The sequence below is a fragment of the Astyanax mexicanus genome, chromosome 8, assembly GCF_023375975.1.
Source record: "Astyanax mexicanus isolate ESR-SI-001 chromosome 8, AstMex3_surface, whole genome shotgun sequence".
In the NCBI taxonomy this organism is placed as follows: Eukaryota; Metazoa; Chordata; class Actinopteri; order Characiformes; family Acestrorhamphidae; genus Astyanax; species Astyanax mexicanus.
Genome location: NC_064415.1, coordinates 43,900,567 through 44,044,745, shown reverse-complemented (window position 1 = coordinate 44,044,745; position 144,179 = coordinate 43,900,567). Strand labels below are relative to the sequence as shown.

General features: G+C 41.2%; 5 protein-coding genes across 6 annotated transcripts in view; 2 read left to right on the top strand and 3 right to left on the bottom strand.

Moving 5' to 3' along the window:
• Positions 1-58,716: 58,716 nt before the first annotated feature.
• Positions 58,717-63,895, bottom strand: slitrk3b (SLIT and NTRK-like family, member 3b). Its single transcript, XM_007234388.4, has 2 exons — positions 63,131-63,895; positions 58,717-62,107 (listed from the first exon to the last, which is right to left on the bottom strand). Exon 2 carries the CDS (start codon positions 62,078-62,080, stop codon positions 59,432-59,434), a length of 2,649 nt encoding a protein of 882 aa, XP_007234450.3. The 5' UTR covers positions 62,081-62,107; positions 63,131-63,895; the 3' UTR covers positions 58,717-59,431.
• An 8,630-nt stretch (positions 63,896-72,525) lies between these two features.
• On the top strand, positions 72,526-97,938 carry nrd1a (nardilysin a (N-arginine dibasic convertase)). 2 transcript variants are annotated; one of them, XM_022685661.2, is made up of 31 exons: positions 72,526-72,775; positions 74,689-74,987; positions 75,320-75,572; positions 75,800-75,881; positions 76,102-76,255; positions 76,465-76,538; positions 77,176-77,271; positions 77,369-77,491; positions 78,094-78,151; positions 78,237-78,310; positions 79,194-79,263; positions 79,389-79,466; positions 81,407-81,527; positions 81,629-81,687; positions 82,909-82,963; positions 83,359-83,463; positions 85,262-85,385; positions 86,518-86,604; positions 86,713-86,832; positions 87,321-87,372; positions 87,486-87,636; positions 87,719-87,846; positions 89,380-89,542; positions 90,134-90,165; positions 90,328-90,466; positions 90,554-90,601; positions 92,449-92,501; positions 92,592-92,675; positions 94,078-94,285; positions 95,662-95,751; positions 97,071-97,938. In XM_022685661.2, exons 2-31 carry the CDS (start codon positions 74,809-74,811, stop codon positions 97,275-97,277), a joined length of 3,267 nt encoding a protein of 1,088 aa, XP_022541382.2. In that variant the 5' UTR covers positions 72,526-72,775; positions 74,689-74,808; the 3' UTR covers positions 97,278-97,938. The 2 variants fall into 2 exon arrangements, with proteins under 2 accessions (XP_022541382.2, XP_022541381.2); XM_022685660.2 differs by having other exon boundaries at positions 74,684-74,987.
• Positions 97,939-101,280: 3,342 nt separating this feature from the next.
• Positions 101,281-124,076, top strand: fam163aa (family with sequence similarity 163 member Aa). Its single transcript, XM_007234389.4, has 3 exons — positions 101,281-101,490; positions 120,820-120,934; positions 121,814-124,076. The coding sequence occupies exons 2-3, from the start codon at positions 120,842-120,844 to the stop codon at positions 122,156-122,158; spliced, it is 438 nt and encodes a 145-aa protein (XP_007234451.3). The 5' UTR covers positions 101,281-101,490; positions 120,820-120,841; the 3' UTR covers positions 122,159-124,076.
• Positions 124,077-130,620: 6,544 nt separating this feature from the next.
• Positions 130,621-132,612, bottom strand: LOC111193369 (THAP domain-containing protein 2-like). The gene is made up of 3 exons (XM_022673915.2): positions 131,479-132,612; positions 130,846-130,975; positions 130,621-130,728 (listed from the first exon to the last, which is right to left on the bottom strand). The coding sequence occupies exons 1-3, from the start codon at positions 132,075-132,077 to the stop codon at positions 130,621-130,623; spliced, it is 837 nt and encodes a 278-aa protein (XP_022529636.2). The 5' UTR covers positions 132,078-132,612.
• Positions 132,613-141,820: 9,208 nt separating this feature from the next.
• Positions 141,821-144,179, bottom strand: part of LOC125804023 (uncharacterized) — a 3,651-nt gene continuing 1,292 nt past the window's right edge. Inside the window, exons 1-2 of the mRNA XM_049483128.1 lie at positions 144,101-144,179; positions 141,821-144,048 (exon numbers count right to left, since the gene is read on the bottom strand). The exon at positions 144,101-144,179 is cut by the window's right edge and continues 1,292 nt beyond it. Of these exons, the coding sequence (XP_049339085.1) occupies positions 142,090-144,048; positions 144,101-144,179 (2,038 nt within the window). The 3' untranslated portion in view covers positions 141,821-142,089. The remainder of the gene's footprint in view (positions 144,049-144,100) is intronic.

Genomic DNA, 144,179 nt, shown 5'->3' with positions numbered 1-144,179 from the left:
GAGAGGTGATGGAGGTGACGGGGTGATGGATGTGAAGAGGTGATAGATGTGAGGAGGTTATGGAGGTTATAGGCTGATGGATGTGGAGAGAGGATGGATGTGAAGAGGTGATGGATGTGAAGAGGTGATGGAGGTGACAGGGTGCTGGATGTGGAGAGATGATGGTGGTGACGGGGTGACGGAGGTGGAGAGATGATGGATGTGATAGGGTGATGGAGGTGACGGGGTGATGAATGTGGAGAGGTGATAGATGTGAGGAGGTTATGGAGGTTATAGGCTGATGGATGTGGAGAGGGGATGGATGTGAAGAGGTGATGGATGTGAAGAGGTAATGGAGGTGACAGGGTGCTGGATGTGGAGAGATGATGGCGGTGACGGGGTGATGGATGTGGAGAGGTGATGTATGTGAAGAGGTGATGGAGGTGATGTATGGAGAGGTGATGTATGTGAAGAGGTGATAGAGGTGATGGGGTGATGGATGTGGAAAGGTGATGGAGGTGACAGGGTGATGGATGTGGAAAGGTGATGGATATGAAGAGGTGATGGAGGTGACGGGGTGATGGATGTGGAGAGGTGGTGGATGTGAAGAGGTGATGGTGGTGACGGGGTGATGGAAGTGAAGAAGTGATGGATGTGAATAGGTGATGGAGGTGACAGGGTGATGGATGTGATAGGGTGATGGATGTGGAGAGGTGATGGATGTGAATAGGTGATGGATGTGATAGGTTGATGGATGTGGAGAGGTGATGGATGTGAGGAGGTGATAAAGTTGACAGGGTGATGGATGTGATAGGGTGATGGATGTGAAGAGGTGATGGATGTGAGGAGGTGATGGAGGTGACAGGGTGATGGATGTGAAGAGGTGATACATGTGAAGAGGTGATGGATGTGGAGAGGTGATGGAGGTGACAGGGTGATGGATGTGATAGGGTGATGGATGTGGAGAGGTGATGGATGTGAGGAGGTGATGGAGGTGACAGGGTGATGAATGTGAAGAGGTGATACATGTGAAGAGGTGATGGATGTGGAGAGGTGATGGAGGTGACAGGGTGATGGATGTGGAGAGGTGGTGGATGTGAAGAGGTGATGGTGGTGACAGGGTGATTGAAGTGGAGAGGTGATGGATGTGAATAGGTGATGGAGGTGACAGGGTGATGAATGTGATAGGGTGTTGTATGTGGAGAGGTGATGGATGTGAATGGGTGATGGAGGTGACAGGGTGATGAATGTGATAGGGTGATGGATGTGGAGAGGTGATGAATGTGAGGAGGTGATGGAGGTGACAGGGTGATGGATGTGAGGAGGTAATGGAGGTGATAGGGTGATGGATGTGAAGAGGTGATGGAGGTGACGGGGTGATGGGTGTGGAGAGGTGATGGATGTGAAGAGGTGATGAATGTGAAGAGGTGATGGAGGTGACAGGGTGATGGATGTGGAGAGATGATGGATGTGATAGGGTGATGGAGGTGACTGGGTGATGGATGTGGAGAGGTGATAGATGTGAAGAGGTTATGGAGGTTATAGGCTTATGGATGTGGAGAGGTGATGGATGTGAAGAGGTGATGGATGTGAAGAGATGATGGAGGTGACAGGGTGATGTATGTGAAGAGGTGATGGAGGTGATGGGTTGATGGATGTGGAGAGATGATGGAGGTGAGAGGGTGATGGAGGTGAGAGGGTGATGGATGTGGAAAGCTGATGGATATGAAGAGGTGATGGAGGTGACAGGGTGATGGATGTGATAGGGTGATGGATGTGAGGAGGTGATGGAGGTGACAGGGTGATGAATGTGAAGAGGTGATACATGTGAAGAGGTGATGGATGTGGAGAGGTGATGGAGGTGACAGGGTGATGGATGTGGAGAGGTGGTGGATGTGAAGAGGTGATGGTGGTGACAGGGTGATTGAAGTGGAGAGGTGATGGATGTGAATAGGTGATGGAGGTGACAGGGTGATGTATGTGAAGAGGTGATACATGTGAAGAGGTGATGGATGTGGAGAGGTGATGGAGGTGACAGGGTGATTAATGTGATAGGGTGATGGATGTGGAGAGGTGATGAATGTGAGGAGGTGATGGAGGTGACAGGGTGATCGATGTGAGGAGGTAATGGAGGTGATAGGGTGATGGATGTGGAGAGGTGATGGAGGTGACGGGGTGATCGATGTGAAGAGGTGATGGAGGTTATGCAGTGTTGCTGCAGCTGAAGGCTGATTATAGTCAACTACAGTGTGAGGAAGAGGCTGAATAAATGAATGAGAGAGCAGATAATTTTTGGTGGGGATTTAGTTCTGTAGTACAGCTCCCTCTCTCTCTCCTCTCTCTCTCTTTCCTCCTCTCTCTCTCTCCTTTCCTTTTCTCTCTCTCAGTAAATGAGATCCCAGTGGTACAGTGTATCACACCCTGCTGCACTCTCTTTCTCTCCTTCTCTGCCGGAGGATCAGAGCTGGTCACACTTCACACTGTTGTCTTTCCTCTTCATCTCACTAATCTTCACACTTCCTAAATATCTGTTATAAACTCCGGATCTCTGTGGACTGTTCCGGAATAATGTTTAACCCCCCCCCCCCCCCTCCTTCATGGCCTGTGCTACACCCTGTTCACTCTTCTCTGTGTATCTGAATCTAAGTCTGAATCACTTGCTATATTGACATGATTTTTCTTTCCCCAATCTGCTTGAATACATTCTGATTACAGATTATAGACTGAGGTGCAAACTGTAATAAGCATCTAATAGACTGAGGTGTTTATATGTACACTCCACTCAACACTCTAGTGAAAATAAGTTTGATTTAATCTGGTTTTAATAACACACATACAGTCATCCTGCATCAGTAAAATGTTTGTTTCCTTTATTCATGCCTGGAATTGACTGTATTTGTCTATATTGTTGGTAAATAAGCTCCGCGAAGGACTGCAAGCGCCCTATCGACACGGAAGGCATCTCGCGGCGAGGGAGCCGTCGCCACGGTCGGCTCTCCCCCACGCGCTGTGGAGACATCGCCACCACGGCAAAATCTCTGTAAAATTTCTGCACACTGTGCTATCTAACTGTGACACTAGTGCATTAATATCAGCAGGTTATAAATGTAGATAACTGATTATCATCACCGCACCTCTGAAACAGATCAAGAGAGAAAAGTGCTCCTTTCCCTCCAAGCTTCTTGTCTTATTGTGCATAAAAAACGTTTGGTCGAATTACAGAAGCGTGAACATGAATTACAGAAATCGTTCGCTTGATCTACAGAAATCGTGAGCACAAATTAAAGAAATCGTGAGCACGAATTGCAAACCGTTCACCTAAATTAAAGAAAACTTGAACACAAACTGCTATATCGTTAGCTGCGGTCCAATCTGAAGGGAGCTGCCCAACTAGGCAGCATTTGCAGGCAGCATAGGCGCGCTCCCGAGAAAAGGACTGTCCCATTCGGAAGGTAGCATGTGCTGCCTACCTGGGCAGCTGCCTTATTTTACCCCAATTCTGAAGGCAGCATGAGATGTATCCTTCACGGCGAAGGCAATCCCATGATGCATTTCACCAGCTCAGAGTTCCAGCGCTCAGATTTAAAAACATGGCGGACGGAGCCGGCCTGCCACGGAGTTTCTGTACAAATGTAAGTAATTCCCTCCTGTATTTCCACTCACCGCTGCGTGGGTTTATCAAACTAGCATATTTTAGACTGTTTTAAGTTGTTTTCCATCGTTGTTTTCGCCTGTACTTCATTTAATGTAAGACCTGACCGGCGGAAGCTACCGTTAGCTTATCGCGCTAATTTACCGGGTAAGCTAACACGCATCTAGCCGACTTACAGAGTACCAAACGCGGCTGCAGCGCTGAGGAAACCCCCGCTAGGAAACAAAGATACCCTGGCCGTCCAGTATAAAAAGTTTTAACTGTTTTAAGTCACTGTTACGTATAACTAAGTGATTTACTGTGTAAATAGTGTAAACGTGTAGAATAACCTGTAATTCAGTGATTTAATGTGTAAATAGTTTAATTGTTAGAGGGAATAACTAGATTTACCTGTAACTGAGTGATTAATTGTGTAAATAGTGTAATTATGAGCGTGTTCTCCATAAACCGCTGTTACTAATTCAGATTTATTTTTTCCACAGGGATGAACGTGGGCCGGGGAAGGTGAACGCTGGTCAGACCGGCTGGAGGCAGTGTTAGCTCCCTTTATGAATATATATTTTTTTCTTTGAATGTAATAAAGTTTTCTCTCTTAACATTATTATTTTTGCTTGCTGTGTTTTATAGTCACTATGCTTATTGTAGTATCACATCTCAACTAGTGGGTAATGGTAAATAAATAAATAAAAAGTTTATGAATCATGTGTTTTATGCAACTAAAAGGTAAAGATAAATTAGCTGACTGTGTATGAATGTACTATTGTGTGAAACGTAGCTTAGTTTGATAATTTAGCTCTGATGGCTCATACAAAATATTTATTATATTATGGTTTCATTACTCATGCATTTCTATGAAGCATCTAATCAAAAATAAATTAAATACATAAATAAAACTGACCATACTCTGAGAATTAAGTGAGGAAAAGTGTAGAATTAAAGTAAATCATGAATATTTAAATATATGTAATATTTGGATGAGTAAAAGAGAAATAGCTGCTGCTGCATTGAGATTTATCCCGAGGTAAGTGATCATTAACTTTAGTTATTTATAAACAGCTCACGGGCACAGCGCGCTAGACGTGATGACGTATGCTGACTCCAGAGCGTGTCCCGAACGCGCTGCCTTATAAGATCCCTTATGGGTGAAAATGCTGCCGAACGAGGGAGCTGCCTTTGAAGGCAATGACTACCTAGGCAGCTCCCTTCAGATTGGACCGCAGCTGTTCACTCTATTTCATTTTTTTTATCCACTGCCCCCACGGGCTCCGTAGTTTTATTCTCCCAAATTACAAATAAATTATTATAAATTATATAATTATTTAGAAACAACAATGCTAGTGTTTAATCTCAAAGATTTTAGATTTTAAATCAGTATTAAGTGGAATAAACATGATTTTTATCAAGCACCTCGGCATGCTCTACACCAGTCTTTCACACTGCTTTTGGGTGACCTAATTTCACTCCTGCCACAAAGATCTAAGCAAGTCAACTTTCTTTAATGGCTTGTGAGCATTCATCTTCCACTTGATTACATTTCATAGGTTTTTATATGGGGTTCAGGTCTGGAGATTTGGCTGGCCATGAGAGGGTATCACATAGGGTGGTCCTTTATCCGCACCTTGAGAGTTGTTGAACATTGCCAGAGCAAAAGAAAGCAACTTTTCTTCCAGGATAACCTTGTAAATGGCTTAATTCCTCTAAGAACTTGTTTCCAAATGTTCTTTCTATGCACTTCACTGCAGATGCCATTTGCCATTCTTTCTGTATTTCACTCGCTGTTATCTTATAATTGCTGACTGACATTTCAATAAGTTGGTCAATGACGGTAAATCTCCAGACCTGAACCCCATTGAAAAATCTCTAGAATATAATAAAAAAGAACATGAATGATCACAAACCATTAAACTAAGCTAACTGTTTAAATTTGTGAACCAGGAGTGGCATAAGGTCACCCCAAAGCAGTGTGTAGGACTGGTGGAGGAGAGCATGCAAAGACGCATGATATCTGTGATTGCAAATCAGGGTAATTCCACCAAATATTGATTTCTGAACTCTTAAAACATTAGTATTGTTTTATTTCTAAATCAAATCAAATTCTAACTTGTTTTATTTACATTCTTTGAGATCTGAAAACACTGTATCTTTTTCTTTTTTTCTTTATTTGGACCATTTCTGCATTTTCTGCAAATAAATGAGTTTAGCAGAAATGTTGTCATTCCGTAGTTTATAGAATGAAAAAAAAAATGTCTGTTTTAACCAAACATATAGCTATAAATATATATAAATCTATTTTTTTTCCAGAGCTGTGTGTGTAATCCCAATTTCCTCCACATAAATGTCCAGTCCATTCAACTAATTGTTTTTAAGCTTTTATAATTCACAGCATAATCTTTGTCCCTCCTGTAGATCATTTTTTTTTTGCTGCTGCCAGGGTTAATTTTGTAACCTTCTACCATGACGTAAATACACACGCACAAAACTGCACTAAACTACAGGTGCTTACATGGCTATTATTCTTCTACTCAATTGGAGTGAGCGAGCGAGGGAGTAAAGTGAGTGAGGAGTGAAGGAGTAAATGAGTGAGGCAGCGAGTGAGGATAGAGGGAATAATGCTCTCTTAGGGCGAGCCATTGGACGCTAACCAGTCCCCCTGCAGCCAAGGATTAGAGCCCCACAAGGAGCTGTACAGATTGCCAACACACACGCTAACACTCGCAGGCTGTGCGACACGGTTGCTTTAATTAGTGTCCCTCTGTTCTGGGACTCCTCGTTAGCACAGCGATTAGCCTAATCTGTGGTTCATGTGAGAAAGTGGTGGTTAATGAATGCAGTTGTTCTTTAAGATAAAGGCTGCTGACACCTATTTTTCCAGCAAATAATTACAAATCTGACTCATGTTAGCATGGAAACGTAAAGCGGAAAAACACGACACGCTGAATCAAATCAAATTCTGACATTTATAAATCATTTCCTCACTGAGTGAAACTATCATCATCAGAGGGGGAGAATCGATTAAATAAAAATCTTCCCCAGGACTCAGCTAAGCTGCAGCAGAGGAGGCTGTAGGAAGAAAATCTAACTGCCTACAGTGGATTTTTACACTCAGGATCTGAAATCTGCACTCCTCGTCTCTATAGCAGATTGATTAAGAAAGGTATAAAAGGTTGGTTTCCTTTGAGTAAAGTTTATTACAAGATTGACAGGGGTTGGACAATAAAAACTGATTTAATTTCCCAAATTTTATGGCTAAATTGGAGCAGCCTGGTGGCCAATCTTCATTAATTGCACATTGCACCAGTAAGAGCAGAGTGTGAAGGTTCAGTTAGCAGGGTAAGAGCACAGTTTTGCTCAAAATATTGCAATGCACACAACATTATGGGTGAAACACCATAATGAGAGAGTTCAAAAGAGGACAAATTGTTGGTGCACGTCTTGCTGGCGCATCTGTAACCAAGACAGCAAGTCTTTGTGATGTATCAAGAGCCACGGTATCCAGGGTAATGTCAGCATACCACCAAGTAGAACGAACCACATCCAACAGGATTAACTGTGGACGCAAGAGGAAGCTCTCTAAAAGGGATGTTTGGGTGCTAACCTGGATTGTGTCCAAAAAACATAAAACCACGGCTGCCCAAATCACTGCCAGCCCTAATTCTAGCTTACTGCCAGTTTCACCAACATTTTAATATAGACCCCACCTGTCACGGACGTTCAGGGAGTCTCCCACATTTTAATATAAGGTCCCTGATGCCCTCAAATTGTGGACAATATCCTGAAAATTGTAAGAGCAAGCGAGTGAAAGAGAGCACACTAGAGCAACAAAGGGAGACACACACACACACACACACACACATTGTGAGAGAGTGACAAATGTACCATCCAGATTGATTAGTTTACAAATCATGTTTCTGTGTGGGTGGGGCTTTCCAGTGTGGTTTGAAGAAGTGTGTGAAAGTGCAACACTGCTGAAGAGTGTCAATGAAACAGAAAATATGAAAAACATTAGTACCACTTTAAAATAAGACTACCTTTATAAATGGTTTATAAATAGTTTACAATTAGTTTATTAATGGTTACTAATTAGGTTGTAAATGCCTTAAAAATCATTAATAATCAGTTATAACACATACATAGAAAGAGCAACAATATAGATTGCTGTGGGTTCACGATTTGGCAAATAACAGGTTATTGTTGCCCTTTTTACATACCATTAATAAACTAGTTGTAAACCATTTATAAACCCTTTATAAAGGTAGTCTTATTTTAAAGTGGTACCAAAACATTTCCCCACAAGACTACATTACAGTCTGCTGGATAGGGGTGCAATAATATCAGGGCTGTTCTTTAGTTTAATACAATTGATAACATGACTTAAACTAGTTGGATAGGTGTTAAAGAACTACTGTAATCTATCCAGTCCATTAATACCATGTTCTATGTATATATAAATATAAACCTTTTTTGCTTTTTCACTGTTATAATAAAGAAAAAACTGTGTCCAGGACCATGCTGTAACAACAGCTATAGAAATTGCTTTTTGCAACCTGAGACAATATAATGCCTAAATGCCAAATCTGTACATTCTTTATGCAACATATATTAGTATCTCATTCTGGAAAACTGTAAAACTTACATAACTGTTCTCCAATTGTCTATCATTTTCAGACCCTCACATTAAAAAAGCTGAGGATGACACATTGTAATTTATGTTCCCTTAAATGAAAACAGTCTGAGGTTCAATTCAAATAAATTGAAACCTACTTCTTTTCTGCCTGGTTGGAGTTCACAGCTCAAATGGAAAGTGAGTGTACCTAAAGTCTTCTTACAAAATTGCTTGAAAAAAGGTTAAGGACATTCATGGAAGGCTTGACAATTCTGCTTCACATTCACACCAGAACTATATTTCCACTGTACTAGCTGAATAGTGCAGAGATACAGTGCTACATTTAGTATAACATTGAACCATTTAAATAAAAATGTATAAACAGAATTATTTTTTAAATATTTACCTTTAGGGTATTCATTTTTGCCAATTTTAATATTACATAATGGTAGTCAAAAGTAATAATCTTAAATAAACTTATCCTTAACCATTTCTCCAATTCATTACATTACAGTACAGCTTTGGAAAGAAATAAGAGACCACTTCAGTTTCTGAATCAGTTTCTCTGATTTATGAACTTATGAACTGAATTTATGAATTTGTTGTTTTATTCTATAAACTAAAGAAAAACTTTCTCCCAAATTTGAAATGAAAATACTGTCATTTAGAGCATGTATTTGAAGAAAATGAGAAATGGCTAAAATAACAAAAAGATGCAAATAACCTCAAATAATGCAAAGAAAACAAGTTCATACTAATAACGTTTGAAGTGTTCAGAAATCAGTATTTAGTGGAATCACCCTGGTTTTTAATCACAGTTTTTAATCCACCAGTCTTACACACTGCTTTTGGATAACTTTATTCCACTCCTGGTGCAAAAATTCAAGCAGTTCAGCTTGGTTTGATGGCTTGTGATCATCCATCTTCCTCTTGATTATATTCCAGAGGTTTTCAAATTGATAAAATCAAAGAAACTCATAATATTTGAGTGGTCTCTTATTTTTTTCCAGAGCTGTATATATTCACATTCATTGAGTAAACTTAATTATCATTAACCAGAACACGGATCTCAAGGGTTCTGATGTTATCTAGTGAGATGACCACATAGCTAAAATTAAACAAATGGCATAAAAATTAGTTACACAAAATATGAGACATAAAATAGTTTTTCCTGAAAAGTCATTTAATATGAGGAATGATGACATTCTATTATATGTCTAAGTACTGACAATGAGGTCTGAAAATGTCCTAAAAACAGTAGCATCTGACTGTTAGTTCACTACAATTTGTAGCTAACATTAGCTTACTTTATCACAATCATTTATTTTAGTATAACTGAATTTTGATTATGACCGTATAAAGTAGAGAAAATGAATGAACAGGTGTCCCAATACTTTTGTCCACATAGTGTATTTTTCCTGGTCTGGAGCTTCTGCTGGTTTTGAGGAGGACTAGCTGTTCTTCTCAGCAGATTAGAAGATGGCTCTTATCAATCACAGTGCTTTTGCCTTTTCTGTTGTATGATGAAAGGCAATTAGCTTATCAGCAAGAAGCACGCAAGACCGGCGGGCTGGATGGACGTCCCACTCACACTTACAGCCGCTCATCTCCGACGACAGCCACGGGTTTTTTATATCAGCGCTGCGGAAACGTTCATCAATCATCGCTTGCCACCTTTACACAATACAGCTAAATGTCAAATCAGTAATCGCAACTTCATACTGGAGTGGAGGACAAAAGAGGGGTGTGTTTCGGTTCCCACAGGCCCCTCACACACACACACACACAAAATACACACACACTGGTCTGCATATCTAATGGAGCATAATCACAATGATTAGCAGAGTGCAGAGGAAATGAATGATCCGGGTTGTCTGAGCGAGGCTAAAGATGCACTGTTAAATAAAAAAAAGAGACTGGACTTTAAAGGAGCACTAATCTTTTTCCACCAGTAGATGTCGCACTAGAGCATCAGAATCTCAGGCCGAGACAAACATTTAATTCATATTTAGCCACATCTTCCTCAACCCCCTTCATCTCATCCCACCTTGCTGGGCCAGGCTGCTGTGTCTGTTAACATCTTGGCTCTAACTGTGCTGAAGCTGGTTGTTACCATCAAATCTAACTGGCTCCCATCTTGCTGGACCTGACTGCTGTGTCTGTGAGCATCTCGGCTCTAACTGTTATAAAGCTGGCTGTTACCATCAAGGCAAACCCACTGCAACCTTGCTGAGCTCGGCTGCTGTGTCTCTTAGCAAATGTAAACTACGGCTATTTTTTAAAATATAATTTTACCATTTTCCACAACAAAAACAACAGTAATTTTATTTACATGGCCTAGTACTTTCCAAATGCATCAAAAAGAAAAATAAACTAAATAAAAATAAATGTTTAGTTTATTATCCGTTGACTATATAATTATGAATATTGTACTTACCTATTGTTGAATCAGAATCTTCACCAAAAAGGCAGATCAGCCGGTCAGCACTGAGTTATTCTGCTTCTTTTCTTAATGAAAATGTTTTAAAGTTCTCTTTATAGAAACTGCATCCTGCTATATTGCACAAATTTTATGTGTGAATTTGCAAGATCTTGCACGTCCCGCTGTCTGGCGGAGCTGCACCTCTGTACACCACAAATGCACACGCATCCAGTGGAATTTATCGGTGACCCTGCAGAGGTCGATTGTTGTCATGCTTCGAACCGTACATTATTTTAGCATATTTAAAGATGACTTGATGCTTAAAATTATGGTGTAATACCCTCGCTCATGCAGCTTTTCCATCAAGATGTTGGCGCTCAGAGGGAGCACAATTGGCCCTGCTCCCTCTGGGTGGGTAGATGGCGCTCTCTCCCCACATCACTCCTACGGTGATGTCTGCAGCATATAGCGTCTGTGAGCTGATGTATCTGAACCGAGTCGCTGTGCTTTCCTCCGAGCGTGCTGGCTGCTCAGCAATGCTGCATCAGTAGCAGCTCGAAAAGAAGCGGTGGCTGACTTCACATGTATCGGAGGAAGCATGTGTTAGTCTTCCCCCTCCTGGTGTGTTGGGGCATCACTAGTGATAGGGGGAGTCCTAATGAGTGGGTTGGATAATTGGCCGTGTAAATTGGGGAGAAAATGGGAAAAATTAGAAATAAAATTATAAAAAAAAAAAAATGATGGTGTTATTTTTTATAAATGAGAGTTTGGATGGTCACTTTTATCTGAACATTTCTGCAACATTCTGCACTCTGCCATCTTGCATGCACAGTGCTATTTGAACACATATGTACAACTTCATTCTCTGCTCAGAACGCCTGACAGCTTAACTCCATTACTACTATCTATCTTTCTACTGTTAACATTGAGTAATTAATCCAATCCATACTGTACTATTTAGTGTAAGCAGTGGTGCAGACATCAGATTTGTAGTTTTAACTACTGCTTCAATGAGGCAGGGGTGGCCTTGTTGCCCTCTTTTGAGGTGTGTGTGTGTGTATAGATCTATGATCAGTTCCAACTAATACACACACAACCTGAGTGCAGTGTTTAAGTGTCAGACTTCTAAAACATTAAAATATTACATTATAAAATGGGTCAAACACTGGACACAGAGCCATGCTAAGCAGTGAAGCGCTAAAGTGAAAGAGATTTGATTATAATAAAAATGTTAAAGGAGAAATCAAATGTGAAATGGACTGGGGATGTAGTAAAACATAACGAGTATAAACGTTTGTTGAACAGTTCACTTCTGTACGCCCCCAGCATTCTAAAATACAGCGCTTTTAGCTGATGCTCCCAACAGCCTTTCAATGATAGTGATGGGGCATAGCAATGCCAATGTAAAAAAAATCCTTATTTTTACACCATTAACAAACTCAAAGGTGCTTCACTCTTCATTGTTATAATTCTGAGGGCCCTGACATTTAAAACAATTTACTGAGAACTTTGAAACTTTTTTTTAAGAAAGACTGTGTTTATACACTCAGTAGCTTGAGATAGGGTGAACAGAGGTGGACTATGTAACAAAAGCTCATTATCCTGTTTCACTACACCCCAAGTCTATTTTTTCTTTAAAGTGAAGCAAGCTGAAAACATTTCATGGATACTTTTATGGCTGGGTGATTTCTTCAAGATACACAGTGTTTCTCATTATATTTTTTATTAGTAGCAGCAGTTTCCTAAAACGCTAATTAAATACTGCTTTAAGTGAAAACAGTTTTAAATACTGGACAGGGGTGTCGCTAGTCCTTTTGTCAGGGAGTGCAAGTACCCCTTAAATGAGTCCCAGCACCCCTAAAAGATATTGTGTGTATAAAAAGTCTTATTTTGTAAAATAACTATGCACTTTCAAAGTTCACATTGCCTCGTTTTAAATATCAGGGCCTCAGAATTCTACCAATAAAGTGTGGAGCTACTTTGAGCTTGTTAATTGTGTAAAAATAGGGCATGGGCAACACTATGCCTCTATTATTTACATTATGAGTATGGAGTCAAAAAAGGGTCATAAAGATTTTGAGTTTGTAAAACAGAAGTCACAAATGTACTGAAACTTGTAACTGCGTTTAAACAACTGCATGCACGACAATCCAAATCCACAAATTAACTGGAATGTGCAAACTTGAAACAGAAAGTAATATTAATAATAATTCAAATGTACAAATGCGAAAAAATATTTTAATTATATATAAATATATATTTTTTAATTTGTAAATCCAATCTCTTGAATGTGTGAATCAGTACTGCTCAAATGGCTTAAGCTGGGTCAGACCAGAAATCACATGGAATTTGTGAGGTTGTAAATGTGACAGTGGGTGTTTTTCACTGTGGAGCTAAAAATCCTCTCATTCATCTTCTCTGCTGCGTGTGCGAAGCTCTAGCTGCAGTTGCGAATTTTGACCCTGTTTTGACGCCTGATTGATGAACCAATAGGAAAGCTTTATCTGGACCAATCAGATTACGGGGTTTGTTTAACCAATCAGAACAATGGGTGGGTCTCTGCAGCTCAGAGTACTGGGCATGTCGAAAGGTGGTCGTCTATTGGTCTATTGGAGCTGACGTTCCACGTGGCCGCCATTTTGGAGTCGGCCACCATGCGCCCCCCAGTGGATCAATTTACACTGAGGAAGGAGTTTAATAAACCGATAATATTCACAACTCTACCAATTTACACACGGTTTGGTTTGTTACAAACAGCAGAGATGTAGTAATGATACAGGACGCTGTCACACATTACAAATATGTGCTTTCATGCTGAAATACTTTACATTATGCTCTTTATCAAAGACAGACATATGGTATAGCATATTAATTAGTACATAAATTAATTAATTTATTAATATATATATATATATATATATATATATATATATATATGTGTGTGTGTGTGTGTGTGTGTGTGTGTGCATCTATGTACATAAATATAAAATTAATTCATATAATTAGAACATAATATAAAGTATTTCAGCATGAAAGCACGTATTTGTAATGTGTAAATCAGGTAAAAAATTGGTAGAGTTATGAATATTATTGTTTTATTAAACTCCTTCCTCTGTGTAAATTAATCCACCAGGGGCGCATGGTGGCCGACTCCAAAATGGCGGCCACACTTTCGACACGCCCACACCTTTCGACACGCCCAGTACTCTGAGCTGCAGAGACCCACCCATTGTTCTGATTGGTTAAACAAACCCCGTAATCTGATTGGTCCGGATAAAGCTTTCCTATTGGTCCATCAATCAGGGTCAAAATTCGCAACTGCAGCTAGAGCTTCGCACCCGCAGCAGAGAAGGTGAATGAGAGGATTTTTAGCTCCACAGTGAAAAACACCCACTGTCACATTTACAACCTCACAAATTCAATGTGATTTTTGGTCTGACCCAGCTTAAGCCATTTGAGCAGTACTGATTCACACATTCAAGAGATTGGATTTACAAATTAAAAAAAATATATTTATATATAATTAAAATATTTTTTCGCATTTGTACATTTGAATTATTATTAATATTACTTTCTGTTTCAAGTTTGCACATTCCAGTTATTTTGTGGATTTGGATTTTTGTGCATGTAGTTGTTTAAACGCAGTTACAAGTTTCAGTACATTTGTGACTTCTGTTTTACAAACTCAAAATCTTTATGACCCTTTTTTGACTCCATATATGAGCCTGTTGGGAGCATCGGCTAAAAGCACTGCATTTTAGAATTTGGGGTTAATAGAGTTGGGCTATTCAAAAAAGTATGTACCCATTATCATGTTTTACTACACCCCAAGATTTCTCCTTTAACATCTTTAATATAATTAAATATCTCTACTACAGCACAGTGTGCAGTGATGGGTGTTACTAATGCCGTTACTTTTTTCAGTAAGGGGAAATCTAACTAATTACTCTGACTGTAACTATAACGCTGTTACCATTTCCGACACCCCGTTACTGCATGTTACTTTGGCCGCTCAATTAAGTATTTTTTATTTTTTTGAAAAGCATACCTGTCAAGTCTCCCGTTTTGGCCCGGAAACTACCGTATTTACCTGTCTTTCCCGCCGTCCTCCCGTATTAGTATTTATGACCGTATTAATGAGAGATTATTAAATCTCTTAACGCCAATCATGGTGCCAGTTCAAGGAGAAACAGCCAATCAGCTTGCTGGTTTTACGGAGCGCAGAGGAGGGTCAGTGTAGGGAAGCACAACACCCCCCCCTCGCTGTGAGTTCAGGCAGCTAGTCGGAGCAGCTGACGTTAAAACACATCTGGATATACGGAGATTATTCTAAAAGAAAGGTAACGGAGCTAACCATGTAAACTGTGATTACACTGTTTCTGGAGCTGTTTCTGCAGGTTAAAAAGACTCGTCTCCCAATCAAAATAGACAAATCAAACCCATATATATAATGTTCATCCTGCCCTGATGTACCTGATCAGCCAGTAACTGATCATTTGTTTTTACTTTACAAATTTAGGATTGCAGGACTTACTGTCAGCTATAATAAACGAAAATTCAGTTAGCTAATTAGTTTGATAGAAGCTGGATGTAGAGGATAGCCAGAATTTAGTACAGTACTTTATGTTGGTAGTTTAACACACATTTACTTACATTAACAGAGCAGGTTCTGAACCCTGATCACTGCCTCTAAATTATGTGTTTTAAACCGGAGCCAATTGATCAGCAAATAATCAATCCTTTACTGAGTTTACCTGTTAAAATCCCTTAGCCCACTGTGGACCATAACTCAATCATTATGTAAATCCAGCAGTGTATTCGACACATCATACCGTTACCGCCCGAGCTGTTTTGTTGCCTACAAGAGGAATATTAAACAAAGATTATTAATTGTGTAGGCCCCTTAGAACTGATATTTATGGATAATATTTTTTATAATTTGTTCCTTTGTATTATAAAAGGTAAAAGAACAAATCAGAAACAAGTGAATTGTTTACATTTTTACATTGCTACATGAAATCCATTGTTGATGTACTGTTTTGCGTATTTTTTTGAGGAATGGATTCACTGATGGGATATATCTGGTCCATGTCCTTTAGTAAAAGATCATTTTGCAGAATTTGTGCACCCTTCAATTTTCAATGTTCAGTTTTAAATCTATTGAATAAAAAAATGTAACATAAAAGAGTGCATCCCTGACAGAAAAGTGAAGACTTAATATCTAGAAAAGTGTTTTTATTTAGGCTGTATTATAAGAATTACATGAATTACAGAATGTAGCAATGTCCATAACATTTCAGTGTCAACAAAGGCAGGCCTATTAGATTCTGATCATCTAATTGTATTTTGTAAGTGGTTCACAGGTAGTTATTTTAGATTTCTTGTAAACCTGTCTTAAAATGTAAGGGATACTGAACCTCAGTTGGGCTGGTGGGACGGCTCAAAGCGGGCGGGCTGTATTTTTAAATTCAAAACTTGACAGGTATGCAAAAGTAATGCAATAGTTACTTTTACTGGTAACTAGTTACTTTTATAGTGGAGTAACTCAGTTAGTAACTCAGTTACTTTTTTGGAGAAGTAACTAGTAACTATAACTAATTACTTTTTCAGAGTAACGTGCCCAACACTGGCAGTGTGTGATCTTCAGTACGATGTTTTGGTAAAATCCAAACATAGATTTACTTATTGTTAATTTCATTATGAATTGAATTATTAATTATTAGTATTAGTATTAAAAGTATCAGTCCTTGGTTCAATGTCTCAGAAAAACATGCTGATTTCATTATCAGTGTCACACCTGCCCGCACTGCACCTTTAAGATCCACCTCTCCTGAGTATTGAGGCTGACTCCTCCCCTATCACAAACCTGTGGGAGATTACACATCTACAGGACTATATATACTAGACTCATGCACTGCCAAGTTGCGAGATATTGCCACATTGTGTCTTATCGAGCGTTATTGTTGTTACTGTTTTCCTGGTTTTTTGATCTATTGCTTATCCTTGACTACGATTTTTGCCTAGCGTGTATTTTCTGTTTTTTTGAACTTTGCCTGTTTTTTGACTTCGATTTTTGCCTTCTGATTTGGATTTAAAAACCTGTCTGCATTTGCATCCAAACTCCCTGGTTGGTTTCTTACAGAATATCTCACCACCCATGGATGCAGCAGGGAACCGGGACCTAAATGAGGTCGTGGCTGAACAATCACGAGCTGTAGAACTCGTATAACAACAACTCAATCAACTGGGTACAGCATTTAACTCACTGACTGAGCGTCTGGAGGCTCTGTTTAGCAACCAGCCTGCTAATCCCGTCCAGCAGGTGGTTATCCCACCAGCACAACCTCCTCCTGTACCAGAACCCCAGTCACCTGCCTTAGTTCCTCTCAAAGTCGCCCTGCCGGAGAAATACCACGGACACCCAGAGGTATGTGAGGGATTTTTATTGCAATGCGATATTTACTTCGCCCAACAACCCCCGCCTGGTCCCAACGATCACGCTAAAATAATGTTTGTGACTTCACTACTCTCTGGTAAAGCCCTTAAGTGGGCTACAGCGCTCTGGTCTCAAACCCCACGATGAATGAGAGTTATGAACTGTTTGCCAGTACTTTCCGGACTGTTTTTGGCAACCCAAAGGGTGGTAGAGAAGTTGGGGAACAACTACTGGAGCTTCAACAAGGCTGTAACACAGTAGCGGACTATGCTCTTACCTTCCGCACGTTAGCCGCGCAAAGCGGTTGGAATGAGGCTTCTCTCATCACGGCATTTAGAAGAGGGTTGTCCGAAGTAATCCAGACTGAGTTAGCTTGCCGGGATGATGCGTTGTCTTTGAATGACCTTATCAAGATGGCTACCCGACTGGATGTGTTGCTGCAAAGCCGGCGTCATACGTCACGCGCCCAGCGTGGTCACGTAATGCCACAGATAGTTTCAGCCGAAGAGGGTGAACCCATGCAACTGGGACACACGCGGCTCAGTCAAGCAGAGCGCCGGCGCCGCATAGAGGGCGGCTTGTGTCTATACTGCGGAAATGGGGGTCATATGAAAAGTGGCTGTCCTAATCGACCACTTTCAAGGCCAGGCAACACCACCCAGCGCACAAGTTCCGATTCGTGCGCTGACGCAGTGAGTATGCCTGACCCTCTTATCTCAATTAAAATGCTAACTGTACCTGTAACTGTGCACTACCTTAATCAGATCTTTTCCTTTGCAGCCCTCGTGGACTCCGGAGCGGCAGTCAACTTCATTGAGCAAGCCGTGGCCGAGAAACTGAAGATTCCAGCCATAAAATTAGATACTCCGTTAAAGATTCAAGCCATCAATTATCAACCCATTGGAGAGGGCACAGTAACGCACATCACTGAACCAGTAACTATAACCATTGGATCTGTTCACAGTGAACAGATTTCTTTCCATGTCCTCAGAGTGTCCTCTCACCCCATTGTTTTGGGCCTACCCTGGCTCCTTAAACATAACCCTAAAATCTCCTGGGAAGACATTGTTCAGTGGTCCAGTAATTGTTTTGAACACTGCATTAGACTGACCTTGGCATCTACCTCCATTGAAAGCCCCTCAGAACCCAGTCTCACTGACATCCCGGATGTCTATTCAGACCTATTAGATGTTTTTAGTAAAAAAAGAGCCTCTGAATTGCCACCTCATTGACCCTGGGATTGTTCCATTGAACTGGAAGAAGGTAAAATACCTCCCCGAGCTCGCATTTATCCTCTTTCAGTCAAAGAAACACAGGCTATGGAGGATTACATCCAGGAAGCCCTGAACCAGGGTTTCATTAGACCCTCTACCTCTCCTGCCTCCGCAGGTATGTTTTTTGTGGAAAAGAAAGATGGTGGTTTAAGGCCGTGTGTGGATTATCGTGGTTTGAATGAAATCACCAAAAAGTTTCGTTATCCACTGCCTTTGGTGCCTGCTGCTTTAGAACAGCTCAGGGGAGCCCATTATTTCACTAAATTGGACCTTCGCAGTGCATATAATCTGATCAGAATTAAAGAAGGAGATGAATGGAAGACTGCTTTTTCAACTAACTCTGGCCATTATGAATACCTTGTGATGAGCTTTGGATTGGTAAATGCTCCCTCCGTCTTCCAGTCATTCATCAATGAAGTTCTGAGGGACATGCTGGGTAAATATGTCACTGCATTTTTAGATGATATTCTTATCTATTCTGCGTCTCTTTCTGAACATGTTCAACAGGTGAGGCAAGTACTGCAAAGACTCCTACAGAACAGATTGTATGTCAAAGCAGAGAAATGCCAGTTCCACCAGACCCACATCTCATTCCTGGGCTATCTGATCAATCGTGAGGGGGTCCACATGGATGAAAAGAAAGTGGATGCTGTAACTGGATGGAAGAAACCAGTGAGTAGAAAAGATCTGCAACGTTTCCTTGGCTTTGCCAACTTCTACAGGAGGTTCCGAAACTTTAGTCTGGTGGCAGCTCCACTCACTACTTTGCTTAGAGGGGGACACAAAAAGTTAGTGTGGAATCTGGCAGCTGAGCAGGCATTCCAGAAGCTTAAGACACTTTTTACATCAGGGGACCTCAGTTCACTTCAGTTTGGAAGGCATTTATGGATAAGTTGGGGATAACTGTCAGTCTCACGTCAGGCCATCACCCTGAAGCTAATGGACAAGTGGAAAGGCTCAATCAGGAAATAGGTCGCCTGCTGCATCATTACTGTCATGACCAACAGGGGGAGTGGTCACGCTTTCTGCCGTGGGCTGAATACTCTCAGAACTCTCTACGTAGCTCATCTACAGGTTTAACTCCTTTCCAGTGTGTTCTAGGTTACCAACCACTATTGTTCCCTTGGAATGCAGAGAGGACAGACGCTCCTGCTGTGGATGACTGGTTCACACACAGTGAAAGGGCTTGGGAACAGACACACGCACGTCTGGGTTTGGCTGTCAGACGACAAAAAGCACAGGCGGATCGACGTAGAGGTGAAACCCCTTTATTTAACCCGGGTGACAGAGTTTGGCTTTCCACAAGAGACCTCAAGTTGGGCCTGCCCTGTCGTAAACTCAGTCCACGGTTTGTTGGACCCTTCAGAATACTGCAAAGAATTAACAATGTGACTTATAAATTGCTTTTGCCCCGTAACTACAGAGTCTCACCTAGTTGTCATGTGTCCCTCCTCAGGCCGGTTATTCCTGGTCCACTGGATGATGCCTCCCCTCTCTCATCACCGCCTCCTGCTCTGGACATCGATGGCAGTCCTGCCTACAAAGTCAGCACCATTGTGGATTCACGTCGGAGACGGGGGCACATCCAATATCTAGTGGACTATCTAGGGGTACGGTCCCGAGGAGAGGAGCTGGGTGTCTACATCGGACATACTGGATCCCTCTCTCATTACAGATTTCCACTCCCGCAGGCCGGAACGTCCTGCACCCAGACCTCGGGGCCGACCCCCCGGCCGGACTCTTGGCGCTCCTGGAGTAGCGCGTAGGGGAGGGGGTTATGTCACACCTGCCCGCACTGCACCTTTAAGATCCACCTCTCCTGAGTATTGAGGCTGACTCCTCCCCTCCCACACACCTGTGGGAGATTACACATCTACAGGACTATATATACTAGACTCATGCACTGCCAAGTTGCGAGATATTGCCACATTGTGTCTTATCGAGCGTTATTGTTGTTACTGTTTTCCTGTTTTTTTGATCTATTGCTTATCCTTGACTACGATTTTTGCCTAGCGTGTATTTTTTGTTTTTTTGAACTGTTTTGATTAATAATTCTGATTTGGATTAATAAACCTGTCTGCATTTGCATCCAAACTCCCTGGTTGGTTTCTTACAATCAGAAAAGTTTTATAAGATTTAGAAGAGTATTAGATTGAACTGTTCAAATATGATTAAAAGTATGATATTCAAGCTTTTCCCCTATTTTGCCAATTTACATTTTTGTATTGTAGCCTTCTCAGAATAATGTATACCTTTGTCATGCCTGACGCTGTCATTCTGCTTGCTCTAGTCCCTGCTACTCCTAAAGACTCTAACTCCCAGCATGCTCTGCCCCTGGACTACAATGACGCTTCTGAGCATGCGACGCTGTCTTGCTCTGCCTCTCCTGACTACTGATTGGTTAATTACTTGATTACTCTCGAGTATCTCTGTGTATTTAAGGCACATTTTTCCTTTCCTATGTTGCTGAGTATTACCTGGTTCTCCAGCTCTGTTACAAACGCGTCCTCCTTGCAACCTGTTTTCCTGTTTATGACCTGTTTCTGTTTTCTGACTACTCTCTGGCCTAGCCCTCGTACTTCTGCCTTTTTGTTATCGACCTCCTGCCTTCCTTAGACCTCTCTTTTAGCCTTGTCCTTGTGTTGTTGTTATTTTGTTTACACTGTTAGTGACACACTGCTTGGCCCTCACAACGATTCTGGTATGTTCTTTCTTTCTGCTGCCCTGTGTGTATCGTGTATTATACACTTTGTAAATAAACCACCTGATTTAATTCAGCACACGTCTCTGCCTTCAATGGTTATTCCCTGGTTTTTGAGTGTCTATTGGTTTTACATACATAAAATATGCTGGTGTGACACAGATCTAATAGATTTTGCATTTAAACATGAATGTGTACTGAATGATGCTAAACTAAATCATAAACTACATCATTTATACAAATTAGCCTGTGGTACAACACTGCAGCCTAATTTTAGAATGATATGTAAATCTTCCAAAAATAAAACCCCTTGTTTTGCCGTTTGTTATGTAAAGACCCAGACATTTACATGTTGCCTTGATTACGTGGCCTTAACTTTTTTTAGAGGGATTTTATTTGGATTTATGTTTAAAAAGGTCTCTATATTAGTAAAATGTTTCCCTTAATTTCAATATAATAATGTTCCCTGCCTATTCTGGCATTTAAATAATCCCTCACTCTTTCTCTCTCTCTCTCTCTCTCTCTCTCTCACTCTCTCTCTCACTCTCTCTCTCAGTTCAGATCAGTGGTGCTGTAATGGTATGAACGCAATTAGATACTGTTGCCAACGTGATTTCCAAATATTATTGAGGGAACAAAAATTAGAAAAGAAATGAAAACAGATTGGATTTTAACTCTAGTATTTAAGTTTTTTTATTATATGCTTATTAGTGATCATAAAATAAGGTACAATAAATAATAATATATATCAATAAATATCAATAACAACACTAAAATAACAGTAAAATGTTTTGTGGCAATACTTTTTTTGTGGTTGGTCTCACTGGATTTCAGGCTGCCACATATCAAACACTGTGTGTGATCAGCCTGCTCTTTATTCCCAGTATGTAGGGCAGTGTGTGTGTGTGTTACTGCAGTGGAGAAGATGCACTGATGAGATGCAGGAGCGTAGGAGACCTCAGGGGAGATGTTGCTGATCTTCCTGTAGTATAAACTCTGGCAACACTTTATAATACAGGCTGTGTTTTAGAATGCACTGTAAGATCCCTTAAGATACAGTGAAACTTCTCTGTATGAACCAGTACATACAAAATACTTACCTGATCTTACTGGTACTCACTGTAAATGCAGGTATAAATAAAGAAATGAGGACAAGAAAATAACAACTGGGTAACTTTCTGACATTTACAGTGTAATTTCCCAAAGCATATGGTGCACATCTCTTCACCTTCGTTCACTCCAGCTTTACAAAATACAGCGCTTTTAGCCGATGCTCCCAACAATGCTAGAGGTAGAGGCATAGCATTACCCATGCAAAAAAAATCACTATTTTACACCATTAACTAGCCCAAAGTTGCTCTGCAAATCATTGGTAGACTTCTGAGGCCCCTGACATTTAAAACAAGGCTCTGAGAACTTTAAAAGTGCACAGATAGATTATAAAAAAACACTGTTTATCCACACGGTACCTTGAGGTAGTTCTCAAAATGAATTCTGTGGAACTAATTCCTGTGATGCTGTTGCTGAAAATATCTTTGTAATATAATTATACATTTGCACAGAATTCTATTCCTCTATTCTATTTGTTGGTGCTGATAAATTCAAGAGGCGGTGCCCAAAAATTACCTTGAGGTGTGTATTTCTTTGCATTTTACACCGAAGTTTTCCTTTAATAGTTCATTTTTTTGTGAACTATTTTATATCTTAGGTTAAACAAATTAAAAAAAGTTTAGTTGAAGGTACTAAACATTGTATATTGGAACAAATGCCTTGAGAATTAAATGCAATGTTTTAAAAGTTAACTAGTTATGTAAAGAGTAAAAGAGTCTACATTTTTAAATCTAGTTTAATATTTTTTAATTAATCAATCAATATTAATTATCTGCCAAATATTGACAGGATAATATTGTGCAATCACAAAAGTGAACATAGAAAATAGAAATTGGTACAGACTACAACATTAAGTATCATATTAAATAGCATATATTATTTAGATTTAGACAGCTTTATATATACTTGTATTTTATAATGAACAATAATGTAAATAGTAATGTGTAACTGCCGAGTGTTTAAAAACAGAGAGAGTTTCTCCTAAATCAGAAGAAACATGTAAGCAGTCTCAGCTCAACTGATTACCTCAAAGTGGATGGCAAATAAAGAGAGTAAACAAGGAAAGAACAGTTCACGAGATGTTCATGAAGAAGAAGCCAAAATCACAACCCTCAACTCCAAACCCAACTTTCTTTCCATCCCCAACCTCAAACAGACTAATTTGTCTTTTATTTCTGCAGTGTTGTGTTTTTCTGATCGCTGTCATGGCAGGATTGATTGGACAGGCAGGAGGTCTCCTGAACCTTGGGCAGATTCATTATCACTCATCCATTCTTCTCCCCAGCCTTCACCATCCAGCAACTCATCATCTGGACAGCCCTCGATCACTCAGGTCTGAGAGGTCTGATAATATCGTTGAGGCATCAGCAGAGTGATCCGTGAGCTGCTGCTGTAAACCAATTTAACCCCTCTGATAAACTAGTGCTGGTCTTCCCCCTCGTCTCTTTCTTCACTGCAGAACCACATCAGCTGCTGATGATGAAGTTACTTCTTCTGGTTTCCTAAATACCCGTTTGGAGTAAAGTTCACACTTACGTTAATGGTAGTTACATGTGCATTGTGGTGGCAGAAAACAAAAACTCCTGGAGTGAAATGGATGAGATCCACACTGTGAAAGCCAAATTAGTTATATTTACAAACGTTACTCAACAGCCCTTAAACATTCAAATGGAATCATTGATTTGAATCAACTTATAATAATTGAGTTTAGTCTGTTGCCACTGGCAGCTTTTTTTCTATTAATTGAATTCTGGCACCGTCTATTTGCACACTAGGTGTTTCTAACAGTCACTGACACCAACCGTCAGTGTGTGGTCTATCTCCCCTGTATACTTTAGGTAAACCTGTATGTCATATATAATGCTTCTTGGCCTCCTTCTTGTAGGCTATACATAAAAGTAACACTTTTTAAATTGCTAAATAAACTTTTCCATGTTGGCTGTTCGCTATACCTGGTCTTTCTGTGTGGAGTTTGTAAGTTCTCCCGGTGTCTGCATGGGTTTCCTCCCACAGTCCAAAGACATGTTGAATTGGAACTTGATTGAAATTGCCCCTTAGGTGTGAGTGTGTGAGTGAATGTGTCTGTGTGTCTGTCTGCCCTGCGATGGATTGGCGGCCTGTCCAGGATGTATCCTGCCTTCTGCCCGATGCTGGCTGGGATAGGCTCCACAACCTTATGTATGAATTTTACCAGTCAGGTTGTAAGGAGCAGTAAAGCTACTTCACTGATATACAGGAGTTTCAGTTTAGTTTTCCAATACCGGGTATTAGCTGCTTACGGCTATTTCCCCATTCAAAGGTGAGTATTATCAGCCTGTAGCCTGCTCCTAACCCGTGCTAGCACTGCTGGAGCAGCATTAGCATTACCCGCTAACCATTCTTGCTATTTTCCCGTTCAGAGGTGAGTACTTTGAACTGTAGCCTGCGCAGTTACCCTGTTAAAACAAGCTACCTGGGATGAACCACTAGCTAATAAAGTCCTGGCTTACCACAGTTTTGTTTACTTAGCTTAGCTTTACTTAACTTAGGTACCCCCCCACCACCACCCAGTGACGAGACATGCTGAATTAAAAGTTCCTTATAGTGTCTTTTAAAATGTGCCTTATAATCCTGTGCGCCTTATGTATGAAAAGCATAAAGAAAAGAGCATAAAATAGATGTTCATTGATAGTGCACCTTATAATCCAATACGCCATATAGTGTGAAAAATATGGTAAATTGACCGCTTACAATGTAGGGGTGAGGTATTTATTCATGAAATAATGTATGAGCTAAGGGTTAGCTAAGGTAGCTTTGGGGGTGGTAGGAATGACTACACACTGACAATGAGTGTCAGTGACTGGAGGACACACCCAGTATGCAAATGGTAGATGGTGCCAAAGAAGCTGCCAATAGCAGTACACTATAATATCTCAATTATTATTAGTTGATTCTCCCAAAGATCCCATTTGAATGTATGCATTGCCAAAAATATTCTTGTAATGTTTGGAAATATTTATCTCTATCTTTTTTGTTTCTTTTGTATAGAAGCTGGGATTTTCTACAAGGTATGTACGAAGATGTCCAGCCACTGTAACTTTAGCCACTTAGTTCAGTGAGAATGGGTAAGGAAACATCACCCGATTGCTAAGAGATAGCCTATTAGTGCAGGACAACCTGTCTTTTGCTGATAAGCTACTAAAATAACTGGAGTAGGCGTGAAGATGATCCATATTCCAATTTTCCTACACTTGACACCGCTATTCTAACTGTGACTTTCTGCCACCAGTTAAGCTCTACTGGCAGCAAGTCATCTCTGTTTGCAAACACAGAAATAGTCTATTGACTGCAGTTTCTGCAAAAATTAGGGGGTTCTGGTGTAATGTGATGTCCTTGAGCGTGGGAAGCTGAACCAGCCAGGAGCCTGAAATTCTGCTCTTAACAGATAGAAACTCCAACATGGGCTTTAGTGTTGCATATTGTGCAAACCAACTTTTTGTGTGCTTTTGTATTTCCACTTGTGTCTTGACTGCCCCTATAAACACTCCAAGCACTCCACATAAAAATACATTTATCGTTTTCTGTGAATCAGTTATAAGAGTTGAGGAGAGATCATATGCCTCTCTGAGCCATTTGAATGCCAAATGTGCACCCTGGCACCACCCCTCACCTGTCAACCTCCACTAGAGCCCCACCCACTGGATCAGTTGAACATTCACCATTTCAGTAATTTTGGTTGAGTACACAGTGCACAGCAGGACTAGCCAGCAGACTTCTTCTGAAGGAGGGATCTGTACCTTCTGTCTGTGGGAAATCAGCAGAGCTCTAAGTACTTTCAAATAATGAGCTTTGTGCTTATATCACAGTTAAGCATGAACTAGCCTGTTCATGTTTTGACATTTAGCAAAAGCTAGCGCTAACATGTGGTGAATGCTCAGCATAAACATGACGTGGCCAGCAACAGCTTATTTACATAAACATGACAGAGCCCTTACAGGCTCATGTTGAAAGAGACTAAACTTGCCAAAAATTAAGCTGGAGAGATCTGTTTATGTGAGAGTGATTTTGTGCAAAGAACTTTGTGCTATGAACATGTTTTGTATAGCCCATAGACATATTCTAACTTTTGTAAAACAATGTATACTATGTCCTCTTTGAGGGGGGGGTTCATGCCTGGAAAGGTGGGAGTGTTTGTTACTTTTTATACATTTAGTCCTGTTAGTTTTGGTTCCACACTGCAGGTTAGTGAGTGCACTATAGAACTTTTCTACATTCTGTTTTCTTCACAGCAGAATGAAAATGATTATTTGCACTGTTAATCACAGTAGATACAGGAGTCACAAGTGGAGGCGTGGAGGCATTTTTGTTTTTCTTCTGATATTTAATAGTTGACGATAGTCTGCCTCAGGTTTCTGTAATTGATCTGAAAGTCTAAGAAAAGCAGAAAGTGCTTTTACACTGCAAAAGTTCCAAACCATGACTTTTTTAAACTTGATTTTATGGTGCTTTGGCTTGAACTATAGTTTGTGACACCTTTAAACATACTATTTTGGGTCATACTAAACTGAAAAAAGTCTTAAAGTCTGGACCCAATAAAGTGGGTGTGACAGCAGCCTAACAGTGAATTCACACTAGAGTGAGGTGACATTGAAGAGAATCATCTTCTCCACTGTCCGCTGGCTGCCTTGAGGCATCACTTATAAAAAAAAAAAACGTTTCCCTTTAAGCAAGTGTGTGTAGAGTTCTAGTCAAATTCTGCATCAGAATGAGACCGTTTGGTCCAATCAAAGTTTTTGGCATTTTTGTGAGTACTCTGTACTTGTTCTGAGAAACTGGATTTCTAATAAGTGTGCTTCACTGTGCTCAGCAATCCACTTTAGAAGATAGCTGTGATCACCCTGCTTTGTATGCAGTGGGGAGGGCCAAAATTTGATTATTTTGATTATTTTGGCAGGGGTGCTGGGTGATGTTTGGGTTTAGAAGCGGGACAGGAGTAAGAGCTGATTGGGCTGAGCAGTGTGCCTCTGACAGCGGTGAGATGGAGATGGTTGGACGTCACCAGCGGGTGGTATTATTGATTGATTGACATGCATATTGTGAGTGGACACATCATCCTCGCCTATACGTAGACCTATCGCAAAGCGCAGGAAAGCATAAACTAGCTTAGCTTCACCATTAGCCTGTGACTTTTGTGGTGATGAAGCCCTTCCCATTCCTCTCTTTTTGGTTGGCCTCCACCCAGCTAAACTCGCGTCTTATTTGTATAAAGTTGGATAAGCTAATACAGCATTATAGAGTGCCCCCTACACCTCCTATAGTGTATTACAGTCTGTCACAATAAGCGTGAGGATCAATTGAGCATTATAGAGTGCCCCCTACAAGTCATGTAGTGTATTACAGTCTGTCAGAATAAGCATAATGATGCATGGAGCTTTAAAGAGTGCCCCCTACACTTACTGTAGTGTATTACAGTCTGTCAGAATAAGCATAATGATACAATGAGCATTATAGAGCATTATAGAGTGCCCCCTACGCTTTCTGTTGTGCATTACAGTCGGTCTGAATAAGTGTGTGGATCATATATGCATTATTGAGTGCCCTCTACACTTCCTATAGTGTATTACAGTCTGTCACAATAAGTGCATGGATTAAATGAGAATTATAGATTATTATAGAGTGCCCCCTACACTTTCTGTAGTGTATTACAGTCTGCAAGATAAGCATATAGGTCAAATTAGCATTATAGATTATTTTAGAGCATGTCCTACACTTCCTGTGGTTTGTTACAGTCTGTCAGAATAAGTGTATTTGAAATATGAACGTTATTGAACATTATAGACCATCTTCTGTGCGTCCAATAGTGTCAGGCGTGCGGGTTATCTGAATATCATAGATCAGTGTCTGTGTCTGTTTGTGTGTATGCGTGTGGGGGGTATGTGAAAGTGTTTATCGAGCCTTTAAAACAGTAGCTATGCAGAGCCACAGTTTATTCCTTTGTCAAATTGAGCATCTCTCAGAACAAAGTCAACACACACACACACACACACTCACATACACACATACACACACTCTATCTCAGTGGTGCTGAATGAGTCTCAGCTCGGGTTAGGGAGTGTATTGAGTGCATTGAGTGGAGGGCTGTGATTAATCAGTACTTTAATCAGACTGAGCAGCAGTGCGTCAGCCCCATATTACAGCATACGTTCAAAGCAGTAATGGCTGAATATGTCAAGAACAAGTATGGAGACATCTCTGTAAAACACAATAGGCAGGCAGTGAGAGCACATAGTGTATTCACCACTTTACAGAAGTGGGAGGCAAGGAAAAACTTTAACATTTGACAAGGTACTGATCAATCACTGATCTGTCAAATTTGCTTATTAGCTTCCTCAGCATCACTTTCTGGAGCTCCAGTGCTAGATAACATGTTACCCACCCATTTACCCCACCAATTAGCATGGAGCTAACTGCATGCCTAAATCTGCACCCACTCCTCAACCCGTGTGGAGGTGTTAAGGAATGATCTCTAGCTGTCCATAAAAAAGAAAGCCTTTGTGGTGCTGTTGTTATTGCCATGGTTACCGTCCTAAAGCGCTCTGCATTTCAGCTGGTTGCGCTCCATCAGTGACCTGAAGATTTTCAGGATCAATAACAGCTCTTTTCCTTCCGCCTGCCAGCGCCAAACACTCCAGCCTGAGTAATCAAATCAAACACTCTGCTGAGCTCCTCAGAAACACACTCCCACTTCTGTGTGGGAAAAGGGAAGTGTGTGATTGTACTGCGAGGACCTGCTGTGAGGTTGAACCTCTAGGACCATTCAGAAACATTCAGAAGTTTCTGGAAACAGCAATTATTGTCGAACTTGTGTAAGGTCACAGAAAACCGTACTACAAGTTTTTCTTCAGCTTAGGGGTGTGCCATGTATCATGCACAATAACATTGCTACAATTTTTAAAGCGTTAAAAAAAATCCACATCATGATAAGAGTGGTATTCTGCCTTAAATACAGTTTATTTTGTTTTGCTGTTTACTATGAAGCTTTAAGAGTTGTTTGTATAATTGTTTATGTTTACCATTTGTATGCATGTACTAAATATTCTGTACATTAAACTATTTTCATGTTACATGATTTATTTTATTACTTTATAGATGTCACACCTTCAGCCTTTTGTGTCTTGTATTTTTCAGTTCCTGTCCTGCTTCTCTGTTTGTTGCTGTTTTCCTTGTTTTGTTTTCCTACCCCATGTGTTCTGTAAGCCCTTAGTGTTGTCACCTTATGTCTTGTTTGTAACCCCGCCCCCTCATTTACTGGTCCCAGGTGTTCCTCACCCTCCTCGTGTATTTAAGCCCCTCTGTTTCAGTGTTTTTTGTGAGTAGTCTTTTGTGTGTTACTTTGCTGTGTATGCCTCAGGTTTGATTTTGATTCAAGTGTTATTGTTTTCTTAGTTTTTTTTTGTGTATTTTGCTTTCTGTTTTGCTTTTGTTTTTCTTGTTTCTTTGTATTCAATTTATGTTTATGCATTTAAGTCCATCCTCTCCTCCTTCATGTGTTACAATACTTTTGAGCATGCCAATTGTAAAAAAACTAAACTGTTATAACTCTTACAACTTATAATATATTAATATGTTATAATATTATTAAATATTTTAAGCTAATTCAACTCAAAATCCAATTTGAATACACAAATAAATAACTTTCTAGGCTATACACTCTAAAAAACAGAGGTACGATATGAGTACTTTTTTGTACTCGAAGGTACATTCTTTATAATTGTACCCTCAAAGGTACAATATTGGTCTTTACAGGGTCAGATTTGTTCCCTCTGAAGTACAAAGTCATTTCTAACAGCAATAAGTACAGATTTGTACCATTTAACCAGCCAAAGGGTACATTCAGTATTCTGCATCACTGTACTAATGAACAATATCTATTTTAATTGCACATTTTTTATTTGAAAGCCAGACAATTTTGTATCATCAAGTTTTTGAGCCATTTGTAGTTGATGACAATGTTTATAATCTTTATAATCTATACTGGCACAAAAACCATGGGTACAAAAAAGGACTTTCACTGAAAGGTACTTTTTTGTACCTCAACATAAGGTACAGCCCCAGCGACAAGCTTTGTACTCTTTTAAGTACAAATCTGTACTTATATTTCTTAGAGTGTAGGTTACTCCACCTTTCAAAATCCTTCACTCTGCTTTGATATCAATTTTTATTCACATTCTTTTGGGTTGAAGCATATAGTTGAATGTAGTTAATATACTTATTATATTGCTATTATTATGGCTGTTAATAGCAAAACAATGTACATCTATATAATTATTTGATGTATATTATAATTTTCTTTCAGTTTCTTCTTGTTTTTCTGTTGGATCTTCCCATATAACTTATGCTGCAGTTTTCAAAATATCAATACTACACTGCCTGGGCAAAAAAAAAAGGTCACACTCTAATATTTGAATGGACCGCCATTAGCTTTGATTGCAGCATGGATTCGCTGTGTCATTGTTTCAATAAGCTTCTGCAGTGTCACAAGATTTATTTCAATCCACTGTTGCATTAATTTTTCATCAAGATCTTGCAGCATTGATGATGGTAGAGTCTGACCACTGCACAAAGTCTTCTCCAGCACATCCCAAAGATTCTCATTAGGGTTAAGGTCTGGACTCTGTGGTGAACAATCCATGTGTGAAAATGATGATCTCATGCTCCCTGTGTCAAGTCCTTGCCCTGTTTCTCTGTGTTTGTGTCTGTGTCTGTGTTTCTGTTTTTGTTTACCTGTTCCTCACACTCTCTTTGTGTTCATTTGTCGCTCAGCCCCAATGTTGGTCCGCATCTTTACCTTTACTGTTGTCACCTGTATTCATTTGTAGCTCCGCCCCCTAATCCCAGGTGTTTCCTGTCCTTGTCCTTGTGTATTTATAGTCTGTGTAATTCTGTCCTCGTTGTCGATTCTTGTACATTTTACGTCTGTTATGCTGTTTCCCTGTGTTTTGCTTTGTTCTCGGTGATCCTCGTTTTCAGTTTTGTTTCAGTGTTTCTTTGTTTATTTCATTGTTTGTTTTGGTTTATTTTTTGTTTATTTTAGTAATAAATTCTCGCACTTGGCGTCCTCTTCCTGCTCTCAGCATGACACCTTGAACCACCCTTTCACAATTCCAGCCCCATGAATCCTGCCATTGTCATCTTGGAATATGCCTGTGTCATCAAGGAGGAAAAAAATCCATTGATGGAATAACCTGGTTTATATTCAGTATATTCAGGTAGTCAGCTGACCTCATTCTTTCAGCACATACTGTTGCTGAATCTAAACCTGCAGACCAACTGCAGCATCAACCCCACATCATTTACTTACTTAAATCCAGGTGGAGACTTTCTTTGGCCAGGCTGTGTAGTTAAACTTCAGATTGTTGGTCTAATTCCGTGATGTGTGCTTGTATACATTTAATTTTGCCCCCTATCATATCCCAATCTGCCCTTTGGCTGATAGCAACCAATCTTTCTGTACTCCATCAGTAAAACTGTAAGACACAGCTATACTGTGACTCACACCCACCTGTTTGTCCTTTTTTATCCCTTATTGTATCCCTCTTCTATTCACTCTCATTTATTTTCAACAACCTCTAGCAAACACTTGTAATACACTTGTAAAACATCTTTTATCATTTAAACCACACCTTAGCTACCAACAGCTCTACCATATAGACACCTTGGCAAACACCTAAAGCAACTACTTACTGTACTTTTAAGTGCAGGTTATGTGGTTGTGTTCATGTGGTTTATAAATAAATAAATCTAGCTTGATTGTAGTTGTTTAAAAATGAGGTTACTTTTGGAATTAACATAAATATTTGCATTATTATTTGATATTTTGTCAAATAAATGCTCACCATATTGGAAAGTCACAACTCTGGCTTCAGGCGCCAATTTTTAAAGAGTGTTTATATGGTGCTTTCTGGTGGAAAGCTATTTTTTCTGATAAAACCAACACAACTTGAGTGCAGCATTACCATCTCCTTTGCAACTGTAACACCCTAGCCTGTGTCTGCCCCTGTTTTCTGTCACTCTGTATCATGTGCCCTGTGTTTGTTTATCTTCTGTCTGTTCTCTAGTTCCTGTCCCATGTGCTCTTGTTTGTGGTCATTTGTAGCCCGCCCCAGTGTTCGTCTGTGTCATTACGTTACCTGTTGTCACCTGTGTCAGTAGTTTCCTGTTTGTCCGTGTCTTTATATAGTCCTCTTGTTCCTGTAATGTTGATCCGGTGTTGTACGTTTTTCGTCAGTTAATGTGTGCCATGTTTCTTAGTTTATAAGTTATGCTTGTTTCCTTGTATTGTTCAGTCTTTGTTTATTTAATAAATATATTTGTAATTGAGTCCGCCTCACGTCCTCCCTGCTCCAGCACATGTGACAGCAACCAATAGTTATACCATAGCAACAGCTTAGCCACCACCTGGCAAACACTTAGCAACACCACAGCAACCTCCTATGTATTAAAAATTTATAAATAAAATATATAACATGTGTTTTCCTTATTTTTCCTACAATTGTTTAAAATACATTTTTTTTTATATTATTTATATTATATTACATTTTAATATAACAATTTAATTTACATAAATATGTCTATGCTAAATAAATTGTTAAATTAATGTATTTTCAAATATATTTCATATATAGACTGTATATTCTAACATACATTTTAATGTGTTTAATTTATTTTGGAATGAATTGCAAAATGTTTAAAATAAAGGTACATCTGTATATTTTTTGTGTCCTCTTCTGAAGAAAAACATGATAGAATCCTTTTCAGTGTTTTAATGATTAAATTCCTAATCCCTGAAAGCTTTCATTGCTCTTATAAAAAAGAGCATAATTACAACTAACAGAAGTGAGCTGTGAACCCCTGCCTGTGCACACGAGACACCCTATCTTTATACAGCCGCTTTCACACGTTTATCCCACCGAGACACTAAGTAACGCTAATCACGTTTATCAGGACTGGTATTGACTACAGTGTTTCATTCTTTTTTTTTATTTTTTTTTTTTATAGATGCACTGGGACTGCTATTTGTTTTTTATTAAAATCTTTGCCTCATATTAAAATATTCATACTTGATTTTTTCTAATAATTGCATATAAATCATTTCAGTTGTTAATTATATTCATATTAATGTAGCTTCTGCTGGTGTTGATAATATGAATAGCCTAAATAATACATTAATAACATGACCCTTGTGAAAAAAGTAGATTAAAGTATACTAAGAGTTAGTATGCTATAGTGCATTAAAGTGTGCTTGTAGACACATTATTAATCAGTATAATTAAAGAGTGCTACAATGGAACAAAGGAACGTTTTTTGTACTTATTATACTTTAATTGTATAAAAAAATAGTACAAAGGTCTTACTCAAATTGTGCTAAGTATACTTAACTGTACTAAAATGGAACTATTTTGAATATACTTAAGTTACATTTAAACATACTACTTTATGTATGTAACCACATATTTTAAATATGCTCACAGTAAAATTATAATATATTTGATAATTATTACAACTGTACCACTATTATACACCAAGTATATTAGAAATGTACTAAGGAACCAAATGTCTGGAAACATCTCTGATGATTCAAATCAACATAGTTCAGACCACTGTGGTTTCGAAAAGCAGTCGTACTTCAGATATTAGTGAGTTTAATAAAGAATCGTACCACATTAGTTCAATGCTAGGCTCCATCATTGTACAGGAAATGCACTCCTGATCAATTTGGCAACATCGCAAGTGGCTAATTTCTCATATTTGCCCATGTAGTTCATTAATGTGAATCTTATGTTGGTGAACAAAGCAACGTATGTTTCCTCCAAGAACAGTGCAGAACTATACTAACTTTCATTCAGTATTCAGTTCGTGTGCACAGAGATTTAAACACAGTTCAGTCATTCACGTGTGTGTGTATGTACCGACTGGTGTGGGTGCATGTTAATCATGAGGTAGGTAGAGTCCAAAGGTGTCAAAAGTACTGACATATTACTCAGGTAGAAGTGCTTTTTACTCAAGTAACACACACAAAAAAACGTATTTTTAAAGCCACAATGCTATAATTTTATATTAAAATGTTAATGTTTTTACATTTTGGATGCACTGATATCCCTCTTTCAGTTGCATATATGCTCATTGAAAAAGAATGTACTTTAGTACAATGCTAATATATTAAAGAAGCTTATTTGCGGTGTTTCTCTTGAGTTCGCTTGAGTCTCTCTTACAGATCATCTTCATATTAGGCTACATACATCTGCTATGTTCTTGCTGGAGTGTGGGGGGCGGGAAGTCTGCAGGTGAGATGGATTGCGTATAAACCAATGGGGTGTCGGAAGCTTACATGTTTAAACTTCTCATTCAACCACAATTAAATTCACTCATCTGGAAGGATAGATTTATCTTGATAGCTGAAATAAAGACAAGCTGAAATGAAACAGGAGTAACAAGGCAATTTTTAAAATGTAAGGAGCAGAAAGTACAGATAATTGTGTGAAAATGTGGATTACAGTATTAAAGGTAAAAAGTCATCTGAAAATAATTACTCCAGTAAAGTAAAGATAACCAACATTTCTACTTAAGTAAGATAGTATTTGTATTTTGTAATCTGACACCTCTAGTAAACTAAATAGTCTTTCCCTATATAGCACAATAGTAATGAGGGAGTAGGGAGCCATTCGGTCACAACCAGAGACAAATAAAAACAGAGAGAGAGCAATCTTTGTTTACTGCAAGTGCAGTGTTGCTTAGCAACCAAAACCATCTATAAACCCAGCTGCCATAACGGGAATCATCTTCATAATGTCTCTACAACAAGCTCCTCGAATGGAAACATCCTCATCATCACCTTCCTCATCCTCCTTTAATCCACAGTGTTATTACCACCAGGAGGCGAAGAGGAGCTCCTGAAAGTTTAAACTTTTAAAGGCTAAGCACCACCTAAAGGACTTCTCTGAAGATTTCACATTTTTAGGCTTCAAAAAAAAAAGTAAACGTGAATTAAAAATGACAATCACATTTTTAATTTACTGTAAAATCAATGAATTCAAGTAAATTGACGGAAAAAAACAGAGTTGACACGAAAATTCCAGAAAGAAGCCAGCATACGTTACCAGTGTAAAACAGTGAAGAGCGCCGCTGTCAAACACCGTTAACTGTGGCAGATCTGGACTATGAATTTTCTAGTGCTGATTCTTCAGATTCTGAAGATGTTTTTTACATCGACGAAGAAGTCGAATCTGCAGCGATTGCGGGGGAGACTGTACAGAATAATAATAATGCTATCTAGTGCTGAGCAGACTGTACTGGGATCTGACTCTCTGGAAAGAGCCTGCAAAGTAACAAAACAGACAACGATATTATTTGTTCCAAAGGTTTTATTCAAACCCCATACACTTAAGCAGAATGTAAACCTATCATAGGATGAGCTAGCCAGGCATCTACTTAGCTAACCTACAGTATGTTAGCTAACTAATGCTAACTAAGTAAATAACGAAGATTAGAAACTTTGCAGTGACAACTGCTAGCCAGTAAAGTTTAGACTGTGAACGTTTAATTTATAAACAATTCTATAAATCTCTATAATCCAACTACCTGAACTAATTTTAGCCTAGAAGCCACTGAGCTTTGCAAGTCCACTTTTCCGACTGCAGGGAAAGATGGCTCTGAGCACAGTGCGCAATTAGCTATATTAGCCAGGCTAATTAATGCCAGCAAAAAAGGGGGAAGTAACTGCACGTACCCTGTTCCATTCCATGACCACCGAGGCTCTTAAACACCTCTCATTAACTTTTTTATGTGCTCATATTGTTGGAAAAGCACCGGTTTTAAGATCCAGTCGTCGTCATTGAGTCCGGTTTTGTGCCGAATTCAGCACCCCCACCAGGAAAAGCATCCCTTTATGGAGTGCGCAATATCTCTCTTGAATTGTAAGCTGATATTAGTTTGTTTATTTTGACCAAATAAACTTGAATAGGTCTCATTTCACTAATTAATTACCCGAGAGGAGGTGCTTTACTTGGCCGGGGTGCTAAATTCGGCACAACACCGACTTTCAACATCTCACAGTTGTGTTAATCTGTGTTAATTGAGTGGAGTGAGCACTACAGATAACGAAGTGTGTTTATTTCAGTTTATTTTGGGTGTTTGGAGCCATTTGTGCATGGGTGCCCCACTGTATATTTAATTACTGAGACCAAAAACATCACACCTTTTTGTTATTTTGCATCGTATTCAGTTCATTTGGTTCAACTTCTTGTGTTGTTTTCCACCATCTACATCAACGTGTGACAGACTCCAAAGACAGAGGGCGTTGCCACATAAAAGTCTTTTAAAGAGGACACATTTCAGTTTGTACAAGTTTTCTAAGGGATTAAATATAATGGAGGGGGGGGGGTTTTTTATATAAAATGTTTACACACTAAATTATAATATATTTATGTTTGTTACGTTTGCGCTAGGGCGCCGCCATGAATGAAGACGAAGCTGAACTAGGCTAATGTGGACCATTTGCTCAGAGATCTTTCCTGTATAAACCTGAGCAGAACGTTTCAGATGCTTTTCTAAGAGCGAGACATTTTGGAGGTCTATTCCCTCTCTACGTGGAGCCATGCAGAAACCCTGCAGCGCGTCCACAGCAGGTACTGCCTCCAGTTAACTAGCTTGTTTATATACATTTAGCTATTTAACATGTAAAGTCCAGAGTCCATTAAGACTGAATGAAACGTACATGATTTAAGTGGATATTGAAACACCAAGGCGCTGTTTGGTTGATAAACCGTTCAGATTTGGATGTTAGAAGGCTTACTGGGTACTTAGCTTCATCTAGTTAGTGTTAGTTAGTTAGCTAGCATTGGCTAGCTATGGTAAGATAGCTAGATAAGTAGCTAACTATGTTATCTTTTAACTGTCAACTTATCTAGACTTTCAGTAAGTTACCTCTCTCTGCTCTGCTGGGTGAGCGTGTTGTTTGGCTCGTTCCGTGTGGCTCACAGCTGCTGCTGTTACAGTACCTCCAGTCGGACGGTCTGTACATCCCAGTTGTTCAGAGGAAGAATAAAAACGGATGAAAAAAGCCTCGGACTTCAGCTTATTTGTCCGGCACTAATGCTCCCGACTCAAAACCCTCTCCTCCACATAGTCCTGATATAGAAAGTGCTCGCCACTAACCCCTAGCATCGCAGCTAACCGGAGGATTCTGGCGCTTCAGCACCACTAGCCACCGCCGAAGAACAGCTGTCCGCTTAAGAGGCAAGGTGTGAAAGTGAACCTTTTTCTCACTCTTCACCCTATAAAAGTATACTATACCCAGTATTACAACACCCAGGGGCAATACAAAAGTGCCCCCCGCTTTGCATTGATTTTTGGTTTGGATTTTATTATCTATTGAGGAACTAATTTACTGTAGGCTAATAGTTTATGTTAGTGAAGCGTGCGAGGACCAACCTCATGACGTCACTTTCAGGACTGGGACAAGATGGCGCTGCGCTTACTTAAGAAAATGACATTTAGATTGCTTATTATTTTAATTCAGTTTCACTGACAACTGTTAAACTTATAAAATTTGTTAGAGTGAAAATACATCTTGTGAATTATACTAAACACTTGAGGTGTTTCATGTCCCCTTTAAGCTGTACTTTTTTTTTCAAACCATCGATATTCACAAGTTAGGAACTCAACTTAGGCTGTATTTATGTGTTTGACAATTTTATATTAGCTGGCACTTAGCCTTTAAGCTGACCAAAGCCTTATAATAAGAAGCTTAATTAGACCTCATTTGAAGTGAATGTGTGATGATGTAGCATGCGGTTAGCAGCACCATGCTAATAGGTGGGGTACAAGCCTTCATACTGTTACCTGTATTAGTCTTATAGCTGCAGTACTGAAGCTAAAGATCCAAACTCATCCTAGCTGACAAGACTTCATTTGGGGTTAAAGGAGGGGTAAACAGTGAAGCTGTTATGGTGGCTCCCCCTCCTGGATCTAAAGATCACTGCATAGGGCCCATCCTGCCAGTGATTCCCATCCCCTTCTGTGTTCCTCTATCTCCTGTGTAATGCCTCTTGTTGTCTTTCCGCTGCCCCTATGCTTTGTTTGCCGTGTGTACAGTATTATTGAGTGTTATACAGTATTTTGCACATCTAGACACCATGAACATACACTACCGTTCAAAAGTTTGGGGTCACATTGAAACGTCCTTATTTTTGAAGGAAAAGCACTGTACTTTTCAATGAAGATAACTTTAAACTAGTCCTAACTTTAGACAAATACACTCTGTACATTGCTAATGTGGTAAATGACTATTCTAGCTGCAAATGTCTGGTTTTGGTGCAATATCTACATAGGTGTATAGAGGCCCATTTCCAGCAACTATCACTCCAGTGTTCTAATGGTACAATGTGTTTGCTCATTGGCTCAGAAGGCTAATTGATGATTAGAAAACCCTTGTGCAATCATGTTCACACACCTGAAAACAGTCTAGCTCATTACAGAAGCTACAAAACTGACCTTCATTTGAGCAGATTGAGTTTCTGGAGCATCACATTTGTGGGGTCAATTAAACGCTCAAAATGGCCAGAAAAAGAGAACTTTCATCTGAAACTCGACAGTCTATTCTTGTTCTTAGAAATGAAGGCTATTCCATGCGAGAAATTGCTAAGAAATTGAAGATTTCCTACAACGGTGTGTACTACTCCCTTCAGAGGACAGCACAAACAGGCTCTAACCAGAGTAGAAAAAGAAGTGGGAGGCCGCGTTGCACAACTAAGCAAGAAGATAAGTACATTAGAGTCTCTAGTTTGGGAAACAGACGCCTCACAGGTCCCCAACTGGCATCTTCATTAAATAGTACCCGCAAAACACCAGTGTCAACATCTACAGTGAAGAGGCGGCTGCGGGATTTTGGGCTTCAGGGCAGAGTGGCAAAGAAAAAGCCATATCTGAGACTGGCTAATAAAAGAAAAAGATTAAGATGGGCAAAAGAACACAGACATTGGACAGAGGAAGACTGGAAAAAAGTGTTGTGGACGGATGAATCCAAGTTTGAGGTGTTTGGATCACAAAGAAGAACGTTTGTGAGACGCAGAACAAATGAAAAGATGCTGGAAGAATGCCTGACGCCATCTGTTAAGCATGGTGGAGGTAATGTGATGGTCTGGGGTTGCTTTGGTGCTGGTAAGGTGGGAGATTTGTACAGGGTAAAAGGGATTCTGAATAAGGAAGGCTATCACTCCATTTTGCAACGCCATGCCATACCCAGTGGACAGCGCCTGATCCGAGCCAATTTCGTCCTACAACAGGACAATGACCCTAAACACACCTCCAAATTGTGCAAGAACTATTTACAGCAGAAGCAGGCAGCTGGTATTCTATTGGTAATGGAGTGGCCAGCGCAGTCACCAGATCTGAACCCCATTGAGCTGTTGTGGGAGCAGCTTGACCGTATGGTACGCCAGAAGTGCCCATCCAACCAATCCAACTTGTGGGAGCTGCTTCTAGAAGCGTGGGGTGCAATTTCTCCAGCTTACCTCAACAAATTAACAGCTAGAATGCCAAAGGTGTGCAATGCTGTAATTGCTGCAAATGGAGGATTATTTGATGAAAGCAAAGTTTGATGTAAAAACAATGTTATTTCAAATACAAATCATTATTTCTAACCTTGTCAATGTCTTGACTCTATTTTCTATTCATATCACAACATATGGTGGTGAATAAGTGTGACTTTTCATGGAAAACACAAAATAGTTTGAGTGACCCCAAACTTTTGAACGGTATATTAAAGCATATTAAACTACACCTTAGCAAACTACACCTATACCATAGCAAACACTAATCCACAACCCAGTAACATGTTAGCAAACTACATATAACTCATAGTAACCCCTTATCAACAATCTAGCAACACCTAAGTAAACTACATCTATACCATAGATGTGCAACCCCTGCACAACTAGCTAGCAATCCCTTAGTAGACTACACCTGTACCAAAGCAACCCCTTAGTGACTACCTAAAACACCTAGCAACTATCCAGCAACACCTTATCAACGATCCAGCAACATCTTAGCAAACTACACCTATAGCATAGCAACCACTTATCCACAACCTAGCAACACCTTAGCACCATGTAACCCATAGCAACCCCTAATCAACAATCCAGCAACACCTTAGCAAACTACATCTATACCATAGCAACCCCTGCACAACTAGCTAGCAACCCCTTAGTAGAGTACACCTAACCCATAGCAACCCCTTAGCATCCACAACTGCTCCTTAACAACTTACACCTGTATCAAAGCAATCCCTTATTAACTCTGCACTACCTAGCAACACCTTAGCAGACTGCATTTAACCCATAGCAACCCCTTAGCACATCCAGCTGCACCTTAACAATCCACAGCTATACCATAGCAGCACATTAGCAACCAACTGGTAATTGCCCATTTATACTGCATCAAATCAATGCATTGTCTATGGAGTAGCCTTTGTGATTGCTGTACACAGTGGAGCATGCATACATCCATGTCTCTGCAGGTTATATTGTAAAGATGGGAAGGTTTGAGTGGAAACAACTGGGTGGACCAATCACAGCTGTTGCTGTCCGCATTGCGCAGCACGTAATTACATTTCTGGAGTTGTGCAGGTCAGGCTATGGTGTAGGCTACAGTATAGGGCTTGTGGCTATGGGTAGTGTAGGCTAGGCTACAGCATTGTTTTGACACAGAAGTATAAATTGGCCTTAAATTATACCAACACCTTAGCAACTACCTAGCAACTCCTTAGCAACCTACACTTATACTGTAGCAACATTTTAGCAACCACCTAAGCAACCACCACCAACACCTTATAAACTGACTCCTATATCATATAAAAAATAGCAACCACCGTGCAATGCCTTAGTAACTGTCACATTTTTTACATTTTTTACATGTTTACATTTGCGACATTTGGCTGAATCCTATCCAGGCTCATATCCAGGATGACTTACAAAGTTGTTCCTATTACAGAGTTGGGCGCATGTATTGTTTGGAGTCTTGCCCAAGGATTCTTATTGGTGTACCCAGTATAGTCACCCCCATTTCATTGGGGTTATTGAACCCCAGTCTCCCGCATGGTGTGGTAGGTTCATAAGCAGGCGGTGGTGTTATCCACTGCGCTAACACTGCTAAATTGCAGTTACACAGTTATGTGCAGAAACTGAGCTCTTCAGTTCCTGTTGTGTTTTCTATTAACATAAAAATACCAAAAAAAAAAAAAACCTCCTAGCTAAACTTAGCAACTTAGCAAAAATCTTGACAATAGCAAACACCTAGCAGCCAACCAACTACTAGAGTATGGTAATATCTTAGCAAACAACTAGCAGCCCTTTAGCAAACAGGCTGCTCTGGTGTTGGTTATGATGATTATCTTCCTGTGGTACAGCTGCCTGTATGAGCAGCTCATCTCTACCCAGTTACAGCATCAGCAGCTCTGTTTCCTGTGTGAAGTATCACTTTAAGGCAGTGCGGTGCTCTGCAGGTGGATATGAACACTGGGAGCTGTCTGAGTGAGTCTGAGGGAAACAGATGAGTGTGTCTGAGCAGGATATCTTATTTAATCAGCAGAATGAGTTTTCTGTAGAGAAGACCTAACGCACTCATCTGCAGCCTGGAGCGATCCTTCTCTTCCATCAGATAACAAACAATACAGCTTCTCCTCAGCGCCTCCTCCAGCCTGACATTTCTCTCCACTCTCCACTGCAGTACAGTGTGAAAACAGTCAGCAGAAAACACTACAGTGTATGTGTGTTTATATGTGTGTGTGTGTGTGTGTGTGTGTGTGTGTGTGTGTGTGTGTGTGTGTTAAAACTGCAACACGTTGTTCTTTTATTTACAGCGTCTGTGTAAATTTATAGAACAAGTACAGTCAGTATTAATATTTACACCAACCTCTCTATTCCTTAAGGATAAACTTACTGTTTCTGATTCTGGAACATTGGCATAATGTGATTATGCCTGATAATGAGTAATATAGCGATAAAGCGCTATAATGAATCATACACTGATAATGCGCTTTAATGAGCTTTACAGTGATGTGCTGTAATTCCATATAATGAGCTGTACAGTGGTAATGTGCCATAATGTCATGAGCACAGAATTGCAGACACGTGCAGATACTGATAAAAATATATGTTTATTATAAAAATAAACAGATGTAATACGTGGTTGATACAGAAAACAGTTAATCACCAGAAACCAGAGCAATGTAGACAAAACCATACCATAAACGAGAGACAGTCCAGAGTTCATACAAGAGAGATCCAATGTCAGAGGTAATCCAAGAGGCAGTAGTGAAAACACAGTCCAGGTAATACACAAGCAATCCAATATCAGAGGCAAAGGCAATAATCGGCGTCGAGAAAACAAAGGCAAGGTCATACACAAGATAAACTGAGACAAGAGATAAAGTAACGCTTTGTAATGAGGAGAATCTACAATACGCGGCGTGGGTGTTTGTGTGGAGTGCTCTTTTATAGTGCCAGTAATCAGTATTCAGGACTTCCTGGAGGAAGCAGGTGAGGTGTCACATGATCAGGTGAGTGCGTGATGTCAGCGGGTGGTGCATTCTGGGTAATGTAGTTGTTGACCTGAGAACCTCCGTTAGAGCTGGGTGTGGAAGGGACAGAGGAGCTAACAGCACCAGACGTGACAGTACCTCCCCCAAGGGTGTCGGAACGGAGCCGGAACGGGGACGACCACGACGACGTCCACCCGATGGGCAGGGAGTACCGGCGGGAGGACCAGGCGTAGCCACAGAGGTGCCGGACAGGCGGGGGTTGCGAGACTGGGGACCCTGACGCACCGGAGCCGAAGAAGAGAGTGAGCGCTTGGGACGCCCACGGGGTCTAGGAGCAGGTTTTCCAGGGTGACGGGCATGAAATTCGGCCAGTAGAGCAGGATCCAGCACGTCACCGGCGGCAACCCAGCAACGCTCCTCAGGGCCGTAACCCTCCCAGTCTATGAGGTACTGGAGCACACCGCCACGCCTGCGTGAATCCAGCACCTCTCGAACCGCATAGGTAGACGAATCCTCCCCCTCCACAGCCGCGGGCGGCACGTCATCAGGAACACCCTCGGCAAGCGGACCTGGGACAAGAGGCTTGAGCAGAGAGACATGAAACGAGTTATGCACTCTGTACTGAGCAGGTAACTCAATCTTATAAGTCACCTCGTTAACCTGAGACAAAACCTTAAATGGGCCAATATACTAAGGCAGCAGTTTCCTACAGGCCCCCTCAAACCTCAAGTCCCGGGTCGACAACCACACCCTGTCTCCGGGTTGGTATTGGGGGGTGGTACCACGGTGTCTGTCGGACTGCTCCTTATACTTGCGTAACACCTCCGAAATCTGCTGATGCGTCTCCTCCCACACCTGCTCACTCCGCTTCATCCAGTCGTCAACAGCAGGTATCTCAGTGGACGAGGCTGTCCACGGAGCCAACAGAGGCTGATAACCCAGAATGCACTGAAAGGGAGTGAGACCAGATGTGGAGTTAATGAGGGAATTTTGGGCTCAATCTCAGCCCAAATCAGATACTGTGACCATTCTGTAGCATGTTTAAAGCAGTACAGCCTTAAAAATTTACCTAACTCCTGATTTACCCTCTCACATTGACCGTTGCTAGTGGGGTGAAACCCAGAAGTGAGACTCACGTGTACACCTAAGTGTTCAAAGAACGATTTCCATACCCGGGAAGTAAATTGAGGACCTCTATCTGACAAAATGTCCTCCGGGACCCCAAAATGTCTGAAAATGTGTGTGTATATAGCTTGAGCTGTCTGAAGAGCATTAGGTAGTGCAGGAAAAGGGATAAATTTAACACTCCTAGAAAATCTGTCTACGACCGTGAGGATGGTAGTGTAACCTTCTGATTCGGGTAAATCCGTAACAAAATCTACAGCAATGTGCGACCAAGGTCGTTCAGGAACAGGCAGAGGACATAGTTTACCAGCTGGAAGGGCTTTGGGTGTTTTGCATTGTGCGCAGACTGAACATGAAACTACGAAAGCTTGTATATCAGCTCGCATGGTTTCCCACCAATAACGAGCTGAGATCAGTTGTAGTGTACGTGTAACGCCGGGATGACCAGAAGTAAGGGCAGCATGAGCCCAACCAATGAGTTGATCGCGAAATTGTTCGGGTACATAAATCTTGTGAGGAGGACAGCCCTCTGGAGGTGGTGTGTTAACTTGGCTCTGATGAATGAGATCATCGAGCTCCCATCTAATGGCAGCCACTTTTACAGTGGGTGGCAGAATGTATTCAGGTTCTGAAGCATGGCATGTGTCATCTGGGGAGCTAAAAACACGAGATAAAGCATCAGCCTTAGTATTACGGTTACCGGGTCGAAACGAGATAGAGAAATTGAAACGTGAGAAGAATAATGACCAACGAGCTTGACGGGGGTTTAGGCGTTTAGCTGTACGGAGATATTCCAAGTTTTTATGATCTGTTAGTACGGTGAATGGATGTGCAGCACCTTCCAGCCAGTGACGCCACTCCTCTAGAGCAAGTTTGACAGCCAGTAACTCTCTATCCCCTATCCCATAGTTACGCTCAGCTGGTGACATTTTTGTGAGAAGAAGGCTATGGGATGGAGTTTAAGTGGTGAACCGCTGCGTTGTGAGAGAACTGCTCCCACGCCAGTATCTGAAGCGTCGACCTCGACTACAAATGGTAGTTCAGGTTTGGGGTGCATGAGGATGGGGGCAGAAACGAAAGCAGTTTTGAGCTTGTGGAACGCTAAGTCAGCTTCAGGGGACCACTTTAGGACCTTGGTGGCGTTCTTAGTGAGCGCAGTGAGTGGGGCAGCTATACTGCTGAAATTACGTATAAAACGTCTATAGAAATTTGCAAATCCTAAGAAACGTTGTAGGTCTTTGATGGACTGAGGAACGGGCCAGCTAGTTACGGCATCTACTTTGGAGTCATCCATAAGGACTCCCTGGGAGCTAATAACATATCCAAGAAATGCGACTCTCTGAAGATGGAAGTCGCACTTCTCGGCTTTAGCATAAAGATCGTTCTCCAGAAGTCTTTGGAGAACCGAGCGAACATGTTGCACGTGGGATTCAAGGTCGGGAGAGTAAATTAAGATGTCGTCTATAAAAAGGGTGACGAATTTGCCAATCATGTCACGGAAAACGTCGTTCATAAACGACTGAAACACTGCGGGGGCATTAGCGAGACCATAACTCATAACTAAATATTCATAGTGGCCATTAGTGGTAGTAAATGCTGTCTTCCACTCATCCCCCTCCCTAATACGGATCAGATTGTACGCACTACGAAGATCGAGCTTGGTAAAATATGTGGCGTTACGCAGTTGTTCAAGAGCGCAAGGAATGAGGGGCAATGGGTATGCAAACTTCTTAGTAATGGCATTTAAGCCTCTGTAATCAATACAGGGTCTCAGTCCCCCGTCCTTTTTCTTAACAAAGAAAAAACCCGATCCGACTGGCGACTTGGACGGGCGAATGAAACCCTGAGCTAGAGCTTCAGAAACGTAATCCTCCATAGCCTTCTCCTCATCAAGAGTGAGGGGATAAATTCTAGCTTTGGGTAGAGAGGCACCCTCCACTAGGTCAATAGCACAGTCATAAGAGCGATGAGGTGGTAACTTAGTGGCATTAACCTTGCTAAACACTTCCAAAAAATCTGAATACTCAGGGGGAATAACAGGGGAATCAGAAACTTCAGGGCTCTCCACAGAAGTGGACTGAATGATAAGGCTGTCTAAAGCTAAACAGTTCTTGTGACAATGAGAAGACCAAACCGTGATATCCCCATCGCACCAGGAGACGGTGGGATCGTGGGTCTTGAGCCATGGCATGCCCAGGATCACAGGGTGCTCGGTGCTGGGAAGCACGAAAAGTGGCAGTTCCTCAAAATGAAGAGCGCTGGCTTGTAGGGTGATGGGTAGCGTCTGCAGCGTGACTGGTTTGGAGCACACAGTCTTCCCGTCCACAGCATGAATGGATAATGGATGCAGAAGTTCTCGGGTGGGTACGCCGTGCTCCTTAACCAGGTCCAGACTGATGAAGTTCCCTTCCGACCCGGAATCTGTAAGCGCTGGGACAGAGAGCATACCATCAGGCAACATAACATTTACGGGCAACGAGAAACATTTGGAACGAAAAATTGTGTTTTGCTTACGTACCACATTAGTCCCAGGGCTGGAGCTTTCACAGGTCGGGTCAGGAGACAACACTCAGCCTTGAAATGACCGCCCTCACCACAATAGAGGCACAAACGAAGCCGGATCCGGCACTGTCGCTCTTCTGGAGTTAGCCGGGTTTTCTGGATGTCCATGGGCTCAGGGGCAGACAGCGCAGCTTTCTCTGATGTGGGGGTGCGGGGTAGAGTCACAGGAGTGTGTAGAGTGCGAGAGCTGGTCTTGGGGCGGCGCGAGAGAAGTTGATCCAAACTAATCGACAGTGAGATGAGCTGATCCAAAGTTAGCGAATCATCTCTGCAGGCTAACTCCCTCTGTATGTCAGGGTTGAGTCCGCATCTGAATACGTTAAGCAAAGCTGCATTATTCCAACCACTACCAGCTGCAAGAGTGCGGAACTCCAAAGCGTAGGAAGCCACCGGCTTCTGACCTTGCTTGAGAGCCAGCAAAAGTTCTCCATTACACTGTCCATAGCGAGAATGATCAAAAACCGAGCGAAAAATAGTCAAAAAATCAGTGTAACTAGCCCCTGAAACTTCCTCCCAAATAGCTGTTGCCCACTCAAGTACCTTACCAGAAAGCCGGGAGATAATAAAACCGATTTTAGCATTATCGGTTGTGGGCGGTGAATTACTGAAAAACACGGAGCATTGTAAAAGAAAACCGCTGCATTTTTCCGGATCCCCATCAAAAATCTCCGGTTTAGAGACAGAAAAAACAGGCACAGATGAAATAGCGTTGGGCAAACGGGGGGCAGCTAACGGGCTAGGGCTAGGCTCAGTTAAGCCTCTGAGGTGAGCTAGCAGCTCCGAAAGTTGTTGCTGCTGTGTAGCTTGTTAGCTGGCTAGCTCAGAAACAGCTTGGGTCACACCAGCGAGCGTTTGCTGGTGCTGACCGAGTAGCCTCCCCTGGTTGGCTAAACCAGATCTAATAGCCTCAGTATCTGCTATCTGATCTTGTACGGCCGCGTATTCTGTCATGATGAGCACAGAATTGCAGACACGTGCAGATACTGATAAAAATATATGTTTATTATAAAAATAAACAGATGTAATACGTGGTTGATACAGAAAACAGTTAATCACCAGAAACCAGAGCAATGTAGACAAAACCATACCATAAACGAGAGACAGTCCAGAGTTCATACAAGAGAGATCCAATGTCAGAGGTAATCCAAGAGGCAGTAGTGAAAACACAGTCCAGGTAATACACAAGCAATCCAATATCAGAGGCAAAGGCAATAATCGGCGTCGAGAAAACAAAGGCAAGGTCATACACAAGATAAACTGAGACAAGAGATAAAATAACGCTTTGTAATGAGGAGAACCTACAATATGCGGCGTGGGTGTTTGTGTGGAGTGCTCTTTTATAGTGCCAGTAATCAGTATTCAGGACTTCCTGGAGGAAGCAGGTGAGGTGTCACATGATCAGGTGAGTGCGTGATGTCAGCGGGTGGTGCATTCTGGGTAATGTAGTTGTTGACCTGAGAACCTCCGTTAGAGCTGGGTGTGGAAGGGACAGAGGAGCTAACAGCACCAGACGTGACACATAATGAGCTTTACCATGATAATGTGCTATAATTCCATGTAATACGCTGTACAGAGGTAATGTGGTTGTACATTTAAAATGTGAGACAAAACTGTACAGTAAAAAGCACTACACTGATCTGTAAAGTAACTATGTGCAGTAATAATGTGCTTTAGTGAGCTGTACAGTGGTAATGCGCTATAGTGGATCATACAGTGACATTGCACTATAATAAGCTGTACAGTGAAAATGTGACAGAATGAGGTGGAGTATAAAAATGCAATTTAATGAGTTGTAAATGGCAATGCCCTAAAATGTGTCATATAGTAGTATCACTGTACAGTGATAATGCATCATAATGAGTTCTTATAGTGGTAATGCCCTATAATGAGCTGTACAGTGATGATGAATTATAAAATGTTTTTATAGTGGTAATGCCCAACAATGAGGTACTTACTAATAATGCCCTATAATGAGCTGTACAGTGATGATGCATCATAATGTGTTCTTATAGAGGTAATGCCCTATATTGAGCTGTATAGTGATAAGGTTTCATAATGTGTTCTTGTATTGGTAATGCCCAACAATGAGGTACTTACTGATAATGCACTAAAATGAGCTGTACAGTGATGATGCATCATAATGTGTTCTTATAGTGGTAATGTTCTATAATGAACTGTATAGTGATGAGGTATCATAATGTGTTATTTTATAGTGGTAATGCTAACAATGAGGTACTACAATGAGCTTATAGTGGTAATGCCCTATAATGAGCTACTTAGTGATAATGCTCTATAATGAGCTGTGTGTTAATAATGCAACATACTGAGTTATTTTAGTAGTAATGCCCTATAATTAGCTGAACAGTAATAATGCATCATAATGAGCTATACAGTGATAATGTCCTATAATGAGCTGCTTAGTGATGCCCTATAATGAGATGTACAGTGGTAATGTCCCTGTAGGCACATAACAGTTTTAGACATTATCTTCACATAAATGTTTTATCATCTTAAATCATTACCAACATTCAACATGAAATTAACGTCTATTTATGTTGGTGGCTAGCTGGGGTGTTACCATGGGTTGTACTCTTAAAATGTGAGACAAAACTGTACAGTGAAAAGCATTACATTGTCCTGTAAAGTAACAATGCACTATAATAAGCCATACAGTTATAATTCACTATGATGAGATGTACAGTAATAATGTGTTATAGTGAGCTGTACAGTGGTAAAGAACTATAGTGGGTCATACAGTGGCAATGCACTATTATAAGCCGTACAGTGAAAATGTGATAGAAAGAAATGGAGTATAAAAAATGCAGGTTAATGATTTGTAAGAAGAAGGAACCAGAAACATGTACACTTAATATCTCTCTGAATCTGTGTAAAGTTATAATGTAGTCTGTATAAAAAAAACACTTGTGGTCATATCAGAGTGTGTGTCATATCTTTTATACAGTGGCATAAAAAAAGTATTTATTTTGTTTGTGCATTTTGTCATACTACATTTTTCTGATTTTCAAACAAACTTTATTAGCAGACAAATATAAACTGAGTAAATATAAAAAGCACTTTTTAAAAGATGATTTTATTTATTAAGGGGAAAATATATCCAAACCATTCTAGCCCTTTGAGAAAAAGTGTTTGCCCCATAAATTAACTGTGATTAATCACACTTTTTGGAAAGCTGACTACTACTGACTACTGACTTCACTACTGAAGTATATTTTCAACATATGTATTTTGTTTGTATTCTCTTTATTTCTCTTCACTAATGTATAAACCATTCTCTAGGTAGACTCTGCCTATGGCTGTCTATGGCTATGTATGTCTTAAGTGTTTCCAGATGTATACCATGACACCATATATAAGGAGGTCCCCAAGAGTGGGGAGAGAGGGAGAGCAGCAACATCAGAATTGGAAAAAACATTGAAAGATAACCTTAAAAGATATTGACTTAGTCTTTTTGTAATAAATAATTGTATTACACCTTAGGCAATGTCTGCGGTGTCCTCTTCCTCATCTTCAAGCATCTTCACAGCAAAGAGACAGCGGTAAACGACACTACTAACCACATCCAGACCAGTAGGATTAAGAAATCGCCTAAATAAAACCTGTCTGACAACATGAAGCAGCTAAAAGAACTTATTATGAACAAATTCGAAAAAGATGAGAAAAAAAAGTCATTGATCAGAGATGTGAAAGACTCGTTGCCAGTTTTCAGTAAAGCTTGATTGCAGTTGTCTACAAGGGTGGCACAGCCAAGTTATCAGGTTTAGGGGGCAAACATTTTTTCACACAGGGCTAGATTGGTTTGGTTAGATAGTTTTTCCTTTTATATAAAAAAGTTAAAAAGTGCTTTTTATATTTACTTAGGTTATCTTTGTCTGATATTAAAGTTTTTTTTTGATAATCAGTATGACACAGCATTTCTGCTGATGATTTTTTTTTTGTACAGTAACATGTGTGATATCAGCTTGTTAATATTTGACATCGAGGTTTAAACCTGAAATTCAGAACATAACTGAAAAAGAGAGTTTGTGGAAAAGCAGCAAAAGCATCAGAAACTGAATTTCAAATGATGATGTAAACAACAAGTTATGACTCCCAGTGAAGTCTTCTCTGCATTCTGGCCTTTGATGTGGGTTGATTCTGTAAAACTACTGTGCAGCACTGGATCTCATCAAACCCCCCAAAGAAAAACCCGAATGTTGGTCGTCAACCTTCTGATGTTTTTCACGTTTATGAGTTACATAAAGATTACATAAAATACTGAATAATGGAGGAGGAAAAGCAGCCTGTCATTAAACACTTCATCTTTTATTAAGAACTCTCACAATTCCTGTTACCTCTCTAATTAGCTTTGCAGATGAGTTTGGGGACCAGGCCTAAATCAGAGAGTGAAGCGGCACACTCTTACACACAAACACACACACACACAAAAACACACACACGGTCATTATTTTTTATCTGTACTGGACACTATATATATAATACACTAATATATAATACAAGTGTAGTGTCCTGTAGTTAACTGTAATAATACACTGCCTGGCCCAAAAAAAAAATCAAACACCCTAATATTTAATTTGACCGCCTTTAGATTTGATTGCTGCACACATTCACTGTGGCATTGTTTCAACAAGCTTCTGCAATGATACAAGATGTAAATGCAGTGTTGCATTAATTTTTCCCCAAGATCTTGCAGATTCATGATGGTAGAGTCTCAGCGCTGCACAAAGCCTTCTTCAGCACATCCCAAAGATTCTCAATGAGAGGAGGAATTAAGATTTGGACTCTGTGGTGAACAATCCATGTGTGAAAATGATGATCTCATGCTCTCTGAAATCACTCTTTCATAATTACAGCCTCATGAATCCTGGCATTATCATCTTGGAATATGGCTGTGTCATCAGGGAAGAAAAAATCCATTGATGGAATAACCTGGTCTATATTCAGTATATTCAGGTAGTCAGCTGGCCTCATTCTTTCAGCACATACTGTTGCTGAACCTAGACCTGACCAACTGCAGCAACCCCACATCATTTAGTTAAATACAGGTGGCCACTTTTTTTTGGCCAGGCAGTGTAGTGTCCTGTAGTTAACTGTAGTTATATATAATACAAGTGTAGTGTCCTGTAGTTAGCTGTAGTAATATATAATAAAAGTGTAGTGTCCTGTAGTTAACGGTAATTATATATAATACAAGTGTAGTTTCCTGTAGTTAACTGTAGCAATATATAATACAAGTGTAGTGTCCTGTAGTTAACTATAGTAATATATAACACTGGTGTAGTTTCTTGTAGTTACCTATAGTAATATATAACACTGGTGTACTTTCCTGTAGTTAACTATAATAATATATAATACTGGTCTATTGTCCTGTAGTAAACTGTAGTAATCTATATTGATGTCCTGTAATAAACTATAGCATGTTCCCCATGCTTCTGTTTAAGTTAGTAGAAATGGTATCATTATCTAGCTTGGGGTCATTAAGTAGTAGCATTAGCTTGCTAAATTTTAGCATTAGCATGCTAGATTGTAGAATTAGCGTGTTAGGTAGTATAATTGCTGCTGAAATAATGGAAGATCAGTTAATTATTAATCAGCTGAGTTTAATCATTGGATCAGTCTGATGTTGTGTAATGAGGTCAGCTCTGTTTTATATGGGTGGAGATGGAGTGAGTGTGTGGAGATGGAGTGAGTGTGTGTGGTGTGTTTGTGGTGTGGGACAAGAACGCTCCAGATTCTTCAGAAGAAAAGGTTGAAGCACAATACGCTAATTATCCAGCACTGCTAATCGCGTCGCTGCCGAGCCGAATCACAGCAGTGTTTATTATTCTGTTTGTAAAATCGGCGCCTCGTGTCAGAGCGCCGCATCGCCTCCAGTTCCCCATCATCACACACTTTCAGCACAACACTGCTGCTTATCCTGTTACCACTGAGGAAAACAAGTGCCCGGTGTGTGTGTGTGTGTGTGTGTGTGTGTGTGATCTGCTGCTCTGTAAACCTCTTTAGCTCCTCTGTAATTTTGAGGATCACTGAAGGTCTTCAGTGTTCATTTGAGTCTTAGTCTGACCCATGGAGCCCTCGGCTGGACCAGAGCCAGGGGGCCGATCTGGGGGTTGTGGCTTAAACATAGGAAATGCTGTCTATTCTGAGGCAGAAGGGCACCCAGTCATGTCTGAATCAAAGTTTACAAATCTAGCCTTCTATTGCATTGGTTTGAAAATGCTAATGACATAACCACTAAAAAGCTACTGCTATATCTAGAAATAAGTTGTCCATAACTTGGCAATGTCAGGTTGTAAGGGTCCCCGTCTTTCAGCTACAGAGAGCCTAATCAGTACACTGCTTTCTCAGGGAGATGTAGGCAGCAAGGCATTTCAGCATTTCTTTGTTTCTGAGAGATTGGAGCTGTGACTCCTTCACTATTCACTATGTAGCATTTTCTATACAGTGAACTGATCAGAGAACAACCAGCTCTGAGACACAATACTGACACAATACCACCGCACTTGAATATGGTTTGCACTTGAAATTCTAGTGAACATCGACTGTAAACTACATTTAGTGATGCTTTGTGGTTGTTTGATGAAAATGTACTGTTGAGATTTCATAGTACACTATTTCTGTAATAGTGAGCGATTCCAAAAATAGCTCTAGTCTCTCTGGAGTTTGGAGTCTGTTTGTGGGTGTGTTCAGGTGTTCTGAAGGAGTGTTGTTGGAGGAATGCATGGGGTGGGGTCAAAGAAATGGAGAAGGGACCAAAGTGCTTAGGGGAGGGGCGTTGGAGGAGTGTGGGGGGTCAAAGTCTTTTGAGGGAGGGTGTTAGAGGATTGATTGAGGAGGAGATGTAGTGTTTAGTGGTGGGGCGTTGAGTGATGGGGAGGGTCAGAGTGTGTAGGGATATAGTTATGGTGTTATGGGGAAGACTTGGAGGAGTGTGTGTGGGAGGAGTCAGAGTGTTTTGAAAATGTGAGTTGGAGGTGTGTGTGGGGAGAGGGGTCAAAGTGTGTGGAGGAGGAGCCAAAGTGTTGGAGGAGTGTTTGAGAGGGAGTTTACAGTGTTTTGAGGAGGGGCGTTGAACAAGTGGGAGGGGCTGTAATGTTGAAGGGAGGAGTGTGTGTGGGGAGGGGTTTTTTGGAGGAGTGGGTGGGTTGGCAGTATGTGGGGGAGGGGTAAGATTGTTTTGGGAGTGTCTATTGGAGGAATGTGTATTGGATTGTTTAGGGAGAAGTGTGTGTGGGGAGGGGTCAGTGTATGGGGTAAGGGTGTTTTGGGAGGGGCTATTGGAGGAGTGTGTGGTGGAGGGGTTGTAGAGTTAGGGGAGGAGTCAGTGTTTGGGGTGAAGTGTTTTGAGAGGGGTTATTGGAAGAGTGTGTTGTGGAGGGGTTGTAGAGTTAAGGGAGGAGTGTGTGTGGGTAGGGGTCAGTGTATGGGGATGCAGTGTTTTGGGAGGGGCTATTGGAGGAGTGTATGATGGAGGGGTTGTAAAGTTAAGGGAGGAGTGTGTGTGGGGAGGGGTCAGTGTGTGGGGGTAAGGGTGTTTTGGGAGGGGCTATTGGAGGAGTGTGTAGTGGAGGGTTTGTAGAGTTAAGGGGAGGAGTCAGTGTTTGGGGTGAAGTGTTTTGGGAGGGGCTATTGGAGGAGTGTGTAGTGGAGGGGTTGTAGAATTAAGGGAGGAGTGTGTGTGGGTAGGGGTCAGTGTGTAGGCATGCAGTGTTTTGGATGGGGCTATTGAAGAAGTGTGGTGGAGGGGTAGGGGTCAGTGTGTGGGGGTTGTAGCTTTGAGGAGGGGATTTGGAGGAGTGGGTGGTGGAGGGATTGTAGCGTTAAGGGGAGGGGTCAGTGTTTGGGGGAAGTGTGTGGAAAGAATTCAGTGTAGTGTTTTGGGGAGGGGTCAGGAAGCAGGAAAGGGGTGTGTGGGGGGTCTGTTTTAGGAAGAGAGAGGTGAGGTTATAGTGGAGCTGCTGAGCGGGTTATTTATTTTCCTCTGTTCTGAATTTCCCTTTTTAGCCTTTTTAGCTCCACCTGCTCAAAGCTGGTGTACAGCTCAGCATCTTCCGTATTACTGTAATCTCTCTCTCTTTCTCTCTCTCTCTCTCTCTCTGCACTTCTGTCTCTACCTCTTTCTCTCCAACCCTGTCTCCCTTCACCACTTTCTCTCGCTCCTCACCACTGTCTCTTTAACACTTTATATATGTATATATATATATACATAAATCCAGTTTTCTCAAAAGTATCAAACAGCCATTGTTCCAAATTATATTCTTGCTCATCAGCCCAGTTTTTTAACCCCGGCCTTTTTTTTTAAAAACATTGCTTCATAAATTCAAATTGTCACCTCATCTCTTATTCCCACCATTATTCCAAGCAACCATTCACCATTCCAGCTATCACCCAAATTCTCATTATGGCTATCATTACAGCATTGACACTATTTTTACCAAATAGCATTCTGATTATGGTACCAGTTGCTATTCCTGCCATCATTAAATATCATTCTACCTATTAGTCTAGCTTTGATTCTAGTAGTAAGCTGTTATTCCAGCCTTCTTTCCACTGCTGTTCAGACCGCCAGGCTGCCGCCCTCTTGGTTAAATGCCACTGTGTGTTGGTAAGGGAATGCTGAGAGAACAGCGCAGAACATTCTCTGCATGCAGGATCAGCTGAACAGCACAGGCAGATAATGAGGGTTAGTGGAGTGGCATAGAGAGGATTATCTGTCCCACACTTCGGACAAAAGCTTTGGTGAATTATCACACAGACGAGGCGTCTGGTTTTGACAGGCAGGTTTTAGATGTGGGAGGCCGAAACTCTGTGATAAATGTCAAACCAGACACGTGACAGATGGAACGACATGAGCTCGTCCAAATGCAGCATGAGCTACAATAGACAGGAACATGGTGGCAACAGGCAAAAGAGAAAAATCAATACAAGCTTTGTTTCATTTTACTTTACACTAAACAATTACTGCATGAATTACTGATTACAATGTAAATCACCAGGCAAAGAATACACAATCAGTCACTGCATAAACAATTAATCACTGCATGAACAATCAGTCAAGCCATAAACAACCAGTCACTGCATAAACTATCAATTACTTCATAAACAATTCATCACTGCATAAACAACCAGTCACTGCATAAACTATCAGTCACTTCATAGACAATTCATCACTGCATAGACAACCAGTCACTGCATAAACTATCAATTACTTCATAAACAATTCTTCATTGCATAAACGATCATTCACTGCATAGGATTAATCACTGCATAAACAACAAATCAGTCTATAAACAACCAGTCACTGCATAAACTATCAATCACGTCATAAACAATTCTTCATTGCATAAACGATCATTCACTGCATAGGATTAATCACTGCATAAACAACAAATCAGTCTATAAACAACCAGCCACTGCATAAACTCTCAATCACTGCATAAACAATCAGTAACCCCATAAACAACCAGTCACTGCATAAACAACCAGTCACTGCATTAAACAATCACTGCGTAAACAATCAGTAACCCCATAAACAACCAGTCACTGCATAAACAACCACTCAATGCATAAAAGATCAATTACCACGTAAGCAACCAGTCACTGCATAAACAATCATTCATTGCATAAACAACCAGCCATTGCAAAAACTCTTAATCACTGCATAAATGATTAATTACCCAATGAACAACAAGCCACTGCATAAACAACCACTCAATGCATAAAATATCATTTACCACGTAAGCAACCAGTCACTGCATGAACAATCATTCACGGCATAAATAACTAGACATTGCAAAAACTTTCAATCACTGCATAAATTATGAATTACTCAATGAACAACCAGCCACTGCATAAACTATCACTTTATAAACAACTAATCACTGCATAAACAATTACTGAATAAACAATCAATTACCACATAAACAGCCAGTCACTGCACAAACAACCAGCCGCTGTATAAACTCTCAATCACTGCATAAATGATCAATTTCCCCATAAACAACCAGTCACTGCATAAACATCCACTGCTTAAGCAATCAATTATCCTATAAACAACCAGTCACTGCATAAACAATTACCCTATAATCAACAAGTCACTGCATAAATGATCAATTACCCCATAAACAACCAGTCACTGCATAAACAATCACTGCATATGTGATCAGTTACTCCATAAACAACCAGCCACTGCATAAACAACCAGACACTGCAAAAACTCTCAATCACTGCATAAACAATCATTGCATAAATGATCAACTACCTCAAAAATAACCAGCGACTGCATAAACAATCATTGCATAAATTATCAACTACCTCAAAACAACCAGCGACTGCAAAAACAACTAGCCACTGCATAAACTCTCAATCACTGCATAAATGATCAATTACCCCATAAACAACCAGTCACTGCATAAACAACCAGCCACTGTATAAACAACCAGCCCCTGTATAAACAACCAGCCACTGTATAAACTCTCAATCACTGCATAAACGATCAATTACCCCATAAACAACCAGCCACTGCATAAACAACCAGCCACTGCATAAACAACCAGCCACTGCATAAACTCTCAATCACTGCATAAACGATCAATCACCCCATAAACAACCAGCCACTGCATAAACTCTCAATCACTGCATAAACGATCAATCACCCCATAAACAACCAGCCACTGCATAAACAACCAGCCACTGCATAAACAACCAGCCACTGCATAAACTCTCAATCACTGCATAAACGATCAATCACCCCATAAACAACCAGCCACTGCATAAACAACCAGCCATTGCATAAACAACCAGCCACTGTATAAACTCTCAATCACTGCAGAAACGATCAATCACCCCATAAACAACCAGCCACTGCATAAACAACCAGCCACTGCATAAACAACCAGCCACTGCATAAACAACCAGCCACTGTATAAACTCTCAATCACTGCATAAACAATCAATTACCCCATAAACAACCAGCCAATGCATAAACAACCAGCCAATGCATAAACAACCAGCCACTGCATAAATTCTCAATCACTGCATAAACAATCACTGCACAAACAACTAGCCGCTGTTTAACATCTCAATCACTGCATAAGCAATCAATTACCCCATAAACAACCAGCCACTGCATAAACAACAATCCACTGCATACACAATTAGTCACTCCATAAACTACCAGCCACTTCAGAAAACATTATAGTTTAAAAATTACCTACTGCAGAAATTACTCAATCACTGCAAAATGATTAACCACTGCATAAATAACTTAGCACACACAACCACTGCAAAATGATCAACCACTGCATAAATGACTACATTAACAGTAACTGCAAAATGATCAGTCACTGAATAAACAATCACTGCAAATATTAGTCACTGCATAAATCACTACATAAATGATCAACCACTGCAAAACGATATGCATAATTGATTAATCACTGCAAAATGTTCATCCACTGCAAAAACGATCACTGCATAAATGATCTGTTAGTATAAAAGATCAGTCACTGCATAAATGATCAATTACTGCAGAAATGATCACTGCAAAAACTCTTTAGTGCACACAGGCTGTAATAAATTGCAGATGCTTACATTTCCTAAATGACTATAATAGATATTTGCAAATTCTCCAAATTAGTTTAAGCTTGCAAACAAATAAATAAAGATAAAGAAAAGTCCCTTAGCAGAAACACAGCCAGCTATGAACAGCTTCCAGTGCAGGTTTATGGCCACATTTCAGAGCCATGGTGGAAAAAGCAGAAGCGCTCATCTCATTCCAAACAGTGGGAAACGGAAGCTCAACTGATACGACTTCAATATTCCATAAACGATTAAATTACATTCGTGGCTCAGTTCAAGGCTTTCCATAATACTTTTCTCTTATGCAACTCTGAGGAAGTGGGTTAAGCTGAGTGGAGTGTGGTGAAGAGGTGTGTCTAACTGATGCCCTCCCCTGGGCACTCCAGGGAGCAGAGACTCTGCAGCTCTGGCCCCCGGCGTGCTGAGCTCCAGGAGCCTCTTTTACAAACTCGGAGTGTTGATTTCACGGCATCTGTGGGACAAATTTCACAGTTATGTAAACTACGGCAGCCTAAACACCATGTGAGGGTTGAAGCTCTTTTGAAGTGTTAGCTACTGTGCACAGAGGGATGTGGCACTGGGTATGTTTTGTGTGTGTGTGTGCGATAGTGTAAATGTATGTGTGTGTGTGTGTGTGTGTTGTCACACTGCTGTCTCATGCACAATGTTAAACCATGAATTTCTTTAACTCCCTTTATTGAATTCAGGGTGTGTATTTTCAGGAAGGCTAAATCAGAGGCATAATCATCATACACTGATTGAACATGATGTACAATAATAATCGCAACACTGAAATCTAAGAATAAATATATGCACAAGTCCCTCCTAGTCTTTGAAGATGGATTGTAAAAAGATGCAATTTCATTCGGGAAAGAAAACTCCCGAGGTGTCTCGGTTTGCAAGTTTTGACTTTAGTGTGGTCCATAACAATGATCGATAAGCTCCAATAAAGATGATCTATTCATTGTGAAAATACAGGTTCAACAAAGCACTTCACAGTTATACAATAACTGCAGTTTCTCTATTGCTGAAGGATTGATTTTGGGTTCAGGAAAAAAAGGAATCAGACCTTGGTATGCAAACAAATGAAAAGCCAAGCCCAAACCCCCAGCGTTCAAAGGCATCCCTAGTTTCTTTCTGCACACAATAACATTTTCTCTGCTGTTCTAAACCTGTTGTTTAGATAAATAAAACTGTGAATATACAAAAATAATCATTTACAACATTGCTGGCTGCTCTTCTGAAGGCACTTAATACAAAATCTGAGAACAGAATTTCCTCCAGAGCAACTCGAGGGAAACAAACATCTTACATTGCACAAGTTCCTTGAAAGTCTTACCATTTATTTATTCTGGGAGGTGTGGAGATATTTCAGATTTCATGTCTGTCATGTTTTAGAACTGATATGACCTCTCCAGCACATCAATGTAATCCACCTTGGTTTTCAGTCTAGCCCTTAGCTCAGGGTATTCACTGTGGACTTGATTAGGACAGCCTGTCCTTGTCCCAGTGTTGATTGTTAGTGTTTGCGTTTGCCTGGCGTCCTGTTCTGCATGGGGATACTCCGGGGGAGGGTGTACGTGTCTGTCAGGGACATCACTGAACAGGGGTGTGCCAAACAGGCTGTCCACAAATCCCACCTTAGGGGTGGGCCCTTGACTATCAATGACCGTTGGGCACAATATTCCGTTTTCGTGCAATCCGGAGATGTCTGCACACGGCGCCCCCACCGGCACTATGGTGTTGACGGGCGAACTGCCGATGGCCATGGTCCACTCCTTCTCTTTCTCCAGCAGTGTTCTGTAATTCGAGCCACTCTCTCCAGAATCTGTGAGCGGATGCTTCTGATCAACCCCTCCCTGCCTGCCGCTTTTGTAAATGGGGTTGCTGCACATGTGCGAAGAAGGTGTGGCGATGCAGTCGTACACATGGTTGGAGGGAGGAGTTTCAGGCAGAGCGGGCGGAGGTTCAGTGAAAATCCCACACTCCATCTGTATTCCTGCCAGACCCACCTCCCCCTGCTTCCTGAAGGGCAGCTTCTCCCGCTTCTTCAGAGCGTAGGCACACAGTGCCGCAGCCGCAAAGAACGCCGACACAAACAGAACCAGGAGGCTGAGGATGAGCACGGACAGAGGGATGGTGCCTTTCGGAGGGTGAGGCCCAGCCCCTGGGAAGGAGGTAGAAAGCCCTTTCGCCCAGTCCTCTGGAGACGAGGAAGGCTGCAGCAACTCTGGGCAAATCACTTCCGCGTTCAGGGAGCGTAAATCTTTCCCATTCATGGCCTCCGGAGTTTTACACACCACCTCACCTACAATGACGACTGAGCTGAGAGTGTCCAGCCACTCTTTAAGGGGGACGATATCGCAGGAGCAGTCCCAAGGGTTCTGGTTTAAGTCAATCTGGACCACAGCATGCAGGTGCTCCAGAACACCACTCACCGGCAGGTGATGAAAGTAGTTATTGCGTAGATTAAGTCGCGCAAGTGAAGTACCTGCGAAAGCCCCTACAGGCAGTGTACGCAGCAGGTTGTTATTCAGAAAGACCAGCTGAAGAGTAGGCATTAGGCTGAAAGCAGCTGGTTGAATTTCTCTTATCTCATTGTATTCAAAATACAAGTATCGCAGACTCTGAAGCCCATGGAACATATCCAGAGTTAGCCTTTCAATGTTATTCCCATTTAAATACAGGCTCCTCAAATTGGGTAGGTTAGCAAATGCTCCCTCATGAACATAGAATATTTGGTTGTTTCCCAAGTGCAGCAAATCGAGACTAGAAAAATTCCAAAAATCGGACTTGTGTATTTTCTGGATCAGATTCCCACTCAGATAAAGCTTCTTAGCGTTTAGCGGCCGTGGCATCAACTCAGAAATGTTTCGAAATCCGCTTTCTTTGCAGTTTACAGTTAAGCCGAGGTCATTAATGTGCAGATTGCAGGTACATCCAATGGGACAGATAATTGGTATGGGTGGCCGGGTCTGATATCCAGCAACTGGCGGCTGGTTGGGAAACGCACTGCGTGGTGTAGGTGGAGTCTTGGATGGCCTAGGTCTTTTTGTTGGCTTTGGGGGCCTTTCCCTTTGTTCCACAGAGGAAACAGTGTTCTGGTTGGGGGAGACCATAGAAGAGGGCTTTGTTGGCCTGACCCTGCCTGTGTAGAATGGTAAGTGAGGGATCCCAAGGTTTGCCTCAACCTCTGCTTCGGTTAGCATAGGGCAGAGTTCACTGCGCTTTATCTCCCTAAGGTCCTTTCCATGTAGGTGGAAGGGGTACTCACATGTGATCTCTCCAACCACAGCGGTGTATGGTATCCTCTCCAGCCAAGCCTGCAGCTGGACGATGTCACAGACACAGTTCCATGGATTCTCCTCCAGCTGAATCTCCATTAGACTCCGTCCAATGTATTCCAGAGTGCCTCTGTAGGCCAGTGTCTTCAAGCGGTTTCCTCGCAGGTCCAGGTGCGTCAGTGACACCGATCTGAAAAGGAAAGTGGGCAGCACAGGTATCAAATTGTCATTAAGGATAAGGACTCTGAGCTTGTGCAAGTTCCGGAAAGCTCCACTGTCTATTCTTTTGATGACATTGTAGTCGGCTTGGAGATATTCCAGACTCTCCAGTCCGAGGAACGTGTCATTACGAAACACCTCCAGCTTGTTTTCATGAAGATAAAGTCTCTTTATAGAGCTCAAGCCATTGAACGCCCCCGCATGGATGTCCTGCAAAGCGTTGTTCCCGAGATTAATGGCAATCGCATTGTTTAAATGCAGGAAGCTGTTGAAATAGAGCTTCCGTAAGGAGTTTTTCTGCAGGTAGAGCTTAAAAGGCCTCATCCAGGACTGGGCCACCTGGCTAACATTTGTAAATCCTTTGCTGTCGCAGTGGACATGAAACAGGCCCTCTTTCACCTCGCAGTAGCAAGGCTCAAAACAAGGCTCATCTATTTCTTCGGATTCGTCCAGCAGAGGGATTGGAGTTGTCCACCCGAGTGCAAGAGTGCTCAGCAGAGTGAGCCACAGCATCCTTTCTCCAAAAGCAGTGGAGTGCATGGCATCGAGAACTCCTTCTTCACTGCACTGAAAGAAAAACACAAGAGGCTTTAGCTGCAGAAGACAAAAGAGAATGATGAATAATAATCATCATAATGATCTTGATTTGATACTGAGGGAAGCTCAACAGTGGAGATGACCGTTCTTTACTGCTACTCATGAATTTTTCAAAGGGTAGAGATTGATTAGATGTGTTGAGCAGTGTGTGCCATGTCTAGCAGCCCTTAGAACTGATGAATAAAAGAAACCTATGAACACCCTTTTCACCACAGAGCTGCTGAGGATAGGAGACACAGCCTGTCAGTGATTTAACTGAATTCATGTGAAGCTGTTGCCTCTTTCTGGGATTTTTCCTGAGTATCCGAATATCCAGAGTCTCCTACAGAGAATATCCTTCGCTCTCCTTCTGAAAGCACTTATTAGCTAATGTGACCGGCAGGGCACTTAGGGATGTGATGTGAATAGGTATCGATTCCTGGCCGCACCAGATATTTACTAAAATAATTCACTGAAATGTTAAGCTAAGCTCTTAAATCAATCTCCTCGTCTACAACAGAGTCTCCTTATTTCATCAAGCCTTTTGATTCAGTCCTCTGTGAATATGAACACATTTTGGTGCTGCATTTCCAGTCTTATCGGTTTATTTCTTTGACCACTGAGACGCAGCAGCATTTACGCAACCACAGCTTAAGCAGAGCTGCCGAGTTTTGTATCAGAATTCATCCTGGAACATCAGACTGTTTAGCATCCCACAGATCCAGCCATAAGGAAACCATTCAGTCCCACAAGAAAAAAAAACTGCACCTACAGCGGAGAGCTGCTGCGCTGGATCTGCGCTGAGTTTTGTGCGAACCAAATACATCTTACAAAAGGAGCTCTATGCTGGTCTGCAGTGGTGATCCTGAAACACCAGAACAGCCAACAACAGACCACACAGCCACCCCTCTAACCCCCGTCCCTCTGCAGCCGCAGGGAGGGTGTCGAAGGTAATGCTGCTGCTGGCTGTTGGAGATGGTGGACAGAGACGTATTGAAGATGCTGATTACTCACTGTGGTCAGTGCAGCATTAGGTGCCGGTGCTGTTGGCCATGGTCTCCTGGTTCTGGCTGTAGAACGTGACGGGACTGCAGCCCTTTTCTTCTTCTTTTTTATACCGACAAGCAGCTCTGCTCCCCCTCAGCCAGCAGCTCCAGCAGACACCGCAAATCCTCCTCCTCCTCCTCCTCCTCCTCCTCCTCCTCTCTCTCTCTCTTCCTCTCTTTCCCTCTCTCTCTTCTCTCTCCTGCCGTCCTTCAGAAATCTAAGCTCCTCTCTCGTTGGTCAGATCAGAAGCTGCGGTGCAAAAAAGCCGCTAATCATCACAGGGGTCTAAATGAACCGGACGGGAGGCAGTTCTGCACCCTTAGATCTCTACCACTAATTAATAATTATAATAATGAAAAAAATAATAAAAGTTAACAACAGCAATATTAATAAAAAAATAAAATAAAATTAGTAATAGTTCTAAGAATTAAAATGACATAATACGCCTGATCAGCTGAGCTTTTTCCATCACTGAGCACAAACACCCCAACAGACCTTATTCCAGGTTACCATGGCAACGCAGGGGGGCCGTCTGCTCCTGTCGAGATGCGGCTGAAGTCATTAATGGGTTTTTTCATTTCTGCTGTTTTGCTGGGAAGCGTTTGGGTTTTCTGAGGTGGTGGTTCTGATTCTGGACGTGTAGGTCGCCACAAACGTCAGTCAAGACCCTCAGATCCTGAAAAAAAAAACTAACTAACGAGGCGTTTCTATCTAAGAATTCAGCCCCCAAGAATACCTCAACCCTGTCAGTCATCTCTTTTTGTATTTATTTATTTTTATATTAAAAACAAACTCAGAGTACATATTTTATTGTCATTACAGTACAGTATGTTCATTTATTTATATTACTTATGTATTAAATTATGTAAGACAAAACATATGTTATAATGAACCGAAAGTATTTATTAAGCTCTGAATGGTATAAATTAACCTGAGAACACAGAATTTAACCAGTTTTTGAGTCTTTGGTTCTTGTGTTTTTTCTACTATTGTCTACTATTTTTGTGTTAAGATTCAGTGTTAGGATCCAGTGTTACTATTCAGTGTTCAAGGCTAATGTTCAGGTTTAATGTCCTGTAGATTTACTGTACAAGTTTAGTCAAGGTTTATGGATAAGATTCAGTGTTCTGGTTGAGGTTTAGTGTTCAGTTTCTGTGTTCAGGTTCATTGGTTGGTGTTCAAGTTAAATGTTAACATTAGGCATTAACGTGCAGTTTCCAGTGTTCATTTTTAGTGATCAGGTTTAGTGTTAATGTTCAGTTTTACTGATCAGGTACAGTGGCGTATGTTCAGTTTTAGTGTTAATGCTCAGTTTTAGTGTTCAGGTTTGGTGTTAATGTTCATTTTTAGCGTTAATGTTCAGTTTCTGTGTTAATGTTTAGTTTTAGTGATCAGGTTCAATGGCTTATGTTCAGTTTTAGTGATCATGTTCAGTGGACTGTGTTCAGTTTTAGTGTTAATATTGATTTTTAGTGTTAATATTCAGTTTTAGCGATCAGGTTCAGTGGAATGTGATCAGTTTTAGTGTTAATATTTATTTTTTGTGACAATATTCAGTTTTAGTGATCAGGTTCAGTATTATTGTTCAGTTTTAGTGATCAGGTTCAGTGGAACGTGTTCAGTTTTAGTGTTAATATTCAGTTTTAGTGATCAGGTTTAGTGGATTGTGTTCGGGTTCAGTATTAATGTTCAGTTTTGGTGATCAGGTTCAGTGGAATGTGATCAGTTTTAGTGTTAATATTATTTTTTTGTGTTAATATTCAGTTTAAGTGATCAGGTTTAGCGGATTGTGTTCGGGTTCAGTATTAATGTTCAGTTTTAGTGATCAGGTTCAGTGGAACGTGTTCAGGTTCAGTTTTAGTGATCAGGTTCAGTGTTAACGTTCAGTTTTAGTCTTAATGTTCAGTTTTAGTGATCAGGTTCAGTGGAATGTGTTCAGGTTCAGTTTTAATGTTCAGTTTTAGTGATCAGGTTCAGTGTTAACGTTCAGTTTTAGTCTTAATGTTCAGTTTTAGTGATGAGGTTTAGTGGAATGTGTTCAGGTTCTGTGTTAATCATCAGTTTTAGTCATCAGGTTCAGTGAATTGTTTTTTAGACTAAGTGTTTATGTTCAGTTTTAATGATCAGGTTTAGTGTTAAAGTTCAAGGTCATGCTCAGTGTTAATGTTCAGTTTTAGTGATCAGGATCAGTAGATTGTGTTCATGCTCAGTGTTAATGTTCAGTTTTAGTGATCAGGATCAGTAGATTGTGTTCATGCTCAGTGTTAATGTTCAGTTTTAGTGATCAGGATCAGTAGATTGTGTTCATGCTCAGTGTTAATGTTCAGTTTTAGTGATCAGGATCAGTAGATTGTGTTCATGCTCAGTGTTAATGTTCAGTTTTCATAATCAGGTTCAGTAGATTGTGTTCATGCTCAGTGTTAATGTTCAGTTTTCATAATCAGGTTCAGTGGTATGAGTTTAGGTTCAGTGTTAATGTTCAGTTTTAGTTATAATGTTTAGTTTTAGTCTTATTGTTCAGTTTTAGTGATTAGGTTCAGTGAATTGTGTGCAGATTCAGTATTAATGTACAGTTTTAGTGATCAGGTTTAGTTGAATGAATGTGTTCAGGTGTAGTGTTAATGTTCAGTTTGAGTCATCAGGTTGGGTGGATTGTGTTTAGATTCAGTTCTAATGTTCAGATTTAGTGTTCAGGTTCAGTGTTAATGTTCTATTTAAGTGACCAGGTTCAGTTTTAGTGATCAAGTTCAGTTTTATTGATCATGTTTGGTGGAATGTGTTCAGGTTTAGTGTTCAAGTTTGATTTTAGTGATCAGGTTCAGTGCATTGTCATTCAGATTTAGTGTTTACGTTCAGTTTTAATAATACGGTTTAGTGTTAATGTTCAATTTTCAGGATCAGGTCCAGTGGATTGTGTTCAGGTTCAGTATTAATGTTCAGTATAGTCTTTAGGTTAAGTGGATGTGTTCAGCTTCAGGGCTAATGTTCAGTTTTAGTGTTTAGGTTCAGTGGATTGTTTTCAGGTTTATTGTTAATGTTTAGTTTTAGTGATCAGGTTCAGTTTTAGTGATCAGGTTCAGTTTTAGTGATCAGGTTCAGTTTTAGGGATCAGGTTCCGTTTTAGTGATCAGGTTCAGTTTTAGTGATCAGGTTCAGTGGATTGTGTTCAAGCTCATTGTTAATGTTCAGTTTTAGTGTTTAGGTTCAGTGGATTGTTTTCAGTTTTATTGTTAATGTTTAGTTTTAGTGATCAGGTTCAGTTTTAGTGATCAGGTTCAGTGTTAATGTTCAGTTTTAGTGGTCAAGTTAAGTTTTAGTGATCAGGAACAGTGGATTGTGTTTAAACTCAGTGTTAATGTTCAGTTTTAGTGATCAGGTTCAGTGGATTGTGTTCAGGTTCGGTGTTAATGTTCAATTTAAGTGACCAGGTTCAGTTTTAGGGATCAGGTTCAGTTTTAGTGATCAGGTTCAGTGGATTGTGTTCAAGCTCATTGTTAATGTTCAGTTTTAGTGATCAGGAACAGTGGAATGTGTTCAGGTTCAGTGTTAATGTTCAATTTAAGTGACCAGGTTCAGTTTTAGGGATCAGGTTCAGTTTTAGTGATCAGGTTCAGTGGATTGTGTTCAAACTCATTGTTAATGTTCAGTTTTAGTGATCAGGAACAGTGGAATGTGTTCAGGTTCAGTGTTAATGTTCAATTTAAGTGACCAGGTTCAGTTTTAGGGATCAGGTTCAGTTTTAGTGATCAGGTTCAGTGGATTGTGTTCAAGCTCATTGTTAATGTTCAGTTTTAGTGATCAGGTTCAGTGGATTGTGTTCAGGTTCGGTGTTAATGTTCACGGTTTAGTGCTCAGTGTTTAAGTTCAGTATTCAGTGTCCAGTACACAGCTTGAGCAACTGAGTTTTTAACTCTGTTCATATTACAAAGTGTAAATCCCCCAAACCCACCTGAATGCACCCTGGAAGTGTGAGTGTGTGTTGGATTGCGCGCACACACACACACACACACACACACACACACACACACACACATACACACACAGCTTCTCCAAGGACAGAGAGCCCTGAGCAATAACCAACGTTCAGCTAATTAAACAACGACCCCACTTTAATTAGGATATAAATCAGTTGCCATGGGAACCTGCCCTTCGGAGTGCACAGGTAAACTCCTGCTGGATCAGAACACACACTCCTCTCAATTACATCAGGCCTGTGTGTGTGTGTGTGTGTGTGTGTGTGAGGAGGTATAAATTAAACAGGCTCAGAATTCTCTGTGCTGAATCTTCTTTGTGCTGAATGTTCTCTGTGCTAAATGTTTTCTGCAGCCAACTGTGTACTTACTGCTGAATGTTCTCTGTGCCGAAAGTTCTTTGTGTTAAATGTTGTCTGTGCTGAATGTTCTCTAGCCAAATGCGTACTTACTGCTGAATGTTCTCTGTGCTAAATGTTCTCTGTGCCAAATGTGTCTTTATTGCCAAATGCTTTTATGCCAAATGTGTACTATGTACAAAGTGCATTCTTTTTGTTTTCTGAGTGAAAGGTTCTCTGTGTAGAGTGTGTTCTTTGTGAGAAGTGCATACTCTGTGTCAGTGCAGACTATGTATTACTGCCAAATGTTCTCTGAGTGAAATGTTCTCTGTGTGGAGTGCGTTCTTTTGAAGAGTGCATACTCTGTGCTAGTGCCAAATGTTCTCATTGATAAATGCGTTTTCTGTGCAGAGTGTTGTCTTTGTGCCAATTGTTTCCTAGGTTGAACGCGTTCCCCTTGCTAAATGTTCTCTGTGCAAAATGCGTTTTTTGTGCTAAACGTTTTATGTGCAAATTGTGTTCTCTGATCTTGTTGCGTTCTCTGTGCCAAGTGTGATTTCTACGCTGTATTTTTTATGCTGAATAATCTCTGTGCCAAATTTGTTCTCTGTGCTGAATGTTCTTTGTGCCAAGAGACAAATGCCAAAAGTTACCTGTGCAAAGTGAATTCTCTCTGCGCTGAGTATGTTCATTCTTCGTGTTCATTGTGTTCTTTGTGTTGAGTGTGTTTTCTTTGTCAAGTGGGTTCAGTTCCTCCGCATGTGATCAGTTTCAGTACCAGTATTATGTGATGGTTTTAGTTCTGTGAAACCTGATACGCATGTTCTTAATGTTCAGTGTCTAATTTCTCTAAACTCCGGAAGGCTCATTAACACAGCATGATAACTTCCTCATCAGACTGCAATCAGTCACACAGTAGGTCCGTACAAATTGCTAACTAATTAGCAAAACTAACTAGTGTTTGATTAGTGTAGATGTAGTATTGTGCCATAGTTATTCATAGATATCTACAATGCATTTTTAGAACTGGTAGATTTTTTAATGTAGGTACAAATAGCACTATTGTCCTACAATTCATTGCAAAACAAAAAGGGAGGAGCTAATTCTCGTATAGAATTTACCTAAAATTAATCTGAATTCGGAAAAGGTCACTCATTAAGTCATTTGTTATTTACTATGTCTGCCATTTGCAACATAGTAAACTGACTAAGGGACAATCAAAGTCCTTTTCTGAGACTAGGTTCAGAAGCACTGCTTCATTAAAAAGTGATGGGCATTTGTGTGACATTCATATCAAATCAAACACAACTGCCATATACACCGTGAAATAATAGGCTAGCCTACTAATGAATTTGGGAAATACTTGCTATAATAAGGATGTTTACACATAAAATAATAAATTATTAAAACTGAATCACGTGCAAGTTAAAATTATTGGCTGGCATTCTAATGGTTTTCTCATGGGCTTAATAAGTAGGTACTGCCAAATCACTGAAATAAAAAAAAAATTGTAGTGCGTGATTCCAAACGCAGCAGCAGGTGGTGCAAATCATCACTTCCAGCACTGGCTAGTAGCAAAATACATACGCTATATTGCCAAAAGTGTCTGCTCACATGCCTTGATTGTATTGCTGCTCAGAATGGGAACCTATTCCATGAAGTTCTCTACACACTGTTCTTCTAATCTGAAGCACATGAAGTTTGGAGATCTGTAGTGATTGACTCTTGAACGTTGGTTCCTCTGCACTATGCACTTCAGCATCCGCTGATACCACTCTGTAATTTTTTGTTGACATAGTTGTTCTCGCTCCCAGATGCAACGCTTCTTACAGTTTCACTGACAGCAGGATACTTAGTAGTGAGGACATTTCACATTGTTGCACAGGTGGCATCCTATTATGGTACCACTGGGGACCATTTGTAGAAGCAGTCTGCATGTCTAGGTGCCTGGTTTTATACAGCTGTGCCCATGAAAGTGATTGGAACCTGAGATGGGAGAGCAAATACTTTTGGCAATATAATCTAAAACAACATTACATAATTATGATACAAATAACTGCAATCCACTTTTTACAGTGTATTCAGGCAAGATTTATTTTACCTGGAGAGGTTAAGTAGTCATTTTATTGAAAGTAGGGCGTAAGTGTCATTTTTTTTTGATAACCTTTTAGTTAGTTTTCAAATCCCAACATAGTTTTGTTTGATATTGTGGCAAACTGAAGCCTGTTTTCTCCACTTCTGGTCAATAAGTTGTGTTTTGTCTGGTAGAGGGTCTGAAATAGTACTTGCCTAAAGCTTTGTGTCTCTGCCGAGTGTTTTGGTTCATCTTCTGGGTTTGACTAAAATTTCCCACAGACTTGAACGACTGGAGGTATCTGTGCCATATACAGCTTAAACAGAATTACTGCACTTACACTACACTATGTTACACGCTTAAACTACACAGAAGTGTGTGTTTGTAAGATGCTATTTCTTTTAACTTTAGTGGAGTCTTTTGAAGTTGAGAGCATATTTACTGCTGCACAGCCTAACTCACACTGGACAGTAGAATTCTTTACCGTTTTGCTTAAAAAAAAATCTTTAGAATTTATCTTTTGAAAAAAGACCAACAGTCTATTTAGAAGTCTTCACTCTTATCAAGGACCAATTTTATCATCCTAATTCGACTGAAGCCTACACTTCGAATGTTGCCACTTGCCCTGTTTCACCTAATCGTTCTGTGCAAGAAAAACTAATAATACGATCTAATGACAACATAGCAGTGAGTTTTTCGTACTTTGGCAACGTCGGTGGAGACTTATCACTACACTCCCCTTCTAAGTGATGTAGTGTGAGCAGCTGGGCATCAAGACGTAAAAATATGCATAAGAAACACTGATCTAACGAAAAATAGCAGACGTCTGTAAATTTACTTTGTTTCTGGACACAGAGCTTTTAAGAGGATGCATGGAGAAGGAGGCTGCAGCAAGCAATGTTTGCCTTCTGTTGTGTTCTATACCTGATAACACGGGGTGAGTCAATAGGATTGGGAAATAAGCAGAGGGTGGGATCAAAGACAGACAATTTAGAGAACAACGTACTGGATGAAGCACTTCTGTCAGAAAATGCCATATGATTCATTGATATCTGATAACACACCCTGTTCATTTTATGAGTTAGTACCGAAAATAAAAATACAGACCGATCCTTAATGTTAATATGTGGTCTATACCATAGGTATAGTAGTACTTAAAGGAGAAATTAGGTGTTGAATGGACTTGAATAGTGCCTGGTGTAGTGAAGCATGATATTTCCACCTCATGTTTACTGGAAATCACTCCTGTTACTGGAACTTAACCCCTGTTACTGGAACTAATTCCTGTTACTCTTTATGTTATGAGTAACAAGATTGAAAGTAACAGGACTGAGCTTTTTAGCATTTAATTATATCATAGCTAATAGCTATAAAAACTAGCTAAATAGCGGCCATGCTAATAGCATGAGGACACTGAGCACATTCTAGTGATTTTCCCAAAATTTGTATTTTAAAAATAAACAAGTAAGAGCTAAGAATTAATTTAGGAAACAGGACGGAGCGTTGAGATTGACCTCCTCAGTCATAGTTACAATAAGCATGGGACCTGGAGTTAAAAACAATGTAAAAATAAATAAATCTCTGAAGGATTTTAATAACTACATTTCATGTTTATAGTTAGAGAGTGGGGAAAGGTAACAAAAGCTGTTTTTTCAGTGTTTTAATTATTTTTTTTTTTAGGTCAATGTACTTAATAATAAAATGTAATTTAAAATTATCTTATGTGCACATTTATACATGTAATTTCCTGGGGACAGAAATGGCGCCCATTCAATGGAATGGCCCAAGCGTTGCTATGTTATATCACTAAATAAAACTGCTAATGCATCACCAGGCTCTGTTAATTTTGTCACGTGATTTTTGGGTTAATGTTTTTAGATTTACTGCATATGTTAATGTTGACAGCCCTAGTATATATGAATATTTTGGCTTTTTTAAAAATCTTTAGACAGACGCTAGTCAAAATGGTATGTATTCAGTTGTTTAGCAACCATACTAGCTAACTCAGTAGGGCTAAAGTATGATGTGTAGCTGCTTGTGTGCTAAAATGTGGCTAAACCTTTGTTCAGCAAAGCTTAATTGCTTCAATACAAGGACAGTGTTTCTGAGTTTTCTTTAAAATAGTAAAAAAAAATATGTCAATTTTGTGGGTAAAATTATGTGTTTAACAGTGTGTAAAAATACACCACAATGCAGAAAACAACATTCAATTCATTAAACATCTTATGGGGCACCCACAGACCAATATACCCACACCACCCCCCTGGTTGTCCAGGCTCTGCGTCCACCCCCACATTTAAAAATGCCTCTGATGCCCCTGGTTCTCAGTGCCTTGTTTTAAATATCAGGGCTCTCAGAAAGCTTCTAGTAAAGTGTGGAGCTTATTTTAGCTTGTTAACGGTGTAAAAATTTTGATTTTTTTTTTGCATAGGGAACACTATGCCCCTATCACTGTCATTGTAAGGCATTGTAAGGCTGTTGTGAGCATCGACTAAAAGCTCTGTATTTTAGATTGCTGGGGGTGAACAGAGGTGGGCTATTCACATTTATCATGTTTCACTACAACACAAATTCAATTCACACCGGACTTCTCCTTTAATTGGGACACAGACAGTCGCATTTTTTACCCTTTCCTTTCTATCTTTATTATTGTTTAAAGTTTCAAGTTAATACAAAGAAACCACAATAGAAGACAACATGAAAATAAACATAAGGAAGAAAAGAAAAAAATAAATATTAACGAGGCCAGTAAAAGCTCGTCACAAATTCCTACAGTTTTTAAACTGATGTAAACACTTGACCTTAAAACCAAAATTTTATATTTTTTACCAGACTTTACCTCACATTTGAAATCATTTAGAATTGCTAAGAATAAGAAATGCCAGTCGCACTTTTTTTAACTTCAGCGGAAGAGCGTCTTTCGACAGGCGTTATTTTTCAGCAATCAGCCAATAGGAGAATAATGTGGGAGCACACTACAGCCAATCAGAGGAGAGGGCGGGGTCAGAGAGCGCTGCTAGTAGAGCAGTTTAACTCCGGGTGTGAAACCGGTAGATCTGAGCTCCAGCATCACTGTAATACAGCCCTACTGAGGACCTTCTTTCTCCTTCTCCTCCTGCTGCTGCTGGCTGCTTCTGCTGCTTCTGCTGCTCCTCAGAGTGATCAGCTCCTCTAACTCCACTGAGAACGGAACGGACTGGATCACAGAGCGGACTGTCACAGTGATACAGTGAGTGTTTTGATGCACTGTGTGTATATGTGTGTGTGTGTGTGTGTGTGTGTGTGTGTGTGTGTGTGTGTGTGTGTGTGTGTGTGTGTGTGTGTGTTTATTAGTGCTGTTTAGTTTCTTCGGACTGATGTTGATCAAACGTGGTCTGTCATGCTGCTCTTCCACCACCAAATCAAACGCGCTGTTAATTCTGAGGTAGCCAATCAGAGCGCGCGATGCTGTGGGGCTGGAGTGCTGAAGAAGGTTCCGCTCGCTATTAGACGCCCTGAGTATGTTTATTACAGCTGCAGTTAAACACTGTCACACACTCACTCACTCACCCCCTCTCCATCAATATGTCTGTCTGACTCTGTGCCTGTCTGACTCTGTGCCTGTCTCTCTCTCTCTCTCTCTCTCTCTATCTATCTATGTGTCTGTCTGTCTCTCTCTGTCTGTCTGCCTGTGTTTCTCTGTGCCTTTCTCTCTCTCTCTCTCTCTCTCTCTCTCTCTCTCTCTCTCTCTCTCTCTCTCTCTCACACACACACACACACAGGCTGAGACAGAGAGAGAAAAAGACAGAAAGTAAGACATAAACAGAGGACACAGGCTGAGATGCAAAGACAGAAAGACAGACAAAAAGCAGGCTCTCTCTCTCTCTGCTCTCTGTGTCAGTTTGTCTCTTTTTGCTTCTGTCTATCTCTGTCTATTTGTCTGTCTCTGTGTCTGCTTGCATGTGTCAGTCATTCTCTCTCTCTCGCGCGCGCTTTGCTGCCTGTCTCTGTCTGTCTCTCTCTGTCCATGTGTCTGTCGCTGTGTTTCTGTCTCTCTCTCTCTGTATCTTTGTCCTCTGTTTATATGTTGTATATGTCTTACTTTGTCTCTTGTTTTCTCTCTTTCTCTCTGCCTGACTCTGTGTCTCTCTTTTTCAATTTTTAATTTTTTTTTTTTTCAATTTAAAATAGGTTTATTGGCATGAATTGAAACTAGTGAATATACTAGTTAATATAAGTTAATAGAAGTCTATATAATATAATATAATATAAGTTAATATAAGTCTCTCTTTTTCTCTCTCTATAACAGGTTTATAGAGAATGTTGAGTAAAGTCGTCATGAGTGTCTGTGTGTGTGTGTGTGTGTGTGTGTGTGAGAGAGAGAGAGAGAGAGAGAGAAAGAGAAAGTGAGAGTGTGAGTGTGTTTATGGAAATATTAAATATAAGTGACGTTTACTAAAGAACTGATCTTATCGACTTATGATGATATTGATGATGCCCAGTAATTTACATGATCATTAGAGCCTAAGACAGAAGCGTAACAGCTGATCTTATCGACCAATCACAGGTTTTTCTAACTGACCAGTGATGACCTTCTTTCTAACTGTGCTGTAGTTATGTTGTGCAACATCTCTGAAGAACACTGGCAATGTGCAGTTTAAGAATGTAACAGGGCCTGTTATTACTTAAAAAAATCTAAAATCCAGTGCTTTGCAGAATTTTATTTCAGTTATGTAGAAGCTCTCAAGTGCATGTGTACTAGACTGTATGTGTGTCCGTCAGGACCCCACTGTAGTGAGTGATCAGCATCAGCAGAGTTTTTAAACTTCAGAAATTTGGCAGATCTGTTGTTTACTTGCATTGTCTTTTTTTCTTTGCTTTGAAGTTGAATGCTGTGCCAAGGTCATACACAGATGTCTATCATTTTGGTGACAAATTAATGGAAATTAAATGTTTTTATATCTGTGTTAATTTGTTATATATGTTTTTTGCAAAGTTAATAAATCAATATTTTAAGTAAATTCTGATGTCTTCTGATTCTGGAGTCTCTCCCACAGTGTAAGATAAACAATTTATTAATTAAACAATAGTATGGGATTGGTATCCGGTATTAACCAATATGCAAAGTTGTAATTACATGTCTGTAATTGTGTTTCAGAGCAGGTGGTCAGTATTGCAGCGAGTGTGTTTACCGCGCTAGGTGTCGGTCTGCTCCGGTGCACCACTCGCCATCCTTTCCTGCCCTTCAGCATCAGAACTGCTGGATGTTACAGACTTCCCAGAATGCCCCAGACCAACAAGGCCAAATATGCTGCGGTCAGCAACTCTGCTCAGGCGGCTGGGCAGGACCGAGGGGAGCCAGACTCCCCAGAACAGCAAAGCTCCCAGCAGGACAGCGGCCAGGATGGGAACCAGGGAGATGCTGACATCATCAAATCCCCAAGTGACCCCAAACAGTACAGGTGATGATGATTCACACACTCATTCTGATACACTGGAATACACTACAAGAGGTGCCTCCTATGTGCTAGATATTTTGAGCCTACCCTCTCTCCTTGTGTTCTCTCTCTCTCTCTCTCTCTCTCTCTCTCTCTTTTTTCTCTCTCTCTCTCTCTCTCTCTCTCTCTCTCTCTCTCTCTCTCTCTCTCTCTCTACCTCTTTGGGTATATTGAGCTTACCCTCTCTCACTCTCTGGGTGAGGTATATTGATCTCACTGTGTCCCTCTGTGTCGAGTATATTAAGCTCACCCTCTCTCTCTCTCTCTCTCTCTCTCTCTCTCTTTTTCACTGTTAGGTATATTGAGCTCAGTAATGGTCTTAGAGCTCTCCTGATATCAGACTTCAGCAATGATGGTAAACCTGAGGATGAGGAGGATGAGGATGATGATGAAGAGGAAGAAGAAGAGGAGGAAGGTGAGGAAGAGGAGGAGGATTCTGGAGAGGGAACAGAGGAAGAGGAGGAGGAAGAAGAAGAAGAGCAGGACAGTGACTTTGAGGAACTAAATGACGACATGGAGGAAAAAAAGAAGAAAGGGTCAGAGAAACAGGTCAGTTCAGCAGAGTCACATTTACTCTCTCTCTCTTACATACACACAAACACACACACCCACACACACATATACAAGTTTTTAATGATGGTAGGAATAAATGGATGTTCTTCAGGACAGAAAGTTTCCAAACTTCACTGTTCAAATGGAATTCAACTACATTCCCTTTTTTTTTCATAATCTGTGTGTCTGTGTGTGTCTGTGTCTTTGTGCCTGCGTGCATACAGTCTGCAGCAGCACTGTGTATCGGTGTGGGAAGTTTCAGTGACCCTGATGACCTTCCTGGTTTTGCACACTTTCTTGAGCACAGTAAGTTAATGACAGTGGTATTCTTAACAATAATAATAATAATAATAATAATAATAATAATAATAATAATAATAATAATAATAATAATAATTATAATACAGCTGATGCACTGATTTTTATGCAGTATTATTTAATTACATTGATGGAGGGGTGAGACTCATGCATCTGGGTGCAGCCTATCATTTCATCAAACATTACTTTGTGTGTGTTTGTGTCTCAGTGGTGTTTATGGGCAGTGAGAAGTACCCGAGTGAGAATGGTTTTGATGCGTTTCTGAAGAAACATGGCGGGAGTGATAATGCCTCCACTGACTGTGAGAGAACAGTCTTCCAGTTCGACGTCCAGAGGAAGCGCTTTAGAGAAGCTCTGGACAGGTCAGTTGCTCCTCACACACACTCATCATGCGCACAAACACGCACACATGCAAACACACTTCACACAGCTTTATAAACCAGAATTTAGTATATAATCATTGTGATACTTGTAGTGTACAAATAATCAAGAAAACAATAAGTGAACATGGCCTCACTGTGTTTTTGTGCCTTGCTGGGTTTACTGTGGTTTACTGTTGTTCTTTTTTCAGGTGGGCTCAGTTCTTCATCTGCCCCCTCATGATTAAAGATGCAATAGAGCGTGAGGTGGAGGCTGTGGACAGTGGTGAGTGATCAGATTTACTCTTTTGTTTAACAGTGTGTTTTGATGCATGTATGTAGCTCATTATTCTAGTAACACCTGAATAGTGTTAATAACATTTGTATTCTGAAAATCCAGAAGGTTCTGGAGTTTCTGAATGTTTAGTTTATAATTAATTAATAATGTAAAGTGTTTTACAGTAAAATGCACAGTAAAACAGTTTCAGTACAAGTAACAATAATTGTATTAATATTTGCATCAGTATTAGTAACATTAACAGAGTTAGTATCAGCAACAGTAACAGACCCAACAACAGTACAACACTAGCAGTATATTTAATGTAATAATAGCAGTATCAGAAACATATTAATAACCACAACCATGATATTAAGAACCAGTTACTGTATTAATAACACTATCAGTGTTGGGAAAAGTAACAGTGTTTGTATAATTAGCAGTTTTATTATTCTTAATAGTATCATTAACAGTAATAGTAACAGCATCAGTAATTGGAACAGTATACCTGAACCTCTTTTTTTTTTTTTTTCTCTCTTTTTCTGTCTCTGTTTCGTCTCTCTTTGTCTTTCTATCTGCCTGTCCGTCCACCTGTCTGTCTTTCTGTCGGTCTGCATGCCTGTTTCTCTCTGTCTGTGTATTATAGAGTATCAGCTTGCTAAGCCATCGGACTCTCACCGTAAGGAGATGCTGTTTGGCAGCCTGGCAAAGCCTGATCACCCCATGAGCAAGTTCTGCTGGGGTAAGAGTGTGAAAACCTAATTCTACACACACTTACACACTTGTAGTTTTATAGTGTGGATCATTCTGTTCAAATATTTGTCTTGATCTTTTATCAGGAAATGCAGAGACCCTAAAAACAGAACCAAAGAAGAAGAAGATCAATGTCTACAAGCGTCTGAGAGAGTTCTGGAAGAAGCATTATTCTGCCCATTACATGACCCTTGCAGTGCAGTCTAAAGGTACAACCCTGTCTTAAAATAAATATTGATACATTGATTTTATTGAATAATTCAAGTTTACAGTTAAGGATAATGTGTTTTCACTAAAATTTATTTTATCTCAGTTTAAACCTCTGCTGTCTATGCTCCCTTTGGGCTTCCGTAGTTCAGCGTTACCCTCCTTTTTTATATATTTTTTTGTGCCAGTTTGAAACCAAGCTATGTTGAAGAAATATATAAAAATAGTGACATCATACTGTAAAAATGTACAGCATGTTCTTACTATTTACAACGATATACTTGTTTCTGGTTGCACTTGAACCCCAAAGGAGACATTTATAAGTGTAACCTAAATGAGGGTAAACCTAGTTTTGAAGCATTTCTTTTCATCTGTAGTTAGATTTTTAGTAGGTGGGAAAAATATGATTAAATTAAACTATCAAGTTTTTTTTTAGGCCATATCGCCCAGCCATAATTTGTGCTATTATTGACGTTAATTGTTTGATTGAAAACAACAAAAGCCATTTTTCTTATTTTCTAACTACTGGAATTTATGTGCATCCCAGTTCCAACACAGCATCTGTTATTCAGCTGAGTAAATGTCCTTCTTTTTCTCCTTCTAGAAAAACTGGACACGCTGGAGCAGTGGGTCAGGGAGATCTTCAGTGAGGTGCCCAATAAGTAAGTGTGTCAGGTGCTTTTCTCAGCACTGCATTTTTTACTACAGTTTAATCTCTGTGTTATAATGGCTGTTCTTTGTTCACAGTGGTCTCCCAAAGCCGGACTTTTCTGACCGTCTGGACCCTTTTGACACCCCAGCCTTCAATAAACTCTACAGAGGTAAAGTCACACTTACTGTGGTTGGATGTGAGGTCAGGCATGTCAAATGGTGTTGATGAGCGACTAAATGAGTTCTGTTCTAGATTCTGTACTAATTATGTGACCTGAATAACCCTGTTCACACTTAGAGTAAGTAAGAGTCTTGCTTGCAAACATGCCACGAGTATTGCCTTTATCAGTTAAATTGTTATTGCAGATGGTGAACAGTGTGGTCCCGCATTTGTTTTTATTCTATATGTTCTGGCAGGGACAGTGATGCAGTTCACATGGGCGGGGCTTTGCAGTCGGGTACACATTGAGATGCTGTCCCTTTCACACTACAATAATAATTAGACACATTTGGCTCTATCTTACACCATAGGGCATGTCACAATGCTCATTGCTATCTTACACCCCACAAACAGTCCGTTTTAATAGCGACAGAGCTTACGAATATATACCCTGATGGACATGGGGATCTGGAAGAGAGGTGTGTTTAGGTAAATTTCTGGCAAATTGCTATCTTGGCAACGGAAAACACAGGTGCGCCACTGACTGAATACAACCTAGACAGACGTCATCAGTCAGATATTCATTGCTGTGTTGGCAATGCAGGCACCCCTGCTTGTTTCACACACATAAGGATGCACAGCAGTGCACAAACCCAACTTTTGCAGTAAAATAACATTGCTGTTCCGGTAAGTGACCTGCTCACACATCTTCACAATGTAAATGTGCAGGTCAGTTGCTGAGAAGTGCAGAAGAGCTGCGCCGTTAAAGTACAAATCCGCCAAAGTCAGAGCACACCTGGCTCGTAAAGGGAACAGCAAGTAACACGATAATATTGATACAACCTCCCAACACATGCGTTTGTGTCTTTGTGTGTGTGTGTTTGCATGTACAGTGGTTCCTGTTCGAAAAGTCCATGCCCTGACCATCACCTGGGCGCTGCCACCTCAGGAGAAGCACTACAGGTAAGTTGTGTTAAACCTTTATACTGTAACTATAGATGCATCTTTGGCTTTAATCCTTTTTTTCTTTACAGCTTTGTTTTTCTTTGAGGGATACAGTATATTAAGTATATTATATGTGTGTTTAGGGTGAAGCCGCTGCATTACATCGCGTGGCTGATTGGTCATGAAGGAGCTGGCAGTATCCTGTCTCTGCTGAGGAGAAAGTAGGTGGTGGTTACTCTCTTGCTCTAATGCTCAGCTTCACTTCAGCTATGCTTTAACATTTATTTAGAATCAGTTAATTAAAGTTTTTTTTTTATTAGTGAAAGTAAAACATGGTTTTAGAGAAGCAGAATGTCTGCAGAGAAGAACATGATGGTTCAAACAAGAATATATCACAAACACTGAATTGAAAAAAAAAAAATTTCAAGAATATACTACAACAACAAAATGAAAATTACATTTTATTATTGCATGCAATATGATATGACCCACCCCTAACTGAGATATTAAAAAATACAAGATTTTTTATAAGCTATGTAACAAAAGTCAATGATACGGAATGTAATGATACTAAAAATGCAATCCATATAATCTCCATATATCCAGGATTAAAGTAAAATATATGATACTGGACAAATATAATCTGTATCTAGTAGATATATCATGGGAAATGAGAACAGTGTGAATTTTTCTTTTGATAAAAACTGCAAAATAGTAGTACCCTGATGTGATAATTAGGAGTGGGTGATATGGCACCATATTTCAGGGTATAATATCGTTCACAATATTCCAAAATGCTGGCGATATTATTGCATACAATATGATATGGCACACCCCTAAATGGAAGTCAGTTCTAGTTCATCTGTTTCAGTAGAGGTAGGTGTTAGGGGTTTTGTAGCAAAGTCTGCCACAAGATTGCTGGCTGAATTCTGATTTATAGGTTGTGTGCGGAGGGAAGGCGTGAAGATCCAGTCAGTGGTTGTGGCTTAGAAGGGCTGAGGTTAGGTGGGGAAGTTAATGTGTTTGATGGGGTTCCGACAGCGAGTTTGTGGGGGGGGGTCTGGGATGCCGGACTTCACTATTGAGCCACTGATGAAGGGAGGTGCCTACCTAATGACCCCTGTGAAAAGCTTGCAACGTGGTTGGTGCTTAGAATATGAATGAAGGCAATGTTTTTTTGTTTTTTTTTTTATATCTTTTTCTTGTATTAATTTGTCACATACCTTTTCTCTGAGGGTCTAAGTACTTGGCAGTTGAAGCATTGGACCGTGGACATAGTGTAGATTCTAGTTGAACCTGTATCAGATTATAGCGGTTTCTGTGTTCTGTTCATGGAACCCTAAAGTTAAAATGAGTGTGTAGTCATATTGTGATGAAGTTATATGCTGAGGTTGGTTGTTGGTGAGGTTAAAGGATGTGAGCACAGACTAAGGAGGGTTTTCTATTTGTTATTAGAGTACCTTGTGACAGTATTGGTTAATTCTCGTTGTAGGTCTGGATACTTTGCAGTTAAGGGAATGGACCATAAACATAGTGCTCTGTTTCTAATTCTAGTTGATACTTCATCAGATTTTTGTGATTGTGGCTGTTTGTTGGGTGAATAATACGATTTATCATCTTCCTTATTATGTTACAGTTTTTTGGTTAAAGTAAAACAAGGATTTAAAGAAGCAGAATTTCTGCATAGAAGAACATATTGAAGTGTTGAAGGAGTGCCTGTTTGCACACTATCCTATTAGCACGATATATGATAGAGAAGCATCATTATCCTGTTAGCCCAGTTAATAGAATTGTAATGGAAGTCAGTTCTAGCTAATCTGTTCCAGTAATTTACAGAAATTAATAAAAAAGTATGAAAAAAAGAATCACTTCCAGTGAGTCTTTTATGTACAATAATACAAACAATAATATTGAGTTAAGATCTGGGTAGATTTGCTGTGGTTATTTATTTGATTGATCATCATTTATTTGATCATCTTTGCTCTTTTCTGATTAGTATTATTTTCAGTAAAATTAAGAAATTGATGTATATTTGATTTATATTAAGATTAGTGTTTTTTTTATAATATTCTTTGTATAATATTCTTAAACTATGTTGTGTGTTTCTAATACAAGCATTTTCGTAACGTGTGTGTGTGTGTGTGTGTGTGTGTGTGTTCAGGTGCTGGGCTGTGGCTCTCTTCGGTGGAAACAGCGAGACAGGATTTGATCAGAATGCCACCTACTCCATCTTCAGCATCTCCATCACCCTGACCGATGAGGGCTTCCAGAACTTTTACCAGGTTAGCACAGGGTCAATGTCTCAGACTAGGCCTGATCAATAAAACACTGACAATTACTAAATAATTACCGTGTATGTGTGTGTGTGTGTGTGTGTGTACAGGTAGCTCACCTGGTGTTTCAGTATCTGAAGATGCTGCAGACTCTCGGCCCTCAGCAGAGGTAAACAGCCTAATCCTCCTTTACTCATACACTCCAGCTCTCGTACCTTTGCTCTCACATATCTGCTCTCACAAACCTTCTTTGTTATCAAAACCCTGCTTTCACATATCTTGAACCCCTGCTCTAACATATCTGTTCTCACACCACTGCTCTCACATGTTATCGAAACCCTGCTTTCACATATCTCGTTCCCTTGCTCTCACGTACAGTATATTGTCAAACCCCAGCTCTCACATGTTATCAAAACCCTGTTTTCACATACCTCTTTTCTTTGCTCTTACGTACAATATATTGTCAAACCCCTGCTCTCACATGTCTGCTCTCATACCCCTGCTCTCACATGTTATCGAAACCCTGCTTTCACATATCTCGTTCCCTTGCTCTCACATACAATATATTGTCAAACCCCTGCTCTCACATGTCTGCTCTCATACCCCTGCTCTCACATGTTATCAAAACCCTGTTTTCACATATCTGTTCTCACACCACTGCTTTTTTTTTTTTCTCGAAACCCTGCTTTTACATATCTGGTACCCCTGCTCTCACATACAGTATATTATCAAACCCCTGCTCTCACATTTGCTCTTGAACCCCAACTTTCACATGTCTGCTCTCTCACATGTTCTTGAAACCCTGCTTTCACATATCTTGAACCCCTTCTCTCACATTATCTAAATCCTGCTTTTATATATCTTAAACCCCAATCTCACATACAGTATGTTATCAAACCCCTGCTTTCACATATCTGCTCTTACACCTTTGCTTGTACATGTCTTCTCCTACATATGTGGTCTTACATATGTTTTCACACCTTTGCTGTCACAAATCTGCTCTTACATATCTGTTCCCACACCCATGCGCTAATATTTAAGAGCATATATGTTCGAGCAAGGGTGTGAGAACAGATATGCAAGAGCATATCTATCTGTTTTCTTGCCTTTGCTTTCATATATCTGCTACTACATCTTAGATAAATCTGTTCTCCAAAGCTTGTTTTCATACATGTGCTCTCACACATCGGCTCTCGCACCTGCTCTTGCATATTCGCTCTCAATCCCCTGTTCTCATGTATCTGCTCTCCCACCTCTTACACTTATATGTCTGTTCTGCCATCCCTGCTCTCACATATCTGTTATTACTTTAAGACGGGGTTCAGAATGTTCACTGAGGTCGTGTGATTACTGGATCTCTGATGCTGTTTTGTTTTGCTGTTTGGTGCAGAATCTATGAGGAGATCCAGAAGATCGAGGCCAATGAATTCCGCTATCAGGAGCAGGTCAGATTAGCACAAATGCATCACCATAATGTTTGTGAGTGTGTGTGGTCCTGCAGACTAAGGCACTGCCACTATGATCCGAGGATAGGCTGTTGAAATCCCTGATCATGATGCTTGCCGTCAGCAGCAGGAGTCTGAGGGCACCATGAGAGCACTATAGGTCTCTCATGGTTGGTTGGTGGCACTGTCTCCCCACATCTCTCCCGGAGAGATGTTGGACAGCACAGGCATCTGTTAGCTGAGAGCTGACTGCAGTCCTAATGAGTGGTTTGGGTAATTTGCCTTTTAATAGTGAAGAAAATTGTGGTTAAAATGTGGTTAGAAATAAATGATTAAAAAAGTGTGTGAGTGCATATGGTGTTTGTTTGTTTGCTAAGTGTGTGTTTGTTTTGCAGACCGATCCCATCGAGTATGTGGAAGATGTGTGTGAGAACATGCAGCTCTTCCCTAAAGAAGACTTCCTGACTGGAGATCAACTCCTGTTCGAGTATAAACCTGAGGTACAGTCAGTCACCCGAACCCAGATTCCACCTTATCCTGCTTATAATAACGAGCACTGGAGGTCCACCTTAGTGTATATATCACAGTACCTACATTTAGAGTGTTATTAATGTTCAGCTGAATTATTGATAGGGCTGTCCCTAACGATTATTTTTTAAACGATTATTCTAACGATTATTTTTTTCGATTAGTCGACTAATCTATTCATTGAGAAACATATTTAAATAATTATTTTACGTTTTAAAGCAAACGATAAATTACTATATTTATATATAATAACAACAACAACAACAACACAAGCCTACTAAACCAAACCCCACACTTATAATCACTTACATGTACAGCACGTTGTTTAGATCTATAACGCTAAAAATGGATAAGCTCCCATACACCACAACCGTGTGTTGCACTGTTTTCTGTGACCGCTAGATTTTGTGACCACTGGCAAGTAGTTCTCAGCAGACCGGTGTACTGGCCGATTCGAAACGTGTTCGTTTCTAATGTTTACCCCGACTGGCCAAAACGGTTCAGTTTAGGGCTGAGGGTAAGGTGTAGGTATAGAAAGCTTCCGTTTTGCCAATGAACGCTCATAACCGTGAGCACTGGTCACAAAATTCCGACGGTGACAGAAAACGGTGTAACCCCGCAGCGCCGACGGCGCTAGCTAAAATAACTTAAGGCAGCTAGCTTAGCTAAACACCTGAACTTATGAATAATGCTACTGTTTCTGGAAACTGCGAAATGCCATGCACAAATATAAACCAAAACTGTATAATTTCTGCCTGTGGCAGGTTTAAAACCTTTGGTAGACAGCCTTAAGTCTTTTTAAGGACACCCGCGGAGACCCTGATGTAAACGGTAACTTACTGTGTGACCCTGTTGACATAGTGCTCCTGGATGTTTGCGCTTCAAGTGCTCCTTTTGCACGTATGGCAGAGGACCACATTGTTGCCCTTTTGCGTGAAATGCTCCCAAACTTTAGATGCCCGCTGGCGTTTTTTTGTAGCTGGAGATTGCTCTCCGGAGTCCAAGCTCTCTAGAGCTTAGATTCTCTGCCCGAACCCGACATGACCCGAGGCCCGCCCGTAAATCCGACCCGGGCTCCAGAAAATAGTCCGAGATGTAGGCGTCTGTTTTTTAATTATATTTTTATTAAAAAAAAAAAATAACGAAAACTGAAAGTGAAACTAAACTAATTTATTTATAAGCGCTGTTTTCACTACCGCAGTTCTACAGCGGGGGTGTTGTGCCGATTCTGTCCGCGAAGCGGGAGTCAGATTCAGCAGAGAGTCGGATTCGGCACAAACGCGGCGGCACCCCGCGGTCCGCGGTGTCAGTTGTAAGCGCTCGCGCTAGCCGCAAAATACGGCAGAAAACACTGAGGGAGCTGCAGAATTATGAATGGAGCTCTCACCAGAAAAAGCAAATCTCTCTCTCTCTCTCTCTCTCTCTCTCTCTCTCTGTCTCTCTCTGTGTCTCTCGCACGTGAACTCCTCCGCGTTTGACTTGCAGAACTGTGTTTAGCTGTTCTTAAAAATCATTTTAATTAAATAATAGTTCTATGCTTCTATGTTACCGTGTTAATTAACATAATTCTGATCATATTTCGCTCATTAAAACAGCCCGAAAACAGCCAGTTGGAATTTTTGGGCCCGATCTAACCTCTAATGCGCTCCACAGGCGCCGCCATGTTTACGACGCGCCGACGCACGTTATGCAAATCGATGTATTTTTGTAATCGATGACGTCGATTATGTCGACGCGTCGCCCCAGCCCTAATTATTGATCATGTTTCAGGTGATCTCTGCGGCTTTGAACTTATTAACTCCTGATAAAGTGAACCTGCTGCTGCTCTCCCCGGAGCACGAGGGCCAGTGTCCATTAAAGGAGAAATGGTTCGGCACCCAATACAGCGTGGAGGGTGAGGAGACCTTCAATATTACAATATTACACATTAATATTTTTTTTATATTTTAATTAATTGTTTCTTATATTACACATTCTACATGATTGTTATATTACTTTTTTATTGTAATGGACTATTTACACAAAATCAAATTTTACAAACAGAAAATCATGTCAAGTTTGAAAATACACACGTTAATTCCATTTACAGAGCACAGCAGGAAAAACTTTGCATCTGTTTGGACATGAAATATAGACATGAGTAGGCCTTCATTCTTTTAAAATGTTGTACTTATAATATTTCAACATATTATATGTCTACAATTAAAAATCTAGAATTCAACCAGTTTAAAGGGGACATATTATGCGAAACTCACTTATTGCGTGCTTTTCTATTTCCACTTGGGTCTCGACTGCCTTTATAAACAATCCATCCATCCGTTTTCTGTGAATCAGCTGTAAGAGTTTGGTGTCAGAAATCATTAGTTTGTATGAGCCCTTTAGATGGCTCCCTTATTGTGACATCACAACAAGGAAAATTGCATGTAACCACCCTGCCGACACCCCTCACCACGTGTGATAAACGTTCAGCATAATCATAATCACAAGCAAAAGCTTATTTGGGAAAAAACGTGACAGAACCCTTAAACAGCTCATTCTGAAAGGGAATTAAACTGGCATGAATAGTTGAGAGCTGGTGAGATCTCTGTGTAAAAGTGAGTTTGTGATATTTTTTTTTACTTCATGAACATGTTCTATACAGCTCATAGAGCTACTCTAACTTGCTACTCATATTATACTTGTATCATTGTAGCTGGTTCTAACATTGCACATTCTGTTTCTTTATTTCTAGCTCTTTTATACAGTATGTTACACATCTATAATTCACTTTTATAATGTTATATTGCACAAATATTGTTTGTAATATTATTTGTAATGTTACACTTTTCTAATTCTGTGAATATTACACAATTAATATTACAACAGTTGTAATATTACAACCAGAATGCTAAAAAAGGCCTTAATATTAGAACAAAGAAGAATATTTGTGTAATATCAAAATTAATTCTGGTTTTGGTTGTTTTATACAGAACTGTGATCTTTATGTAAATGTGTGTGAGTGTAATATGTGGTGGGCTGTTCTGCAGATATTCAGAAGGACTGGCAGGAGCGCTGGACTGGAGAATTTGAGTTAAACCCTAAACTTCAACTTCCAGCTGAAAACCAGTTCATCTGTAGGTTCAGTTAATCATTACACTCTGTCTTCTTTTTTTATTATTATTGTTGTTGTTGTTGTTGTTGTTATTTTATCTTAATAATTGATATTATTGTTCTCACTGTAGCCACTGAATTCACCCTAAAGACATCAGACTGTCCTGACACAGACTATCCAGTCAGGATCGCCAGTAATGACAGAGGCTGTCTGTGGTACAAAAAGGACAACAAGTTCAAAATCCCCAAAGGTGTGTATTTTTATTTCTTTTTATTATTATTATTATTATTATTATTATTATTATTATTACTTATTATTACTTATCGTTCATTCATTAAGCAGGATGCACAGGATACACAAGCCACCAATGAATTGTATAATATCACTATTATTGACTTGTTATTGTAGTTAATATTGCTGCTGTTGTTAGTATTGTTATATTGTATTCAGTCAGTGGTGCACCTGTGTTTTTCTTTGACAAGATAGCAATACGCCAGAAGTTTATCTGAACACACCTCACTTCCACATCATCACTCCCATTGGCGTTAATATATTTACAAGCAGTGTTGCTGTTTAAACGATGCATGAGTATGGCGTGAAAATAAACTGTTGACGGGGTGTAAGATGAGCAATGAGCCTCACGACATGTATTGCGCAGCTTGTAAGCGACTTAAATTCTGTAAACCCCAATTGTTAACCTCTCTCTCTCTCCCTCTCCCTCTCTTTCTCTCTCTGCAGCATATATTCGGTTCCATCTCATCTCTCCTGTTGTTCAGAAGTCTCCAAAAAAGTAAAGCATACTTTCTGTGTGTGTGTGTGTGTGTGTGTGTGTGTGTCAGATCTGGTTGTACATGAGATTTCATGTTTATATCACCCTCATCTCTCTCTCTCCCTCTGTATCAGTCTGGTGTTGTTCGACCTGTTTGTGAATATTCTGGTGCACGCGGTGGCGGAGCCGGCATACGAGGCAGATGTTGCTCAGCTGGAGTACAAACTGCTCGCAGGAGAACACGGACTGATCATTAAAGTCAAAGGATTCAACCATAAACTACCTGTGAGTAACACACACACACACACACACACACACACACACCCTCTTTACCCGCTGATTCATGCTGATTGTTTAATGTGTGCAGCTGCTGTTTAATCTGATCGTGGATCACCTGGCAAACTTCTCCGCTGCTCCAGAAGTGTTCTCCATGTTCACAGAGCAGCTAAAGAAAACTTACTTCAACATCCTGATAAAACCAGAGAAACTGGGGAAGTGAGTCGATCTCTTTCTTTCTTTATCTCTTTCTCTCTTTTTTTTCTCTCTCTCTTTCTCTGTCTCTCTGTTCTGAGCGATATTTATTAAGAAACACATGCAAAAGTAGTGTGTAACGTGTGTGTAACACAACATGCCAGACATATTTGCATAGCTCTTGGAATGTTTGTTGAGAAGAGGTACAATCATAACCAAAAGTGTTGGCACCCCTGATTTTTTTCCAGAAAATGAGAACCAATATTTCCCCCAGAAAATTATTGCAATGACATGTTTTGTTATACACATGTTTATTTCCTTGTATTGGAACAACACAAAAAACACAGAGAAAAAAGCCAAAATAGATAACAACAAAAAAATTAACCAGACAAAATTACTGGTACCTTTTCAAAAGTGTCTGTAAATAACTTTTTCAAGCATGTGATGCTCATTTAAACTCACCTGTGGCAGATAACAGGTGTGGGAAATATAAAAATCACACCTGAAACCAGATAAAAACAAAAGGAGAGACGTTGACTCACTCTTGCTTTCTGAACTTGGACAGAAGAGAAACATTGATAAAAGATCAGCCCAAAACAAGTCCCAAAGCTGTCCTGCAGGCTTTTAATGAAAAGTAGAAAGGACACCACTGCTGACACAGAGACAAAATGTAGTTTACCAAAAGAGTAAACCGAAATCCTTCTGGGAAGATGTATTCTGAATAGATTAGAGCTTTTTGGTAAAGAAATAATTCTATTTTTACCAGAAAAAAATAGATGAATATGTTTAAGATCTTAAAAATTCTGTTTGGAGAAAAACCCTTCAAATATGAAAGAACTGCAGAACTTTGCAGAACAAGAATGGCCCGAAACTCCAGTTGAGAGGTGTAACATCTCAACATCTATGTCACATCAACCACTTTCATAATCAGTGTCATTGCACACTGCACTTTGCTCTGTTAATTATTTAATGAACATTAGCAACATCTACTGCACTGCTCTGTTTACAGATATATATCTTACCTTGTATAGTACGTTTTTATAGCCTTATATATATATATATATATATATATATATATATATATATATATATATATATATATATATATATATATATATTTGTTTTTTTTTTCTCTCTCTATTCTTCTGTGTTTCAATTTATGTTTGAATCTGTTTCTTATTGTATTGTGTTGTTGCTGCTGGATGCCTAAATTTCCTTCGGGATAAATAAAGTATCTATCTATCTATCTATCTATCTAAGAAGATTGTGGATGGTTATATGAAATGATTTTTAGTTATTTTTTCCACAGGGCGTGCAACCAAATATTAAGTTAAGGGAATTAATATGTATATGACAAAACCTGTAATTGCAATAATTTTCTGAGAAAATACTCAATTTTGTGGAAGAATTTCAGGGGTGCCAACGCTTTCAGCCATGTCTGTAGAACCTCTTTATGTTTCTCTTTCTCTCCCTCTCTAGTGGCTCGCTCTTCTCTACTCACTCTTCACTCTAGCTGCTGGGGTTGATGTGTTGTGTGCTGGTGTGTGTTGTGTGCAGGGACGTGCGTCTGCTGATTCTGGAACACTCCCGCTGGTCAATGATCCAGAAGTACCAGGCTGTGGTGGAGGGGCTGACTGTGGACGAGCTGATGGAGTTTGTGAACAGTTTTAAACGGGAGCTGTACGCTGAGGGTCTGGTTCAGGGAAACTTCACCAGTGTGGTGCGTAACAACACACAGAAGTGTGGGATCCTATAAAGCTTTTTAATCTGACATACAGTTTTTCTAATAGGAATAAACCAGTATGGATACCTAGATACAAATACTCAACTCCATGTACTATGCTTTACCTGAATGTCAGAAGCATCGTCTAAGCAAGCAGTTAACAACACCATAACAACCACCTGGAATATCATAGGAACCCCATTGCAACCCTTTACCAACCACAAAACTATCAACACTATAACACCTTTGATACCGTAGCAACTTTATAGCAACCACCTGTAATTCCATTGCAACCACTTACTAACACCACATCGACCATCAAGCATCCATTTCGCAACCACATAGCAAGAACCTAAATAGTGCCTGGATGTTGTACGCACTGAATTTGTGCAATCATCCTGTTTCCTTCCTGCTTAACTTTTCTAGTTGATGTTTCTCACTTCCGTTTATTTTTGTGTTCAGAAAAGAAGAACTAGGCAGAGTGAGATTCTGCTGCTCTCTCTTTTTCATTCTGATCAGCTGATGATTTTACTGAAAGCAGTTTAAGCATTAAGAGTGTAATGATGTTCTTTGTGTCTCTCTGTGCAGGAGTCTGCAGAGTTCCTGAAATATATTACAGAGTAAGGATCTAAATATTGTTTTTGTCTATCTGATTATTAATATTCTTTAAAGTCCCTGGAACACCAGAAATGTTTGAGTTCCTAAAAATCAGCTGATCAGAGGGAGAATGTTTTATTTATCTGTGTGTTTGTGTGTGCGTGTGTGTGTGTAATGTATTTCAGAAAGCTGCAGTTCCAGAAGCTGCCAGTAGAGGTACCTGTTCTGTTTAGAGTGGTGGAGCTGCCACAGAAGCATCATCTGTGTAAAGTCAAATCCCTCAATAAAGGAGATGCTAACTCTGAGGTCACAGTTTACTATCAGGTGACTGAATGGTGCCAGACAGACATTAGTGCACATTAGTACAACAAAGGTTTGTTTCGTTTACAATGTTTTTTATTTCCTCTGCAGTCTGGACCGAAGAACCTCCGTGAACACACACTAATGGAGCTGCTGGTGGTGAGTCTGAACCTGTATTTACCAGTACTTTAACTTCTATCAGTATCATCCCATTTAATCCTGTCCCTGATGCTCATATTAATGAAGGTCTGTATTTGAGGGCTGGTATATGATGGTTTGTAGATGAGGAGCTGTTGATGAGGACATGTAGATCTGGATCCCACAAATGAGGAACAATATCTGGAGGGATAGAAAAGAACATATACTTTAGGACTTGTAGATGAATGACCTGTAATTAATGTGGACCTGTGGATAAGGAACCATAGATAATGAACAGTATGTGAGTACTAAATGAGGGCTATGAGAAGAAGACCTGTATCTAGGCGGGGTAGATAAAGACCAGTATCTGAGTGCTTCTAGATGGGGACCTGTAGCTAAAGGCTGGTAGATACGGACCTGTAGCTAAGGAGGGCTAGATGGAGACCTGTAACTGAAGGTTGGTAGATGGTTAACTGTTGCTAAAAAGGGGTAGATAAGGACCTGTAACTGAAGGCTGAAAGATGGGGACCTGTAGCTAAGGAAGTGTAAATGGGGACCTGTAACTGAAGACTGAAGGATGGGAACCGGTAGTGAAGAAGGGATCAATAGGGTCTCCGTAACTGAAGCGGTAGATGGGGGCCTGTATCTGAGGGCTGGTAGATGGGGGCCTGTATCTGAGGGCTGGTAGTTGGGGACCTGTAGCTAAGAAAGGGGTAGATGGGGACCTGTAGCTAAGAAGGGCTAGATGAGGACCTGTAGCTAAGGGCTGGTAGCTGGGGTCCTGTAACTGAAGGCTTCTAGATGGGGACCTGTAACTGTAGGCTTCTAGATGGGGACCTGTAGTTAAGAAGGGGTAGATGGGGACCTGTAACAGAAGATTGGTAGATTGGGACATGTAGCTAAAGAGGGCTAGATGGAGACCTGTAACAGAAGGTTGGTAGATGGTAAACTGTAGCTAAAAAGGGGTAGATGAGGACCTGTAACTGAAGGTTGGTAGGTTGGTACCTGTAGCTAAGAAGGGGTAGATGGGGACCTGTACCAGAAGGTGGGTAGATGGGGACCTGTAGCTAAGAAGGGGTAGATGGGGACCTGTACCAGAAGGTGGGTAGATGGGGACCTGTAGCTAAAAAGGGGTAGATGGGGACCTGTATCTGAGGTCTGGTAGATAAGGACCTGTATCTGAGGACTGATAGATGGGGACCTGTATTTGAGGGCTGGTAGATGGGGACCTGTATCTGAGGGCTGGTAGATGGGGACCTGTATCTGAGGGCTGATAGATGGGGACCTGTATCTGAGGGCTGGTAGATGGGGACCTGTATCTGAGGGCTGGTAGATGGGGACCTGTATCTGAGGGCTGGTAGATGGGGACCTGTATCTGAGGGCTGGTAGATGGGGACCTGTATCTGAGGGCTGGTAGATGGGGACCTGTATCTGAGAACTGGTAAATGGGGACTTGTAGATGATGGTTGCTAGATGTGGACCTATATCTATAGGCCAGTAGATGAGAAAATGAAAACCTGTATATGAGATCTGGTACATGAGAACCTTTAGGTGAGGGCTAGTAGGCGGAGACCCATAGCTGAGGATATGTAGATGACAGTTGGTTAATGGGAACCTGCAGATAAGAACATGATGGCTGGTAGATGAGGACTGATATATATTGGCTGGTAAATGAGGACTGATATATGATGGCTGGTAGATGAGAAATGATTTATGATGGCTGGTAGATGAGGACTGATTTAGGAAGGCTGGTACCTGTTGAGTGAAATGTTAAATGAGGACCTTTACCTGAGAGCTGGTAGATTAGAACCTGATTCTGAGATTGCGGATAAGGACCTGAAAATGAGAATCCAAACTGTGTGTTTCAGATGCACATGGAGGAGCCGTGCTTTGACTTCCTAAGGACCAAAGAAACATTAGGGTAAGTGTGTGTCTTGTACAGGGATTTTTTTTTACAGTAAAATCAGTACAAGTCTTTATGCACTTTATGTATGTGTGTATTTTTCTTCAGGTATCACGTGTACCCCACCTGCAGAAACACCTCAGGAATTCTGGGGTTCTCTGTTACAGTGGAGACGCAGGCCACCAAGTTCAAGTGAGTTGACCGTTTTAGAGCTGGTAAAGTGCCGCCGGTTTCAGTCCAAGTGTAAACAGTTCTGTTTAATAATAATGCAGCTAATGCTCAGGTGATCACATAGACTAGTAGAGTAATATATCCACTAGTGGATGCTGTGGTCAGTGTGAAATAGTAAGAAGTGAGAGGACAGTGGTAAGCAGGAGGTGAAAAACTGTTTAATAATTAAAATTGAATTGATTTAATTCAAATGGAATAATAAACTGTGGTAAAACTTTACAATAAGGGTCACAAATAAGGGTCAATTTAGTGCAGCTGTCAGTTGACAGCCTATAAGGCGTCTTTCTTTTAAACTTAACAACCTTAAGATGTTTATCTTCTTGCACAGTTGTGCTTCGGGGCCTCCCCCTAATTTTTCTGTTCTTGTTAGAGCCAGTTTGTGTCACTCTTCGAAGGAAGTAGTTAACAGCATGGGAAGATATTTTTAGTTTCTTGGCAATATCTCACATTGAGTAGCCTTCCTTCCTAAACAACAATGTAACAATGCACTGACGGGTCCCTAAAGAAAGTTGTTGCCTGTAAGCAAGCCAACAACTGCGTGTGTGTGTGTGTGTGTGTGTGTGTGTGAGGATACTCACAGCAAAGCAGCTCTTTAAACGCACTGAGGAGAAATAAACTATAAATCGGAACCATAAAAAGCCATTCTGTGGCTCTTAGTTGATGTTTCTTTAGCTCAGATCTTACTAAAGGAACTGGAAATGTATTCAGTGGAACAACAAAGAACTTTTAAGCAAGTTTATAGTTGCAGACCTATTTTTAATGTTGGAATAAAATCGTGCTATATTAGTAAAGTAGAGTTCCAGCATTATCCTTTCATCTTAATCCATTGAGATGATGACCACAATTAGATCACATTCCCAAATTGGTCACAGCAGAAGTCTTAGTTGCTGGAAAGCGTAACAAAGCTTGATAAAGCAAGAGTTTCACCACAGCACGTCTCATCTGGGTCTTGTGTCTGGGTGTCATGCTCAGTGGGAGAATCGATTAGACTCAAGGGTCCTTTTTGGAAGGAATCCAGTTGTCTCAAAAGAAAGAAACCTGGCAGCTGTCCGATCTATAGCGATGTGCTAACAGAGATAACAATTTAACAACTTTACTTGCTTTTGACTGCTGAGGGGCTGCAGAATATGGCAGAGTGCCTGTCAGCAGTGTAACTCGGAGCAGCTGGTTGTGTACATTGGATTTTACGTGGATGACGTATTCATGTGCATGCAATCAGTGTCCTGCAGGAGTTCTGTATCTGTACTTGAAGGGAGGAACCTGTTAATATCTACTTGGGTAAAAAATAAGGGTTCTCTTTATCTAACTCTAGATTGTGTTTTTGTGTGTGTGTGTGTGTGTGTGTTTGGGGGGGGGGTTATAGTACAGAGCTGGTGGAAATGAAGATCGAGGAGTTCCTGCAGAGTTTCGGGGAGAAGCTGTCCAGTCTGAGTGACGAGGCGTTCAAAAGTCAGGTGACTGCTCTGGTGAAGCTGAAGGGCTGTGAGGATACACATCTCGGAGAGGAGGTCGACCGGAACTGGACCGAAGTTCTGACCCAGCAGTACGTCTTCAACCGACTCAACCGGGAGGTGAGACTTTGAGTTTGTATTTTTTTTTTATTTAATGTCTCTTAATGTGTTTAAGAACATCAGTTAATATACAGTGAATAGCTTTTGAGTAATGTTCTAATCCAGATTAGGCAAGAACTGCTCAACTAAGTAAAGAAAAAATACTTTTAAGAAATGAGGATAAACAATTTCAAGAACTTTAAGAAAGCATCCTAAACTGTAAAACGCTCACTGCATTATAAGGCACATATTAATGAACGTTAAATTTTATACACAAGGCTCTGGATAGTAAAGCGCATTAAGTGACACTAGTAAAGATGCCTACATCAGTGTGAGCAAGGGTGTCGCCATGTTTCCCTTCTAATAGGGAATCTAGGGGAAACACACAAGTAAACAAAATTGTAATTCTTATAAAAAACATTTTCTTTTAAAATCAAATGAGCACTGGATGTTAATCTACACAGATTTCTCTCCTGAAAACTGTTTATTTAAGAGAGTAAAGCGCTTCTGTTTATTCACAGTAAGCTTAGGTTTCAGTGTTTTGTCTAACGGTGGGTTAAAACGGGACATAAAAATCCGATAGCGCTAGACTGAGTAACCCTGAGAGTCCCACGTAGCTTGTTTTTATACAGTATAAACGAGTTATACTGAACAGAGTTGTTCTAAACATGAAAGAGGGTATCATATTCACAGTCTGTTATTTTCCTGCTTCACATAATGCTTTTATAGTATTTTATATGATGATTTATATGAAGTACTGTAATTTATGAAGAAAGGAATCAAATTATTCTTTACATTAACTTCATATTAAAGTTAGTACGATTTTCCTCTAATGTGACATTACAGTTTATTCTCCTACATCAACAGTTTCTACCTTTAACTTAATGATGTAATAGAGCAACAGCATTCTGTAGTGTGTAGCCATGACAACAGAGCAAAAAATGGATTTAAAATTTCTCAACTTTATGCGAATAAATTATGACGAAGTGAAACGATACTCTAAACCAATTGCCCCAACAAATTCTTTGATTCAATTATAGCCAAAATTCTGCTCCTGTTTTCAACAGTATGGTTCTGAACACAGAAGGCACTTTAGAAGATTCTTCTGCTTTACTTCTTTTCTAGTTTATATGAGGCACTGTTACACAAATATATTGACAATTTGGAAATATGAAATAAAGTTAATAATGATACATTTTATCGTAATTTATCTTACAATGGGTTGGCCACTCAATAGGTATTTTGCTAGATTAGCCAGCATGCTAATGGTAGCCACCCAGTGCTTTCCTACACAAGCAGCCTCAACATGACCTGGTGGTTTAAAGGTTAAGTCAGGCAAAAGAAAAGAAGCACTACAAATCTTCACATTACTGACATTTAAAAGTTTGTGTTCACAGATTGATGCTCTGAAGCTGATGACCAAAGCTGAGCTGGTGAACTGGTTTATGGAGCACAGAGGAGAAACGAGCAGGAAGCTCAGCATACACGTAAGACATTCAAAGACTGATTTATTGTTCTGTGTGAAATCTGCACCATAGCTTGGCACCTTCCCAGAAATGTAACTATGGGCTGGACACACACAGACAGCAGCAGCTGTGATTGGTCTGTCAACCTTTGTGTTCCGGCCTACACATTCCCGCCTTCACAGTTGAACTACAAAGTGATGCAGACAAATGAACACGTGTATAAACATGCACAGCTGCGTGCCACTCGTGCAGGTTGTGCCATATACTCAGTCCTGATTAGACACCAGCCTTAAAGGAGAAATCTGGTGTGAAATGGACTTGGGGTGTAGTTAAACGTGTACAAACTTTAGTTGAATATCCCACCTTCGTTTACCTCCAGCATTCTAAAATACAGTGCTTTTAGCAGATGCTTCCAACAGCCTTACAAGGATAGTGATTGGGGCATACTGTTGGCCTTGCAAACATGTGTCAGAGAAGGCATGTGTTAGTCTACACCCTCCTGATGTGTTGGGGGCATAGTGATAGGGGGAGTCCTAATGAGTAGGTTGTGTAATTGGCCTTGTACATTGCAGAAAAATGGGATTTTTTTTAACATAAAATAAAAATAAAAACACTCTTTATACACACAGCCCCTTCCACGTAGTTCTCCAGGTTCTGCCATCTTGATGGTCTTGATAAATCAAAAGACGAGCATAAACGAATATGAAGGATAGGGGAACAAATAGCAAAATATTCATGCATTTCCACAGCCTTATTTTTGCATTCTTTTCCCCTATCCTTCCTATTCCTATTCATTTCAAGATAGCAGCATCTCATTCTACCATTGAAGTGTGGAGCTACTTTGAGTTAATGTTAATGGTGTAAAAAAATGCTATGCCCTTATCACTAGAGCTGTAAGCCTGTTGGGAGCATGGGCTAAAAGCTCTGTAATTCAGAATACTGGGGTGACCAGAGGTGGGCTATTTGACACAAGTTTGTACTCACTATCATGTTTCACTAGACATTTCACACAGGATTTCTCATTTAAGCCATTGCTATTGTAACATTCTTCCATTACGGTGGTCTGTGTGAATTTGAGAAGGAAAGGATTAAAATCCATTACATTTGCTTTGCTTTTATTCAAGTTATTAAACATGCTTTTTTAAAACACTAAGTTTGTTACAAACTACTGAGGTACAGCACTCAGTTTGTAAAGAAAAAACAGTGCACTGCAGTTTGTAGCTTAGACTTAGAGCTGTTATGCAGATTTGTGCTGTAACTTGAATATCTTGTAGGTATATTAATATTTACTAGTACAATATAAGAATAATCTAAGTCTATATTTGTGTGTGTTTGTACAGGTGGTGGGTTTTGGCGTGGAGGAGAATGACCCCCCTGCAGCTGAGGGAGAAGAAGGTGGGGCCAGTAATGTCTCTCTGTACGGAGAAGTGTCCAAACTCACCTTCCTCCCTCCATCAGACACACTGAGCACAGCCACGCCCATCACGGACATCATTGCTTTTACCTCTTCTCTCAGCCTCTACCCCTACCACAAGATCCTCAAATAAACAGCGCAGCGCTCACAGACTGCCAGCGGGCGGCGCCAGCACAGCATTTAACAACAAATAAACAATTAACATTTCACACACTTCTACTGTGAACTCTTGAGCAGGTTACTGTTGAGTGAGGTGTGTGTGTGTGTGTGTGTGTAAGGGGAATTCATTGCTTTATTTCTTTGCATTTATTGCATTTATTTGGACTTTTAGCAAACAGAAGAAACACCACTCTGTTATCAAAGCAATAAAATCTGCTTCCCACCAGTTTGCACAGAGAATTTTGAAGCTATATTAGAACTTACTAGCGTGTTTATCTCTGTTCCTGTAATCAACCCTATTACTGATCATTACCACATGATCTGGGGAGATCAGGATAAACTTGAACTCTATTTAGCTTTTCTTCTCTGAATTTTGCATTTCACTTTAAATGAATTAACAGCTAAATTAACCACCAATGCTCGTAGCTCCAGTGCTTACTGGTGGGGTGTAAGTTTTCTTACACACTTGCATGATGGGAGGGGTGATTTAGGTGAGAGTGAGTGTGTGTGTGCTGTGAGAAAATGTATAATGACACCATTATTGTTGTGATTTATTATGCTGATGAACATGATGATGTCACTGTGCTTTTAGCACTGAGAAATTTCCTTCTGTGAATAAACTGATATTAAACCCAGGCCAGACTGCACTGTGGTTATTTTGAGATATTATTTTATTATGATGAGATACTAAGTCATTATTTTGAGATACAATGTCATTATTGTGAGACATTAATTCATTATTTTGAGATACTAAGTCGTTATCTTAAGATGCTATCATTATTTTGAAATACTTTGTCGTTATTTTAAGAGACTAACTTATTTTCAGAGACTAAGTGGTTCAATTCATCATCATGTTATTTTACAATAATAAATCATTATTTTGATATACAAAGTCATTATTTTGATGTATAAAGTCGTTAGTTTTAGATACTATGTTAGTATTTTTGGCTACGTCAGTATTTTGAAATACTAAGTTGTTATTTTGAGATAAAAAGTCATTATTTTGAGATACTAAATCAGTATTTTGAGAAACAAAGTCATTTATTTTGAGATACTAAATCATTATTTTAATAGACTAAGTCATTATTTTTAAGATACTAATATGTTGTTTTGAGATTCAAAGTTGTTATTTGGGGATACAACGTCGTTAATAAAAGATACTAAGTCAACAAAGTCAGCAAAAAAACATTTCGTGGCAAAAAAGCCACTTTGTGTTTTAAAATGATTTTATTTCAAAACAACAACTTAGCATTAGAAAAAAATGGGACAGCATCTCAAAAAACACTTAGCATTTTAAAATAAGATAGCAATTCCCTTAATAATGAGAAAATAAATAAGAATAAGCTTCCATAAAAATGAGTACATTTTGAGGAGTAAACAGGTCTGTGATGTAAGCAGGTATAAATGGGTCTGTGGTGGAAAGAAGTCTGTACTGTGAACATATGTAAACTGTTGGGCAGTGTGAACGCATCTATGTAAACGGGTGTAAAAGGTATAAATATCAGTCTGGTGTAAACAGGTCTGTGGTGTGAACAGTGTCATTGTCTGTTTTATTTCTAGAGCACTTTACTGCTGTCCAATAAGTTAAGCAAAAGACAAGATAGAAGAAACAAAACCGCAGTATAAATAACATGACAATAAGATAAAAATAAGCATATCAGCAGCTTTTGTTTTTAATTAAAAATCAAAGATAAAAATGATACCTGGATTAAACATAGATTAAACATGTAGCAGTCATTTATTTCATAGTTTAGGGGATATGACTGCAGATTTTAGCCTGGACCACCAGAAACAGCTGATCAGCAGATCTGAGTGACCTTAATGACTATTTGGTTGTATCAGAGAGAACGACTGGAGCCCATCATTTACTGAACAGTGAATCAGTGTAGAAGAAATATCTCCTCTTGTGTGTTCTCGTTAAAAGAAAAACTGCAGCATTTTGGACCAACTGTAGTCCTGAAATAGGATCTAACAAATACAAACATAATGGTACATTAGCCAAATCTGGACAAGGTGAAAGAAGGTATCATTAAAAGATACACAGGACTTGGATAAATTCCTTAAGTACACTAGATTACACTAGAAGATCTTATGTTCTTACAAAAGAACACAACTGAAGGTCCACAAGAGGATACAAAATTGCCAGAGAAAAAAGTTCCAAACAACTCCAGAGGAATACCTTTAGGCCTGATACTATTACCCTTTTTGGGACAATATATGGTGTCAATAACTGCAATAAACAATATTTGTCGTGGCTAGGCAGATCTCAGACATGTGCAGATACAATAAACAGTGCTGGGAATAACGGCGTTGAAATAAACAGCAGTACTAACACTGTTACTTTTTTCAGTAAGGAGTAATCTAACTAATTACTCTGACTGTCACTATAACGCCGTTACCATGTCCAACACCCCGTTACTGCACATTACTTTAGCCGCTCAATAAACGTTTTGTTTTAGTTTGCGCATAGAGACAAAGACGCATGTGTGTGTGTGCGCTGTGTGTGTGAGTCACAAGGGAGGGGAGGATGAGATAACTGCGCGCACTCTATTCATCTGGCCTATGAAACACGCTCTGAGAAGGTGGGGGGTGAGAAACAAAAGTAACGCAATAGTACCTTTTTTAATTACTTCAGTTAGTAACTCAGTTACTTTTTTGGAGAATTACTTTTTCAAAGTAACGTGCCCAACACTGACAATAAAACAAGTTTATTGACAAAATGGACAGTACAAGAGGTAGTCACAATGAGCAGGGTCAAAACCAGAGAACAGCAGCAAGAGAGAGAGAACTTACCATAAAGTAGTAACAGTCTGAAGGTCATACACAGGCAAAGAGGTGTCAGAGGGAGAGGCAAAAATCAGGGTCGAAAAACAAATCAAGGACATGGAATTCACATGCAAGGAAACAAACGTGTTGAAGCAGATAAACCAGCAATACTCAGCAATGAGTGAAGCAGAAAGAGTAATTAGTAGGCCAGTGAACAGGTATTCAGGATTCAGGTGATTTGCTGCCTGGAGGTGTCGTGCAGTGTCAGGTGATCGTGAGGGTCAGCGTGTGGTGCATCCTGGGTATCGTAGTCTGGACACTGGAGATTGCAGGTAGGAAACCCTGCAGACACGTAACAGTATTAGACGTTATCCTGACGTAATTTCTTTGTCATCTGAGATCATTAACAACATTTAACCTAAAATGAATGTCTACTGACATTGGTGGCCAGCTGGGAAAGACTGGAGCACTTTGTGTGCCAGGCCAGGCGTGACAATATTATTGACATTTTAATACTATTTAATACTATTGATATAATGATGATTAGACACCCGTTAAAGAGAGCAATGCATTTCTAATTACTAATTAATTAGACACTGACATTGGAGTATTTTGTTCTCTTCATTAACATTAACTCTTCATTAATATATATATATATATATATATATATATATATATATATATATATATATATATGTGTGTGTGTGTGTGTACTTAAACCCCTTGGGATTACTTAGATTTCTGCATAAATAGGTCATTAAATGTGTAGCAGTCTGGACCAGGTCTGGCATAATGTTATTCAAAAGCAGTGTGTAAGACTGGTGGAGGAGAACTGAATATGAACTTGTTTTCTTTGCATTATTTGAGGTCTGAAAGCTCTGCATCAGAGCCATGTCCCATTTTCTGCAAATAAATGCTCTAAATGACAATTTTTTTTTTTTTTGGGGGGGGGGGGGGGGGGATTTGGGAGAAATGTTGTCTGTAGTTTATAGAATAAAATCATCTATAAATAGCAAAATCAGAGAAACTGACTTAGAAACTGAAGTGGTCTCTTAGTTTTTTCCTGAGCTGTATATATAATACATAGTGGTTCTTTAAAGGGTACTTCCAGGATCAGGGTTGAGATGCACTGCTGTAGTGTGTGTGGGGGGAGGGGGAGTTGTAGAGTCTCTCTCTCTCTCTCTCTCTCTCTCTCTCTCTCCTGCTGATCTAGAGAGTGGTTCTCGGGGTGAGGAGAGGATGGAACAGCGAGGCTTCCCGCGTGCAGAGGAACTCCCGCCTCCTGCAGCCTGACAGACTGAGCGGCCGGGTGATCAGCAGCGTGTTCAGAGGTTTATTCTGCAGCTCGAGACGCCCGTTAGCGGATCAGCAGCTCGAGCGCTGCTCTGCACAGCGGACTGGTGAAGGACTCGCTCGTGCAGGTAATTCAGCTCCACCTTAAAGCTGCGGCTCTTTTTTAAGGTAGAACGTATATCTCCATATGATTAAGAGTGTGATGTACATTTGAATGTATTTTAGTGTCTGCAGTGTTGGTCCACCTGAACACCCCCAACACACTTTACAGGTTCTGAGCTTCAGCTCCTGCTCTACAGGAACAGTGGGAACTCTTAGAAATGGTTCAGCTCGAGCTGAATTTAGACTACAGGGTATGTATTTGTTTTAGTTTGGTAGTTTAACTGGTTCACAAGCACGATTAACCTGACCATGTTACTAGATTACTAGAATAACCAAGCTTGGCTGGTTGATCAGCATGACCACCAAGACCAAGATAATCAAGATCAAGCTTGTTGACCAGCAAGACCACCAAGACCATGCTGGTTGACTAGCAAGACCACCAATACCTTACTGGTTGACCACCAAGACCATGCTTGTTGACTAGCAAGACCACCAATACCAAGCTGGTAGACCAGCAAGACCACCAAGACCATGCTAGTTGACTAGCAAGACCACCAAGACCATGCTGGTTGATCAGCAAGACCACCAAGACCTTGCTGGTTGACCACAAAGACCATGCTTGTTGACTAACAAGACCAACAAGACTATGCTGGTTGACCATCAAGACCATTCTGGTTGACCAACAAGACCACCAAGACCATGCTGGTTGATGCTGGCAGCTCAATGTCAACCATCTGGACCACTGAAGACTACTTTACAGCATCTGAAATCAGCTTTCCTCTTAAGCTGTTTTTTAGGAGGGTTTTTGTCTGCTCAAATGGTTCCTCCATCCATGTTTTGGAAATGCTTCCGTAAGTTTTTCGTGTTTGGGAGGCTATCCATGTTTTGGAAATGCTTTTTGCATGTTGGAAGGTTTTCTGTCTTTTGGTATATTTTTTGTGCTTCGGTATGTTTTTCATGTGTTGGAATATTTTTTTTGTTTTGATATGTTTTTCATGTGTTGGAAGGTTTTTTCATATTGCGGGATGTTTTCTGTATGTGAAAAAGTTTCCTGTGTTTCAGGATGTCTTAGATGTTTTGGGATTGTTTTCCGTGTTTCATGTTGATTTTTTTCCGTATTTCAGGAACTTTTCCATTTGTTGGGTTCGTCTGGCTGTGCTCTTCAGCAGATGTATGGCTGGAGGGTTGGCTCTGGTCTCAGATGGCCGAGTGGAAATTGTAGCACGCAGATAAAGTTTTCAAAGCCTTAGGTCCCTCACAGAACTGATCCTGAAGACGTGTGAAAGCCACTTCTGTGTAGAAATAGGCAGAAAGTCTAGGTTTAGTGAAGTATTCTACTGATCCCTCAGGACTCATTTAGGACACAAGTAGGACAGTATCAGTATATATATAATACTCAGAGTATTTAGGGTGGAGTTCGGGGCAGCTTCGCTGGAAAACTGTGAAGCTGAAGCCCCCCACGCAAAGAGAAACATGTAGAGAAAGGTAGTTGATAAAAGAAGGAGGAAGATGGGGAGGAGGTGGGCGCAAGGTTGTTGTTTAACAAGCAGGTAGAGGAAGTGATGGTTTATATAGGGAAAATAATGGGAGGAGTGAGGGCGTGGATCATCCTCCCAAAACTAAGTTATATATATAACTCCACTAAGTAGAGAAGGGTTGGGGTTGGGAGCACAAAAATGCCGGTCAAGTAGAGAATAATGTAATTTGAGTGAAGAATGAAAGTGGATGGATTGAGAATGAGTGGGGTTGAAATTAAAGTTTGGGTGGGGAAGTGTGGTGTTTAGGTGAAGTATGATGAGATTAACTGGATAGAATTGAGGTAGGATAGAGCAGAAATGACTGTGCCTAGGAAAGATGGGTGGGAAATGAAAATGGTTTGAATAAAGTAGGCTGGTCATTAAGTTAAAAAAAGGGTTGGTGTTTCAGTGAAGAATGATGATGGTGTTTGGATGAATGGTGGTGTTGAGTAAAGAATGATGATAGTTGGGTGGAAAATGGTAATAGATGGGTGACGAATAATAGTTGTTTGGTAGAATGTGGAATGATGGTGGTTGGGTGGAGAATGATAGTGTTTGGTTGAGAATGATGATGGTTGAGTATAAATTGATTGTGGTTGAATGAATAATGACAGTGACTGGATGGAAAATGATTGGGGTTAAGTTGAGAATGATATTAGTTGAGATGAAAATGAAGCTGTTGGAGTGGAGAACACTGGTGTTTTTGTGTAGAGAATTATGGTTGGTGAGTGATGGTGGTTGGGTGGAGAATGGAGAAGAAACTCTCCATTGGTCTTTAGTGCTAGAAGACCCATCTGCCCCAGTGTTGACTTTATAATTTGCAGGCTTTGAATACCAAACTGGTTCTGAAATCCACTACCATGAGAACTCTATAAGGAGCTGCTGAGTAGTGAAGAGAACACTGTTCACAGTATCTGCTCGAATCAGTACAGAACTGCTAGTTCTTGTTTCAGGTGGTTCATTTACTCTGTTCTTCTCTGTCCCAGGTTGAGCCCAGTCTTCTGATCACATGGCGAGTTCAGGTGAGAGCTTTTTGAAGAGGTTGGAGGGAGAAAGTCTTCACTGACTACCTGGCAGAATGTTTCAGTGATGGAAAAATATTGTTCAGGGAATGAGATTTAAATAATTAAAAAGTCCCGCTCTGAGATGGCAGGCTGGCTGTGATGGGAAGTGCAGAAATGGGAGCAGGAGCCCAAATATTCATGTCATTATTTAACAGCACAGAAACCTCTGAGTTTCAGATTCATTCAAAAATGATCAGAGCTTTCTACTTTACCTGAGCTGCTCACGGACCTTACAGCCAAGGAGGTGAATGTGAATAATAAAGGAATGCTTTCACCCTGAGCTGGGTGACATCATAGATCTGCTGCATGAAAGACTGTGGACTGTTGGGGGCGCTGTAATGCTGGCATAGTTTCTTTTATTGATTCTAATGCTAATTCTGACCCTAATCAGTTTTGAGTCATGGATACTGTTGGTGCAGTAGAGTGCTTGACATGGTTGGTGCAGTAGGGCACTGGATACGTTTTTTGCAGTAGAGTGCTTGACATGGTTGGTGCAGTTGGGCGCTGGACACTGCTGATGCAGTAGAGTGCTGTACATGGTTGGTGCAGTAGGGTGCTGGACACTGCTGGTGCAGTAGAGTGCTGGACAAGGTCGGTGCAGTAAAGCGCTGCACTCTGATGATTCAGTAGAGTGTTGGACTTGGTTGATGCAGTGGAGAACTGGACACTGTTGATGTGGTAGCATGCTGGACACTGATGGTGAACAGTAATGGTGTGGAAGAGTGCTGACACTGTTGGAGCAGTAAAGTGCTGGATACTGTCTGTGGAGAAGAATGCTGGAGGCTGTTGTTTCAGTAAAAAGCTGGACAGTGTTGGTGCAGTAGAGTTCTAGACATTGTTGGTGCAGAAGATTGCTGAACACTGTTGCTGCAGAAGTGTGCAGGACACTGATGGTTTAGTAGAGTTATTGACACTAATGGTGCGGTAGAATGCTGGATACTGATGGTGCAGTAGATTGTTGAATACTAATAGTGCAATGAAGTGTTGGATACTGTTGGTGCAGTAGAGTGTTGGAAACTGTTGGTGCAGTAGAATGTTGGAAACTGTTGGTGCAGTAGAGTGTTGGATACTGTTGGTGCAGTAGAGTGTTGGATACTTTTGGTGCAGTAGAATGCTGTAAAATGTTGGTGCAGTAAAGTGTTGGTGCAGTAGAGTGTTGGAAACTGTTGGTTAGGGCTGGGGCGACGCGTCGACATAATCGACGTCATCGATTACAAAAATACATCGATTTGCATAACGTGCGAGAGCATTAGAGGTTAGATCGGGCCCAAAAATTCCAACTGGCTGTTTTCGGGCTGTTTTAATGAGCGAAATATGATCAGAATTATGTTAATTAACACGGTAACATAGAAGCATAGAACTATTATTTAATTAAAATGATTTTTAAGAACAGCTAAACACAGTTCTGCAAGTCAAACGCGGAGGAGTGCGAGAGACACAGAGAGAGAGAGAGAGAGAGAGAGAGAGAGAGACACAGAGAGAGAGAGAGAGAGAGAGAGAGAGAGAGAGAGAGATTTGCTTGTTCTGGTGAGAGCTACTCACAGGTGAAGGTTCTCTTTGATCTCCTCGTGCTCATATTCTAGTCCCATTCATAATTCTGCAGCTCCCTCAGTGTTTTCTGCCGTATTTTGCGGCTAGCGCGAGCGCTTACAACTGACACCGCGGACCGCGAGGTGCCGCCGCGCTTGTGCCGAATCCGACTCTCTGCTGAATCTGACTCCCGCTTCGCGGACAGAATCGGCACAACACCCCCGCTGTAGAACTGCGGTAGTGAAAACAGCACTTATAAATAAATTCGTTTAGTTTCACTTTCAGTTTTCGTTATTTTTTTTTTAAATAAAAATATAATTAAAAAACAGACGCCTACATCTCGGACTATTTTCTGGAGCCCGGGTCGGATTTACGGGCGGGCCTCGGGTCATGTCGGGTTCGGGCAGAGAATCTAAGCTCTAGAGAGCTTGGACTCCGGAGAGCAATCTCCAGCTACAAAAAAACGCCAGCGGGCATCTAAAGTTTGGGAGCATTTCACGCAAAAGGGCAACAATGTGGTCCTCTGCCATACGTGCAAAAGGAGCACTTGAAGCACAAACATCCAGGAGCACTATGTCAACAGGGTCACACAGTAAGTTACCGTTTACATCAGGGTTTCCGCGGGTGTCCTTAAAAAGACTTAAGGCTGTCTACCAAAGGTTTTAAACCTGCCACAGGCAGAAATTATACATTTTTGGTTTATATTTGTGCATGGCATTTCGCAGTTTCCAGAAACAGTAGCATTATTCATAAGTTCAGGTGTTTAGCTAAGCTAGCTGCCTTAAGTTATTTTAGCTAGCGCCGTCGGCACTGCGGTGTCACACCGTTTTCTGTCACCGTCGGAATTTTGTGACCAGTGCTCACGGTTATGAGCGTTCATTGGCAAAACGGAAGCTTTCTATACCTACACCTTACCCTCAGCCCTAAACTGAACCGTTTTGGCCAGTCGGGGTAAACATTAGAAACGAACACGTTTCGAATCGGCCAGTGCACCGGTCTGCTGAGAACTACTTGCCAGTGGTCACAAAATCTAGCGGTCACAGAAAACAGTGCAACACACGGTTGTGGTGTATGGGAGCTTATCCATTTTTAGCGTTATAGATCTAAACAACGTGCTGTACATGTAAGTGATTATAAGTGTGGGGTTTGGTTTAGTAGGCTTGTGTTGTTGTTGTTGTTGTTGTTATATATAAATATAGTAATTTATCGTTTGCTTTAAAACGTAAAATAATTATTTAAATATGTTTCTCAATGAATAGATTAGTCGACTAATCGGAAAAAATAATCGTTAGAATAATCGTTTAAAAAATAATCGTTAGGGACAGCCCTACTGTTGGTGCAGTAGAGTGTTGGATACTGTTGGTGCAGTAGAGTGTTGGATACTTTTGGTTCAGTAGAATGTTGTAAAATGTTGGTGCAGTAAAGTGTTGGTGCAGTAGAGTGTTGGATACTGTTGGTGCAGTAGAATGTTGCAAAATGTTGGTGCAGTGAAGTGTTGATGCAGTAGAGTGTTGGATACTGATGGTGCAATAGAGTTTTGGAAACTTGGTGCAGTAGAGTGTTGGATACTGTTGGTGTTGTAGAATGTTGGATACTGTTGGTGCAGTAGAATATTGGAAACTGTTGGTGCAGTAAAGTGTTGGATACTGTTGGTGCAGTAGAGTGTTGGAAACTGTTGGTGCAGTAGAGTGTTGGAAACTGTTGCTGCAATAGAGTGTTGGAAACTGTTGGTGCAGTAGAGTGTTGGATACTGTTGGTGCAGTAGAGTGTTGAAAACTGTTGGTGCAATAGAGTGTGGGATACTGTTGGTGCAGTAGAGTGTTGGAAACTGTTGGTGCAGTAAAGTTTTGGAAACTGTTGGTGTAGTAGAGTGTTGGATACTGTTGGTGCAGTAAAGTGTTGGATACTGTTGGTGCAGTAGAGTGTTGGAAACGGTTGGTGCAGTAGAGTGTTGGAAACTGTTGGTGCAGTAGAGTGTTGGAAACTGTTGGTGCAGTAGAGTGTTGGATACTGTTGGTGCAGTAGAGTGTTGGAAACTGTTGGTGCAGTAGAGTGTTGGATACTGTTGGTGCAGTAGAGTGTTGGATACTGTTGGTGCAGTAGAGTGTTGGAAACTGTTGGTGCAGTAGAGTGTTGGATACTGTTGGTGCAGTAGAGTGTTGGAAACTGTTGGTGCAGTAAAGTGTTGGATACTGTTGGTGCAGTAGAGTGTTGGATACTGTTGGTGCAGTAGAGTGTTGGATACTGTTGGTGCAGTAGAGTGTTGGATACTGTTGGTGCAGTAGAGTGTTGGAAACTGTTGGTTCAGTAAAGTGTTGGAAACTGTTGGTGCAGTAGAGTGTTGGAAACTGTTGGTGCAGTAGAGTGTTGCAAACTGTTGGTGCAGTAGAGTGTTGGAAACTGTTGGTGCAGTGGTGTTGGAAACTGTTGGTGCAGAAGAGTGTTGAATACTGTTGGTGCAGTAGAGTGTTGGAAACTGTTGGTGTAGTAAAGTGTTGGAAACTGTTGGTGCAGTAGAGTGTTGGAAACTGTTGGTGCAGTAGAGTGTTGAAAACTGTTGGTGCAATAGAGTGTTGGAAACTGTTGGTGCAGTAGAGTGTTGGAAACTGTTGGTGCAGTAGAGTGTTGGAAACTGTTGGTGCAGTAGAGTGTTGGAAACTGTTGGTGCAGTAGAGTGTTGGAAACTGTTGGTGCAGTAGAGTGTTGGAAACTGTTGATGCAGTAGAGTGTTGGAAACTGTTGGTGCAGTAGAGTGTTGGAAACTGTTGGTGCAGTAGAGTGTTGGATACTGTTGGTGCAGTAGAGTGTTGGATACTGTTGGTGCAGTAGAGTATTGGAAACTGTTGGTGCAGTAGAGTGTTGAAAACTGTTGGTGCAGTAGAGTGTTGGAAAATGTTGGTGCAGTAGAGTGTTGGATACTGTTGGAGCAGTAGAGTGTTGGAAACTGTTGGTGCAGTAGAGTGTTGGAAACTGTTGGTGCAGTAGAGTGTTGGAAACTGTTGGTGCAGTAGAGTGTTGGAAACTGTTGGTGCAGTAGAGTGTTGGATACTGTTGGTGCAGTAGAGTGTTGGAAACTGTTGGTGCAGTAGAGTGTTGGAAACTGTTGGTGCAGTAGAGTGTTGGATACTGTTGGTGCAGTAGAGTGTTGAAAACTGTTGGTGCAGTAGAGTGTTGGAAACTGGTGGTGCAGTAGAGTGTTGGAAACTAATGGTGCAGTAGAGTGTTGGAAACTGTTGGTGCAGTAGAGTGTTGGAAACTGTTGGTGCAGTAGAGTGTTGGAAAATGTTGGTGCAGTAGAGTGTTGGATACTGTTGGAGCAGTAGAGCGTTGGAAACTGTTGGTGCAGTAGAATGTTGGATACTGTTGTTGTAGTAAAGTGGTGGAAACTGTTGGTGCAGTAGAGTGTTGGAAACTGTTGGTGCAGTAGAGTGTTGGAAACTGTTGGTGCAGTAGAGTGTTGGAAACTGTTAGTGCAGTAGAGTGTTGGATACTGTTGGTGCAGTAGAGTGTTGGATACTGTTGGTGCAGTAGAGTGTTGGATACTGTTGGTGCAGTAGAGTGTTGGAAACTGTTGGTGCAGTAGAGTGTTGGATACTGTTGGTGCAGTAGAGTGTTGGATACTGTTGGTGCAGTAGAGTGTTGGATACTGTTGGTGCAGTAGAGTATTGGAAACTGTTGCTGCAGTAGAGTGTTGAAAACTGTTGGTGCAGTAGAGTGTTGGAAACTGTTGGTGCAGTAGAGTGTTGGAAACTGTTGGTGTAGTAAAGTGTTGGAAACTGTTGGTGCAGTAGAGTGTTGGAAACTGTTGGTGCAGTAGAGTGTTGAAAACTGTTGGTGCAATAGAGTGTTGGAAACTGTTGGTGCAGTAGAGTGTTGGAAACTGTTGGTGCAGTAGAGTGTTGGAAACTGTTGGTGCAGTAGAGTGTTGGAAACTGTTGGTGCAGTAGAGTGTTGGAAACTGTTGGTGCAGTAGAGTGTTGGAAACTGTTGGTGCAGTAGAGTGTTGGAAACTGTTGGTGCAGTAGAGTGTTGGATACTGTTGGTGCAGTAGAGTGTTGGATACTGTTGGTGCAGTAGAGTATTGGAAACTGTTGGTGCAGTAGAGTGTTGAAAACTGTTGGTGCAGTAGAGTGTTGGAAAATGTTGGTGCAGTAGAGTGTTGGATACTGTTGGAGCAGTAGAGTGTTGGAAACTGTTGGTGCAGTAGAGTGTTGGAAACTGTTGGTGCAGTAGAGTGTTGGAAACTGTTGGTGCAGTAGAGTGTTGGATACTGTTGGTGCAGTAGAGTATTGGAAACTGTTGGTGCAGTAGAGTGTTGAAAACTGTTGGTGCAGTAGAGTGTTGGAAAATGTTGGTGCAGTAGAGTGTTGCAAACTGTTGGTGCAGTAGAGTGTTGGAAACTGTTGGTGCAGTGGTGTTGGAAACTGTTGGTGCAGAAGAGTGTTGAATACTGTTGGTGCAGTAAAGTGTTGGAAACTGTTGGTGTAGTAAAGTGTTGGAAACTGTTGGTGCAGTAGAGTGTTGGAAACTGTTGGTGCAGTAGAGTGTTGAAAACTGTTGGTGCAATAGAGTGTTGGAAACTGTTGGTGCAGTAGAGTGTTGGAAACTGTTGGTGCAGTAGAGTGTTGGAAACTGTTGGTGCAGTAGAGTGTTGGAAACTGTTGGTGCAGTAGAGTGTTGGAAACTGTTGGTGCAGTAGAGTGTTGGAAACTGTTGATGCAGTAGAGTGTTGGAAACTGTTGGTGCAGTAGAGTGTTGGAAACTGTTGGTGCAGTAGAGTGTTGGATACTGTTGGTGCAGTAGAGTGTTGGATACTGTTGGTGCAGTAGAGTATTGGAAACTGTTGGTGCAGTAGAGTGTTGAAAACTGTTGGTGCAGTAGAGTGTTGGAAAATGTTGGTGCAGTAGAGTGTTGGATACTGTTGGAGCAGTAGAGTGTTGGAAACTGTTGGTGCAGTAGAGTGTTGGAAACTGTTGGTGCAGTAGAGTGTTGGAAACTGTTGGTGCAGTAGAGTGTTGGAAACTGTTGGTTAGGGCTGGGGCGACGCGTCGACATAATCGACGTCATCGATTACGAAAATACATCGATTTGCATAACGTGCGTCGGCGCGTCGTAAACATGGCGGCGCCTGTGGAGAGCATTAGAGGTTAGATCGGGCCCAAAAATTCCGACCGCGGACCGCGGTGTGCCTCCGCGCTTGTGCCGAATCCGACTCCCTGCTGAATCCGACTCCCGCTTCGCGGACAGAATCGGCACAACACCCCCGCTGTAGAACTGCGGTAGTGAAAACAGCGCTTATAAATAAATTAGTTTAGTTTCACTTTCAGTTTTCATTATTTTCGTTTTTTTTTAAAATAAAAATATAATTAAAAAACAGACGCCTACATCTCGGACTATTTTCGGGAGCCCGGGTCATGTCTGGTTCGGGCAGAGAATCTAAGCTCTAGAGAGCTTGGACTCCGGAGAGCAATCTCCAGCTACAAAAAAACGCCAGCGGGCATCTAAAGTTTGGGAGCATTTCACGCAAAAGGGCAACAATGTGGTCCTCTGCCATATGTGCAAAAGGAGCACTTGAAGCGCAAACATCCAGGAGCACTATGTCAACAGGGTCACACAGTAAGTTACCGTTTACATCAGGGTCTCCGCGGGTGTCCTTAAAAAGACTTAAGGCTGTCTACCAAAGGTTTTAAACCTGCCACAGGCAGAAATTATACAGTTTTGGTTTATATTTGTGCATGGCATTTCGCAGTTTCCAGAAACAGTAGCATCATTCATAAGTTCAGGTGTTTAGCTAAGCTAGCTGCCTTAAGTTATTTTAGCTAGAGCCGTCGGCGCTGCGGTGTTACACCGTTTTCTGTCACCGTCGGAATTTTGTGACCAGTGCTCACGGTTATGAGCGTTCATTGGCAAAACGGAAGCTTTCTATACCTACACCTTACCCTCAGCCCTAAACTGAACCGTTTTGGCCAGTCGGGGTAAACATTAGAAACGAACACGTTTCGAATCGGCCAGTGCACCGGTCTGCTGAGAACTACTTGCCCGTGGTCACAAAATCTAGCGGTCACAGAAAACAGTGCAACACACGGTTGTGGTGTATGGGAGCTTATCCATTTTTAGCGTTATAGATCTAAACGTGTTGTACATGTAAGTGATTATAAGTGTGGGGTTTGGTTTAGTAGGCTTGTGTTGTTGTTGTTGTTGTTATTATATATAAATATAGTAATTTATCGTTTGCTTTAAAACGTAAAATAATAATTATTTAAATATGTTTCTCAATAAATAGATTAGTCGACTAATCGAAAAAAATAATCGTTAGAATAATCGTTTAAAAAATAATCGTTAGGGACAGCCCTACTGTTGGTGCAGTAGAGTGTTGGATACTGTTGGTGCAGTAGAGTGTTGAAAACTGTTGGTGCAGTAGAGTGTTGGAAACTGGTGGTGCAGTAGAGTGTTGGAAACTAATGGTGCAGTAGAGTGTTGGAAACTGTTGGTGCAGTAGAGTGTTGGAAACTGTTGGTGCAGTAGAGTGTTGGAAACTGTTGATGCAGTAGAGTGTTGGAAACTGTTGGTGCAGTAGAGTGTTGGAAACTGTTGGTGCAGTAGAGTGTTGGATACTGTTGGTGCAGTAGAGTGTTGGATACTGTTGGTGCAGTAGAGTATTGGAAACTGTTGGTGCAGTAGAGTGTTGAAAACTGTTGGTGCAGTAGAGTGTTGGAAAATGTTGGTGCAGTAGAGTGTTGGATACTGTTGGAGCAGTAGAGTGTTGGAAACTGTTGGTGCAGTAGAGTGTTGGAAACTGTTGGTGCAGTAGAGTGTTGGAAACTGTTGGTGCAGTAGAGTGTTGGAAACTGTTGGTGCAGTAGAGTGTTGGATACTGTTGGTGCAGTAGAGTGTTGGAAACTGTTGGTGCAGTAGAGTGTTGGAAACTGTTGGTGCAGTAGAGTGTTGGATACTGTTGGTGCAGTAGAGTGTTGAAAACTGTTGGTGCAGTAGAGTGTTGGAAACTGGTGGTGCAGTAGAGTGTTGGAAACTAATGGTGCAGTAGAGTGTTGGAAACTGTTGGTGCAGTAGAGTGTTGGAAACTGTTGGTGCAGTAGAGTGTTGGAAAATGTTGGTGCAGTAGAGTGTTGGCTACTGTTGGAGCAGTAGAGCGTTGGAAACTGTTGGTGCAGTAGAGTGTTGGATACTGTTGTTGTAGTAAAGTGGTGGAAACTGTTGGTGCAGTAGAGTGTTGGAAACTGTTGGTGCAGTAGAGTGTTGGAAACTGTTGGTGCAGTAGAGTGTTGGATACTGTTGTTGTAGTAAAGTGGTGGAAACTGTTGGTGCAGTAGAGTGTTGGAAACTGTTGGTGCAGTAGAGTGTTGGAAACTGTTGGTGCAGTAGAGTGTTGGAAACTGTTGGTGCAGTAGAGTGTTGGATACTGTTGGTGCAGTAGAGTGTTGGATACTGTTGGAGCAGTAGAGCGTTGGAAACTGTTGGTGCAGTAGAGTGTTGGATACTGTTGTTGCATTAAAGTGGTGGAAACTGTTGGTGCAGTAGAGTGTTGGAAACTGTTGGTGCAGTAGAGTGTTGGAAACTGTTGGTGCAGTAGAGTGTTGGAAACTGTTGGTGCAGTAGAGTGTTGGATACTGTTGGTGCAGTAGAGTGTTGGATACTGTTGGTGCAGTAGAGTGTTGGATACTGTTGGTGCAGTAGAGTGTTGGAAACTGTTGGTGCAGTAGAGTGTTGGATACTGTTGGTGCAGTAGAGTGTTGGATACTGTTGGTGCAGTAGAGTGTTGGATACTGTTGGTGCAGTAGAGTATTGGAAACTGTTGGTGCAGTAGAGTGTTGGATACTGTTGGTGCAGTAGAGTGTTGGAAACTGTTGGTGCAGTAGAGTGTTGGAAACTGTTGGTGCAGTAGAGTGTTGAAAACTGTTGGTGCAGTAGAGTGTTGGAAACTGTTGGTGCAGTAGAGTGTTGGAAACTGTTGGTGTAGTAAAGTGTTGGAAACTGTTGGTGCAGTAGAGTGTTGGAAACTGTTGGTGCAGTAGAGTGTTGGAAACTGTTGGTGCAGTAGAGTGTTGGAAACTGTTGGTGCAGTAGAGTGTTGGAAACTGGTGGTGCAGTAGAGTGTTGGAAAATGTTGGTGCAGTAGAGTGTTGGATACTGTTGGAGCAGTAGAGCGTTGGAAACTGTTGGTGCAGTAGAGTGTTGGATACTGTTGTTGCAGTAAAGTGTTGGAAACTGTTGGTGCAGTAGAGTGTTGGAAACTGTTGGTGCAGTAGAGTGTTGGAAACTGTTGGTGCAGTAGAGTGTTGGAAACTGTTGGTGCAGTAGAGTGTTGGATACTGTTGGTGCAGTAGAGTGTTGGATACTGTTGGTGCAGTAGAGTGTTGGATACTGTTGGTGCAGTAGAGTGTTGGAAACTGTTGGTGCAGTAGAGTGTTGGATACTGTTGGTGCAGTAGAGTGTTGGATACTGTTGGTGCAGTAGAGTGTTGGATACTGTTGGTGCAGTAGAGTATTGGAAACTGTTGGTGCAGTAGAGTGTTGAAAACTGTTGGTGCAGTAGAGTGTTGGAAAATGTTGGTGCAGTAGAGTATTGGAAACTGTTGGTGCAGTAGAGTGTTGAAAACTGTTGGTGCAGTAGAGTGTTGGAAACTGTTGGTGCAGTAGAGTGTTGGAAACTGTTGGTGCAGTAGAGTGTTGAAAACTGTTGGTGCAGTAGAGTGTTGGAAAATGTTGGTGCAGTAGAGTGTTGGATACTGTTGGTGCAGTAGAGTGTTGGATACTGTTGGTGCAGTAGAGTGTTGGAAACTGTTGGTGCAGTAGAGTGTTGGAAACTGTTGGTGCAGTAGAGTGTTGGAAACTGTTGGTGCAGTAGAGTGTTGGATACTGTTGGTGCAGTAGAGTGTTGGATACTGTTGGTGCAGTAGAGTGTTGGATACTGTTGGTGCAGTAGAGTGTTGGAAACTGTTGGTGCAGTAGAGTGTTGGATACTGTTGGTGCAGTAGAGTGTTGGATACTGTTGGTGCAGTAGAGTGTTGGATACTGTTGGTGCAGTAGAGTATTGGAAACTGTTGGTGCAGTAGAGTGTTGAAAACTGTTGGTGCAGTAGAGTGTTGGAAAATGTTGGTGCAGTAGAGTATTGGAAACTGTTGGTGCAGTAGAGTGTTGAAAACTGTTGGTGCAGTAGAGTGTTGGAAACTGTTGGTGCAGTAGAGTGTTGGAAACTGTTGGTGCAGTAGAGTGTTGAAAACTGTTGGTGCAGTAGAGTGTTGGAAAATGTTGGTGCAGTAGAGTGTTGGATACTGTTGGTGCAGTAGAGTGTTGGATACTGTTGGTGCAGTAGAGTGTTGGAAACTGTTGGTGCAGTAGAGTGTTGGAAACTGTTGGTGCAGTAGAGTGTTGGAAACTGTTGGTGCAGTAGAGTGTTGGAAAATGTTGGTGCAGTAGAGTGTTGAAAACTGTTGGTGCAGTAGAGTGTTGGAAAATGTTGGTGCAGTAGAGTGTTGGATACTGTTGGTGCAGTAGAGTGTTGGAAACTGTTGGTGCAGTGGAGTGTTGGATACTGTTGTTGCAATAAAGTGTTGGAAACTGTTGGTGCAGTAGAGTGTTGGAAACTGTTGGTGCAGTAGAGTGTTGGAAACTGTTGGTGCAGTAGAGTGTTGGAAACTGTTGGTGCAGTAGAGTGTTGGAAACTGTTGGTGCAGTAGAGTGTTGGATACTGTTGGTGCAGTAGAGTGTTGGATACTGTTGGTGCAGTAGAGTGTTGGATACTGTTGGTGCAGTAGAGTGTTGGATACTGTTGGTGCAGTAGAGTGTTGGATACTGTTGGTGCAGTAGAGTGTTGGAAACTGTTGGTGCAGTAGAGTGTTGGAAACTGTTGGTGCAGTAGAGTGTTGGAAACTGTTGGTGCAGTAGAGTGTTGGAAAATGTTGGTGCAGTAGAGTGTTGAAAACTGTTGGTGCAGTAGAGTGTTGGAAAATGTTGGTGCAGTAGAGTGTTGGATACTGTTGGTGCAGTAGAGTGTTGGAAACTGTTGGTGCAGTGGAGTGTTGGATACTGTTGTTGCAATAAAGTGTTGGAAACTGTTGGTGCAGTAGAGTGTTGGAAACTGTTGGTGCAGTAGAGTGTTGGAAACTGTTGGTGCAGTAGAGTGTTGGAAACTGTTGGTGCAGTAGAGTGTTGGAAACTGTTGGTGCAGTAGAGTGTTGGATACTGTTGGTGCAGTAGAGTGTTGGATACTGTTGGTGCAGTAGAGTGTTGGATACTGTTGGTGCAGTAGAGTGTTGGATACTGTTGGTGCAGTAGAGTGTTGGATACTGTTGGTGCAGTAGAGTGTTGGATACTGTTGGTGCAGTAGAGTGTTGGAAACTGTTGGTGCAGTAGAGTGTTGGATACTGTTGGTGCAGTAGAGTGTTGGATACTGTTGGTGCAGTAGAGTGTTGGATACTGTTGGTGCAGTAGAGTGTTGGATACTGTTGGTGCAGTAGAGTGTTGGATACTGTTGGTGCAGTAGATTGTTGGATACTGTTGGTGCAGTAGAGTGTTGGATACTGTTGGTGCAGTAGAGTGTTGCACAGTGTTGTTACATTAGAGTGCCAGACAGTGTGTTGGACATCATCACCAAAATAGAGGGTATAATAATTAAACTTATTTAATAATCATAATAAGAAGTATAGTAATTGTTGTATTTATGTTAAAGGCCGAAACAATTCTCTTTAATTCTCTTGCATTAATTGTCCTGGCTGCTACGGCACAGCAGTGTGTGTGAGAGAAAGAGAGAGATCTGAAGCTGCTGACTTGTCCTTGGTGAAGTCGTAAAACTGCCAGCTGTAGCCCCTCCCCTGGTGCATGCTGGGACAGTGGAGGATAGTAGATGAAACAATGAAATCCCTCAGCAACAATGGCTCTCACACACACAGTGTGGGTTTGCAGCAAGGTAGCAGTACTTGTGTGTGTTTGAGATTCTTGTGAAAAGGGACTGAGCAACATTCACTGAGGACACAGTGCAGAGTACAATTCAGAGAAGGAGAACATTGAGGAGAACATATCAGAGGACAGTGTAGAGCAGGGGTCAACGAGTTAGCCAGTACAGTGCAGCTGATTTTCCTACTTTTAACAGCTACTTTTATCCGACAATTAACAGCGAAGGAAGTAATTCCTACAGGACCAGAATTGTCCACCTCTGATGTAGAGGATGATGAGTAGGATGTTGAGGAAGACAATTTGAAGTCCATTTCACAATATGTTGTGGAGTAATAAGCAGGATTAGGAGGACAATATAGAGTACAATTCAAGAGAATAGGAAGGAGAACATTGAGTTGACGAGGAGGATTGTGAGGAGGACATTGAGAAAGACACCGTAGAGTAAAATTCAGAGTACTTTTTAAAGAACTAAAGAGATTGGAACATTAAGAACAGTTCAGAGGACAGTGAGGATTGAATCTGGTGGACTTGAGCAGGGAAAGCACAAAACTATGCAGTAATTCCTCCAGGACCAGATATGCCAACCCCTGATGTAGAGGACATTGAGGATAAAAAGTACAATTTGGAATTTGTTGTAGGGTTGTTGTAGAGAACTGATGAGTATGGAAAGAAGGAAATTGAGGAAGACAGTTCAGAAGAACAGTGTAAAAGATTGTGGAGATGACAACTGCAGAATAAAATTTGGAGTATGTCATAGAGGACTGAAGACCAATTTATACTTTTTTGTCGAACCTTCGCTGTAGCATACACATACCCTGCGAGGTGTGGACAGCAGCAGCTGTGAGTGGACCGCTGAGCCAAGCACACATTCCGGCCTTAACGGTTTAAACTGCGGAGTGATGCAGAGTTGTGAACTCACAAACGCAGGAGTATAAACACTTCCTTCTTTGAGGACTGATTAGGATGAGGAGGAGGACAGTTCTGAGGACAGGATTGTGAGTAGGGTGGTGTCGAGTGAAATTCGAGGTATGTTGTAGGATGGAAGGGAGGACATTGTAGAGGACAATTTGTAGGACAATCTAGAGGACATTGTGGGGAGGTTTTGGAAGGGCAGTGTGGAGGAACAATGCAGTGCCATGACTGAGGCAGATTGGATTCAGTTTTTCGCTAAGGATTCATGGTACGAGGGGGTGTGGTCATAGAGTGGGTGTGGTCAGAGCTTGACTATCACAAGCCCTCAGTTCTCTTTACTCCAAAAAAATTACTATAATCACAGAAAACAAAAACCTATCCAAGATCATGATGCCCACCATCTCTCTCTCTCATCTCTTTCTTTATGGGATGGGTGTTGGTGTTTTATGTGAGGTGTAACCTCAGCAAATTTCTAATCTCTGTCTCTGTGTGTGTGTGTGTGTGTGTGTGTGTGTGTGCGCGCACTCTTGGTGCTGTTCCAGAGAGAATATATGGCGCATTGCTTTTACTAACATTAGCATTTCTCTGCTCCATATAATTTAGGGCTTCCACTCTTAGAGACCCCAGACACTGACTGTACCTCACACTGATTCATTATATCTCTGCCATTCATTAAAGTATTACCTCACATTGACCTATGAAATCACTGCTTCACACTGACTCATTAAAGTAATCATTCACAGTATTCCATTTTGATTTTGTGATAACAACATTCTTGGCGATATGACACGAAAAAAAATTTAAAACTAATTTCTAGAATATAGTAGTGCAACTAAGTAAATATTAAAGTTTAATTTAGTATAAATATAACAGATTTATGCATTCAGTAGAAACAAAAAAAAAGTCTGTTAACTATTTTTGTAAACAGTACCTTACCAAAACCCTGATTTTGTATAAAACAATAATTGTGTAAAAAAGTGTAACCAAATACAAACCTTACCAAAAATAAAGTAATGTAATGAAAATCTACCACAAAACTAAAGTGCAGCATATTTATTGCATTCATATAAATTACCATAGAAACAATTAAAAGTGAAAACAGCAAATAGCAAAACTAATACAAAATATTTATTTTGTTATAATATTATTTACAAGAATATTGTGATATCAAGTTATGGTCTTTTTATGTTTTAACAAATATTTCTGTGATATTCTTGCATATGATAACGATATAGTGCACTCCTATACTACATGCTGATTTTAAGTGATACAGGATGGATCAGAAATCACTGACAGATAAATTCTGCTTCGGTTTTCTTTTTTTTTCTCAATTCCTTAAATAAACACCGTATCTAATATTCAAAACATTAAACAACAAAAACAACAATCCTATTCTTCTTTTTTTTAACTAACAAGGATAAAAAGTGGATGTTAATAATAGAATCATTTGCTGGTAAAAGTTATGCTGCTGCTGCTCTCTTGTGGCTGAAACTGACTTTATCAGTTATATGATGTTATGTACAGTAATAACAAAAGTTTGGGAGAAGGACCACGCCCGAACTCTACGTTCTAACTCCACCCCGTATCAATCAACCGCCCTGTAAATACCTGCCCTAACTAACTATGTCTCGTGACGAAAGTTCGCAACCCACCTCCTCCCAAACAACCCCCTTTATCTACTCTTCCACTTCCTATTAAATAAAAAGGGGGGGATATAACTGCACGCTTCTTCAAGCATGCAGTTCAAAACTCCAGCCCAATTTTCCCTGAGTTCCCTCCCCTTTTTCATTCTTCTTTCTCTACTTCCTTAGGGGTTCCGCACTTAGCAAATTTGTGTTTTGTCCATCAGTGTCTGTTTCATTGTCCTCTCTAATCTGTAGCCCACGACTGTGCACTAGTGAGAGTGACTCTCCTGTACTGGACTGGTACCATCAGTGCATTCCATACCAACTCACTACCCTGTTCAAATCAACAGCTTACACCAGCATGAACTTCATGCTGCTCTGTTACTGGTCTGTTTTGGTTTGGTGCAGGTTTAGTTGGTCATGCAGCATACTAGTGCCTTAAATAGAACATATGCTGGTTGTTCTGTAAGGGCAGTAAAACTAATAACTGCTTATTAGTGTGTTTTGCGTTTAGAGGGTGTGTGAAGAGTTTTAGTTCCCCACTAACAGCACTGCACAAAAACAGATCCCTGGAGAAGTTAACTGTAGAGGTCAGGAGAGGACGTTCTGCACATTCATGTATATAAATCTTTCACACAGTCAATATAAAGTACTGAAAGAGTTAGGTCAATACCATTTTTAATTTTTTGCAGAACTCTTTTTAAAACACCCCTACTGTAAGTAGAACAGGTTATTAATGCTAAAATATGGATTGAATCTCATTTAAGCTAATTAAACAATCCTTCTCTTTCTTTTTACTGTTTGACCTGTGCAAGTTGCATTGCACTAGCTATTATTTCCTCCATTAATGCTTCAGGAAAGTACCAGCATTTCAACTTTAAACATTAATTTAATCCTGATTCCTCACAGAATATTTTTGTTTTTTTAAGCAATTGACAGCACTAATAAAAATATAATAAAATTTTGCCAATCTTACATTCATTCTTTTATTTGCATTTAAATATCCACTATTAAAGGTTTAAAGGCCCTATTTTAGCAATCTTTGGGCAAGCCATCAATCACAGCCCACGCAGCTTGATTTAGGGTGTGTAAGTGTGTCTTTGCAATCATATAGACGGGAAAGTACATCATGTGCAGCTTAAAACGAGCAAAAGGCATGGACTTATTATCTTAATCAATCATAGCTGTGTTTTGGGCGTAATTTGAAATAAACCAGTCTGCGTTTCACTTGTCATTCCCTTTAAGAGTCATGTGCAGTCTGACATTTGCAGATTGTTGATTCATCAATTTAGATACCTGCACTTTTCCAACACTTCTCAGCAGAGAAAACTGACCTGCTCATTCAGACTGTGAAGGTTTGTGAGCAGGTCATTTATTAAAACAGCTATGTTATTCTGTTTGTATTCTGTTTATTGTTGATTAAAATAACTGCATAGCTGCCAACAGGCATGCTGCCAATTCACTGCCAAGATACTGTCAACGACTGTTGACGTCTGTCTAGGTGGAATCAGAAATAACAGCATAGCTGCCAACAGGCATGCTGCCAATTCACTGCCAAGATACTGTCAACGACTGTTGACGTCTGTCTAGGTTGTATTCAGTCAGTGGAGCATCTGTGTTTTCCGTTGCCAAGATAGCAATACACCAGAAATTTACCTGAACACTTCCAGTCACTTAGTGACTCGTCTTATGCCAGGTGTAAGATGCAAATCAGTTCACACCACTAATATCTCTCTGTCTCCTTGTCTCTGTCTATTTCTCTCTCTTTCTCTCTCTCTCTCTATCACTTCCCAGAGTTTGATGGAGATCAGGTCGGATGTCAGCTGGAACTGTGGTCATTACTGGAGGAATTCTGGCCACTGTGATACTGCTGTGTATCATAGCAGTGCTGTGTTATTGTCGGCTGCAGGTACACACACACACACAAACACACACAAATATAGATATACAGACCTTGAAAAAAAGTATCTATACCCTCTAAACTTTTTTACTGGGATTTTATGTGATTTTAAGTGTGGTTTACATTTGTATTCAAGTCCTCTGAGTCAGTACTTAGTAGATCCACCTTTCACTGCAATTACAGCTGCAAGTCTTTTGGGGTATGTCCCAAGGGGCTGAATTTGTTTGTCCATTCTTCTGTGCGAAATAGCTCAAGCTCAGTCAGATTAGAAGGAGAGCATCTGCAAACTACAATTATTAAGTGATGTGCGGGGTTAGTTTTCTGCCACACATTGCATTTTGCATTGTACACCCTTCCATAAAGGCTAGATTTGTGGAGCACATCATAATTGTCTTGTGGATTTCTGCAGGATTCCTGCAGCTCCTCCAGAGTAACCATGGGCCTCTTGGCTGCTTCTCTAATTAGTACTCTCCTTTCCTGGGCTTTCAGTTTAGGTGGACAGTCATGTCTTGGTAGGTTTGTAGTTGTTCTTTTCTCTTTACTTATATAGATGATGTATTGAGCCATGCATAGTGAGGTGTTCATAGATTGTTTTTTTTAGTACCTAAGTCTGTTTTACACTTCCCCACAACTTGATCTTTGACTTGTGTTAGGTGTTCCTTGGTTTTCATGATGCTGTTTGATCACTTATGCTCTCTAACAAACCACTGAGGCACAGAACAGCGGTTATTATACAGAGAATAAATGACAAGGAGGTGGACTGAATTTTATTTAGGGAAATCAGTCCATGCCACACTTTCCACTATATTTTCTATATTTTCCATGTTCATCTATTTTTTCATTTACTCCGTTTCCTTTCTCTGTCTCCCCCATGTGTCTGACGGTCAGTATTACTGCTGTAAGAGGAATGGCTCTGACAGGGATGTGGCTTTGGAAAATGACCCCCAGCCTCAGTTTGCCTGTAACGCCTGCAGTGCTCCTGGAGTGGACGGGGCAGCAGTCACACCTTTGGTGCTACCGCATGACCCCGCGGCAGTCCACGGGTACTGCCCCACCTGCACACCTTACCACCTACGGGACGGCATGCGGAACGGTGGCGAGCGGCTTCTGGACTACATGCCAGGTCACTATGAAAACACACATGCCACGGCGCTGGGCATGGCCGCCCTGCTGAGCCACCCCAGCCCACCAGACTTTATCACCAACACACATGCCATCAGCACTGACGTCTGACCCTCGCCCTACTGGTGACCCCACAACCAGGCGTCAGAGTGCAGACTGACCCGGGTAGCAGACTGACACCTGCCTACCGGACGTTACTATTGCTGACCAAACTCTGCCCCTTTGGACGCTGACTCTGATAACTAAAGGCCTCCTGCCTGACCGTCTCAGATCTGTTTAAAAGTGTTTAAAATTGTGACCATTAATCCTCATCTGCTAAAGGACAGAAATTACTTAAAAATGATTATTCAAACTTCAGCTCTCTTCATATTAACACTGAAAATCACGTCACTTTAATGTTCATTACTGTGAAAATGTTTTGGTCTGGAAGATCTGATGTTCTCTAATGTTGAGATAAAGGGCACCAAGCCCAAACTCTGTCTATACTGTCTAGAAAGTGCAAAATAATTTGATATCAATGCAGACAGTATAAATCCTAGTAGTCACCATCATGCTTTATTTTTTTTAGCTTTGACTTAAGCTTTCTCTTTTGGGCAGGGTTAATGTACAGTACATATTGGGGGTGTACATTGGAAGGAAAGACTGTTATATAAAAGTTTTGAGGTTTTGGGATTGGCCCTTTTTTACAGCTCTGTTTGTGTTCTGTCCGGAATGTTGCCAAGGGCTCTAATGCCGGAGGTGTTTATGGGCATGTTCAGGCATAGTCTGTACCCAGAACCGATTCTGGGCTTGTTAGTGGGAGGGGGTTATTATGGCTTGTTTTCTTTTACACAAAAACTCCATTCAAATCGATTAAGCAATTATAGGCATCAATTGTCTGTGTAGTGTGAGTGTAGTTTGGCTTTTTATTGTGTTATATTGATACTGCACTGCAGCAATGATAAGCAATGCTCTTTGGGATGTCTGGCACTTCACCGTACAGTAACTCCTTTAAACAAGCAGACTTTTGTCCATGCGAGCCAGGCGTGAGTTCATCAGCCTGCTGCCACTACCCGCACTTGTTCCACAAAACTGAGCTTATTACAGTAAACTTACTCATCAAAGTGTGGGTTTGAGGGTGGGTAAAATGCTAAGTAGAAGCATTTACAACCAATCAACCCCACCCACAGTTCCAGGAGCAGATAGCTAATAGCTGAACCCTATAGGCCACTGATTTCAGTAGGACCAGAGATCTGTGCTCTGGACCACGTTTGATCACCAAAACAGCTTAAACACTTGATCAAATGTACCGAACTCAAAAAGCAAATGCTCCTGGGTCAATAAAAACGGCTATGTTCTGTATCTGCATCTGTTTTAATGTTGTCCACTGAAGACTAGATGTATATATTAAATAACATTAAGAAAATGAGCATCACAGTGTCTGGGACACTTTTTATGTTTTACACTGTTGGAGCAAGGCTGGAGAGACTGCCCTCTGGAGGATAAAAAGGGCTCAATGTATTTATCTATGGCTGTTAAAATGTTTAAAAATGTTTAAAATAATGATTATTTCTTACACTGAACATTTGTCAATGTTGATTTCAGCAACTTACCCTAAACCCACTTCTAGTAGATGATCTGTTCTTCTTTTGCTCTTTGTGATCTATCTAATTAAACCACAAAGCTATGAATGCATGTATTCACTGTTACATTTGCAAAATGTAATTTATGGTCTTATTTCTTGTAATTGTCTTCATTTTTTTATTTAGTATATATTTGGTATTTATGGGTTTCTAAAAAGTTTACATTTTGATGTTTGTTTCACTTTTTCCTTTCAAAAAAGTATTAGTTTAAAGTCTTGTTATGAACTGCAACATTGAATTTGACTAAGTAGGTAAAATGATGATGGTTTATGATCTACTGGGTTACATTTTGTATCTTACATGTGGAATCTTTCTGAAAGTGTAAAACTGATGAAAAAAAGAGAATCCTCCACTTACTTCACAAATGTCTCTCTTTAAAAAAAATGAATAAAATATTTTTAAATGTGTGTACAGCTTTTGAAAATGTTTTGGTTGGGAGCTGATATTTGATACTGTATTTTTACAATATTATTTCAAACACCCTACATTGGTGATTTCTTCATCCAAAAAATTACCACATCACCACATTAAGTCTTTTTTTTATTTATTAACGTTTAAAATAACATATCTAAAATGAATCAATAATACCATCAGTTCAGTTACACAGGCTATTTTTGGATATGTTACACCAAGGAGCATAAAATATGTGTCAACTAGTGCCTGGCCAGAGTAGCCTTTTTATTATATACCACGGGATCAGGGCTAATAACAGCTCAGTTAGGTCTTAGGTCTAGGTCTGGAGCAGTGTTATATTTAGTAAAGGGTGAATGTTTGGAGCAAGAGTTACAGTTAGTATAAGCTTAGGGTTGGGGTTTGAAGCTAGTGATATTGTTTAAAGCACATGTGTCAAACATGTGGCACGAGCTTGTAAAATCTTAGTGTCTATAATAAATAGGTCAGAAGCGTGCTTTGACCAAAAACTACATTTCCCACAATGCTTGTCGATTGTGTTACCCGCGAAGTTATGGCTTACTGCCACTACACGGCAGTGTAGTCATTGATGTGGAAACCCTGCGGGAGGGAAGGCGTAACTTCGCGGGTGGAATTGAGACATACAAATGTTTATCCCATAATGTCCAGAAAAAGAAAAGTCGATGCAGATGGACGGCTGTGCTTCAAGGCGAAAGACCGGTATGCCTTTTGTGTTACGAAGCAGTGTCGGTTATTAAAGAGTAAAATCTACGCTGGCATTTCTATTTTAAGTTCATTACATACTTATTTATTAGAGATGGACCGATCAGGGTTTTTGGTACCGATATTGGGCGGGGCCAAATGCCACATTAATGCCACACAGGTGCCAGACAAACCTGGTACCGATTCCCCTAATTACATCCACGCCAAAGCATACACTGGTAATTTACGCTGCTAGTAAATAAACAAGAGTGTTACTGACCAAAAATAAACGCTTTTTAGGAGAGATATAAGTTGTGCATAAATATTTATAAGAAAATACCTGACAAAATCTGTTTTAATGACGTTAATAAACATCACTGTGTCAGCGCTAGTCGCAGTTTCACCGCAGCAAAGGACGAGGACGTGAATCACTTATCTAACCAGCCTGTACTGATTTCTGCCCCCAATAACCCTTTCAATAACCTCCGATAGCCTTTAATAGTCTTCAGTAGCCTTCAACAGTCTAACCTTGCAGCCGTGGTGTGTCCACTAAACTCCGTAGTTATAAACATCATGAGGTTAGCAGCGCGCTAACTGACCTGTTTATAATGTAATCCGAGCAGTGACTCCGTGACGGCTGCTCTAAACTGCTGCTGTTAGCTGGTTGGGAACTGTAGAGAGCTGTATTATCCGGTTAGTGGGGTTAAAACCTTTATTTTCTACACAGATTAAATTTAAAACCTGTAAAAAAAAAAGTTCTCCAGACTGGCTCAGCTGAGCCTGTAGCCCGTGGCTGGGCTGTAGGTCTGACTGAGTAAAGACAGCGGGGCTTGTGCTGCTGCTGCTGCTCCGACTAGTGGTTGGATGAGGAACTGCAGCTTCCTGTAAGCGAGCAGTTTCACCGGCCATCCACACACTGCCCTGATAGCCTCGATGCATGCATCATTTCCTCGTTTGATGTAAGGATGGTAGGATGTTTCCGGTCGCAATGCGGAAGTGCCGGTGTTATGGCTGAGTCAATGAAGTTTACGAGGTGCCTCTTGGAGTTGCCGTAATTTACCATTAACGATGTGCGTCGTATCGTCAGAGGATCAAGTACAACGCCGCAGAGTAAGCTTGAAAAGGGTTTCAAGTTCTACGTTTCGTCCTACCTGTGCAATTTTGAAGGTAAGTCGCCGACGCTAACGCTTATTCTAGCTAGCTAACTAGCTAGCTGTTAGTTAGCATCAGGTAGCGGTCTAGCGATGGGACTGTTGTTTTTGGTCACAAACCAAACCGTCCTGGTTCAGTTTAACTGTGTTACTAGAATGCTTATCTTTAACGTGTTTGTATTTCTGATGTGTCAGGCAAAAATATGGCTAACGAGATAACAGTGAGGGCCCACTGCTACAAATCAATGAGGAAAGCAGAAACGCCACACCAGCTGAGAGTACAACAATGATGCGTTCAGAGTTCTGTTCAGTGTCACGTTCAAAGTTCTGTTGAACATGTTAAAAAGTTCTTTCAGCACAAGTTTCACCCTTTTTACTCTTTCTTCACCCTTTTTACTCCTTTTACTCTTTTACAACGTACGCTTTGATAAACAAGCAAAGATGCTTGTAGCCAAATGCAACTGAATAGCTGAGTGGGAAGTTTCACAGGCTATTTGGTCTGTAGTAAACTCATGAGACATTGTTTTACAGTTGGGGCTACTGTAATCTATATCTATGGCTCAAAAGCAGAAAATAGTTCACCTCAGCTTTTCTTCAAACTGCATGTTCTAACTCACTAACGTTACTTCTTTATTAACATATGGCTTCAACTCTTATACTTACTAACAGTTTGATAACACTCTTCAAGAAGCAGAAGCAAAACCTGCACTGTTATGTTGTTGGTGGACAAAGGAAAAAAATATTTGTAGGCCTGTTTAATCCCTGTGTGTAAGCATTTTTCCTGGAGTGAAAATGAACTTCAAATGTAAAATATTTTAGTTCACAGTTTTCAGAAACATAAACTTTTGGATTTCAGCTTAGTAGTGCATGCATCCTAAACATCCTAAACAAGTGAAAGACACAATAGCTAGTGTAGTGTTGTGTAGTGATGCAGAACAGCACAAATGTTATGGTAGAGGGTAGACAAGTGTTTTACACCACTAACAATGTGACAGGACAGATATTGCTCATGTTGTTATTGCTGGAGACAGTCTTGTTTTTCAGAGTAATAAAATTTTTCCTTTGTGTATTTCAGATGACCTTACGTGATTCAAAGCCAGTTGTGCTAATAAACAGCAACTGTTCTTGTGTGGCTGGTTGTGGAATCTGCAACCACTTGGTTGCATTGCTTTTCCAGACGGCTCATTATTCTGAATGTGGCATGACTGTCGTCCCTCCTGTCCTTTCAAGCACACAGACAGAACAGAAGAGGCATAAACCACGAACAATGGTATGTCTAATTTCATTAACTAATGTTTGTATCCCTTTTTACAGTCACTTTTATAACACCATCTTTAAAATAAATAGGGGGTGAAGCCTTGTCCCGTGGATGCGATGGTTGTCCTGAAGCCCAAACCAGGTGCTACTACAGCCAGTGGAGTTAGGTATGTAGCACCAAAGATAATAAGCAGGCTACAGTTTATTGTAAAAATAAATGCTTTTGGTCATCTGATAATGTTTTTTCCGACATTGCTGTTGCTAACCCTGTTCTTTTCAAAGTCTGCTTAATTTTACCCCTTTGTACTTAAGATGATAACCTGTGATGCTAATTAGTGGACACACCTTGATTTAACATGTCCCCTTGGTCACATTATTTTCAGGGGTAGCATCCTTTTATGAGTACTTTTTAAAATAATTATTTTAAACCACAGTTTAAAATCAGTGTCAGATTTTCATTTGTTCATTTGCATAAGATCTTTATTTATTATTACTTTTGTCAGATTCATTCCTTATTTATTTAACCTTTGTGGATTTGTTATTAATTAACTGAGGGATAGCACCAATTTTGTCTGTGTATATATTGTAATGACAGTGCTGGTAAACAGATTACAATGTGTAAAAATAAATATTGACTGTTCTCTTATTTCAGATCTACACTTTACAAGGGCTATAGTGGTGAGCTCCCACACCCAGCAACCCTCAATCTTAGACCTGCCTACGCTGGAATGAAAGCAGAATCTCTTCCCCTCATCTCAGCACAATGAACATCTCAGCTGACAAGCCACTTGTGGACTCTGTCTTTGGGAAGGTACAAGCTGGAAGTGTACTGTCCTATCAACAAACCCTACCTCCACCTGATAGTGTTGTAATACATGAGGACACACCCCCATTCCCCAGTGTGCCACTAGATGGTTACCATCTAAACCCAACTGAATATTCATTTGTGCCAACTCACCAAGAACAGCTACATCTGAGCTCACTTTCTGTGACCTTATCACAGTCACACCTCATTGAGGAGGCAACAAGATGCCAAAGCGTTACAGCTGAGTGGCATTCACTTAGGAGAGAAAGGGTGACAGCCTCACATTTCAGAGAGGTGAGCCACGTTAGAGGTCCAAGGACTGCAGAAGGCCTGGCAGAAAGGATGATCCAAGGAACACGACAAACGGCAAACATGAAGAGAGGCCTGGAAATGGAAACTGGGGCCTTAAAGGATTATGCAGTTCTGAAAAACCTGAACTTAACCAAGTGTGGGTTGGTTATTCACCCAGATGCACCTTGGCTGTGTGCATCGCCGGATGGGCTTGTATATGACCCCCTTGAGCGTCCATCATTTGGGCTTGTTGAAATTAAATGCCCAAATGCACAAAGTTATGTGGACTGCAATGTCCTCAAAATGGCACAAGGTAAATACAAACTGAAGGAGAGCCATTGTTATTATTGGCAAGTCCAGGGTCAGTTATTGATCAACGAAATGCAATGGTGCGATTTTGTTATCTGTGCCCATGATGACATCTTTGTGCAGCGCATATACAGACTGTATTAGAGGAGGCGAAAAAAAGGTGACATGTTTTTCTTTAACATTTACTTGCCAAAATACCTCTCCATGTCCAAGTAATTAAAAAAAACATAACCAAGACATATACTCAAACAATGAAAAAAAATTGCATTTTATTGTCAATTGTTAAACTGTTATTTCATTTTTGCATATACAGTAAAAGTAAAAAATGTTGTGTTGTCAATTTTAACATATAAAATTAAAGCATTATTTACAGTATTTACATGACCTGAAGGGTTCATTTTTTGGTTTGAGAAAATACAGGTAACTACACAGAACTATTCACATTACAGGGCCATCTAAAAAAATTAGAATATCTTTGAAAAGTTACTTTATTTCAGCAATTCAGTTAAAAATGTGAAACTCATATATTTTATAGATGTATTACACACAGAGTGATCTATTTTAAGTGTTTATTTTATTATGGCTTAAAGCCAATGAAATCCAAAAATCAGTGTCTCAGAAAATTAGAATATTATAAAAGACCAATTGATACTTTTGGCAGTGTGGGCAGTTTGCTAAGTCCTCCGGGAAAATGAAATCTCCGCATCTCCATAAAAGTTGTCAGCAGAGGGAAGCATGAAGTGCTGTATAATCTTATGGGAAAACACTGCACTGACTTTAGACTTAATAATAAAACACAGTGGATCAACACCAGCAGGTGACATGCATCTCCAAACCATCACTGATCATCAGTAAATTTTACATTTCATTTGTAAATTAAGGGATCAGAGTCTGGAGGAAGAGTGGAGAGACACACAGCCCAAGCTGCTTGAGGTCTAGTGTGAAGTTTCTACAATCAGTGATGGTTTGGAGTCATGTAACCTGCTGGTGTTGATCCACTGTGTTTTATTATTAAGTCTAAAGTCAGTGCAGTTTTGTTTTCCCACAAAATCTTACAGCACTTCATGCTTCCCTCTGCTGACAGCTTTTATGGAGACACGGATTTCATTTTCCAGGAGGACTTAGCAAACTGCCCACACTGCCAAAAGTATCAATTGGTCTTATGTAATATTCAAATTTTCTGAGACACTGATTTTTGGGTTTCATTGCCTTTAAGCCATAATCATCAATAATAAAATAAACGCATAAAATAGATCACTCTGTGTGTAATACATCTATATAATATGAGTTCAACATTTTAACTGAATTGCTGAAATAAAGTAACTTTTCAAAGATATTCTAATTTTTTGAGATGGCCCTGTACATTCACATTACATTATCATATGTATGATCTGTATTGAGATTAGCAATTGCTTGCCCAAGCTTTCACCAAGGGACCATTTTGATAATTCACCAAAAGGCAGGCAACAGCAAAAAGTTGGTTTATGCTGCCTGTGATTGAAAGGGGGATCACTGTGCTGAATATTTTATGTTCTTTGACCCTGCGGATCACACGCTCAACATGGACTCTCAGTCTTGCAATGGACTGGGTCTGTCTGATCTCAGACCTAGACAGTTGAGCTCTCTTTGCCAAAAAAGTGGGTATGTGCACTCTGCATGGTACGCAGTCTTCAACAAGGAAACCCTTGTCTACCATAATGGCCATAGATGGGTCAAGGAGGGGCACAATGCCAGACTGCTTTAAGATGTCCTTATCACTGATGGCACCTTGATAAAGAGAAGATACAAAGGTCACTGCACCATGAGGGGCTATTCCAATCAACCCTTTAAATGTACAGTGTGGAAAACACCTCGCTCTGGAGGAGAAGGGAATTTGGGGTCTGACATCTCAGTTCTGTGCAATCTAAAACTACTTGAGTGTCAGCGTATTCCTGAAACACCTCTGGAAGGTGAGCTTTTACAGTGTCCCCATCTAGCCAAATATCTACAGCTCCTAATACAGTATAAAGAAAGTTGGCCCAGGTGTTAACAATGCGACCGGTGTATTCTAAATCTATGGGCCAAATCCCTTTGCATGAGTCCCAATGACAGGTAGTTCATGAACAGGAAGAACTCATCAATTGGTTGAAGAACCTGGGGGAAAGAAAATGTATTACCCTATTGCAAGAAATACATTATGGCAGTCAAAACTTATTTTGATATAAAGATTAATGTTAAAATGAATGCATAACATGCTAGGAAAACATTTACCGTTGCACTTGCAGAGTGAGGGACTTGATCAGTCTTCACTGCAGTCTGAGCTCTTGTAACCCGTACAATGTTGAGGGTGGCTGGCTCTATTTGCTTCCAAAATCCCATCAGGTGGGCGTGAGTTGCAAATCTGTGGAACATGTGAGTTATATTGATCAGGCTAATTCTATCACATCTTTATTTCAGACACCAAAAAAGGCACATCCAATACTTATATACTTTTCACTGTCAAATGCCTCTTATCTAATGTATTGCACTACTTGATTACTGTCACTGAGCTGTACTGAACATCACTTGCATTGTTACAGATGACATAACCTGCCTCATCTTTTTCTAGCTTGCCTATTTGAAATTATTGTCTCTAGCCAATCATTACTCAGATCATCTCTAATAACGAAAACAAGCCTTTCATAATTTCCAGCAATATTCAGCATTACACTGTAAATATGTAGTCCTTTAATCATAATTGTCATCATTATTCAAATCTGGGACATTTAAGAACTACGGTAAGTACCTGGGCCACACACAAATTTCTCTACCCAGATAATAATGTGTTAATAATATATTTTTTTAATGTTTTAGACCTACTGCTCTATAGTTCTAACTCAGACACTGTGGATAATTTTTATTTACCTGGTAAAGAATCGTATGTCTTCATCAGAGGCAGCAAACCGCTCCAAACCAAACCTGCTGCTGATGGTTAACTCCTCGACTTGTTTTCTGAGCCTTGATATCTCCTCGCGTAGCTCTTCGTTTTTGTTAAGGGAGATATCAAGGGCAGCAGGCTCAGTACTGGCACAGTAGTCATGTTCATGACACGGCCATGGGTCATCAGGGTCAGTCGGCATCTCTGTTGGTTCGGTGTTGGGTGGACGCTCTGTTCTTTCCCATACTCCAGGTCTTGCGGTTGGCATATTGTAGTTATTCCAATGGAAAAGCACAGGAACAGCTCCGGGTGTTAGGCGTTGTCGTCCAGCAGGAGTGGGGGGCTCGATTAAATCAGCAGTGACAAAGTGTTGCGAGCACACTCGAGAAGTACTTGTTATGATAAAATGATCTCTCCTGATCTTAACAACCCACTGTTTCTGCAATTCGGAGTCCTTTGGAAAGGTGTGGAAGCTCAGGTGAGAGTTGGACCTAGATGATGCTGTGCAGAACGGCACACAGCAGTGGTGGTTAGACCTGCTGTCCGTACGTTGTTGAAAAGATAATTTTGTGCGTTTACATGTCATGTTTAGGATATGTAAACGACAGGAGGAGGAGTGGGTAGAAGGACACGAGGTGGGTAGAAAAGGTGCAAAAGTAATAAATAAATAGATCGGAGAAGTGATTCAGCGTACGCGTTCAGTAGCTACCGGATGTTTACAACCATCCTGAATTTACGTCACACCCCGGCGTGCACAGAGCATATTAACTGCTTAACCCTAAACTCCTGAATCAGATCGGCTAAAATCAGAGGAATATCTGCCGATCGCCGATACCGTACTTTGGCTGAAAATCGTCCGATACTGATACACTGCCGATCGATCGTTCCATCTCTATTATTTATATGTGTAGCTGTTGCAATGTATTAGTGTTTGCAGGTTTTATGTGTTTATGTAGTTTTTGTAATTAAGCATCTAGTTTGATGCAATGCGGTTGCAGTCAGTTTTTTTTTTGTAAAATGCTAAATCTGTCACATGTTCTTAACAGCTCACAATTTTTGATTTTATATTTATTAAGCCTCTTTTCAGTATCAAACGTTTTAATCAAAGTTAATATAACTTGTATTTGATGTAATTTCTCTTCACTTGAATAGTTTAGTTCTTGATTGATGGAGTTTTTGGATTTCATAACATGACAAATTAAAAGGATTTATGTTAATAGAACAACAAGCAATTTTTTTTCCATGCAACTGTAATGTTTGATTGAATAAATAATATATTGAGAGTTATTTAACATTAAGGAGTAATTACATTCATTTTATATTACATTTGGTTACATTTTATTACATTTATAAGTTACATCTTGCCCTCAGAGGACAGCCAATATGCCAATGTGGCTCTCGGCCAAAATGAGTTTGACACCCCTGGTTTAAAGCTAGTGTTAGGGTTTTGTAAGACTTGGTGTTTGGAGCTGGGTTTGATGCTAGGGTTAAGAGCTGGTGTTAGGGCTTAAAGCTAGTGATATGGCTTGAAGCTAGTGATAGGGGTTGAAGATAGTGATAGGGCTTGAAGCTCTTTATAGGGTTGTAAGCTAGTGATAGGGCTTGGAGCTAGTGATAGGGTTTGACAATAGCGATAGGGCTTGAAGCTACTCATAGTGTTTGAAGCTAGCAATAGGCCTTGAAAACAGTGATAGGGCTTTACAGTTGGTTAGGCCTAGGGTTAGAGCTAGAGATAGGGTTTGGAGGCAGTGTTAGCGTTTAATGCTAGTGATAGGGTTGGCAACTATGTTCAAGTTTTTTGCAATTAGGGTTAGTATAGTTTAAGGGTTTGGATTTAGGGTTAGAGTTGGCATAGTCTTAGGGTTTGGATTTAGGGTTAGAGTTAGCATAGTCTTAGGGTTTGGATTTATGGTTAGAGTTTGTATAGTGTTAGGGTTTGGATTTAGGGTTAGAGTTAGCATAGTCTTAGGGATTGGATTTATGGTTAGAGTTTGTATAGTGTTAGGGTTTGGATTAGGGTTAGAGCTAGTATAGTCTTAGGGATTGGATTTAGGGTTAGAGCTAGTATAGTCTTAGGGATTGGATTTAGGGTTAGAGCTAGTATAGTCTTAGGGATTGGATTTAGGGTTAGAGCTAGTATAGTCTTAGGGTTTGGATTTAGGGTTAGAGTTAGCATAGTCTTAGAGTTAGTATAGGATTAAGGTTTGGATTTAGGGTTAGGTTTAGAGTTAGTATAGCCTTAGGTTTTGGATTTAGGGTTATATATATATATATATATATATATATATATATATATATATATATATATATATATATATATATATATATATATACACCCCTCACATTTTTTGTAAATATTTTTTATATATATATATTTTAAGGACAACACTGAATATGTGATACTTGTAAAGTACACTGTACAATGTAATGTAAAGTAAAGTAGTCAATGTAAAGCTTGTATAAAATTTGCTGTGCCCTCAAAATAACACACAGACATTAATTTCTAAACCGGCAACAAAAGTTAAAATGCTCAAATTGTGTGGCCACTATTATTTTCCAGCCCTGCCTTAAAGGAGAGTAAAGGAGCGTAAAATTGACTTTGGGTGTAGTAAAACATGATAAAAGTATTTACCTTTGTTGAATAGTGTCATGGTCAGAACAGAATAGCAGACAAGCGCAGATACTGATAAAAACAAAATGTGTTTATTATGATAATAAACAGATGAAATCAGGGTCGATACAAAAACAAGGGTGATCACCAGTAGACAGAGCAATGCAGACAAAACCATACCATAAACGAGAGACAGTCCAGAGTTCATACACAAGCAATCCAGTATCAGAGATAATCCAAGAGGCGGTGGTGAAAGTACAGTCCAGGTCATACACAAACAATCCAACATCAAAGGCAGAGGCAAGAATCGGCGTCGAGAAACAAAAAGCAAGGTCATACACAAAGTAAACGGAGACAAGAGATATGTAACGCTTTGTATGAGGATAACCTACAATACGCGGCGATGAAGTCTGTTTGGCTTGCACCTTTATAGTGCCAGTAATCAGTATTCGGGGCTTCCTGGTGGAAGCAGGTGAGGTGTCACGTGATCAGGTGAGTGCGTGATGTCAGCGGGTGGTGCATTCTGGGTAGTGTAGTTGTTAACCTGAGAACCTCCGTTAGAGCTGGGTGTGGAAGGGACAGAGGAGCTAACAGCACCAGACGTGACAGTACCTCCCCCCAAGGGAGTCGGAACGGAGCCGGAACGGGGACGACCACGACGACGTCCACCCGACGGGCAGGGAGTACCGGCGGGAGGACCAGGCGTAGCCTCAGAGGTGCCGGGCAGGCGGGGGTTGCGAGACTGGGAACCCCTACGTACCGGAGCCGAAGAAGAGAGTGAGCGCTTGGGACGCCCACGGGGTCTAGGAGCAGGCTTACTAGGGTGACGGGCATGAAATTCGGCCAGTAGAGCAGGATCCAGCACGTCACCAGCGGCAACCCAGCAACGCTCCTCAGGGCCGTAACCCTCCCAGTCTATGAGGTACTGGAGCACACCGCCACGCCTGCGTGAATCCAACACCTCTCGAACCGCATAGGTAGACGAATCCTCCCCCTCCACAGCCGCAGGCGGCACGTCATCTGGAACACCCTCAGCAAGCGGACCTGGGACAAGAGGCTTGAGCAGAGAAACGTGGAACGAGTTATGCACTCTGTACTGAGCTGGCAACTCAATCTTATAAGTCACCTCGTTAACCTGAGACAACACCTTAAATGGGCCAATATACTTAGGCAGCAGTTTCCTACAGGCCCCCTCAAACCTCAAGTCCCGGGTCGACAACCACACCCTGTCTCCGGGTTGGTATTGGGGGGTGGTACCACGGTGTCTGTCGGACTGCTCCTTATATTTCCGTAAGACTTCCGAGATCTGCTGATGCGTCTCCTCCCACACCTGCTCACTCCGCTTCATCCAGTCGTCAACAGCGGGAATCTCAGTGGACGACGCTGTCCACGGAGCTAACGGAGGCTGATAACCCAGAATGCACTGAAAGGGAGTGAGACCAGACGTGGAGTTAGTTAAGGAGTTTTGGGCTATTTCAGCCCAAATCAAATATTGTGACCACTCAGAAGCATGCTTGAAACAGTATAACCTTAGAAACTTTCCCAACTCTTGGTTTACTCTCTCACACTGACCATTACTAGTGGGGTGAAACCCAGAAGTGAGACTCACGTGTACACCCAAATGTTCAAAAAATGATTTCCATACCCGAGAAGTAAATTGAGGACCTCTATCTGACAAAATGTCCTCCGGGACCCCATAATGTCTGAAAATGTGTGTGTATATAGCTTGGGCGGTCTGAAGAGCAGTAGGAAGTGCAGGAAAAGGGATAAACTTAACTCCCCTAGAAAATCTGTCTACCACTGTAAGGATAGTTGTGTAACCTTCAGATTCAGGTAAATCAGTAACAAAGTCTACAGCAATATGTGACCATGGTCATTCAGGAACAGGCAGGGGACATAGCTTACCGGCTGGAAGGGTTTTGGGTGTTTTGCACTGTGCGCAGACTGAACAAGAAACTACGAAGGTTTGAACGTCAGCTCGCATGGTTTCCCACCAGTACCGAGCTGAGATTAATTGTAGTGTGCGTGTAACACCTGGATGACCGGAAGTAAGGGCAGCATGTGCCCAGCCAATGAGCTGATCGCGAAACTGTTCAGGTACATAAATCTTGTGAGGAGGGCAACCCTCCGGAATTCGTGTGTTAACTTGACTTCTCTGAATGAGATCGTCTAGTTCCCATCTAATAGCTGCTACTTTAACAGTGGGTGGCAGAATGGGTTCGGGTTCGGAAGCGTGGCATGTGTCGTCTGGGGAACTAAAAACACGGGATAAGGCATCAGCCTTAGTATTACGGTTAACAGGACGAAATGAAATAGAAAAATTAAAACGGGAGAAAAACAATGACCAACGAGCTTGACGGGGGTTTAGGCGTTTAGCTGTACGGAGATACTCTAGATTCTTGTGATCTGTGAGAACGGTGAATGGGTGTGCAGCACCTTCCAGCCAGTGACGCCACTCTTCTAGAGCTAGTTTTACAGCCAGCAACTCTCTATCCCCTATCCCATAATTACGCTCCGCAGGTGACATTTTCCTTGAGAAGAAAGCTACGGGATGTAATTTGGGCGGTGAACCGCTGCGTTGGGAGAGTACTGCACCAATGCCAGTATTAGAAGCATCAACTTCAACAACAAAAGGTAGATCCGGATTAGGATGTTTGAGGATGGGGGCAGAAACAAAGGCGGCTTTTAACTCTTGGAAAGCCTTGTCAGCTCCAGGAGACCACTTAAGAACTTTGGTGGCATTCTTAGTTAGCGCTGTAAGGGGGGCTGCTATGGCACTAAAGTTGCGTATGAAACGCCTGTAAAAATTCGCGAATCCTAAAAAGCGTTGGAGGTCCTTGATAGATTGGGGAACAGGCCAACTAGTAACGGCATCTACCTTCGAATCATCCATAAGAACTCCTTGGGAGCTGATGACATAGCCGAGAAATGCGACTCTCTGAAGGTGGAACTCGCATTTCTCGGCTTTAGCATAAAGGTTGTTATCTAACAGCTTTTGGAGAACAGAACGAACGTGCTTGACATGTGATTCAAGATTGGGGGAATAGATCAAAATGTCGTCTATAAAAAGTGTTACGTATTTCCCAATCATGTCCCTGAATACGTCATTCATAAATGACTGAAAAACGGCGGGGGCGTTAGCGAGACCATAGCTCATAACTTGATACTCATAGTGGCCATTAGTAGTGGTAAACGCTGTTTTCCACTCGTCCCCCTCCCTAATGCGGATAAGATTATATGCACTGCGGAGATCGAGTTTGGTGAAGTAAGAGGCCGTGCGTAGTTGCTCGAGTGCACTAGGAATGAGAGGCAATGGGTAGGCAAATTTTTTAGTTATAGCATTCAACCCTCTATAATCTATACAAGGTCTCAGTCCCCCGTCCTTTTTCTTCACAAAGAAGAACCCAGAACCGACAGGGGACTTCGACGGCCGAATGAAACCTTGAGCTAACGCTTCGGTAACGTAATCATTCATAGCTTTCTCCTCATCTAAAGTAAGGGGGTAGACCCTAGCTTTGGGTAGGGTGGCACCCTCCACTAGGTCAATGGCACAGTCATAAGAACGATGCGGAGGCAATTTAGTAGCATTCTCTTTGCTAAACACTTCTAAAAAATCTGAATATTCAGGGGGTATAACAATAGGATCAGAAACTTCAGGACTCTCTACAGAAGTTGACTGAATAACTAAACTATCCAGAGCTAAACAATGTTCATGACAGTGAGTAGACCAAACCGTGATATCCCCATCGCGCCAGGAGACAGTGGGATCGTGGGTCTTCAGCCATGGCATGCCCAGGATAACTGGATGCTCGGTGCAGGGAAGCACGAAAAGTGGTAGTTCCTCAAAGTGAAGAGCGCTGGCTTGTAGAGTGATGGGCAGAGTCTGCAGGGTAACCGGCTTGGAGCGGACAGTCTTTCCATCAACAGCATGGATGGCTAATGGACGTAGAAGTTCTCTGGTGGGCACTCCATGCTCCTTAACTAGGTCCTGACTGATGAAGTTCCCCTCCGACCCGGAATCTACAAGCGCTGGGACAGAGAGCATACCAGTAGGTAACACAATATTAACAGGCAAAGAAAAACATTTAGAGCGAAGGATTGTGTTGTGCTTACGTACCACGTTAGCGCGTGGAGAGCACTCCACACGCTGTCCCAGGGCTGGAGCTTTCACAGGTCGGGTCAGGAGACCACACTCAGCCTTGAAATGCCCGGCCTCTCCACAATAAAGGCATAGGCGAAGCTGGATTCGTCGCTGCCGCTCCTCAGGAGTTAGCCGGGTTTTCTGGATATCCATGGGCTCTGGGGCAGGCAGCGCAGCTTTCTCTGGAGTGGGAGCGCGGGGCAGAGACACAGAAGTGTGTTGAGTGCGAGGACTGATCTTGGGTCGGCGCGAGAGAAGTTGATCCAACCGGATCGACAGTGAAATGAGCTGATCCAGGGTCAGGGAATCATCTCTGCAGGCTAATTCCCTCTGTATATCTGGATTAAGTCCGCATCTAAACACGTTGATCAACGCAGCGTTATTCCACCCACTACCAGCCGCGAGAGTGCGAAACTCCAGAGCGTAGGAAGCCACCGGCTTCTGACCTTGCTTAAGAGCCAGCAAAAGTTCTCCATTAGACTGTCCATAACGCGAATGATCAAAAACTGAGCGGAAAGTAGCCAAAAAGTCAGTGTAACTAGCCCCAGAAAGGTCTTCCCAAATAGCTGTAGCCCACTCGAGTGCCTTACCAGAAAGCCGTGAGATAATGAAACCGATCTTAGCTTTATCGGTTGTAGGCGGTGAATTACTGAAAAACACGGAGCATTGTAAAAGAAAACCGCTGCATTTTTCCGGATCCCCATCAAACAACTCCGGTTTAGAGACAGAAAATCCAGGCACAGAAGAGTTAGCGTTGGGCATACTGGGGGCAGCTAACGGGCTAGGGCTAGGCTCAGTTACGCCTCTGAGGTGAGCTAGCAGCTCAGCTAGTTGTTGCTGCTGCGTGGTTTGCTGGCGGGCTAGCTCAGAAACAGCTTGGGTCACACCAGCGAGCGTTTGCTGGTGCTGACCGAGTAGCCTCCCCTGGTTGGCTAAACCAGATCTAATAGCCTCAGTATCTGCTATCTGATTTAGTTCGGCCGCGTATTCTGTCATGGTCAGAACAGAATAGCAGACAAGCGCAGATACTGATAAAAACAAAATGTGTTTATTATGATAATAAACAGATGAAATCAGGGTCGATACAAAAACAAGGGTGATCACCAGTAGACAGAGCAATGCAGACAAAACCATACCATAAACGAGAGACAGTCCAGAGTTCATACACAAGCAATCCAGTATCAGAGATAATCCAAGAGGCGGTGGTGAAAGTACAGTCCAGGTCATACACAAACAATCCAACATCAAAGGCAGAGGCAAGAATCGGCGTCGAGAAACAAAAAGCAAGGTCATACACAAAGTAAACGGAGACAAGAGATATGTAACGCTTTGTATGAGGATAACCTACAATACGCGGCGATGAAGTCTGTTTGGCTTGCACCTTTATAGTGCCAGTAATCAGTATTCGGGGCTTCCTGGTGGAAGCAGGTGAGGTGTCACGTGATCAGGTGAGTGCGTGATGTCAGCGGGTGGTGCATTCTGGGTAGTGTAGTTGTTAACCTGAGAACCTCCGTTAGAGCTGGGTGTGGAAGGGACAGAGGAGCTAACAGCACCAGACGTGACAAATAGTGCAGCTCTGCTCTCCTACCCAGGATCCAAAGTAGCTTCACACCTTCTTGGTAGAATCCGGCTAGTGACAATCTATCTAACCTTAGTGACAAGCTATCTTAGTGATGGGCTAGCTAAAATACTAATGTTACCGCCCGGGGAGAGAACTAAAGCTAGTGACGAGCTAGCTAACCTTAGCAACAAGCTAGATAACCTTAGCTAGGAACTAGCTAAGCTTAGTGATGAGCTAGCTAAAATACTAATGTTACTGGGGAGAAAACTAAAGCTAGTCACGAGCTGGCTAACCTTAGCGACAAGCTGTTTGAGGGCAAATTGTGATTGATTTTTTTACATTTTATAATAAAAATGAATGGAATTTGAGTTAGTGGACTTCCTGTGGTGACTTCTGATTAAGTTTTGGAAGAAACACAGTTTTGGCATAATTTTGATAAATAGAGAAGACAATTTTATGTTCTTATTTTAAAATCTTTATCTGGTCTTGGTCTCATTTTTTTCCCGGTCTTGACTTGGACTCGACTACTAAAAAGTCTTGGTCTTGGCTTGGACTCAGCTCTATGACACTGGTCATATCTTTAGTGTTGTCCCATGAATATATTATATGATATAATATCAAAATGTACTCACTTTTGTAAGATACTGTAGCCTTAGAGTCTGGAGCTAACTTAGAAGCTACCTGGTTTTTATAAAATGTACTTTATTTTTCAGTTTTTTTATATAAGCTAATTTCAATAGAACTGTTTCCTTATGCCGACCTTACTCCAAACGTTTTTAAGCGATTTTACTGTCGCAGACAAATTTCCAGTGTTGGGATAAAATCATGAGAGTCTTGCTAGAGTTTGGTGTAAGGTGGTTAGGACTGAGGGTTAAGTCAGTCTTTTTCTTGTCCTGGTGTTCAGATAAAATCAACCAGCAAGTGTTCGCTAGTTACGAATGTAACTGTGGTTCTATGAATGCTGGATGACCGCCAGAGGGCGGCTTAGCCTAGTGGATATTCCCTTGGGCACAGCAATGGACCGAGCAATTATACCAAAAAAAAGCATGTGACCCACCCCTACAAGGGGCCGTCACACCCACCTATCTTCCTCGGAACAACTTCTCGCGCAACCCGCGGACTGACCGAGTGACGACAGACTCTGGCGGTCATCCAGCATTCATAGAACCACAGTTACATTCGTAACTAGCGTTCTATTTCATGCCTCCTGACCGCCAGAGGGCGGCTTAGCCTAGTGGATGACGCATACCAACTTTGTCACGAGGGCAGCACATCCAATGGCAGATTCTTGGCTGAGAGCACGGATGAGGCCAGATCCATTTGCGCAGCCACATTCAGCCGGTAGAACCTCGAAAAAGTGCAAGGAGACGACCAGGTCGCGGCTGAGCACACCTCTGACAGGGGAACACCCCGAAGTACCGCCCAGGATGTGGAAACTGCACGAGTGGAGTGGCATGTCACAGATGCAGGTAATGTGATACCAGCTGCATCATACGCCATCCTGATGACTCTTACCACCCAGTGTGAGAGACCCTGTTTAGAGAGCGGCCCACCCACTGTGCGGCCACCAAAACACACAAAAAGTTGATCAGTGGAACGAAGAGGTTCCGTCGCTGAAACATATTGCCTGAGTGCACGAACAGGGCACAGAACTGAAGGCTGATCCACAAGCTCGTCCTGAAACGCAGACAGAGCAATAGACTGGTTAACAAAAGATGATTCCAGAACCTTTGGCAGAAACACAGGATTAGGCCACAATGTGACACCGGAACAATCAGGCCACCAACGTAAACAAGCAGCACCAACTGAAAGTGCATGCAGCTCACTGACACGTCTTGCTGAGGCAACAGCTAAGAGAAAGGCAGTTTTGAGTGAAATCCATTTAACACCCGCTTGTGATAGAGGTTCAAAGGGAGCACACTTTAAGAGGCTTAAAACACAAAGTAAATCCCACTGAGGGCAGCGCGGGGTCCTGACAGGCCTGAGGCGCCTAGCACCCTTAAGAAAGCCACAGATCAGTTTGTGAGAACCTAAGGATGATCCATTAATGTCCACATGACGGGCCGATATGGCAGCGACATAAACTTTCAATGTGGAAGGTGCCCTACCCGCATCAAACAGATGCTGGAGGAAATCCAGCACTACAGGAATATCACAGTGCACAGGAGAAACCCTGAACTTAGTGCACCAATCAGAAAACAGCTTCCAACGGTTACCATATAAGAGACGGGTAGACTGAGCTCTGGCATTCTCCACAGTGTATTTCACAGAGGCAGAACAAGCCATCAAAACATCAGGGGGCCCAGAGGCCACACCCAGAGCTGGAGGCGTTCCGGACACGGGTGCCACAGTCGCCCCCCCATCTGTGAGAGAAGGTCCCTCCTCACAGGAAGTGGCCAGGGCTCGCTGCTGAGTAGGCAGTGAAGCAGAGGAAACCAGGGTCTGGCAGGCCACTGTGGAGCTACCAGCAGGACACTGTGTCTGCACTGTTGAATTCGGAGCAGGACGCTCAAAAGAAGCGGAATTGGGGGAAAGGCATATAAAAGGCAGCGTGGCCATTCGTGTGCCAACGCGTCTGTCCCCATCGCTCTCTCTTCGTCCATGCGAGAGAACCATCGCGGGCAGTGTGTGGTGGTCGCACTCGCAAAAAGATCGACCGCAGCCATGGCATAACGATCCCATATTTGACGCACCACATCCGGGTGTAAGCACCACTCGCCCGGGTCCAACCTCTGCCTTGAGAGAAAATCCGCAGTCAGATTGAGGGTCCCAGCAAGATGAATCGCCCGCAGCGATGCCAGCCTGTGATTTGCCCAGGTGAGGATGCTGCGTGCCAGACGCAGAGCAGGCAGGGAACGAGTACAACCTTGGTGGTTTATGTTGTAAACAACTGTCATATTGTCTGAACGAACAAGAACATGACGACCCTGGAGTTGTGGCAGAAAATGCTTGAGTGCCAAATAAACCGCTCTCAGCTCGAGGAGGTTTATGTGGTCCTGGGCTCGGTGAAAACTCCAAGAACCCTGCACAGCGCTGCGTTGCCATACAGCACCCCAACCCGTGAGAGATGCGTCGGTGGTGATTATCTCCCGACGTGATGCCACGACCCCCAGCGGTACCCCCGCCATGAGAAAAGAGCGGCGCCTCCACGGGGCGAGAGCCTCCTCGCACCCCTGATCGATCAGCACCAGCCTGTGTTTGTGACGGATCGGATCGAGCCCCAAATGATTCATCCAGATCTGAAACGGTCGCAGTTCCAGCAAACCGAGCGGCAAAATGCACACAGCCGCTGTGAACATTCCCAGCAGACGTAACAGGTGACTGTAGCGGACGCAGCGGCCCACGTGAACTCTGGAGAGTAATCCCAGAATACTCACCACACGCTGTGTCGTCAGAGATGCTTTCATTGCTCGCGAGTCTAAGTTCATGCCTATGAACTGAACCGACTGACTCGGGCAGAGGGAGCTTTTCTCCAGGTTGATGGAAAGCCCCAGCCCTGCTACGTGAGATCGCAACACTTTGAGATCTGCCATCGCTCGCTCCCGCGAGAGTGAACAGATCAGCCAGTCGTCCAGGTACGGCAAGATCTTCATTCCAGCGCGAGTCAGCGGAGATAACGCCGCCGCCATGCATCTGGTAAAGACCCTCGGAGCTAGCGAAAGCCCGAACGGAAGAACCCGGTACTGATAAGTTCGGTTCTGAAAGGCAAAGCGGAGAAAACGCCTGTGTACAGCTGCTATGGGAATGTGGAAATATGCGTCCTTTAAATCCAGAGTGGTGAACCACTCGTTTGGCTGAATCACCTGGAGCACATCCACGGGACGAATCATTTTGAAAGTGAATCGTTTGAGGTGTCGGTTCAACCCCCTCAAATCCAGAATCGGGCGGAAGCCGCCGTCTTTTTTCGGCACTAGAAAATATTTGGAGCAGTGTCCCTGAAAAAACACGGGACATTTCACCTCCTCTATGGCACGTTTTGCAATAAGAGCACATATTTCCTCCTGAAGAGTGTTTACATGAACTGAACTTTTTACACGTGTCTGAATCAAACGTGCGACTCGCGGGGGTCGACTCCTGAACTGGAGCCGATACCCGTAACTCAGGGTCGAAAGAACCCAGCGATCCGTGGAAGCTACGGACCACGCAGCCAGCTGAGAGTCCGTGAAAACACCCACTGGCTGCCCCTGCTTGTCAGCGCGAAGCGCGCGGTCCTTTCGTTCCAGCGGGGGGGCGCCGAGGGGGAGCTGGAGGGCGGCGAAAGTGTCCAGAGATCCGAGGGGGAGATCGCCTATTCGCCTGAGTTGGCATACGCCTGATCTGATCAGAGCGAGCCTGTGGAAGAACTGAACGCGGGCGTGTAAACACACGCTCAGAG

Excerpts from the sequence above, each read along its gene's own strand:
- slitrk3b (XM_007234388.4), bottom strand. The coding sequence starts at position 62,080 with ATGCACTCCACTGCTTTTGGAGAAAGGATGCTGTGGCTCACTCTGCTG.
- nrd1a (XM_022685661.2), top strand. The coding sequence starts at position 74,809 with ATGCCCCAGACCAACAAGGCCAAATATGCTGCGGTCAGCAACTCTGCT. Across the intron at positions 79,264-79,388 it reads CCTCAGGAGAAGCACTACAG|GGTGAAGCCGCTGCATTACA; the intron begins GTAAGTTGTGTT and ends ATGTGTGTTTAG. Across the intron at positions 82,964-83,358 it reads AATTCCGCTATCAGGAGCAG|ACCGATCCCATCGAGTATGT; the intron begins GTCAGATTAGCA and ends TTTGTTTTGCAG.
- fam163aa (XM_007234389.4), top strand. The coding sequence starts at position 120,842 with ATGTCAGCTGGAACTGTGGTCATTACTGGAGGAATTCTGGCCACTGTG. Across the intron at positions 120,935-121,813 it reads TGTGTTATTGTCGGCTGCAG|TATTACTGCTGTAAGAGGAA; the intron begins GTACACACACAC and ends TCTGACGGTCAG.
- LOC111193369 (XM_022673915.2), bottom strand. The coding sequence starts at position 132,077 with ATGACATGTAAACGCACAAAATTATCTTTTCAACAACGTACGGACAGC. Across the intron at positions 130,976-131,478 it reads GACATACGATTCTTTACCAG|ATTTGCAACTCACGCCCACC; the intron begins GTAAATAAAAAT and ends CATGTTCCACAG. Across the intron at positions 130,729-130,845 it reads CTCACTCTGCAAGTGCAACG|GTTCTTCAACCAATTGATGA; the intron begins GTAAATGTTTTC and ends TCTTTCCCCCAG.